Here is a 117,086-nt window from a genome sequence, read left to right as displayed (position 1 = left end):
CACTGTTATACATCAATTATATCTTAGTAAAGCTCGAAAAAATAAAGGAAAAAATAAAAAAGAGGACATCTTCTTTAGAGAGTCATCCAAGCAGTGGATTTGTTGAGTAAGAATAAAATTTAATGTGATATGTTTCTGATAAATAAAAAAGAAAAAAAAAAAAGAAGAAGAAAGGGAGGAAGGGGAGGGGGAGGGGAGAAGAAGGAGAAGAAGAAGAAGAACTACACAGCCAAATAACATCCTGCTCCATCCTGGCATTTCCATTCAGAGCTTATCCCCTTGGTCGATCAAGAAGGAGAAGACTGGCCAGGCCTGGCACACTTCTCTGGGACTTGTCCTGTGGGTGGGAGCCCAAGAAGGAGCATGATCTCTACTCACATGGCCACTATGACCTCTCCACACTGTAAGTCAAAGTCATTATTTCTGCTCGAGTTCACTTGTTTCAAATATTAACTTTTAATCACCCACTATGAAGACAATAAACACAGGGCCTACGGGTTCAAGGGCACACTGAGACCTCTATAGCAACTCTGTGCTGGTGATGACAGAGTTGACCAGCTTCTCTGAAAGAAGCAAAGGCTCTTCTGGTGAGGCAGGTAACATAACCCATTAGTTCATCTGCTGAAACTAGTTTCTCAAGCTACCTAGACCTCCAACAACAGGTCTCATGCATCTTAGTTTCTCTCCTTCCCAACCACTCGACACATAACCATTTGAAAAGCTTTCCTGAATATGGTACATCATTTTCATGGAGAACAAGCATGGTCAGGAGCTCATCACTCCCTCTTAGCCACTGGGTGAAATCTGGATTAATCTCCTGTGATACTGGCATATAATACGAAATATGTACTTGGTCTTTGTCTTTGGTTCCTGGCACAAAGCTCCTAAATGTTATTCATAAGAAGCCCTTTTAAGCCACACCTCAGCTGATGCTAAAGAGGTGATGAAGCTTGGAGGATGGGGGCTGAGGAACCAACCATGTGACTAGAGGGTTAGAATTTTCAGCCCCACCCCCAGCCTCCAGGGAGGGGAGAGAGGCTGGGAATTGAGCTCAATCACCAGTGTGTGTGTGTGTGTGGGGTGGGACTTCCCTGGTGGCACAGTGGTTAAGAATCTACCTGCCAATGCAGGGGACACGGGTTCGAGCCCTGGTCTGGGAAGATCCCACATGTCGTGGAGCAACTAAGCCCATGCGCCACAACTACTGAGCCTGCACTCTAGAGCTTGCAAGCCACAACTACTGAGCCCGCATGCCACAGCTACTGAAGCCCGCGTGCCTAGAGCCTGTGCTTCGCAACAAAGAGAAGCCACCGCAATGAGAAGCCCGCGCAGCACAACAAAAAGTAGCCCCCGCTTGCCGCAACTAGAGAAAGCCCGCAAGCAGCAACAAAGACCCAACACAGCCAATAAATAAATAAATAAATAAATCTATTAAAAAAAGAAAAAAACACCAATGGGGAATGATTTAATCAATCACATCTGCATAATGGGACCTCCATAAAAACCCTAAACAATGGGATTCAGAATGCTCCCATCACACAAGTGCTGGGATAGTGGTGCACCCAGAGCTAGGGCATGGAAGCTTTGTGCCCTTTCTTCATACCTTGACCTATGGACCTCTTTATCTGGCTGTTAATATCCTTTGTTAATATCCTTTATAATAATCCCTTGTTAATATATCCCTTGTTAATATCCTTTATAATAAACTGGCAAATGTAAGTAAATGTTTACCTGAGTTTTCTAGCAAATTATCAGACCTGAGGAGGGAGTCATGGGAACCTGTAATTTACAGTCAGAAGTACAAGTGACAACCTGGGACTTGCAATTGTCTAAAGTGGGGGCAGGCTTGTGGGATTGAGTCCCTAACCTGTGGGGTCTGCAATATTTCTGGACAGTTAGTGTCAGAATTGAGTTAAATTGTAGAACAGCCAGTTGGTGTCCACTGAGGACTGGAGAATTGCTTGGTGTGGAGAAACCCACACTTCTGGTGTCAGAAGTGTTATAAGGAAACAGCGTTTTCCTTTATCTCTCTTCTATCACTCAAAGTAATTTCCAATTGACTTTCTTTCTCATACCTCCTTATTCAAAAGCAAAGATTTAATGAGCAACCACTGTTTGCTAAGCACAAATTAAGTGCAACCATGATTCAGATAGATAACTGGTATCACAATCTCATTTAGGGAGACAGACAGAAAACATTAACCATAATATATAGAAGAGTGATATGAAAAGATGCTATGTGTCTATTAACAGGAGAAGGACTAAACAAACTGTACATCCATAAGATGGAATACCATTCAGCAAAAAGTTACAACTTATTGATATACCCCAAGACATGAATCTCAGAAAATTATGCGGAGGAAAGAAGTCAGATACAAAAGAGTACACTTTGTGTTATTCCATTTTTATGAAGTTCAAAAGTGAAACTAATCCACGGTGATAGAAGTTGGAACCAGCAGCTGCCTCTGTGGAAGGTACGTGGATTGGCTAGGAAGGAAGCAAGGGAACCACCTGGGGAACAGGAAACGTTCTATAGCTTGCTGGGGTGGTGGTTACAAAGGTGTACACATTTGTCAAGACTCATCCAATTGTATGCTTCAGAACAGTGCATTTTACTGTATGTAAATTATTCCTTGATTTAAAAATATATACGTGTTAAGGAATCACAGTGGAAAAAGCCACTTGTTTTTCTAAGTCTAATCAAGAAAGACTTCACAAAGACTGACACTTGAGCAGCACCTTGAAGGAGGAATACGATGCTTTCTACCTGGAGCGAAAAACAAGAACAAAGATGTGGAGGTTTGAGAGCTCATGGTGCATCGTAAACAGAGGCCTCAGGGATGTGTTTGAAAATGTCTGGGAAGGGAGGACAGGGAATGGTGGGGGGCAGGAAAGTGGTTGGGATCAGAGTGTGAAAGGCCTTTTATGATATACACTTTCTAATAAGGACAATAAGAAATCCTAGAAGTAGTTAGATTATGGTTTTGTCTGACTACATAAATAATATATGCTCTGTATGTGGAACCTAGAAAAATGGTACAGATGAACCAGTTTGCAGGGCAGAAGTTGAGACACAGATATAGAGAACAAACGTATGGACACCAAGGGGGGAAAACCGCGGTGGGGTGGTGGTGGTGGTGTGCTGAATTGTGCAGTTGGGATTGACATGTATACACTGATGTGTATAAAACAGATGACTAATAAGAACCTGCAGTATAAAAAAACAAACAAACCAACCAACAAAACTAATACTAAACTTTCTTTGGGTTATTTGTATGGAAATATGTTAATATAAATGTTTCAGACATTACATGAAATTTCTAAAAATCTCATATGTTCTGGTATAATGTTATAAGTCATAATTCTAGTTATTACTTTAAAATGTATATCTCTAAATTTTCTTGTCAATTGCATTATTATGAACTTTCATCAAATCTTTAACTGTGGTCATTTTTAAGTCTTTTGTCATTTGCAGACAGTTCTGGGTGTATTCTAATGCTTTTGCAAAAATGTTCCTATAAAAGGGTTTCATCTTCAAGGAATTCATGGAAAAGACTCTGACAGGTACAGGTTTCTGGTAACTGACTATACTGCTGAACTGAATGAATAAGCCTTTTCAGAACTCTAATGGAAAACTGATGAATTCATAAAACTGCTAACAAAAGATCAAGATAAAAAAAATTAATTACATGGGACTGAGTGAACTGATGAGGATGATTATAATTTTTGTGATTTTCTGTTTGAATATTAAAAAAAAATCCCACAAGGACTCAGAGGCAAAACATATACAAATCAATTTTCACTGCAAAGTAAAGGAGCTGTTACAGTGGAAGATTACTGGACTCAATGTCAATATTATGACATAGTATGAGTGTGTTTCGTGTTGGGTAATTGCAATCATTGTTGCTTTTGTTGTGGTCATCCATTTACAATGCTTGGTGTCAGTTTATTTATCTCTTGTAAAAATAAAATACAGTGTGTGTGTGGAAAAAAAAAGGAAACTCAGAAATGCAGAGAAATGGAAAGTGTATTTAAAGTCACCTCTTCGCTAATGCAGATGCTACTAATGTTTTTGTGTTTTTCTCTCAGATATTTTTTCTATGTATTGATACTTTTAAAAAGTCCTTAAGTAATTAACATGATAGCATATTGTTATTTAATATTTATAAGCCTAATTTTTATTTGCTGGATAATGTTTCTTTGGATGGATTTGTTGGTCTAAACTTTTCCTTAGTGTTAAACATTAATACTTTTCTTCTAGCTTTTTGCTACTATAAATAATGCTGTGACCAATATTTTATTTAAGTAAGGTTTTCCATATTAAAACAAATAATATATGCTCATTAAAAAATACAAATATTTAATTATGAATAAAGCCAAAAGTCCCTCATAATCCTAACTCCCAAAATAGTCATAGTTTTGTATGTTTGTGTGTTAGCATTCACTTTTAAATATTTAATAAACAGATCTTACCTACTTTCACTATTGTATTCTTGGTATCTAGCACAATGTCTGGCATAAAAAATATTTACTGAATGGAACAATGGTCTATACCTTGCTTTTGTTTTCTAACATATTCCAAATATCCTCATTCTTTCTAATGGCTGTAAAGCGTTCTGCAGTTGGACACCAAGCTCTGTTGAAAGACATTCATTGCAAATTCCTTACAGTTACAAGACTATTACAAGATCCTATGTATTCAGATGTATTTCTGGAAGATAAATTCCTAGAGAAGCAACTGCTGGTTCACAAAACGCACATCTCAAAATCTTATAGATATTTTATAAATTTTGCTAAATTACCACCCAAAAGGATTGTACTGAGTTGTCTGCTTACAACATGCTAAACATGACAAACAGCAACGTGCTGTTTCTACCATATGCTAAACAATTTTTTTTCATTTTATTGAGATTAACTGACATACAGCACTGTATAAATTTAATATGTATGGTATAATGATGTGACTTACATACATCATGAAAATGATTATCACAGTAAGTTTAGTGAACATCCATCATCTCATATAGACACAAAATTACAGAAACAGAAAAAAATGTGTGTGTGTGATAAGAACTCTTAGGATTTACTCTCTTAACTTCCATATATAACGTACAGCAATGTTAATTATATTTATCATGTTGTACATTATATCCCTAGCACTTATTTATCTTAAAACTGCAAGTCTGTAGTACTTTTTGACTGCTTTCATCCAATTCCCCCTCCCCCCACTGCCCACCTCTGATAACCATATATCTGATCTTTTTCCATTTGTTTGTATGTTTGTTTGCTTGTTTTTGAAGTATAGCTGACCTATAACACTATGTTAGTTCCTGTTACACAATGTAGTGATTTGTTATTTCTATACACTTCAAAATAATCACCACAATAAATCTAGTTACAGTGTGTCACCACCCAAAGATATTACATAGCTATTGACTATATTCCTCACACTGTACATTTCATATCCATGACTCATTTATTTTGAAACTGGAAGTTTATACCTCTTACTCTCCCTCACCTATTTCCTTCCTCTCCCCACCCCCCTCTCCTCTAACCACCGGTTTTGTTCTCTGTATCTATAACTCTGTTATGGCAAGATTTCATTCTTTTTATGGCTGAGTAATATTCCATGGTGTGTGTGTGTGTGTGTCTGTGTGTGTGTGTATGTATCACATCTTCTTCACCCATTCATCTACTGATAGGCACTTGGGTTGCTTCCATATCTTGGCTATTGCAAATGCTGCAATGAACACAGGGGTGCATATATCTTTTCTAATTAGTATTTTTGTTTTCTTTGGATAAATACCAAGGAGTAGAACTGCTGGATCATATGGTAGTTCTATTTTTAATTTTTTGAGGAACCTCCATCCTGTTTTCCATAGTGGCTGCAGCAATTTACACTCACCAACCATGCAGAAGGGCTCCCTTTTCTCCACATCCTTGCCAACACTAGTTATTTGAGGTCTTTTTGACGACAGCCATTCTGACAGGTGTAAGGTGATATATCACTGTGGTTTTGATTTGCACTTCCCTGGTGATTAGTGATGTTGAGCATCTTTTCATGTGCCTATTGGCCAGCTGAATGCCTTCCTTGGAAAAATGTCTTTCAGATCCTCTGCCTGTTTTTTTAATTGGATTGTTTGTGGGGGGGGTTCTTTTTTCATTGCAGCATTTATAATAGCCCAGATATGGAAGCAACCCAAGTGCCTATCAGTAGATGAATGGGCAAAGAAGATGTGATACATACATACATACATACATACACACACACACACACACATATATACATATGTTGATGTTGAGTTTTATGAGTTCTTTATATATTTTAGATATTAACCCTTTATCAGATATATTATTTGCAAATATCTTCTCCCATTCAGTAAGTGGCCTTTTCATTTTGTTGATAGTTTCCTTTGCTGTGCAAAAGCTTTTTAGTTTGATGTGGTTGGTCCTGTTTATTTTTGCTTTTGTCTCCCTTGAGACATATCCAAAAAAATACTACTAAAACTGATGTCAAAGAGAGTACTGCCTATGTTTTCTTCTAGAATTTTTATGGTTCTATGTGTCTGTTTTTATGCCAATACCATACTGTTTTGATTACTACAGTTTTATAACATATCTCCTTTCTTTTTGTTTGTTTTATTAAAGTTTGGTAGAATTCTTCAGTGAAGCCTTCTAGGAATTTCTTTATATAAACTGCAAATTCAATGTCTTTAATAGATTTTGGGGATTTCTGGTTAGCTCCAACATGTAAAGAGCTTGAAAGCTGTCACTCTCACACTTACAATAAGAAAACACTAAACACATTGTAAAGCAATTATACTCCAATAAAGATGTTAAAAAAAAGAAAACACTAAACAAACTGAAAATCAGTAATATTTCTCACCCCCATTAGAGAACTGAGGTCTCAAGACAAGCCATCATCCTGAAATCTGGAGAGACAGGTGAATCCAGAGTGCCACAGCTGAGATTTGCTTACCTAGAGCAGAAGTCGGTGGAGCCATAAACAGGTAGGGACACCTAAATGCTAATTTTGACAAATTGCTAGAGCCTAAGTATGGAATAGCTTAAAAGTGAGAAATTCCTAAGACTAGAACAGAGTCTTAAGAGCCCCACACTTTTGAGGGTTTTACCTCCAGGAGCCCTGCCAAATTCTCAATGAAGAGCTCCCTGTGGCTCTGGCAGGGAGAGGGTAAGGATAATCATTGTAAAATATGCCCAGAGGGACTTCCCTGGTGGCGCAGTGGTTAAGAATCCTCCTGCAAATGCAGGGGACACGGGTTCGATACCTGGTCTGGGAATATCCCACATGCCGTGGAGCAACTAAGCCCGTGTGCCACAACTACTGAGCCCGCGTGCCACAACTACTGAAGCCCGCACGCTTAGAGCCCGTGCTCCACAAGAGAAGCCACCGCAATGAGAAGCCCGCGTACCGCAATGAAGAGTAGCCCCCGCTCGCCACAACTAGAGAAAGCCTGCATGCAGCAACAAAGACCCAACACAGCCAAAATTAAATAAGTAAATTTATTTTTTAAGAAAGAAAAAAAAAGTAAAATATGCCCAGAGCATTCTCCATAACAAAGGCCTACTTTCTAGGAGAAAAGACAGTACAAGAGCCTTATCCCACCTAGAAGAAGGGCACTTCTCCCACTCCAGCCCCCGTTAGCCTTCCTGTCTCACCTAAGGGGAGGAAAAGAACTAAGAGATACTTAGTTAAGAGATGTAGCCCCACCAAAAAACTGAGATTTAGTCTTAAGATTATAGGACATGCCCCCTCTCCCACACCCACCTTACTGCCACCTCAGTAGGGCTCCAATATAGAAACAGTGGGTTACAGTTCAAAGATCTGCAAGACATAGACTTTCTTTGAGAAGGAGCACAGGGGAAGCCCAAAGTCAAGAGGGGAGACAACAACAAGGACACTAGAGGAACTTGAAGCCTCTGGTACTTAGAGCTGCAGCAAACATTAAATACAGTCCAGCTTTTGCCCAGACTGACATAAAACTTACACTAAAGGCCTATTTACTTCAGTTCCTGTTACCTAATACACGATGTACAGCTTTCAATAAATAATCACAAGGCACATTACAAGGCAAGAAAAAACACTCTGAAGCAATATAGCGATAGTCAGATTTTCTAGTTCTTCTTGAGTGAGCTTTTTTACAAAGGAATCTGTCTACTTCGTTTAAATTTTTAATTTACTGCCTTTAAGCTATTCATAATATTCCCTTTTTACTTAATAATGTAGAGGCTGTACTGATGTCTCCACTTATTCCTGATACTCATCATTTGTGCCCTCTTTTTTTTCCTTATCTATCTGGACACCGCTTTACCAACTGTACTGATTTTCTCAAAGAACCAGTTTCCTTTTATTGATTGCTCCATTGTTTTTTCTGCCTTCTATCTGACTTCTGCTATTCTCTTCGCTACTTCCTTTCTTCGGCTTATTCTAGCTTTAGTTTGCTCCTCTGTTTCTAGTTTCTTAAGTAGAAGTTTAAACTCTTGCTTTTAAACATTTTAACTTATCTAACGTAAGCATTTAATGCTAAAAAACTTCCCACTCTATTCTCTCCTTAGGGACTTTGCTTTGGCAACTATCCCCTCTCTTGCATCAATGTTTCCCTTTCCACTGAATCATCCCCATCTTCATATAAACATGCTGTTACAGTACAATGTTAGAGAGAAAAAAGAAAAGAAAAGAAGAATGCCGTCTCTTGCCCTCACATCCTCCTCAGGCTATCATCCCATTCCCCTACTCTAATTATACGGTTATCTGTACTCTACGTGCTGTGGCTACTTCCTTATCTCCCAATCTCTATAACCCACTCCATTTAGATGTTCACCCCTACACTAAAATTGCTTTTATCAAAGTCACCAGAAAATTCCATCTCTCCATGTGCAGCAGTCAGGCCCTACTCCTCACATCTTACTCATTGCTCAGCAGCAGCTGACATACTTCCCCCTGGCTCTCAGGCCACCACACTCCCCTGCTTTTCCTTCTTTCCTCAGTGATGACCCCACCTGCCCTTTCCTACCTGTCAAGTGGAGTGCCTCAGGGTTCAGCCCTCCGTCCCCACCTTCTCCTTTTGACATAACCCCATGATCCACCTGCCCTTCATCCACTCCCCAAATTTTAAGTATCATCTTATGTATTCGAGCTATTCTATATTATTTCCTAACTTGTAGTGCATTTGTAGCTGCCTTATATATTTCCTAAAAACAAAGATCTCCACCATCTTGTTCTTTTCCATCCTTTTAAAGTATCTCTCTCTCTCTCTCTCAAACACACACACACACACACACACACACACACACACACACACACACACACACGATAAAGTATCTAACACAATGTTCTGTGCATGGTAAGCCCTGATTAAACGCTGTAGACTCCACCTCTGATTTTGCTCAAGCACAGAAAATATGTATGGATATACTATTAGGTATAAGCAGGATTTACAGTGACCCACACTTAAGCAACAAGTACCACCTACTAATTATTGAACCTTAAAGCCAGGACCCACTCAGGGCTCATAATCTACTGTCGTCCCCTTAGAATATATCAAATCTCCAATTCTTTTACTAAGGCTGAGACCATAAGCCAGGTGAGTGGTTCCTTCTATTCAGCATTTTCAATAAGGCAAAGGTAAAACATGTAGTTCTTTCCATTGGGGGTTTCTCATATGTTGAGGCTGGTCACAGGGAAATCCCTTTTCCAACTAAATATCAAACAAATAACAATTAAACTAGAGCCACGATTTCAGTGTGGAACGGCCACAGAAATTGTACGTGAATCTGGGCTGTTACCTGAGGAATGTGCCCCTTTTCCATTACAAGTTAGACCAACGAGTCCTTGATTCCTGAGGATATTTCATCTAATAATACAATTAACATAAACCTGGAGCAGCCTCATTTCAAACCAGAGTGAAAAGGCATCACATGGTTTTGCATTTCAGGCCCTAACAATTCTCTGTGTAGCGTGTCTGATGGTGAAGGCCATGCTCAGCCCCTTAGCTGCACTGACTCCTCACCAAGGGAAGAAAAAACAAAACGACTCTACAGGCTGCTCGGGGTCACTGGGTAGAAACTAAATTGTACTCTCCTAGTCAACCAACTCCCACCTTCAGCCAGTATTCCATGATGGTTTATACATTCACTATTTTACAGTTACGTAGGAGACTTTTCAAGGGCTTCCAGGACCTTTGAGGATTCTCCTCCATTTGGTTTATGACACCTCAAGGAACTTCTCTGCACCAAACTGCTTCTGAACACACAGAAACGAAACAGGCCTTATAAATTTTAAATCAGATAACAAAGATTTCTCTTTGAAAAGAGTCTCCGAGCTGACCAGTGACAAATAACATAATGTACAGCCAAGTTTTACAAGAGACAAAAATTGTAAAACAAATACTGCAGGATACGCTATTCCAAAGAAGAGGAAACATGAGAAACAAGTAGTGACAAACAATCTTTTTATTGTTTACTGAAAAATACAGCTCTGGAAAGAGTCTATTGCATTGTGTATGGGACACAAGGTCTGACATTGCAAGTATACATGACATAACAGTATAACTTATATAAAACGATACATATTGTACATAGAGACGGTACCCACCCCTCTAAACACTAAAATATAACGGAATGCAGTAAAGTCTTTTATTAAATGAGAAATGTAAACATCGCAATCATAAACAAAGTGCTCTAAGCAAAGAACTTTGAGATTGTTTTGTTGTGACATCTATCTACCTGGAGTTAGGAATGGTGCAGCCTAGGAAACACTTAGCCAAATAGAAAGCTAGCACTCTCAAGGAGCTCGTCCCAGGGAGTGGGCTGCTGACGCCTGAGACAGGCTGCCACCCTGGCTTCCGCGGAGCCCTCAGGTCCACTCTGACCATTAATCCACGTCTTGGGGCTAGTTTGAGGCGAGCAGGAAGAGGACCAGGTAAGAGGAAGCTTCTGTCATGACTCCTTATCCTGTACCAACTCTACAGGATAAGGACACCTAGCATTTTTGACGTGTACCTGCCACTCTCAGCAAACAATGAAATGTGCTTGAGAAGAAAAATCTTAACATTGGGAACAAAAGCCATCTTCTATACAGTCTTCAGATACCATTTATTCCTTTCAGCCATGTTTTCACTAAGCTGCTCGAAAAGAGGCCGCTACTATATTGCCAGTCACACAGGCTAGGATCAAGGGTAACGAAACTCCTCCCATTACAACTGCTAATTCAGATGAGTTAAAAATAAACACAAATTTATTAGAGAACCAAAACTGATCTCAATTCTTCACACGGCAACAGAGTCAGGTGCTGCAACAGCATTCACATTCCAAGGTCAGCTTTAACTATAGCCACACTTCCCTCCAAACTGAGAAAGCCCCGTGTGGAGGAGAACATACAAACAAGATTACCACCAACAGCTCCTCTCCAAATACTATCAGGGCTCAGAAAGCTCAGTAGAGATAACACAAAAAATAAAAATTAAGAAAATAAAGCACACCTCAATATATACACACAACAGAGGAAGACTACTCTCCCCCGGGCTTCCTTGGCATTAGGCAAACAAGGCTACTTGCAATAACAGTGCCTAAGCTGACTATGGCAATGCTCGCAAGAGAAATAAGGAATCACAAAGTTCCTCTATTCATAGGTAATCAAGGATTATTAAATAAACTATTAAATAAAGCTAAGACAACAGTCTCACCATCAAAGAAAATTTTCTTCCTGCCCGAGATGCTTTTATAAATGAGATGTCACAATACCCCAGATTCCTTACTTAATATTAAACTATTAATGCACACAGGACATCCTCAGAGCTCCAGCATGAGTAATATTAATATTCTCAGATATTTCTATACTTTACAGATCAGCAAATATTTAACCAGACTATCCGTTTAAGAGATGCGTATGTCAACAGTAATAACCAACTCTATATTTTTCTTGTCCTGTTCATCAAAGAACACCACGCTCCAACAGGAATGAAGCCCAGTTCAGTGGGTATCTTGTTCCCCTCAACTCTGCACAACAGATTTCACTATTCAGTCTCTATGTCCTTGACTCTCCTACGACTCACCTAGTTTAAAGAAAATCTTGTAAAAAGGTGGAAAATTGTAAACCCCAGCAAAAACATCGGTATTAGTGCTGAAGTAAGCTTTAGCGGAATAACTATAATTGCTTATGGGACTGTTTACAGCCTTGCTAGAAACCCTATTCCTCCTGAATCCCTAGATTGAAAAATTCAAATAATTTAAACATGAGAGGGGATTTCTCTGATAAAGGTCTAGTTCACATGTAAGGTTCTGGTCCCTGGAATGATGTGTGGCTAACCCAAAATACTGGCTGCGTTTCCATTTTAAACATGTCTGTTATTCTTCCCCACCACAGTATTGTCAAATTCTCCCATCTGTCACGTCACTGGTGAGCCCTCTCATTTGCTGCTTCTATTTCTTTTGGCTGTTGTACTGCACATACGGGATTCACTGAGCTTCTCACTTAAATGTGTAGGGAATTTACATTTCACACCATCAGCTTCCTAAAAGCCATCAACTGGGAACAATTGCTCTTTACAAAGGAAACCAAAAGCATTGTTTGGAAGCTGAAGCAAGATCTTAGATATTCCTATAAAGGGAATGCTGTATCTGTCAGCAAAACCCAGAGACATTTACAAGATCTAAAGATTATATGGGCTATGTTAAAAGCGTGAATTTGGCAGTTTTAGTCGTATTTCCAATTTTTCACTACACCATCTGGGGAGAAGTACTAGTTAATACCACAGGAGCAAATTATAAGCGTCAACACCACCCTACTAGCTTGTTTTCCTCCTGCTTTTTGTAAACTTCTGCCAGCTCCAGTGAAGCCTGTTCCAGGGTACATCACTCAGCAACCTGCAGAGCTGCTCAGAGATAGAACAACAGGCTTCACCTCAACTAGTCCGGCAGCAAGCACTTAGCTGGTAAACACTGCCTTGGGGCAGAGCCCATGGAAAGCCTTGAGCCCAGGAAAGACTTGCAGAAGTTGCACAAAGATTCTTGGTTTTATATCATCTTCCCAGGAAGTTGGAAAATAATTGGTTTTTAGTTAAAGAAACATAATCTATGGTCAAAAATGTAATGTCATGTAATGCTTCAAACAAGCAAAATCGAGAATGAAAAAACTAGAGGAAAATACAGTCTATTAATCAATAGCTTACTTTGGTTAAATGATCATAGTTAGTCAGAGCAATGTATTATTATATTTAGAAGCACGGCCTACCATGTTCTCATAGAACAGGGTACCAGTGAAGGATGTGACAACAGTTCACAGAGATAATAGCCCTTTAGCCTTCTGTGACTTCAAAACTCGAAACGACAAAGGCTAACCAGGATTTGACCTTCAGATACTCACTTGCCCAAAGCAGGCTGAGTTAAGAGACAGCTAAACATCTGATTCTTATTCACTTACGGCGTTCTCAGGAAGTTCCTGTTTGGACACCGATGGTTCTCAACCTGGCTGCACATCGGAGTCATCTGGGAAGTTTTAAAAAATCACCAAATGCCCAGACCAATTAAATCTGGAGGGTGCAGTCCAGAAATCAGTATTCTTTATGCTTCCCCAGGTAGTTCTTTCTAATGTGCAGCCTGGCTGCACACCACGGATGAATCCCTTTCAGAAAGCTATTGCATGAAAGCCATGCTGTATCTAGATAGTTTGGTTTTTTCTAATTCCACCAGGAAAAGGGATTTTTAGAAAAAGGCACCACTGCGCTTCCTCTAAAGAGGCAGCTTACTGTTTGAGAAGCGCTGGTCCTTGGAGGTTATCTGGAGCGCTGGTTGAAGAGGAGGGAGCCCTTGTCTTGGCAAAGCAGGCAGAGTTTCAGGCTTTGGCAGCTGCCTCCAGAAACAAAGAAGGCCCAGATGCCCGTGAGCACCAGGATGATGTATGCCAACACCAGATTTAATCCAGAATAAGGACTTATGAAGGTCTGCAAGGGGAAAATAACAGCAAGCTTATTAAACATGTGGATTAACCAAAGGAAAAGGAAAATATAAAACACTTTCAATAGCTGAGGTGTGTTCCACCAAACATACGATGTATGTCATGCACCCACAAAGACACATAGGACTAACCTAGTCAACAGACACTAGCCCGTAAGTCTGTTTCTGTGTAAGTGAAATGGGACTGAGGTGAAGCTAAAATAACACCAGTAAGGCGCTCATGACACGTTCTGGCACAGGGTATCTGAGAATAGTCCTGATAACAATCAATGCCACATGGGGCAGAGTTAGTGTTGTCCCAGCTTCCCCAAGTCTTCCGTGTTGGTCTCCATGGCACACGCGGCACGTTGAGGGCAGCAGCAGGAAGGGCATCGAGCGTGCCCGACGTGCTGTGCTGTGGACTTATCACCTGGGTCACACATTCCAGTTCCACGATGATAACCTGTGAGCTAAGGGCCCATTTCATAGAAGAACGATCTCAGATTTAAGGACTCGACAGGCTAGGCAGCTAGGAAAAGTGAAGCCAGATCTGGCTCCCAGAGTGAAAAGATGCTAGGTGTAGGAGAGCTTTTTTTTTTTTTTTTTTGTAGGAGAGTTTTTGACTAGAGTGAGGCAGGGGGCATCTCTGTCTAGCTGAGGATGGGCAGGGAAGTGCCCAGGGCTGGTGAAGATGCAGGAAGGCTGAGACGTCGAGTTTATTTGCCTTGAGCAAAAGGACAGCTTTTTAGAGGTGGGAACTGTAACCTGGCCTCCAAGCTTCTCTTCGGGTCTGTGGAGAGAAAATATTGGGTTGGCCAAAGGTTCATTCGTTTTTTTTCCGTAAGATGGCTGTAGTAGCACTTAGTTGTCTTTAACTTCATTCAAAACAATTTTGTTAGATTGTATGTGACAGCTGTCATATCAGCATGCGTTTAAAAAAAGACATCAAAATTGGTGACTTTTTGTGTAGCCATCTTAATATTGAAGATGGAAGAAAAAAAGCAACATTTTCAGCATATTATGCTTTATTATCTCAAGAAAGGTAAAAACGCAACCGAAATGCAAAAAAAGATTTGTGCAGTGTATGGAAAAGGTGCTGTGACTGATCGAACGTGTCAAAAGTGGTTTGCGAAGTTTCTTTTTGGAGATTTCTCGCTGGACCATGCCCCACAGTTGGGTAGACCAGTTGAAGTCGATAGCAGTGAAATCAAGACATTAACTGACAACAATCAATTTTATACCACGCAGCAGATAGCTGACATATTCAAAATATCCAAATCAAGCACTGAAAATCATTTGCACCAGCTTGGTTATGTTAATCGCTTTCATGTTTGGGCTCCATATAAGTGAAAAAAACCTTCTTGACCGTATTTCCGCATGCGATTCTCTACTTAAACGTAATGAAAACGTCCCGTTTTTAAAACCAATTGTGATGGGCAGTGAAAAGTGGATACTGTACAACAGTGTGGAACGGAAGAGATCGTGGGGCAAGCAAAATGAACCACCACCAACCACACCAAAGGCTGGTCTTCATCCAAAGAAGGTGATGTGTAGATGGTGGGACTGGAAGGGAGTCCTCTATTACGAGCTCCTTCCGGAAAACCAAACGATTAATTCCAACAAGTACTGCTCCCAATTAGACCAACTGAAAGCAGCACTCAAAGAAAAGCGTCAGCAATGAGTCAACAGAAAAAGCATAATCTTCCATCAGGATAATGCAAGACAACATGTTTCTTTGATGACCAGGCAAAAAACTGTTAAAGCTTGGCTGGGAAGTTCTGATTCTTCCGCTGTATTCACCACATTGCAGCTTTGGATTTCCATTTATTTCAGTCTTCACAAAATTCTCTTAATGGATAAAATTTCAATTCCCTGGAAGACTATAAAAGGCACCTGGAACAGTTCTTTGCTCAAAAAGATAATCAGTTTTAGGAAGACAGAATTATGAAGTTGCCTGAAAAATAGCAAAAGATAGTGGAACAGAACAGTGAACATGCTGTTCAATAAAGTTCTTGGTGAAAATGAAATATGTATCTTTTATTTTGACGTAAAAACCGAAGGAACTTTTTGGCCAATCCAATATATTCAAATGGCAACCGTAGAAGGTAATCAGAAGGCAGACCTAATGAAATACCCAACAGAAGATAGATGTTACATAACCAGGGCCCAGTTTTTAACTATTTCTGTGTTAATTGGCTCTTAGAGTTAGCAAGAAAGTGAGACAAGTACAGGTTACATTAGTAAAAATCCTTAGTATTAAGGGAACGTGAGGGAACAGCATCTTTTTCAGCTGCACGACTGCTGAGGGTTCCAAAAGTTCATTTAAAAACTGCTGATGAGATGCCGCGAGGTACTAGTGAAGACCACAGTGCCTATCCTAATGGAGCTTATATACCAATAAGGGAGACAAGTAATGAATGAAGAAACAAATAATTCCAAATTGTGATGAATGCTAGGACAGAATAACTACAACTGAGATGGTGCTAGCATTAGGTAAGAACAAGGCGATCTACCTGGGGTGCGGGGGGGGGGGGGGTCAAGGAAGGCACTGAGGAAGCAGCATTTAATCTGAGACTTACAGGAGGAGGAGGGAGCCAGCCTGGTGTAGACCAAGGGAGGGAACCAAAGGAGGGCAAAGAGTTCATTGCAGCTGAGAACCTGAGAGTTGATATAAATGATGTGTAGGGGGCTTCCCTGGTGGCGCAGTGGTTGAGAGTCCTCCTGCCGATGCAGGGGATGCGGGTTCGTGCCCCGGTCTGGGAAGATCCCACATGCCACGGAACGGCTGGGCCCGTGAGCCATGGCCTCTGAGCCTGTGTGTCCGGGGCCTGTGCTCCACAACGGCTATGGTGAAAGCAGGGAGACTAGTTAGGAAGACTCTGCACTGAATGAGCAGAGTACAGGTTGGTGACTTAGTCCAGGGTGATGGTGGTAGAGGTGGAGAGAGCAGATGATAGGAACTGATGGGAGTTGCTAGTGGATGGAATGTGAGGGAAAGGGAGAGGCTAAGAATGACTTCCATGTTTCTGGCTTTAGGTAAATGGTGGTGCTATTTAATGAGATACAAAAAGACTTGAGGAAGACCAAGCTTAAAAGACTTGGAGTTAATAAGAACCTGCTGTATAAAAAAATAAAGCAGTCTTAGAAGGGTGGTTGAACAGAAGGCAAAATGTGCTAGAAGCATGAGAGAAGAAGCAGAGACAGAGTTTGCGGAGATAACTCTTTGAGAAATTTTGCTGCAATGGGAACCAGAAAAAAAAAGTCATAGCTCGAAGGAGAATAGGCAACAATGAAGAGTTTTATTTAAGATATGTCTATATGCTGGTGAAGAGAGGGACAGGCTGGTGATGTAGGAGAGAGGGCACAGTCAAAGGAGTAAAGTCCTTAAGTAGGAAGGAATTAGGTCTAAAGCCCAAGTGGAGGGACTGGCCTTTGATAGAAGAAAGGATACTTCCTGTGCTGGGCCAGGGTAAGGTGGGGAGATGGGTTCTTCTTAACAAACAAGAGGCTCTGACTGGGTCAGTTTGTCACCTCTGCCCAGCAGCGGCAGCAGGGGGAGTGCCTCCAAGGCACCTCACTGTCCTCACCCTCACCCTGCCTGCACATGCCCTTGGATTCAGGATACCAAGAGTGACAAGATAAGGTCCCATCACTGATGATCAAACTCTAATTAGAGAGGTAGATGTAAAAACTGTATCAAATCAAATAATGCTGGCCGGGGAGGGGGGTTATAACACAGCTATAAATAAGGGCTAGTGATACTGCTGAGTCAGAAATGTGCACCTTTTCCAGGGAGGCCTCACATGAAATGCTCAGGAGTTTTCCAAACTGACCTAGGTTAGCAGTCATTGCAGATAAAACAGCGCGAACAAAGGCACTCCCTGCTGGGGAGCCACACTGGATCAGTTTAGATGGAGGGTATGGTGTGAACTATGGGAGCAGCAAGAGGTACGTTGTGCACCAGTAAAATCAGTAAGAGGCTTATGTCAAACAAAGAAGTCTGGGTTTTACTCCACTGGCCTCTGCTACAGCTCATCGCCCTCTCCTCCCCAACACACCTGGCTTCAGGACACCTGGCTCCTGCCGCTCTTCTACTTCACTAAGTTGCTCCTTCTCAGTCTCCTTTGCTGGCTCCTCTTCTTGCCCCAACCTCAAGGCTGAAATGCCCCAGGCCTTAGTCCTTGGGCCTCTTCTCTTGTCTGCTTATACTCACTTCTTGTACTCATCTCTTCGAGCCTGGATTTCTCTCCCAAACTCCAGACTTTTTCATCCAAGTGCCTAACTGCCTTCTCCACTTGAATGTCCAATAGGCGCCCCCACGGTAACGTGCCCAAGGAGAACTCCTGATCTCCCTCACAAGCTTCTCCATCCCAGCTGATGGCAACTCCATCCTTCTAGCTATCCAGGCCCAAAACTCTGAAGACATCCTTGGCTCCTCTTCTTTCTCTCCCTTGCCTTATCCAGTCTGTCAGGAAATACTATTGGCTCTACTTTCAGAAATATGTCCTGAATCTGAACATTTCTCATTATTTCCACTGCTATCTCACCCCAGTTGTCACCACCTTTCTCTTGATGACTGTAATCTCTTCCCCCATTACAGTCTACTCCGAACACAGCAGTCAAAACGATCCTTTCAAAACGTGATTCAAGTCATGTCCTTGTACTCAACACCCTACAATGACTCCCATTTCACTGAGAGTAAAAAGCTCAAGTCTTGCATTATCTAGATGTGCTTCTCATTTCCAACCTCTACTTCCATCCCCAACCTCAAATCTGTGACAGTATCTGCTACTAACTTCCCCAGGCTTACTGGTTCTGGTCACCCTCACTTCCATAAACATGCCAAGCATGTTCTTTAGTCTTAGGACTTTGCCACTGGCTGTTTGAGTCTTGGATGCTCTTTCTCCAGACAGCCACATGGCCAACTTGACTTTTTTGTTCAAATGTCACCTTCACAATGAAGCCTACTTTTGACTACATAGTTCCAAAATTCAACAGCCCCAGCCCACACAATCTGGAACCCTTTTAACCTGCTCTACTTTCCCTTTTCTCCCACAGCACCTATCAATTTTAATATACTATAAAACTTTTTATTATGTCTGTTGCTTACTGCCTCTCTCTGCACTAGATGGTAAAGGCAGGGTCTTTGTTTTTTTCACTAAATTGTTTTGTTCTCCTAGAACAGTGCCTGGAACATAGAAGGCTATTTGTCAAATGAATGAATGGCCAACTGGATCCATAAAAAGGATATTTCCTTTTTCTTGCAACTTCCTTTCTGTTTATTAAAGTGTACATAGTAGAAAATTTGGAACATGCCAAAACCCATAAAGAATCCACCCAAAAATGAAAGCTGTTAATATTTTAACGCACTCTCTCGCCAGTGGTTTTTCCATTAAGATTTGAATTTATGGTCCTGAACCAAGATGGCGGAGTAGAAGGACATGCTCCCACGCCCTCATGCAAGAACACCAGAATCACAACTAGCTGCTGGACAATCATCGACAGGAAGACACTGGAATCACCAAAAAAGATACCCCACATCCAAAGACAAAGGAGAAGCCGCAATGAGATAGTAGGAGGGGCGCAATCACAGTAAAATCAAATCCCATAACTGCTGGGTGGGTGACTCACAGACTGGAGAACACTTATACCACAGAAGTCCACCCACTGGAGTGAAGGTTCTGAGCCCCACGTCAGGTTTCCCAACCTGGGGGTGCAGCAACAGGAGGAGGAATTCCTAGAGAATCAGACTTTGAAAGCTAGTGGGATTTGACTGCAGGACTTCGACAGGACTGGGGGAAACAGAGACTCCACTCTTCGAGGGCACACACAAAGTAGTGTGCATATCGGGACCCAGAGGAAGGAGCAGTGACCCCATAGGAGACTGAACCAGACCTACCTGCTAGTGTTGCAGGGTCTCCTGCAGAGGTGGGGGGTGGCTGTGGCTCACCATGGGGACAAGGACACTGGCAAGCATAAGTTCCAGGAAGTACTCCTTGGCGTGAGCTCTCCTAGAGTCCGACATTAGCCCCACCAAAGAGTCCAGGTAGGCTCCAGTGTTGGGTTGCCTCAGGCCAAACAACCAACAGGGAGGGAACCCAGCTCCACCCAACAGCAGTCAAGCCAACTTAAGTTTTACTGAGCTCTGCCCACCAGAGCAACAGTCAGCTCTACCCACCACCAGTCCCTCCCATCAGGAAACTTGCACAAGCCTCTTAGACAGCCACATCCACCAGAGGGCAGACAGCAGAAGCAAGAAGAACTACAATCCTGCAGCCTGTGGAACAAAAACCACATTCACAGAAAGACAGACAAGATGAAAAGGCAGAGGGCTATGTACCAGATGAAGGAACAAGATAAATCCCCAGAAAAACAACTAAATGAAATGGAGATAGGCAACCTACCAGAAAAAGAATTCAGAATAATGACAGTGAAGATGATCCAGAACCTTGGAAAAAGAATGGAGGCAAAGATCGAGAAGATGCAAGAAATGTTTAACAAAGACCTAGAAGAATTAAAGAACAAACAAACAGTGATGAACAATACAATAACTGAAATGAAAAATACACTAGAAGGAATCAATACCTGAATAACTGAGGCAGAAGAACAGATAAGTGACCTGGAAGACAGAATGGTGGAATTCACTGCCACAGAACAGAATAAAGAAAAAAGAATGAAAAAAAATGAAAACAGCCTAAGAGACCGCTGGGACAACATTAAACACAACAACATTCGCATTAGAGGGGTCCCAGAAGGAGAAGACAGAGAGAAAGGACCAGAGAAAATATTTGAAGAGATTATAGTCGAAAACTTAACTAACATGGGAAAGGAAATAGTCACCCAAGTCCAGAAGGCGCAGAGAGTCCCATACAGGAAAAACCCAAGGAGAAACACGCCGAGACACATAGTAATCAAATTGGCAAAAATTAAAGACAAAGAAAAAGCAGCAAGGGAAAAACAACAAATAACATACAAGGGAACTCCAATAAGGTTAACAGCTGATTTCTCAGCAGAAACTCTACAAACCAGAAGGGAGTGGCATGATATACTTAAAGTGATGAAAGGGAAGAACCTACAACCAAGATTACTCTACCCAGCAAGGATCTCATTCAGATTTGATGAAGAAATCAAAAGCTTTACAGACAAGCAAAAGCTAAGAGAACTGAGCACCACCAAACCAGCTCTACAACAAATGCTAAAGGAACTTCTCTAAGTGAGAAACACAAGAGAAGAAAGGACCTACAAAAACAAACCCAAAACAATTAAGAAAATGGTCATAGGAACATACATATCGATAATTACCTTAAACGTGAATGGATTAAATGCTCCAACCAAAAGACAGAGACTCGCTGAATGGATACAAAAACAAGACCCATATATATGCTATCTACAAGAGACCCACTTCAGACCTAGGGACACATACAGACTGAAAGTGAGGGGATGGAAAAAGACATTCCATGCAAATAGAAATCAAAAGAAAGCTGGAGTAGCAATACTCATATCAGATAAAATAGACTTTAAAACAAAGAATGTTACAAGAGACAAGGAAGGACACTACATAATGATCAAGGGATCAATCCAAGAAGAAGATATAACAATTATCAACACAGACGCACCCAACATAGAAGCACCTCAATACATAAGGCAACTGATAACAGCTATAAAAGAGGAAATCGACAGTAACACAATAAGAGTGGGGGACTTTAACACCTCACTTACACCAATGGACAGATCATCCACAACGAAAATAAATAAATAAACAGAAGCTTTAGATGACACAATAGACCAGATAGATTTAATTGATATTTATAGGACATTCCATCCAAAAACAGCAGATTACACTTTCTCCTCAAGTGCACACAGAACATTCTCCTGGATAGATCACATCTTAGGTCACAAATCAAGGCTCAGTAAATTTAAGAAAATTGAAATCATATCAAGCATCTTTTCTAATCATAATGCTATGAGATTAGAAATCAATTACAGGGGAAAAACGTAAAAAACACAAACACATGGAGGCTAAACAATACGTTACTAAATAACCAAGAGATCACTGAAGAAATCAAAGAGGAAATCAAAAAATACCTAGAGAGAAATGACAATGAAAACACAACGATCCAAAACCTATGGGATGCAGCATAAGCAGTTCTAAGAGGGAAGTTTACAGCTACACAAGCCTACCTCAAGAAACAAGAAAAATCTCAAACAATCTAACCTTACACCTAAAGGAACTAGAGAAAGAAGAACAAACAAAACCCAAAGTTAGCAGAAGGAAAGAAATCATAAAGATCAGAGCAGAAATAAATGAAATAGAAACAAAGAAAACAACAGCAAAGATCAATAAAACTAAAAGCTGGTTCTTTGAGAAGATAAACAAAATTGATAAACCATTAAACAGACTCATCAAGACGGAGAGGATTCAAATCAATAAAATTAGAAATGAAAAAGGAGACGTTACAACAGACACCACAGAAATACAAAGCATCCTAAGAGACTACTACAAGCAACTCTATGCCAATAAAATGGACAACCTGGAAGAAATGGACAAATTCTTAGAAAGGTATAACCTTCCAAGACTGAACCAGGAAGAAATAGAAAATATGAACAAACCAGTCACAAATAATGAAATTGAAACTGTGATTAAAAATCTTCCAACAGGGCTTCCCTGGTGGTGCAGTGGTTGAGAGTCCGCCTGCTGATGCAGGGGACACGAGTTCGTGCCCCGGTCTGGGAAGATCCCACATGCCGCGGAGTGGCTGGGCCCGTGAGCCATGGCTGCTGAGCCTGTGCGTCCAGAGCCTGTGCTCCGCAATGGGAGAGGCCACAACAGTGAGAGGCCTGCGTACCGCAAAAAACAAAAACAAAAATCTTCCAACAAACAAAAGTCCAGGACCAGATGGCTTCACAGGTGAATTCTATCAAACATTTAGAGAAGAGCTAACACCCATCCTTCTCAAACTCTTCCAAAAAATTACAGAGGAAGGAATACTTCCAAACTCATTCTATGAGGCCACCATGACCCTGATACCAAAACCAGACAAGGATACTACAAAAAAAGAAAATTACAGGCCAATATCACTGATGAATATAGATGCAAAAATCCTCAACAAAATACTAGCAAACAGAATCCAACATCACATTAAAAGGATCATATACCATGATCAAGTGGGATTTATCCCAGGGATGCAAGAATTCTTCAATAAACGCAAATCAATCAATATGATACACCATATTAACAAACTGAAGAATAAAAACCATATGATCATCTCAATAGATGCAGAAAAAGCTTTTGACAAAATTCAACACCGATTTATGATAAAAACTCTCCAGAAAGTGGGCAGAGGGAACCTACCTCAACATAATAAAGGCCATATACAAGAAGCCCACAGCAAACATCATTCTCAATGGTGAAAAACTGAAAGCATTTCCTCTAAGATCAGGAGCAAGACAAGGATGTCCACTCTCACCACTATTATTCAACACAGTTTTGCAAGTCCTAGCCACAGCAATCAGAGAAGAAAAAGAAATAAAATGAATACAAATTGGAAAAGAAAAAGTAAAACTGTCACTGTTTGCAGATGACATGATACTATACACAGAGAATCCTAAAGATGCCACCAGAAAACTACTAGAGCTAATCAATAAATTTGGTAAAGTTGCAGGATACAAAATTAATGCACAGAAATCTCTGGCATTCCTATACACTAATGATGAAAAATCTGAAAGAGAAATTAAGGAAACACTCCCATTTACCACTGCAACAAAAAGAATAAAATAGCTAGGAATAAACCTACCTAGGGAGACCAAAGACCTGTATGCAGAAAACTACAAGACACTGATGAAAGAAATTAAAGATGATACCAACAGATGGAGACATATACCATGTTCTTGGATTGGAAGAATCAATACTGTGAAAATGACTATACTACCCAAAGCAATCTACAGATTCCACACAATCCCTATCAAATTACCAATGGCATTTTTTATGGAACTAGAACAAAAAATCATAAAATTTGTATGGAGACACAAAAGACCCCGAATAGCCAAAGCGGTCTTGAGGGAAAAAAAGGAGCTGGAGGAATCAGACTCCCTGACTTCAGACTATACTACAAAGCTACAGTAATCAAGGCAATATGGTACTGGCACAAAAACAGAAACATAGATCAATGGAACAAGATAGAAAGCCCAGAGGTAAACCCAAGCACCTATGGTCAACTAATCTATGACAAAGAAGGCAAGGATACACAATGGAGAAAAGACAGTCTCTTCAATAAGTGGTGCTGGAAAAACTGGACAGCTACATGTAAAAGAATGAAATTAGAACACTCCCTAACACCATACACAAAAATAAACTCAAAATGGATTAGAGACCTAAATTAAGACCAGACACTATAAAATTCTTAGAGGAAAACATAGGAAGAACACTCTTTGACATAAATCACAGCAAGATCTTTTTTGATCACCTCCTGGAGTAATGGAAATAAAAAGAAAAATAAACAAATGGGACCTAATGAAACTTCAAAGCTTTTGCACAGCAAAGGAAACCATAAGCAAGACGAAAAGACAATGCTTAAAATGGGAGAAAATATTTGCAAATGAATCAACAGACAAAGGATTAATCTCCAAAATATATAAACACCTCATGCAGCTCAATATTAAAAAACAAACAACCCAATCCAAAAATGGGCAGAAGACCTAAATAGACATTTCTCCAAAGAAGACATACAGATGGACAAGAAGCACATGAAAAGCTACTCAACATTACTAATTATTAGAGAAATGCAAATCAAAACTACAATGAGGTACCACCTCACACCAGTTAGAATGGGCGTCATCAGAAAATCTATAAATAACAAATGCTGGAGAGGGTGTGGAGAAAAGGGAACCCTCTTGCACTGTTGGTGGGAATGTAAATTGATACAGCCACTATGGAGAACAGTATGGAGGTTCCTGAGAAAACTAAAAATAGGGCTTCCCTGGTGGTGCAGTGGTTGAGAGTCCGCCTGCCAATGCAAGGGACATGGGCTCGTGCCCCGGTCCGGGAGGATCCCACATGCCGCGGAGCAGCTGGGCCCGTGAGCCATGGCTGCTGAGGCTGCGCATCCGGAGCCTGTGCTCCGCAATGGAAGAGGCCACAACAATGAGAGGCCCGCGTACCCCCCAAAAAAACCCCTAAAAATAGAATTACCATATGATCCAGCAATCTCACTACTGGAATATACGCTGAGAAAACCATAATTCAAAAAGACACATGCACCCCAGTGTTCATTGCAGCACTATTTACAATAGCCAGGTCATGGAAGCAACCTAAATGCCCATCGACAGACGAATGGATAAAGAAGATGTGGTACATATATACAATGGAATATTAGCCATAAAACGGAACGAAACTGGGTCATTTCTTGAGACGTGGATGGAACTAGAGACTGTCATACAGAGTGAAGTAAGTCAGAAAGAGAACAACAAATATAGTATATTAACACATATATGTAGAACCTAGAAAAATGGTACAGATGAACCAGTTTGCAGGGCAGAAATTGAGACACACATGTAGAGAACAAACGTATGCACACCAAGGGGGGAAAGCAGCGGCGGGTGGGAGTGGTGGTGATGAATTGGGAGACTGGGGTTCACATGTACACACTGATGTGTATAAAATGGATGACTTATAAGAACCTGCTGTATAAAAAATATATAAAATAAAATTTAAAAATTAAAAAAAAGAAAGATTTGACTTTACATAGCTGCCGTCATATTAAGGGTAACTTTAGTATCCTGTATGACTGAAAGGTTTTAGGTAAGAAAGGCAATGAGATTGTTTTTTAGATGGAACAGAGAACAAGAAGCCCAGTATAAGAAAACCTGATATGAACTCTAAATGGATGGAGAGGAGAGACACATGAGGCAGGACACCATCAGAAGGAAGCTTTTCAATACTGTAGGTGAGAAATGATAAAGGTCTGGACAAAGCAGTGGCTGGGATAATTCTGATGTAAGTATATGACACGTTACAATTAAACTAAGACCAAACCATTAAACAGTGCTTAAACAATACATCTAGTCAAGTATTCTTTTTAAATTACTTTTGAAAACTGGCATTATAATGTCAGTGAGGAGAGAGTAAGATGGTTACTCTTGACATTCATCAGAATGCATAAAAATAGTACAACCCTTGTACAGAGTATTTTAGCAATTTGCATCAAGGGCTTTAAAAATATTCACATCATTTGACTTCAAAAATCAATTCCTTGGAATGTAAACAATGAATTGAAAAAGTTTCACATACAAAGTTGTTCCAGACAGCATTATAATAACCAAAAGTAGAAAAACAAGTTATCAATCAGTTAAGCAAACTATAACTTTATGTAATGATCTAAAGCCACTAAAACTTAAATATTAAAAGGATTTATAATAACATGGAAATTTTTTAAGATGTGTTACATAACATAAGCATAATGCAAGCCTATTTCAGTTTGACTCTACTCATTAAAAGAAAGACACATACCAAAATAAGACACCAAAAAACTTTTATGAGATCAACCAACAAATTGTTATCTTTCTATGGTAAGAAAGATGATTTATCTATCATTCATTCATTCATTCTTTTAACTGACTTTTCTGAATTTCCTCATTTTCCTATGAGCATGTATTTCATTCAAAGTGGAATCTACCACTTTAGATATGCAGACTTGAGCTCCAAAAACCGGTTTGAGAACGGTAGCAATACTCACCAGGGCTGACACCAGTAGATGGGTCAGAAGAACTACAAGCAGGGTGTACCACTTTTTCTTCTCACAGCCATCAAAAAACACAATGCCCCAGAACATGTGCAGCAATATGATCACCAGCGTCATGAAAGCTGAAAGACAGGCAACCATTAGTGCCCAGTCACAGGACAACAAACCCCAAAGCCCACTAAACACCTAGTCCTGGGACAACGCTCTTGGGGTACACCACATTACTGTGAGGGTTCAACCCTATCTGACAGAAGTGGGACCCTGACACATATTTGCTTGAATAGTAACTCTGAGAGCAACATTCCTGAACCAGGGGGCCAACTCTGAAACAGCTTCTCATCTAGAACATGAATTTGTGAAAACAAAAAGTCAACTTGGATCTGGCTTTCAAGGAGTTTCTCTTAGGAATGCAATAAGACTACTGTGATATTTAATCAACTTTTCTCCAAATTAGCCTTCTGCACTAATTGCGAAACTCCCACCCTCCCCCGACACCACGCCACACAGCATGTAGGATCCTAGTTGCCTGACCAGGGATCAAACCAGCACACCTTCAACTCCACATTGGAAACGTGAAGTCTTAACCAATGGACTGCCAGGGAGGTCCCTGAGAAACTTTTCTCAATTAAAAGAAGTGTCTTCGAGCTTCCCTGGTGGCACAGTGGTTGAGAATCTGCCTGCCAATGCAGGGGACAGGGGTTCGAGCCCTGGTCTGGGAAGATCCCACATGCCGTGGAACAACTGGGCCCGTGAGCCACAATTACTGAGTCTGCGCGTCTGGAGCCTGTGCTCCGCAATACGAGAGGCCGCGATAGTGAGAGGCCCGCGCACCGCGATTTAGAGTGGCCCCTGCTTACCACAACTAGAGAAAGCCCTCGCACAGAAACAAAGACCCAACACAGCCATAAATATGTTAATTAATTAATTTAAAAAAAAGGAGTGTCTTCAATTTAAACAAGTCTTCTCATTAAAGTGAAATTTCTCCTTGGATTTTTTTTTAAGGACAATGGAAGACAAAAATATAAGAAATTGCAGTAATTATCCAAGATTCTTTCTTTTTTTAACATCTTTATTGGAGTATAATTGCTTTACAATCATGTGTTAGTTTCTGCTTTATAACAAAGTGAATCAGGTACACATATACATATGTCCCCATATCTCCTCCCTCTTGCGTCTCCCTCCCACCCTCCCTATCCCACTCCTCTACGTGGTCACAAAGCACCGAGCTGATCTCCCTGAGCTATGTGGCTGCTTCCCACTAGCTATCCATTCTACATTTGGTAGTGTATATATGTCCATGACACTCTCCCACTTCATCCCAGCTTACCCTTCCCCCCCCCCGTGTCCTCAAGTCCATTCTTTACGTCTGCGTCTTTATTCCTGTCCTGCCCCTAGGTTCTTCAGAACCATTTTTTTTTAACTCACTACGCATAATTCAATTTCGTTTCTTTTTTTAAATTAATTAATTTTACTTTTGGCTGTGTTGGGTCTTCGTTTCTGTGCTAGAGCTTTCTCTAGTTGCGGCAAGCGGCGGCCACTCTTCATCGCGGTGCGCGGGCCTCTCACTATCGCGGCCTCTCTTGTTGCGTAGCACAGGCTCCAGACGCACAGGCTCAGTAATTGTGGCTCACGGACCTAGTTGCTCCATAGCATGTAGGATCTTCCCAAACCAGGGCTCGAACCCGTGTCCCCTGCATTGGCAGGCAGATTTTCAACCACTGCGCCACCAGGGAAGCCCCCTCAATTTCGTTTCTTTTTATGGCTGAGTAATATTCTATTGTATATATGTGCCACATCTTCTTTAGCCATTCATCTGTCGACGGACACTTAGGTTGCTTCCATGTCCTGGCTATTGTAAAGAGTGCTGAAGTGATCATTGTGGTATATGGTTCTTTTTGAATTCTGGTTTTCTCAGGGTATATGCCTAGTAGTGGGACTGCTGGGTCGTGCAGTAGTTCTATTTTTAGTTTTTTAAGGAACCTCCATACTGTTCTCCATAGTAGCTGTATCAAATTACGTTCCCACCAACAGTGCAGGAGGGTTCCCTTTTCTCCACACCCTCTCCAGCATTTTTTGTTTGTAGATTTTTTTTTTTTTTTTTTTTTTTTTTGCGTTAAGCGGGCCTCTCACTGTTGTGGCCTCTCCCGTTGCAGAGCACAGGCTCCGGACTCACAGGCTCAGCGGCCATGGCTCACGGGCCCAGCCGCTTTGCGGTATGTGGGATCTTCCCGGACTGGGGCATGAACCCGCGTCCCCTACATCGGCAGGCGGACTCTCAACCACTGCGCCACCAGGGAAGCCCTGTTTGTAGATTTTTTGATGATGGCCATTCTGACTGATGTGAGGTGATACCTCATTGTAGTTTTGATTTGCATTTCTCTAACGATTAGTGATGTTGAGCATCCTTCCATTTGTTTGTTGGCAATCTGTATATCTTCTTTGAAGAAATGTCTGTTTAGGTCTTCTGCTCATTTTTTATCCAAGATTCTTAAGCAACTGAAACTGAACTTGATCGGCGCACACACAGGTTTTTCTATGGAATACTGCATGTGTGCATGCATGATCAATTAATTTCAAATGTGGTAAGTACTACAAAGGAGAAGTACAATACCACCCGAGGGGGTTACAGCTTTTTTGTGCACTCATGGCTCTTCCTCATCATAGTATTTATCACACTTTGTTGTAATCAGCTGTTTGTCTTTATTCCCTGCTATGAGTGGAACATATAAACATTAACTGGGCTGTTAAATAAAAATACTTAATTATTTGTGGAATGAGTGATTAAATGATCAAATGGACTTGCCCAAAATACTAAATTAATGAGCCAGGGTAAGACTTGAAATTAAGACTCCAATTCCTATACCTTGCCTATATACAGAATAACCAAGACACGGTAATGATTCTAATAAAAGTTAACGTTAGCCTACTACACAACTACAAAAAAAATAATTAACTTATGATACATTTAGTTTGTAAACTATGCTGACTTGTCACATGAAAACCTATGTACATACAGGTATCATATATTGTACATCTTGTCCTAACATAGACATACTAATTATACCCCATATTCCTGATTATTACTTAGGCATTTATAATGGAGTATGTTAAACTATTTAACTGAAAAATTTAAAAGGAGCTCATGCCTAAATACATGGTAACAGCAGCAGTTACAAATAATATATGCAATAAACGCAAATACATGCAAATTTGGGGTTATTATTTTTAAACGCAATAAGTAGTTTCTTAAATGTTTAATTCAAAGGTTATGCTCCAAAGAATGATGTTACAACAAATAAACTCTAGCACATGATAAAGTAACAGCTATTCTTGACTCTATAGGTATACATCCACAGCATGGTCAGCCTGCCGTCCTAACTCAGCTAAAGATATTAAAACACTTTATTTTCTTTGAATTTATAGAAATCACAAATACAATCCCCAAATTGCTAGCACATTTTTTACTTTCTTCCAAAAGAATCATTTTAAGCCAATCTTATGAAAACAGCCTAGTTCACAAAAGGGAATTAGCGCCATCTAGTGACAGAATCTGGTAGAAAAATAAGTTCCATTAGGAGACTGCTACTTGAGAGACAAAAAAAAAATGCTTATGTAGCAGTCTAATAGACTGATTTAAGAAAATATAGAAAACTGCACCAGTAACATCCCCTCCTGGGTATGTTTTATTAACTTATATTGGATGGTAACAGATTTTAGCATTAATATTACAGTTGTTCTAAAAATGTAATACTCATTATTATGTTCATTTTTTAAGACTGTCAGAAATATTCTAATTATGGAATGTTTAAAAGGAAGATAATTTGCTATGTTGGGGGCGCAACTAAATAAGTAGGACCCATTCCATTGACATACTTTCCTGTCCTCTAACTTGCCGCCGGACGTGAAGGGCCCTGAGTAACTTGTAGGCCTTGAAAAGCCCTTATACATTTTTGTACAGGGACGAGTCATTTGGGGGGCTGTATACAGGATGGATTCCCATGGAAAATGTGTTGAGGAAGGACTAACCGGGTGGGAGTTAATGGTAGTAATCTAGACAGGAGATACCAAGGTCTGAACTGAAATGATGAACAAGGGTCCACTGGGTTTGGGGACCACTATAACGTGCAGCATGTCTCTCAATTCTTTACTGCAGCAATTTGTTTTTTTAATTTGGTCATACCTCCTTATATCTTTTCTATTATTATGTTAAACTGCACTGAAACGCTTAATCACTTTTTTGGTCTTATTCCCTCTACAAGATGATAAGCTCCTTGAAGACAGAAATTACTTTAGTAAAGATGATAAATTTTTTTTGAAAGGATTCTATTTATTCTTAATAAGATGATAAATTAATGATTTAATTAAAAGAATCTGTGCATAGGGTCACTTACTTCAACGATACAACTTGTGAAGACAAAAAAATACAGTGGGGTTTTTAAACTATTTTTTAAAAGATTCTTCTTGTGTAATTTAGGAGAGAGCTTATATTAATTATGTATATTACCAACTCTCAAATGTGTGACCACTGCATCATGGGGACAATTTTCATCTGGTGGATGAAAAGCGGTTTGAAATGGGTTGGTCCTTTTACCTGCATCTTTGGATAAAGGTCAACTCATCTATTATTTTTTTCCTCTCAATTTCTTTTTTTTAAAGAATATAGTACAATTTATTTTTAAATGTTCAAAAGCAAGAAAACTAAATTTTCTTTTTTTTTTTTCCAGATACACATATGAAGGTAAACCTTGCAGGTTTTACCTTCAAAGTAAAACATCGATACATGTTAAAAACCTAACTTTCAGACTTGGCTAACCCAGGGACTTAATAACACAAAATCAGGCCAACAGTTACCTGTAGGGGAGGAGTGAGAAGGAACAAGGGACTCTAAGTTCCTGCTGGTGTCCCAGTTCTTAAGGAACAGGGAATATGGATTGTTACAGTTAAAATTAAATATATATATATATATATATATGTTTAAATATACGTTTTTAGATATATGACATTACCTCACATTAACATTTTTTGTGTGTGTGTGGTACGCGGGCCTCTCACTGTTGTGGCCTCTCCCATTGCGGAGCACAGATTCCGGACACACAGGCTCAGAGGCCATGGCTCACGGGCCCAGCCACTCCGCAGCATGTGGGATCTTCCCGGACCGGGGCACAAACCCGTGTCCCCTGCATCGGCAGGCGGACTCCCAACTACTGCGCCACCAGGGAAGCCCATACCTCACATTAAATAAGAACTATTTTCTCTCCTCTCAATTTCAAGATTAAATTATACTTCCCACTCCAAAAAGCGGCCAAGATGACAAATGAACTAAAGATTAGGGCTACAGTGAAGAGAAATAAAAACAAAAACAAAAAAAGCATATAGCCTATAAAAATTCACTTACAATATATCAGCTATACAGCAACACTGTTAGTATAGTAACAGAAAAATAAATTTTATGCAAGCTTAGTTCCACTGTAAAATTCTACAATACTCTAACTGTAATTTTTATTTTCCTAGGTCCTTTCCATCACAGTGTCTAACAGTATCTTGCCTTTAGAAGATATAACATGAATTTCTATTCACTTCATTTCCTAAGCTGGGGAACTCCACTAAGCATGATCATTTAGATCATAAATCTGAACATTCACAGCTACCAGACACATACCTGAATTCAGGAAGAACTGGGGAGGGTCTCCATGAATGCCCACTGTGCCCGGTCCCAAGGAGTCAGACAGGGTATTTACAAAGGAGAATACTCCACTCATGATTCCAAAGCCCAAGCCAGAAACTAAAGAGGAAGGAAAACACTGTTAAACCTTACTCATGCTGTGATTTCTCTTCAAATCAAATTCCCAAGGACTAGGGAACACTATCTTGCTGAAGGAAAAAGGGTGCACATGCTGTTAGAGAAGCAGTAGAAAGCTGGCTCAGAAAAGGCAAGCGCTTGGCTAAATGATGAACCGAGAGAGAAGTGGGGAGGAAAGAGGAAAGGAAATGGTCAGTGAAATGTAGCAGAGAAATGAAAAAAGAAAGAAAGAGATCCAGAAAGGCTCCAAAGGGATAGGCGAGACAGAAGGATACGATACTGTAGCTCTGACTTTAATTCATGACAACAGAATCTGTAGAATTAAGTTTGACGGAACTGAGCTTGAGGGGTGACTGTATTGTAAAGAGGGATCCCTGGGTCAATCTGGGTGACTCAATTTAGGGACCCGGATCCAACCTTTAAACCATAATTCTGAAAGAAAAATACAAAGAGGTATAACTGTATTAATATGAAGAGTCCTCTCAGTACAAAGTCATGGAAACAACCCAAAGAATGTAACAATAACATCACTTAGAAATTGTTAACTAGAGTGTATACATGTTAAAAAACCTAACTGTCAAATCTGGTTAGTATTTAATGGAGACACTGATAAGGGTCACCTGCAATCACTTTTCTTTACATAAGGGCCCTGGAAAGCTAGAAAAATAAACAATGTACACCAACAGGCCAATGTGGTAGTAAAATACTACCTGAAACCTACAAAGATTTAAAAGATAAAAATGGCTTTTATGTCAAGTCTGATCTTTTATCTTACGAGGCTCTGCAGTTCTAACTTACCATAAGCCAGCAATCGCATAGAGGGTGCTTTCTCACCTGGGTTTATACTCTTCAAACCCTCACTGGATTTTCTAAAATAAAACCACACAGATAATTTTTTTAGGTAGTATACCAGAAAAACACATAAGATATTTTAAAATCCAGATACTTAATGAGGTTTTTGATCACATTATACTCTAAATCTAAAACCCATTTAAACGAACACAGCAAGTTTTCAATTAACTAAAGTCAACCAAAATTTCCAACCAACTTTTGCCTATATCTGACATTCACAAAGAGGAGGAAAAATAAGAAGAATATAAGTAAACAAGCCATCAGGGATTGAGTTTAATGATACAGAAAAAAAGCAATACTTATGACTAAGCTTAGCAAGCATTTAATTCAACATCTTATGGCATCTACCACTCTGAATTTTTCCTCTTCCCAAAGTACTGTATCTCCTATTCCATTTCTTTGGTACTTTGTTGTATTTCCGCCTGGGTTAGACTTATTCTGCCACTCTCCCTTCTACCTTCCACTCCATAGAACGTTAAGTGGTACTCTCTCTTCGAAGTCTAGTTCATGCAACAATTGCTCAAAGAAGCCACCTTTACCAGTGATTGATAATTATTCATCCCATCTCTCCTTACTCTTAAACCCTGCAACACTGACAGTGTGAACTCTCATATGGATACCTAATCAAATGGTCTTCTGATTCGAAAACATTATTTGTTTCATAACCCCAGTCAGGCCTCAGGGGAGAAGTAATCAGGGGAGAATAAAATGCTACCCTCAGAAAAGAAGATAAATGAATACCTGAATGAAACATTAGACTACCGCTCAATAAGAAATGATCTTCAGAGTGATCATATCCATGCTTCTGTCGTGGACAATTTGCAAACTGACCATGAGCCCCTGCACCCCACACAAATGCGTGAGGACTGCAGCAGGCCGGCTCCACTCTTGTCACTATTGCTACCCTTTGTTGGCTAGAAAGTCTGCAACAACAATCCTGACACAAAGGATATTTAAATTATATTTAAAGTATATTTATTAAAGCAATAAAGGAACCAAACATTTTACAAGAATTTTTCAACAAGTGCTGAAACAAAAATGAGTTCGGTTAACTCTAAGAGTAGAAAATTAACCAGAACATGGAAATTATATTATGGGTATTGTGTTAATTAAATTTTAAGGTATGTATATTCACTACAGTGAGCCTATCTCATGACATAAATATAAATATTGACTACATTAAGGCAATACAGAATTCAACCAAAATAGTAATAAGCATAAAGAAGAAGGTCTTTGGGACTTCCCTGGCGGTCCAGTGGTTAAGACTCCACACTTCCAATGCAGGGGGCACAGATTCAATCCCTGGTAGGGGAACTAAGATCCCTGATGCGGCCAAAAAAAAAAAAAAAAAAAAAAGGTCTTTTTCTTTTCTAGACTCAAAAGAAACAATTGCCAATCCAGTGCTCTCCATTTGGAAGCATCATTTGGTAGCAGGGACATGAGCCAAAATTTAAGTGACTGTCATCTTCTTTCTCTGGAGCAGTAACCACCTGAAATGTGAAATTTTCCTAAATAAACTTACCTGTCACAGGAATGTGGTTAAAGGCTAATGAATGCTTAAAGACCTATACAATAGCAATAACTTCCATCAAGAAACAGATATAATGGTATAATAGAATCAATAAATTTTGGAGGATTTCTGTTTTATATAAATTGCTCAGCAATGAATAAAAGATTTTTGCTATTTAGTATAACAAAGTACTGCTATCACAAATATATTAAAGATACAAATTTAAGGTCTAGGGTCAACATTAGGAAGTGAAAAAGTACAAAACACCATCAGTTTCCGTGTTCCTGACGGATACATCACACAACTGATGATGTAAGTGACGGTGATTTTTTGTATGTGTGTGTGACGGTGATTTTAATCTGACCATTTTACTGAAGTGGAAAATTCTTTGTTTGCGTTTATTATTGTTTCCAAGAACAAAAAACTCAATTTTTTAAATATAAACTTTGAAAAACAAATGATAAATCGTACCAGCTTTCTTGTTTGTTCTGATTCACTTTATATGTGTGTGTAAGAGAGGGAAAGTACCAAGGAATATGCATATAAAGTAAAAACACTATTTTAGAAAATTTTTAAAATAGACTTATGTCTTTTAAGACATTATAGCAATGATTATCTTATTATTTTTCTATAAATGATTTTCTCAAATTACCAAATATTTATGGTATCAGCATTATAAGACAATTGAACTAAATTACAAAAGCTTTAATCGAAGCCAAAAAATTCTTATGTATGTTTTAGGCAATGCGCAGGACCATAACTTGGATTTTTCTTTTTCCTTCTGAATAACGTAGAAAGGGCTATCACGTGTGGCCATATGTCAATTTCTCACAGTGCAATTCTTTGCTAGGCTGAAAGTGACAATTCATTCATTCAAGATGAAGTACTGGTCCTAAGACCTAAGCCATGAAATAAATTTATATTGGACTACAATGATAAATACTTTGATTCAATTCCATATATGTAAAAAAACTGGTGCAAGCTCTCCACATTTTAATCTTGGCACCAAATTCAGATAGTGAAAATTTGATTGAGGCAGTACTTTAAACTTAAAAGTTCAAAACCTACTTTGGCAGTGGAGATAGTTAAAATATTGATTAAACTGAAGTTCCTATATCTGAATGTAGTAAAGCCTAAGACAGCAACTTAAATGCATCTATATAAATGTTAGTCATTAATAAAGTATCATAATAATTCTCAAACTTGTTTTAACATGTAACTACATAACATCCAACATTTCTAAAATGTGCTAGGAAAACACTGTACCATATTCCAAAGGTTTGTAGCAGATGCATTTTGTAAAGGCACCTGTTAATACAGGTTTGTCCTATTATTTGTTTGCAAATCTCCAAAGGTCCTTTCAGAGGAGCAAACATGGTTTCCCCAGAAGGCCAAAGAGGCTTCTGTGAATTTCCTGGCATGAGAGCCTGCAGACTGACAGCCATAATTCCTTCTGCATGTGGCCCTATGCCCTCACTGCCCTATTAAAAATGGCAACTCTGGGACTTCCCTGGCAGTCCAGTGGTTAAGACTCCAAGAGGCGCAGGTTCGATCCCTGGTCGGGGAACTAAGATCCCACATGCCTCTCGGCACAGCCAAAAAAAAAAAAAAAAAAAAAAAAACAGGCAACCCATGGGGTATTCCCAGGTGGTCCAGTGGTTAGTACTCCATGTTTTCACTGCCCAAGGCGCAGGCTCAGTCCCTGGTGGAGGAACTAAGATCCCACAAGACACACAGCCGTGGCCAAAAAAAAAGGCAACCCATGTTCAGCTTGTAGTCCTTTGGAACCTTAGGTTAGTGCCAATAAAGGGTTGCTTTTCAGGTGGAAACCGTGAAGAAACACAATAGTGAAGAACAGCAGATACCCATTTAGCCACTCTAGGTAAGTGAGGTTTTAGAACCTCAAGTCCTAAGGGGTTATTAAAGTCACGTCCTGATCTATGAAAAACTACTGAAATTAGTAAATGCAAAACCAACATGAGCCAGTGATGTTGGAGACAGGAAAATCCAGTCCAACCCAAGGCTGAGTTAAGAGAACAGTGCCCTGTCAAGGGTGGGAAGGACCCTGCTCTCTGCACTGCTTTGACCACAGCAGGGTACTGTGCTGGGTTCCAGGCACAGGTAAATCCCAGGCACCAACAAAAAGGGGTGTCCACTGACACAAAAGAACAGAGATGGGAAAAGGTCTGGAAGTCACATCCATGTCTCCTGAGGGCCAGCTGAAGAAATGAGGAATGTTTAGCCTTGAAAGAGACAAGATGACAACCGTGCGACAGAGACTGCATTTGCCTGTGCAAGGCAGAGGTCAGAAAGAAGGAGATTTTTATTACCTTAATATATTCTACAGTTAAAATTAAATTTTGGAATAGTAGTAACTGCTGCATACCAGAAACATTCAACCACATCTGAATGTCCATCTGTTAAGGGTATTGTATTACCATGGAACCTGAAATGTTATGTTTTTTATTTGTTGTTCTTTAATATTTCCAGGAACTAATGGAAATTTCATTTTTAAACTTTTTCTCAGATATGATATGACTTTTGCTTCTAAGCACCGGCTTCCTGGTTTTCTACTCGGGATTTAAATTGCTTTGTTATTAAATTTCAATATCTGTTATTAAAAGCAACAAGTAAAAAATACAGAAGGCCTGGCATATTGGCAAGAACAAATTATCAGAAGCCTATTATAAGAGATGTTATTGAGGTTCTGTCTTGGTTGCATCCATGAAATTCATGAAGTGCTTTAATTATCCCATTTGCAGAGATGAGAAGACATAGCACATTTATCACTCTACTAACTAAGCCTTACTACATAATCAAAGCCAATCTCATGACTAACTGAAAGAAAATATGGTTCCAAGTTTAAGCTGTGTTTCAAAACGGTTTCATGTGAGATCCTCATGGATCCTACAGATGACCTACTTTCTGGCCTAAAAAGGGAACTCATGCCCACGGCTTTTTTTTTTCTTTTAATGTATTTTTCTATTCTGGACATGAAATCAAACGACATATCACAAAATGAACCCCTGTTCCTCCCTAATACAGTCAGAATAATGGCAGGCATAATCACCATAAGAATTATCTATTTTAGGTGATGTCAAAGAGAAGTGCGTATAAATTCTGATCTGTAACAGTTTTTGTTCTTCTTGTTTCAATGACTATTTCTCTAGCTTATTTTTCTCCATGGCACTTACTGTCTTTTAATATACAATGTCTTTTCTTGTTTATTCATTTGTTGTCTATCTCTTCCCACTATAATATTACCACCATGAGACTGTCTTTTAATCATGATATATCCTCAGTACCTAGGGTATGCACGGCATTGAGCAAATTCTCAAGACATATTTTTTGAACGAGTGAAGGAAGGAATGAATGTCCACAAGTTAAAATACTCAATATTTTCAGGCTGGAAATGTACAATCCCTTGGCTTGGAACTATGCAGGAAGACATGGACCTTCAAATACAATAATACATTAATGTTTCAAACTACTAAATCATAATTCAAATAAAACTGGGAAAAAAGGTAAAGCGTTTAACTTACTTTAAAAGTTTATAATATGCAAACCGGAACACTTCTTGGATAAGGACTGAGATTAACACTCCAAAGATCAGCAGATCTCTCTGTCTTGGTTCATCTTTGTTATCAGTAAGGGTTGCTGCCATGAACCAAATGAAGGAAGAAAGCAGCAGAGACACCAGCCAGAAGAAAGCTCTGAAAATTGGTGGGGGGGGGGGGAGGGGGAGTTACAAGTGAACAGGACTAATAATGATTTAAAAGCAGAAAAAACCCTGCTTGAGAAGGAAGAGATTTCCTGACAAAAAAAGTGTTCATGAAGTGATGCTCTTAACCAACTGGTCCTAATCAATGGTGCAGTTTCCCTGGTGAAATAAACATGCAGGCCAAGAGGAATTTGAGATTTTTCTTAAAAATCACTTTTTTCAGTGACCCTGCTATTTGTAAATACATCTGCAGACTAATTGCCAAGGACTGTCTGTCTGGAAACTTGGTTATTTGCTAAGCTTCCTAATTAAAGCTTTGCCCATTGATGTGCAAATGTCTTTTCCAGGAAAATGTCTACATCTCTATTAACAGAGCGATTGGTTTAAAATCCAGAGGTTGAAAGCCTGTGCTCTGATCTACATCAGTCTTCCAGGCCTGGTTTTTACAACATTCCTGTGGATTTTAATGATTATAACAAGCTTTACAGACCTCTTGCCCAAATCTCTATTGTTTTTTAAATGACAGGTGTGATGCAGCATTTTCAATACAGTTGTGAGAGGTGAGGAAGCTCAGAAAAGGTGGGATTCACTGGTCTCGCCTGGCTGTTTCTCCTGGTGCCAAGTGAGACTCAGTGGTGGAGAAGGTCGTAGGGGAGCTCCAGTAAGAGCTGCCAGACAGGTGAAAGCTGGGATTATGATCACATTCGCCACCAGAGTTCGGTATTGACCAAGCTCCTGCAAGGAGACGTACTACAGGTGCTGCGGAGTTTTCACAGGTTTCTACCCTTTGGCCGCTCACCTGAATCACCTGGGACGCTTTTAAAAAGTCCGAATTCCACCCCCTAGACATTCCTATTCAGTCGATTCAGGGAGGGGTAAGTGTTGGGCATCGGTATGTTTTAAAGCACCTGATCCCCAGGTGCTTAAGGGCTCTTAACTCGCTTGGGATTACAGATGCCTGTCAGAATCTGAGGGAAACTAGGGACCTCCCCCTCCAAAAAAATAAAAGATGGATATTTGAAGTTATCCACAATTTTTTAAATACAGTTTTAATGTATGACTCACTAACGCCCATCCACGGACCCTAGGCAAAAACTCGGGAGCCAAGCGTCAGGGTTTTCTGAGACCCACGATGTGCTCTCCTTCCCTAGAGCTCGCCCTCTGGGGTCGCGGGGCTCTTGCTCTTTTCTCGCCGACCCTCGGAGCAGGGCGAAGAGTCCCAGGGGAGTGGGGTCTCCGCTCTACCCCCTCCTAACGCTTCTCCGCTCCAAAGCCCAACGAGGACGAGCCGTTTTGTGGGGACGCCAGGTATCGCCGGTACCCCCGGCGGGGGAGGGGAGTCCCAGGTCCGGGTTTCCCGGCACAACCGCCTTACCCGATGATGAGGAAGATGATGCGCAACGGCTCGGTAGCGATGGTGAAGATGTAGAGGGCGAGCGCAGGCCCGAAGGCAACGAAGGCGCAGCCGAAGAACACGGCCGCCGTCATGGCGACCGCAGAAGCCGGCACGGGGGCGTAGCGTGGACGCAGCGTGGACGCGGGGGCGTAGCGTGGACGCGGGGGCGCAGATCGACCACGGAGAAGAGCGCGCGTCGAGGGCGGGGCAGGCCGAGGGGCTGGAGGCGGGGCGCGGCGGAGGAGGCGGGGCGCGGCGGAGGAGGCGGGGGAAGGGCGCGGCGCGGCGCGGGGGAGGAGGCGGGGGCCGGAGGAGGCGGGGGCGGGGCTTACCTCCGGGCTTTCAGCCCGGGAGACTTAGCAGCTTCTGATGCAGAGGAGGCGGTAGCTGAAGACTTTAGGGTAGGAGCTTTGGCGCCGCCCCCCCGCCACCACCACTGGTACGCATCCATCAGGCCAAGACACCGCCCACGAGGTGGCTAAGAGAAGGGGAGGTCCCCAACCCGCTTTAGAGCCAGAACTGGGGAAAGAGTCGAGATCAGCTAACGAAAAACTCTGCGCAGGACATAGGCAGGATTCCATTTCTAAACAAAGGAGCCTTTTTTTGAAGCACATTATGCCATTTGTATAGTTGCGGAAACTTCGTGAAACTATGTACAAAACCCTAGCCGGGAGAGCAGTGACCCAGGCGATAACTCACAGTAGAAGCTGTCCACCTCGGGGTTGTTTTGGCGAGCTGGTTTTATTTGTACCCCACTCCCGCCAAGTCTTAAAAAAGTTGTTTTTGAAGGCATTCTTTGATCACCCTGTAATAACAGTCACATCTCCCTGCTCAGTTTTTACTTGCTCATTTGTCTCCCCCATTAAAATGTAAACTTCTGGAGGGCAGTGTCTTTGTTTTGTTCTTTGTTGTTTTTGCAGCAGCAAGAAGGTGCTGAACTAAATATCTGTTCAATGAATGAAATAATTTTAAAAGTGGAACTTACAAACACTTGCTATTTTACATTAATTAAACAATTTCTGAAAGGTTTACAAGTTAAAACCAGAAGGTTAATTTCCATAATCATTCACATCTAAGATTTATCTCCATGTCTAATGGGGATAATAATACGTCATGGGTTATTTTGAGGATTGTGCCTGCACAGTAAGTGCTATGTAAGTGTTAGCCATTCCTATTTATTCTTTAATGCCTGTCGTGAATAAAGCTCTTGGAAATCAACACTGAAAAGACAAAAGTTGGGACCTGACTGAAGATGTTTTTGCAGCTCACCTCTGAAAAATGGGCCTTCAAGTAATATAAGTATTTAATTTTTATGGTAGAATGTCACCTTTGTCCATTTAAAACAGACATATATATTTTCCTATTACTCCACAGAATTTTTCTTCATTTTGAGATGTCTTGTCCAGCACCTATTAAAACTCAGGTTGAGACAACAGCTGAAATTGATAGAGTGACTCACCATTAGACTCTTTTGGTTCTACCCTGAACCAAATTTGTCAAATACAATTACATTACTTCAGCTCCATGCAGAAATGCCATCACAGAGGCATAGCCTACTCACATCCTTGGTGTAAATTAAGCTTTTTTAATACAAGAAATTGTAAGCAGATAGGATAGGGGGTCTCCAGAGAAAGAGAACCAGGCATGGCTTCATTGACATAAGAAAATCTGTTTTTGGCCTAAGCTATTTTGTCATCTAAGCCTAGACACAATGCTTATCTTATCCTTGAACAGGCCTTAGTAATTAATAGTCTTAAGGGAACAAAAGAATGTAGGACTGTTATTGGGCAAGAGAAATAACAATAGCAAAGATAATATATCAGTAGTAAAGACTCCCAGCTCTGTTTCAGTGGTAAAGATTAACCTGAAGCCTCAACCACCAGATCAACTGGAACCTAAGGGGTGATGATGTTGACCTTTTCTGACCCTTGTGACTTCAATCAACTAAAGCTTGGACTCTGTCGACCTTTGCCTCAATTCTATGCTGAATTCTCCTCTGCTCAAGCGCCTACATAAATATGCATGTACCCTTAGCTTAAAACATCCCCAGTTTTGCTGTTTGGGGAGACACTGCTTTGGGAAAGATCCCCAGTGTGCTCCTTACTTGCTGCAAGCAATAAATCCTTCCTTCTCCTGATCTTTGGCTTGGTTATGTCTTTTGGCTCGACACCCACCAAGAGGCGAACCCCATTTTTTGGGTAGCAAAATGGCCATCTACATTTTTTCTTGCATATTTCATAAACCATTTCATTATCATTATTCAATATCTCTAATTTACTGTTTGAGTTCAGGGCTAGAAAAAAGTTTTGTTTCTCCTGACAAATGCATATGCTCAGCTTGAGAGCTAACTCATCATATTCAGGCTTTATCTTAATTCCCAGGAAGCTTGGAGCTAAATTTAATAGTCAATTGTAGCAACTATTCTTTTTTTAAATTACAATTACTGCCATGACTTCAGAATATGGCTTATTCTTTTATCCCTATTTTGATTTGACTATCCTGATTTTAACCAAGATCTGTGTCTCCATTAAAGGTGCCTCAAATACTTTGGAAGTAGGCAACTCAACATGCAGAGCTATAAATTGGGGGAATTTGCACTTAGGTTATCTTGACCATATCTCAGTTCAATTTTAGTCCCCAAGTCCAGTTAAAAAATGGGACGGCAATGCAAAATGTAATGACTCTGCCCCCCTATCTATGAAGACATCTTTAACTGATGTCTGTTGGAATAAAATAGAAAAGGAAATAACTAGACCAAACTGTCAAAATCACCAATAAGGTAGACTTCTTCAGCATTCATGGTTATTTACCAGAAACACTTATTTCAAGTTTTCTCTGAATTACATTTATATGATGTATGGCTGTTTAAAAAGCACTTTTACACTGATTTCAACAATTCTTTTACAAGTGAGGAATGTGAGGCTAAGAAGCAGTGCTGTGACTCCTTAAGTTTTTATGAACTTACCATGAGTTTTCTCCAAAGACTTGAAAACACACTAAGTGATGTTGGGAGTTAAATCTCTAAAAGGTGCCTGGGGGATAGAGCCTGACACACACTATGGATAAGGATATCTGCTGGGTATGCGCCTGGAGGAGTGGGAGGGTGCAAAAAGCAATACCACATTTTAGCAATTTATCCAATAAAGCTTGGACATACCTACCAGTAATTCACAATATACTAATGAATTCGCTTGAGCTTTATTTTCTGATAGTGCTGATAGATTTATACTCAACCATTTATTCATTCATTCAAAACGCATGCTGCGTGAGTATGAAGTGTCAGGCAAAATGCTAGGGATTGGGAGTACACCAATGAAACAGTTGTGCTCCTGTCTCCACTGAGCTTACAGTCTAGTGGAGAAGCCAGACAGGCAAGTAGAGGGGTTATGAGGATATGCAGGAAGGGGGAAGGACAGCCAATCCAAACTTGTGAGCTGTTGCTAAAGAAGATGACACCCAGTCATTCAGGTCTTAGCTTTGGAGTTAGCAAAGCTAGGAAGTAGGGGAGAAATGGAAGGACAAGTGGAAAGGCCTCAAAGTGAAAGAAAGCAGGGCATTTCTGAGGGACAGAAACTAGTTCAGGATGTCCTCTCAGTGTGAGGAGAGATAAGACAGAAAAGGCCAGCAGGTTAGAGTTTACCTCAAGTCCGGACTTTATCCAAGGGAGTGACAGGCTCAGATCTCCTTTGTAAAGATAATGGAAAATGGGATTTCAGATAAGAGGTCTTTGGCATCTGCAGATGAATCAGGGAAGCAGCAGGAGTCTGGAGAGAAGCAGAAAGACTGAAGAGATTTAGGAACTGTGCAAACAAAATTTAATGACCTGATGAGCTACATGGAGTGAGGGAGGGAAAAAATCAAGGGTGATGGCTTCTGGAAAGGTATATATATATTTTAATTAATTAATATTAATGAATTTTACTTGTACTGACTGCAAAAAAAATGCACAACCTAAAAGTTGATAATTATGTTTTATTCGGCCGACTCGCTGAGGGCTCGGGACTGCTCTAAAGGGCCAAAGGGAGGAGCCAGATATATAGGAGTTTTGAAAACAAAAACAAAACCTGGTGGTCGGAACAGCTGACGATTACTGTTAATTAAAGAAAAACCAGACATCTCAAGTGAATGAATTTAGCACTTTTCTATGTGTGGGAAGATGCAAGAGTCTTGGCTCATTGAAAACATTCCTTTGATATGCACCTTAGCTATCTAGGGTCAGTATCCTGCTCTTCTTCATCCTGAGTTCCCTCTGGGTGCAGTTTTAGGGGGCAGCTGTAGTGGCTGAGGGCTTGATGGTCGCAGCATCCTTTGTTTACTGATATGGCATGCGACATTTTTCATCCACACTTGCTATGGATATATGCTCATATATCCCTGGAACTATATTGAAAAACCTAAATTTTGAGAGTAGAAAACATGAAGAAAGGGGAAGAGAGGGTTTACTCAATTTATCAATACATAAAGAGCATTCTGGATGATTTATCTTATTAAAAGGAAATTCTTCTATATTTAATAAAGGATAAAAGAGTATAAGATATTTAACAAAGACTAAAATAGTGTAAGATGAGGGCCAGAATAAAAACCAGATAATGAAGCTTCTCTTTTTATTGCCAAACTTATTGAGGCACTGATGAATTTACTTCCATTCTTTCTTCAAATTACAAGTAAATGGAGAACCAAACAGCTCCTAAATTACACTTAGCTTTCTTCAGCAACGTGTTGATTGTGATGACTACTGAAGTTCACTGATTCTTTCAACATTTATTAAACACATACTATATGCCAGGCTCTTTGCCTGATACTGTGATTACAAAAACCAAAGACTCGGTCCCCACCTTACAAGAGCTGAGTCTAGTGGGGAAGGAAAGTAAACAGATGATTCAAATCCAGGATAGTGAGTGACACTTTGGGCAGACACAGGAGGGAGTTCCTAACCAGGGATGGGTTGTGGCTGAAGTCTTCCCAGAGAAACCCTTACTGAATGAAGATAAGTAAAAGTTACTGAAAGATAAGGAGAAGTTAGACGAGGGGCAGGGAGTCCATAGAAGGAGCAGCGTAAGGAAAGGAGTGACAAAGCATGTTATGTTCAGGGAAATGCAATTACTGGCGTGGTTCAAAAGGTACATATGAGGGCTTCCCTGGTGGCGCAGTGGTTGAGAGTCCACCTGCTGATGCAGGGGACACGGGTTCGTGCCCCGGTCCGGGAAGATCCCACATGCCGCGGAGCGGCTGGGCCCATGAGCCATGGCCACTGAGCCTGCGCGTCCAGAGCCTATGCTCCTCAACGGGAGAGGCCACAACAGTGAGAAGCCCGCGTACCGGAAAAAAAAAAAGGTACATATGAGTTAAAGAGTGACAAAATCTAAGGCGGGAAAGAAAGATGTGGGGATCTCAAAGGACTTTGTTTGCCAGGCTACAGAGTTTAGTTTTTTTTTTTTTTCTCAAGGTTATGAGGATTAAGTTTGGCAGGGGTGTAAGACTTCAGTTTTAAAAACCTGTCAGCACTGTGATAACTGGATTGGAGGAAAATAAGATTAGAGACTGGAAGACTGGTTAGGAGGGGTTGCAGAAATCTAGGCAAAACATAAGGAGATCTGAACAAAGAGGCAAAAATAATGGGCAAGGAGATAGATTAGAGAGTAAGGAGTTAGGAAATGTAAGACTCGGAGGTTGATTAACTGTTTGGGGATCTGGGTAGATGACAGGATGACGGTGCTATCAAGATGGAGAGAAGAGGAGAAAGAATAGGTTTCTCCTCTTGGGATTTAGAGTTGTTGGTGGGAATTGCTGGAGAAGGAGGAAAGATGGAGAGTTGAGTTGGAGTTTCAGACATGTTGTTTGATGTACCTGTAGCAGATTCAAGGGGAGGTGTCCAGCAGGCGGATCAACTTTGAAGTCTGGCCCTCTGGAAAGAGGCTGGGGCTAAAGACACAAATGTGAAAACTGTATTAGTTTCCTATCGTTGCTGTAAACATATTACCACAAATTTAATGGCTTAAAGCAACACAAATTTACTCTCTTATAGTTCTGCAGGTCAGAATTATGAAATGAGTCTTACCAGGCTAAAATCAAGGTGTCAGGGCCAGGATAGTTTCCTTCTAGAGGCTTTAGGGGAAAATCTCTAACCTCACCTTTTCAAGATCCTAAAGGCTGGACTTCCCTGGCCGTGCAGTGTTAAGAATCCGCCTGCCAATGCAGGAGACACGGGTTCGAGCCCTGGTCCGGGAGGATCCCACATGCCGCAGAGCAACTAAGCCCGTGAGCCACAACTACTGAGCCTGCACTCTAGAGCCCGTGAGCCACAAGTACTGAAGCCCGCGAGCCACAACTACTGAAGCCCGCACGCCTAGAGCCCGTGCTCTGCAACAAGAGAAGCCACGGCAATGAGAAGCACACATGCTGCAACAAAGAGTAGCCCCCGCTCACTGCAACTAGAGGAAGCCCACACACAGCAACGAAGACCCAACACAGCCAAAAATAAAGACTTGAACTTTAAGAAAAAAAAAAAAGAGTGAAAGGAAAATTAAGCTTGAGAGGAATAGTGAAGGTTCAAAATGGTTCTGGGGATGAACGGCAAAAGCTACTGGAAACATGCACCAGCCCAGGGGTAGAACACTGGCAGAACATCACATCCAATTGTGTTATTTGAAAGTGAAAACAACAGAAACTAAACTTGCAAGGATTAAGAAGGGAAGGACGATCAATTTAAGGCTGCAGTTCTATAACAGAATAACCTCAATGTATGCTGAATTAAGAATGAGCAGGAGCTCTGGCCATTTTTCTCAGTCTTTAAGGAACTCTAGGGCGGGGGTGGGGGGGATAAATTAGGAGGTTGGCATTAACACATACACACTAAAATATATAAAATAGATAACCAACAAGGACCTACTGTACAGCACAGGGGACTATACTCAATATCTTGTAATAACCTGTAAGGGAAAAGAATCTGAAAAAAAAAAAAAGTCACTGAATCACTGTGCTGTATACCTGAAACTAACATGACATTGTAAATCAACTACACTTCAGTTAAAAAATAAATAAATAAAATTTCCCTCCCAAAAAACAAAAAGAACTCGAAGTAAGATGTAAAGTTTGCTAAAATATCTCAAGTCTACCATGGTTTGAGACACACACCTAGCAAATTAGAAGAAACATTTTAAAAATGTGCAATCCATTTCAGAGAGACATAAGTATTTTCATTATGTAGTTTTTATTTTAGACGAACATTATTGTAAAAAAAAGTTCACCTGGAATAAAATCCATTTTTTCTTAAAAAAAAACACAGCATCATTATCAGTACACAGTTAATGAATTGGCTTAAACAAGAGTAACAACATGACAGGTCCACTTTATCTGCAGGAGCTTTTTCACATTAAGCCATTGGAGCAAAAGTAAAATATGCTGAAACTTACAGTAGGATGATTCTATGGAAAAAACAGATATTTCCCATTAGGGGCATGATTTTAGTCAAATAGTTTACAGTATTTAAAGGGACAGTGTCAGCTGCAAATAAACAAAACCCATGTGTAAGGCCATAGGAATGAATTATAATTAAATTCACATTTTAAAAAAAGGTAAGAAATAAAACAAGAAGTTCTATTAGTTCTTGGCAATAAGAAATGCAATTGCGTATGGCACAAGCATTTCAAAAAATGAAGTAAAACTTGAAAATATCCCTAGTTGTTTGCTAATTTTCATTTCTGTAAATTTCATTTAGTTTTTTTCATACTGAACATGACACCCATTAATTTTATTAGTCTGAAAAAAGACCAATTCTACTGTAAAATTGTGCTAGCATTTGATATTTTATTAGTATATCCTGTCCATCTAGGTCCCTCTAGGACAAGGAATTTCATTTTTAGACATTCCCCCACCCCCTTCTTTGGATATAACAAGAAGGAAAAAGGAATGTCCTTTCTGTTAAAAGAAAAATTATAAAAAATCTGACAGCAGAAATGAGTGCTTAAAATCAGAGAAAAGTAAACCAACATAATGAAATGCTATTTTAAAATTTTAAGCTTAGAAGCTCATCTTTAAAGATTAAGAACTAAATTTATAAAGAAATCTAAGTCATGAACTAGGAAAGGAAGTCTGCTTACACGTATCACTTACTGTTCACAGGAAGAACTATAAGCCTTAATACAGATTCTCAGCATTCAGAACCTGTAAAATGGAGTTATAATCTCTTATTTAGAAATTTCTGCAAACATTTATCTATATTTCACAGCTAAATTTATTAATGGAGACAGGAAGATAATACTTTTTTTGCGCTACTGGATATGACATGTATGTTCTATCCTAAACTACCTGCTACTTTTTCCAATGATGCCTTTAGTTCAAAACAAAACATATAGTCTAAATTGTGTTGGATACTTAAAGGCTGGCTCACTGTTTTTCTACTAGGTATTAGAATACTAGTTAGCTAAATGAGGTATAATTAAAAAATAGTCCTTCAAAGTAAAGAGTATAGTCTTCTGAAAATTTATAACAAAGACTGCACAAAATGTTCATGTAAATAGTAAGAAACCCTGCAGCACCTCCTAACTGATGCACAGGTGGATTATTTTCTCATAATCTGTCTGAAGTAAAATATAGCTAAAATAAGTTCCCAGTGAAACGCTTTACAATCAACTGATTTACATGCTACTTAGTTACAGCACATTTTCATTGTCTGATACCCTCAGACTCCATTTGAAAAGGTCTAGTCCAACCATTGTCAAAAATTAGCACACTGATAATAAAATGCAGCCACTGAACCACTAATACTGCTGCAATAAACCTTCATGTACCTTTATCCATAAAACCACAAAAATCTTCACACAAAACTAGATTTCAGCAGGGAACAGACAATTATCTGCCACTAAATTCATCTACAAATAGAAAAAATAATGCACTATATGTACATTATTAAGCAAAGTGGAATATTTATTAGGGCATTTTACCATGCAGAAAGTGAATCTCCTATGGTCTTAGCTCAAATTATATACAATTTAGCAAAGCTAAATGTAAGAAAATAGCAAGGACAATTTATTTCTATATAACAGTATATACCCCCAGTTCGCTGCTACTTCAAAGAACACTTTTAGACTCATCTAACTTTTAGAGGCTCTTTCAAAGGGAAGTTCATGGAGACTAGTTATTAACCCATACGAGACAACAGAAGAGAGAAGGAAAAAAAACAAAAGCAAAGCATTCTGTTTAAAAAAAAAAAAAAAAAAAGGCTAACCACAGAATATGTCAGTTTTGGTTTGCAGACAACCCCTGAGATATAAACCAAAGTGTTAAGACACCAAAGAGTTGGAGGTAAATTACTAAGAGAGTTACATTCATACATGGTGTCATAGCACTTGCCTTTTAGAAATTACCTTGTTACCATCCAGAAAGCTTAACTGCTGGGATCTTTTTCTGAAAATCAGTGAATACAAGATGTTTCTAAGAAATTATCTTTTTTGTTCCAGAAATCTATCTAATTTTAAGATGGTAGACTTACAGTCAACTTTTGATCAAGGAACTACTGATTTTACTGGGACACCAACTGGTGCCTTTAAGCCTATAAGTAAGTACAAAAAAAAGAAAGAAAAAAGCAAGGAGACTGAAATTTGTGAACAATAAATTTAGTGAACCCATCAAAAATAGCTCTGGTATATATTTCCTGCCACTAAGTTGTGCATAAGTTTTCAAACAAGTAGTAAAGGTTGACTGGTCCAAGTATTCTAATGATACATCTTAATTTGAAGCAGAATTCTCTGCGGTAACAAGCAATCCATTTCCACTTTCATCTCCCAGACATAACTATCAAGCATGATGATAACCTTTGTGAAACAAAACAGGCCTAACAGGGAGAATAATTATTATTTCCTAATCACCTCTTTATTACTCCCTTCTGTGTTATGACACTGAAGGCTAGAATAACAACAATGAATTTGGCACATTAAGTTAACACTAAATACCTTTTTTTCTCACGTGACGGTTTCATCTACAAAAGGCATACCAGTACCAGTGTTTGGTGAGAAAGGCAGCTAAGTCTTTTGGTTGGCTTTGGTCCAAATGGCTGGACCAAGTTCTACAACAATGCACCTGAACAGATGGAACTGGGTTCTACACATTCAACAACAGCTGTTGTAAAACTGAAACCACGCTCATATTTGCTCTAATGAAAAGGCAAGACTTTTCCTAGAGGCTGCACTAGGTCTAATTAATCTTATTTTTTTAAAAAAAAGCCCAAATTAAAAAAAAATCATTATTTTCACCATTACCAACAGCTATCTCTATGAAATTTACATCCACAAATTAATTTCTATCCCTACAGGTAAGCGTTCTGTGAACTAAGTCTAAATCTAACTCGTTAATTCTTGCAGACAGGGATTATGATAAGAATTGGGCATTACTACTAAACCAACAGCTAAGGAGTGAATCTAAGAAAAAATATATTATGTTTGCTGATGTGACAGAACAACAATTAGATGCTGAAATAAAACCCTAAATAGTGTGTCTCTCTGTCCATGTAAAATTTCAGTTTAAGAAGCTTACACTTAGAAACAGACAACAGTGTTCAAATATGTTATGTTTTAGGTGAGTGACTATAATAGGTCAAACACAGGAAAGAAGAGCAAATACAAAACTCAAGAAAAGCGACATTAAAGTGATTTCCAAATACAGTGTCAATAGATTAGGCAGAGGTAATCAATAAATCACCTGAAAAAGTGATTTATTCAGCTACCCAGACTCTGGCAAAAAAGTCAGGAATGAAGCAAAACTGTAAACAATCTGAAGAAATAAAGAAACTGTGGCCTTTGATGAGCAGATGGGCATTTTTATGAATTTTTAAGATAAAGTTTATCAGAATTTAATGACTCTTTTATTTAAGAAAATCAGAGCCCTTAAATAAATGCTATCAATGCAATAACATTTGGCCATAGGAACCTGACCAAATATGCTATAATTTTCGTATATTAACCTCTGCTTTAAATGTTCTACTCTTTTTTTAAACATTCCCGAATGCAAATTTGTCTAGAACCTCATCAGACAGAAGTGTGCAGATGTGAATCTCAGATTGTGCTGTAACAAGGAAAGGCTAACAACTGATGTGCAAAGTGAAAAAGAAAAAGATAGCAGCTTCTGCAACACGCAATAAAACAGAGGAAAAACAAGTTAAGTCCTGCACGTGTCTCCACTTCATTGTTTCCATGTTTGAAAGAAGAAGCCTGTTATCTTGATGGGCCATGAGGCTGGAATCCACTGCACATTCTGTGTGCAGAATCTAGGTCTAGGTTCAGTGGTGCTCTCAGTAGCAGCCAGGCAGGATGATTCTGAGGCTGGGTGACCTGTGCTTTCAGAGAAGCAGGAAAGGGTCCTCTAGGTGTGCTGCAGTCTCTCAGAAAGAGTTCATCAAAGTAGCGAACAACGGAAGAAACTGGTCTTCTTTGATCGGTTTTCTGTTATTTTCACTGGTCCACCTGCCCCTGATGAATTGCCGTCATTCTAAAAAAAACAGAAGATGGAGTTAGCAAGGAAATAAAAGTTTCATGGTTTGAGCCCAATTACCTAAGAAATAAAAAAATATCTAACTATGCCATAAATGTGTCCTTAGTAGTGTGGTTAATTAGGAAGGGAACTAGTTAAGCTCTGATGTTGTCTGTTTCTTTGGAAACAGTGGGTTAATATAGGAAAAATATTTTAAGGCTAGCACCTAATATATTAACTACATATTAGGAAGTTCCTAACTCCAGTTCAAAAAAATTATAACCAAAAGAGTGTAAAGTTTCAAGGGTAATAATGGAAACAATGTTAAGATACTGGTACAGGCAACCCCTTTCTTGGAGGCAAGAAGAGTTGGTAACATAAGCTATACAATTATATGCAAGATTCAGGTTAAAACAAACTTTCCAGGATGCCGTAATGATTCATCACTGACATTGTTTCAAATTTAAGCAAACTTCAGCGTCTTTGAGATCATAATTATATACTGATATAGAGAGAGATAAAAAATTTAATTTTGCCATTATTACTTTAATTATTCTGATCAAAATTCAATTAAAGACCACTTAATGGGGATATATGTATATGTATAGCTGATTCACTTTGTTATAAAGCAGAAACTAACACACCATTGTAAAGCAATTATACTCCAATAAAGATGTTAAAAAATAATAATAAAAATAAAGACCACTTAAAGAGCCAGAGGAAAGAACTGAAACAACTGCAGCTCAGAAATAAGAAATTTGAAGAAACAGAAATAAGAATCAAAGTTTAAGCAGGTGAAAATGTAAGTCAGGGAAAAAATGGGTTTATGTGAATATATTATAATCAGGCCTATCCCTTTAATTAAATAAATAAACAACACAAATAAGAAAACAAATTTAAAAACAGCATAAGGAAAATAAAAATTATGTGTCATACAAACCATTTTTCTGTTGAGTTTTGTCATTATATCCCGTGCAAGTGTAAAAAATGCCTAAAGGTAAACCAAAGATTTCATTATTATATGTTTATAATATCTTTTAAAATAGAAATGTAGCCTTTTTTATTATTTCATTATAAAATATAAATATATTACTTTGAGGTTTTTAACTGAGAAAAGAACATAATTGCAATCACAGTAGACACATGACTACTGTAACTTACTTTTCATTTATCATATCAAAAAGGTTTTCCAGTGTAATCAAACTGTCATTCATCAAGTATTTTCTGCACATAACATCTGGCCCAAGTTCCTAATATGACACTTGCTGAATTATGGGTATAATAAGATCACTTGGGAGGCAGAGGCTCTAAAGCTCCTGGGCATCCCCAGAGTAGGGCACAGTTCCTGGTCTAGGAGATGCTGAATATCTGTTTGATAAGTGAAGGAATAATTATGAATTACCCTATAGCTCTAAAATTTGTTTTCACAAAAATCTCCACCTTTTATTCCCAACCTCCTCTCTTTCAAATTGCTTTCACTCTTATACCTGAGAATATATAACCTCCTGTGTCACAACACTGCAAAATCCCAACAGTTCCTACAGCTCAGCTAAATTCCCCACCGTGGAAATCAGTGAAACAGAAGCAGGACAAATCTCAGTGGCATTTTACGCCTAGTGCCTCTTGACCCAAACCCAAGCCAAACGTTTTTAAAACCTATCATCCCTGGGACTTCCCTGGTGGTCCAGTGGTTAAGAATCCGCCTTCTAATGCAGAGGACAGGGGTTCGATCCCTGGTCGGGGAACTAAGATCCCATATGCCTCAGGGCAACTAAGCCCGTGTGCCACAACTTAGAGAGCCTGTGTGCCACAACTACAGAACCCATGAGCTGCAACTATTGAGCCCATGCACTCTGGAGCCTGCGTGCCACAACTAGAGAGAAGCCCAACTGCCGCAATGAAGAGCCTGCCCGCTGCAATGAAAGATCCCCTGTGCTGCAACTAAGACCTGACGCAGCCAAAAATAAATAATTAAATTAATTAATTAATAATTAAAAAAAACCCTATCATCCCTACTTTGTTTCTACATGACTCTTAAGGCTTCCTCAGTTGTCGCCATGCCAAACCCACTGGTATGTCAGTCTGTTCCCAATTACTCCTAATGCCCCCCAAAAATGTTCAGCAAAAGGATTTTTATTAAACCAGTCAAAAAGAAGCAATATGATAAGTACTATTATCACTCATTGTCAGTGTCCCATTGTCACACTGGTCACCTGTGAGTCAAAGTTTCTAAGTAAGCCCATCTCAGTTTTTGAGGCTAAGTTAAAGCCCTGGGAAAACTGCTAACTTCTGCAGAATACCTGACCAGTAAGCAGCTCGGGCAATCCGCAGGTCTATATTTCCATAGCTCAACGCTCTCTTCTCTCTCTTTTTTTTTTTTTTTTTGGCCACACCGAGCAGCTTGCAGGATTTTAGTTCCCTGACCAGGGAATTCCCAACTCAATACTCTCTCTAAGTCACAGGTATGATCAGAGCTCAGGACTAAGAGAGACCGAAGCCTGCTCCATTAAGCCAGGGTACAGAGCTCATTCTGTGGCAGCAATCCTACGTAGGCCATCTCAGTGAGCAAGCTTTTCTCCTGTCTCCACCATTAAACCTGACTGAAGAGGCTCCCCTCTTTCTGATGAAAGGAAATCCTTTTGTAGCAAGCAGAGGGAAGCATTTTTCTGCATATCTGTGCTTGAGTAAATAAATCCGTAGAGGCTTCCTGTTTCCTGACACCCATTTGCCAACCTGAAAAAAATGACTGTTAGTTACTTAAAAGAAAGAAAAAGTTCTGATCCGTGTCCACTAGTTGAGTCACTTAAGTCTCAATTTTTAGCCATGTCATGGTGAAGAATGAATAGCTTGAGAAATTAAATGTTTATGAAACCATCAGTTTTATTGTTAAATAAATTACATGTATTAACACATAGTACATGTATTATTTTTATGATAAGTTTTAAAAATGTTTTTAAAAAAGAAAATATTATCAACAACTCTGCGCTTGGTAAAGAATAGAAGACCTGGGTCTTCCCTGGTGGCACACTGGTTGAGAGTCTGCCTGCCGATGCAGGGGACACGGATTCGTGCCCCGGTCCGGGAGGATCCCACATGCCGCAGAGCGGCTGGGCCCGTGAGCCATGGCCGCTGAGCCTGCGCGTCCAGAGCCTGTGCTCTGCAACAGGAGAGGCCACAGCAGTGAGAGGCCCGTGTACCAAACAAAGGGCAAAACTGAACTTAACCTGAACTTCCATCTTCTGTTCAGTGACCCATTTTTGGTTTTTTTTTTTGGTTGTGTTGGGTCTTCATTGCTGCACGCGGGCTTTCTCTAGTTGCAGCGAGCGGGGGTTACTCTCTGCAGGCTTCTCAATGCAGTGGCTTCTCTTGTTGAGGAGCGTGGGCTCTAGGCGCACGGGCTTCAGTAATTGTGGCCTGCGGGCTCAGTAGTTGTGGCCTGAGGGCTCAGTAGTTACTCCACAGCACGTGGGATCTTCCTAGACCAGGGCTGGAACCCATGTTCCCTGCACTGGCAGGCAGATTCTTAACCACTGCGCCACCAGGGAAGCCCTGTTCAGTGACTCTTAGTTGAGCAATCTAATATATCCCATGTGGAGGACGGGTGTTAGAAATCCAACAACCAGGATCCACATAAAAGTCAGAAGCATAAACGTTTACAGAATGGAAGTGGAGTTCCCACAAGGCATTCACTAAGGCAGAAAATATCAAGGCTTGGAGAGTTGCTTGAACACAGGCACCTAAGACACTAATGCTACTACGTAACAAGTCACCAAACAATTCCTTCTCACCTCTTCTACATTCGTACTGGATTTTGCACTTGTCTCCAAGAATTTAATCCCATAGTCAATTGCTAACTGAAAGACAAAGAGAAACATTTAAATTCAGTGCAAAATAAATAAATGCATACAGAGCATTTATATTTTTTAGGTTTTTCAGAGTCCTAAAGGGAGCATACCTAGTGCAGAACTCCTGTGGTTCTCAAATTTCTTTGCTTTCTTCTACTGTATCATGTTTGAAATTTAGATATCTAACTTCATCACCACAAGTAAGTAAAATGGCACCACTTCCACTCAAAACATAACTTAAGTACTTCCCTTCTTTTCGATTATACCTGTAGTTCTCTAATAAAATCACTAGCAAACCTATGAGACATTCACCCCTATCATAAATTTGGGATACATCTGCCCCTTTTATCTGTTCCCAAAGTACAAACCTCCAACGGTTAGTATTGTAACTTTTCATTATTTTTTAACAAATTGGTGCATAAAAGAACAAAAGCTTAAAATACTAAGTACTCACTGCTTGGGTTTCTACTGATTGTGGCAAATTGTGAACTCTTCTACATTTCCATCTATTTCCAAAGAGTTCCCAGTTCATTTGCAACACCAAGATTAAGTGAATGTTTTTAGGGGGAAAAGTTCGCAGTCAGATCGAAAAATGCATTTTGCACATATCACTAAAAAAAGTCTAAAGCAAAATTCCAAGACTTAAAAAATTGAAGCCTCTAAGTCAATTTGGAAAATGTCAAAGAAATGAATATGTACATGTAATAAACTCTTGTTTTACAGGACATAAAATAGAGAAATGCCTATAAATGATATCATTTTTTAAAAAAAAAAATGAATTGAAAAATGATTACTGTTGAAACTTCACCTATCCTACTACTTTTTTTTCAAAGAGAATGAACTGGTTTAACTTCAAAACTGGGCATTTACACACAGATATGGAAGAAATAACCTGAACTCTAAGCTGCAGGAATCTGAAAAAGGACCAATTTGTATCTCCCAGAAAACAGCAAATTCTTTAGGAATGAGTCATGACTACACAGTATATGGAGTTGGAGCTCGAATACTAATTCATACCATTCAAGTATGGATTACAACCCTTTTGTTGTTTTTTTAACAGATTAAAATATAGATGTTTTTAAAACTTAAATCAATAATTAAATAATAGTAAGAAAATGAATGCTTAACGTGAGTAGATTCCAATCTTCATGCATTCAGTTCAAATTTACCTTCTCCCCTCTTTCTTTTGACACTTGTCTTTTGTCATTCATATCACATTTGTTGCCCAGGATCATTCTTTCAACATCTGAAGAGGCATGCTGCAGGGAGAAAACAGTATGTTAGACAAACAACCTGAGAAAAACACAGTTACTCAACAGGCAAATCTTAACCTGTCAGAAACAGATCCAGAAATTTAATTATAAGACAAATAATCTTTCACTCAACATAAGGCCTGATTCACAGAAAAATTTTAAAGATGAGAGGAGGGGAAAGCTACAGCATAAGAGTCCATGCGAACATTTTTCCCAAAGGCTTGCAGTCATTCTCATGTCTTTTTTGGTACATGAACAAACAAAAATAAAACTTAAAGTTATCTAACAAAAAAACTTCCAAATGTTAGTTTGGGTCAAAGAAGGGAGAACACCTCGGTACTAAGTGAGCCAATGCAGAAGGTATTCTGGATTCTGAACTACTTAAACAATAAATTCACGTGGGTTAATATAAATGTGTATGAAATTATTTCACAGTCAGATTTCTTTCTGAAATGTCAAAGGCATTAAAAAAATCTTCGTACCAATCAAACTGGAACTAAACCAAATTTTAAATATCTAAGATGAAGAAAATGTTAGAAGGGCAAAATGATAAACTGCCGGAATAAAGATATATTTTTGCCCGTCGAACAGCATAGCATGGTGGAATAGACAGAACCTGAGAACCAGAGGTTTTAATCCTCGCTCTCCTTTTTAAAGGCTCTATGAGCACATGCAAGTCACCTCTTTCTGACCTCAGTCTTCTCATGTGTAAAATGGGGACTTGGATTAAATTACTTTCAAGATCAGGGCCAAGTTTAAAATTCTGTGAAACTGCTCCTCTGTCTGGACCTCCCCCCAGTCCAGCAGAGAAGTCAGACTGGCGGTACCAGAGATGTCACCCTCCCTGGCACTCCTCAGAGCAGAGGGCCTGACCTGCCCGCGCCCTACTTCCTAGCAGCTCAGCTGAGTGATAGGGAGACACTCATAAAGGGAGGAGCCCTTTATAAGCACCCAGCAGGACTCTTCTCTAGTATCCATTCTCTTTCCATACATACCTCTTCAATGTTTCTTATCCAATTTTTAATATTGTCAAAGGACTTTTCATTTGTGATGTCATAGACCAGCATAATTCCCTATAAGAGGAAAAAAGACCGTAATTTAGTACTTTATACATTTAAAGTTAAAGAATATAATGTCAGTGTACTCTTCTCCTCCAGAAAGCTTGTGTTTGTCCTTTTTCTGTCTTTACAGAAGGAATTTATAATAAAAATTTAAAGTACAGAGAAACAGAAATAAATAAAATCTTCCATTGTCTCACCATGTAAATAAATACTCTGTTAACATTTATTTCACTTTTAACCTGTAATGAATTAGTGATTATGGTAAAGGTGATACACCCTTTCTACCTGACTTCATATAATAAAACTGGCACCAACTGAAGCTGAAAGGATGTTTAAGTTAAAATAGAGATAACATTGAGAGCAAGAGGTAATCGCTTCTGTTGCGCACTTGTTTATTCTAAGAAGAAATTATCTTGTTTCTGACTCTTATACTAAGACTGTAACCATATGGCTTTAGATTTATTTCTTTTTATATGAACTGACTGAAATGTTACTAAACTAAAAAAAGTTACTATTTGTCTAAGTAAATCACAGACACTTAAAATATAATGCATTTGTTACACAGTTTAATGAAAAGCATCCTCATCTTATCTTAGAAGACCCCACATCTGGTATTTTTAAACAGTTTATCTTCTAAATGTTTCAACTGACACCTGTATGCTACCTATTCCAAAATCTGTATCACAAGACCACATTTGTGTGTTAAGTGCTAGATCCACCCCCCGTCCATCTATTTCAACAAATATTTAGTGAGCACCTACTATGTGCCTGGTAGTATACCAAATGCTACTAGTAGTGAATAAGATAGGCAAGGCCCCTTCTTCTCATGGATGGCTAGCAAAGAAAACAATGAACCAATAATTATATAATTAATTATAATTTAGACAATCACTATGAAGAAGCATGAGGAGCTCTGAGTAAAAATGCTAACCTAATCTGGTTGAGGGGCTGGGGTGGCTCAGGGAAGGTTTCCCTGAGAAAATGACATTAAAGCCAAGGTCTGAGGGCTGAGTAGACTTGAACTGGGCAAAGGGGTAGAGGCTGGAGTGAAGAGGGGAAGCCCTCAGTGCCTGGGACACAGCAGAAATGTGATAAATATCTTGCTCACCAGGAAGGCCCAGAACCTACTAGGTTGAGTAAAAGACTGCCAGCTTGGCCCTCCCTGGTGGCGCAGTGGTTGAGAATCTGCCTGCCAATGCAGGGGACACGGGTTCGAGCCCTGGTCTGGGAAGATCCCACATGCCACGGAGCAACTAGGCCCGTGAGCCACAACTATTGAGCCTGCACGTCTGGAGCCTGTGCTCCGCAACAAGAGAGGCCGCGATAGTGAGAGGCCCGCGCACCGCGATGAAGAGTGACCCCCGCTTGCCGCAACTAGAGAAAGCCCTCGCACAGAAACGAAGACCCAACACAGCCAAAAATAAAAAAATAAATAAATTTAAATTATATTAAAAAAAAAGACTGTCAGCCTGGCAAGAGTGCCCAGATCCAATGGGAGAAGGGCACAAGATGAGGCCGAAGACTCAGACAGGGGTCAGGTGTGCCCTGGAGAACACTGACAGGGCATCGGCTCCCAGATGGCCCCTGTGGTCACCGAAAACTCAACTAAGTGAAATAGGAAGTTGTCTTTGTCCCCTTCAAATCTTCTCTTCCTCCTTGTACTCTCGTTTTGAAGAAGGGCAATACATCCCTGCCAGCCAGCCCAAGCAGACCCTTGGGAGTAATCTGCTCCACCACTAGTCAGTCACTAAGTCCTGTAGACTCAACAACCTCCACATTTCCACAGTCTGATACCCCACACGCAAGGCCTTACTCACATTCTCGTCAATTAGCCTTTACCTGGATGACTTACGTCTCCCTGCTTTCATTCTTAACCTCCTCTAATCCACTCTCCATAAGGGCACCAGAGTTATCACTTCATTGCTTAAAATCCTTTGGCATCTCGCCATTGTACTCATAACTAAAATTCCTTAAATAGCAGGCAAAGTCTTTCAGGGTCTGGCTTCCAACTTTGTAAATAAATACAAAATATAAATGTAAATAAATGTAAATCATATAAAATACACATAGATAAAAGAATCCAGGAAACATAGTAAAATGTTAACCGAAGCTATCTCTTATGGTGGTGGGATTTTAGATGATTTCTTAGGATCTTCAAAGCTTTCTATACTACATGTAACCTTCTGACAACCAGAAAAATATACATAATTATTTAAATTTAAATGACAAACAACATTCTTCTCTATCCTCCCTCCTCCTAGCCTCAAATGCAAATGTTTAACTTTGGCTACACTGTAAAGTAGATTTTACAATTACCAAGGTAATTAAAAAAAAAAAAAATCAAAGTGGAGAACTGTACACTTAAATGTTAAATTTTATGTTACATATATCTTACCATAATTTTTAAAAGTCTCAAAATGCAATCTGAATAATTCCTGATTCAAACAGCTTAGCCACCTACAATAGTAAAATTAAGCAAAAAACTGCCGGAGCTTTACTTCCCTTTGGGCTATGTGGACAACCTTGATCTTTACTGCTGTCTGTCAAGTAGCACTCTGGGTGGTTAGCACAGGAAGTGTGAACACAGTGTAGTGGTTAAGGGCACAGATTCTGGAGTCAGAGGTATCAGGTCTGGGCTCCACCGCATGCTACCTGGGAGATCCTGGAGAAGTTATTTTATCCCTCTCAGTCTGCGTTTGGGAAATGAGGACAGCACATCTTCCACAATGGATTTTTGAGGATCTACTGAGATGTTATTTGTAAAGTACTTTACCTAGAATCCAGGACACAGCTTGGACTCAATAATTGGCAACAATTATTAATTTATATCTTTGGTTTGAGTAGCAGAAACCCTTTGACTATTCCCTATGTTTGTAAGCTAATTGATATTATGAATCAGCTGGAAATACAAGTTCCGGTATACCAGGTAAAAACTTTATATATCTAGTATACATACCTTTAACAACAACGGCCTCCTAAGAGTTCACAAGACAGTACTGAGAAATGGCGATAATGCAATGATATGGCGCCTTTTCCCCCCAAAGCCAGATTGTCCGTCAGGGTTACTGCTATGCCTACAAATGTTGCTCAATAGTTTGAAACAGACCAAAGGACCCTGCCATGGTGTCAGACTCAGTACTGTGCTTACCAAAACGCTGCATACCTGAGCCAACCAAACTAAACCTGCCAGAACCACCACCTGTTGAAATGAGAACACAACGGCCCCACATCCCACTGGAACAGATGACACGCAGGATCCAAGACTCAAGTAGAGCAGGATTTCCTGAACATGTATCTAAGATTGTTTCTAGGTCTGAAATTGTTCACTGATTCACTCCTTCAGCAAGTATTTATTGAGCATCTACTATGTGTAAGGCACTGGCATTCGTAGTAAAACAAGAGACAAAAATCCCTACCTTCAAAATGAAAAGGACAAGATATCTTAGAACAGCAACAATGTCTAATTATTTGCAGTAATGTGAAAAAAGGCTAGGCAGTAGATAAATGAAATCTAAATTAAAGAACACATTTCAATGATCTCTTTCCTTATACCATGAACTAGAGCTACACAGCCAAGGAAGACACTTCCTCCACATTCTAAGTGTTCTTGACCACTCCGTATTGAAAACAAGCTTGCAAGTGGTATCAATACATGATTCCTAGAAAATAAAGAAATTGGTCAATATAAAGGCCTGTGTTTATAAGATGCCTCTAATCAAAATTACCTATAAACTATTCTAAATCATCCCTGTTAAGATGTTCTTATTTACCCCCAAAATCCTTTCTGGAGGAAATAAACAACAAACAAACTTCTCCACACAAGGTAAGTCCCTTCCCTTTGATTCCAATCTAAGCAGAGAGTAGCTGACAACTGCCCTTCTTAAAAGGATGACCTTTTACAATCTTCAAAGTATTATAGGGTGGAGAACACATACATATAAAATGATTAGTGGTATAGAGTCCCAAGGTGGTAGAGCTTCAAAAAGGAATTCCCAAAAGGAATCCCCAACTTCTGTGTGGGGATGTCACTGGCACTCAAATACTGGAGGGTGAGTGGCAGTGGAGGAGGAAGGGAGAGCAGCATGATAATAGAGGGATCTGTGAATTCAGATCGCACCTTCCTGCGGCAAAGGGACAGCTAAGACCCCTATAGCTCCGTCACGTCCACACCACTCTCAGAAGCACAACAATCTTTTACGCAATGAGCTGGGTAAGTTGGCAGCTGGCACCCCAGAGTCTACTAGGCTGGGCTACGTGATCTCAACTGTTCAACTTTCCAAGACTCCCAAAGCATATTGGGTTTCATCATCATTTAAAGCTCCAAGTTATACCTGGCTTAGGCCTAAAAGCCAGAGATAAAGCCCTGTTCTGGTTCAGATGTTTTAGGCTTGGTTCCATAGAGCTCAGCTTCTAAGCTACCTTACTCACCACAGCACCACACAGAATCTACCCTGAGCCAACAGTATAATGGGTTGTATAGATGAAGCATCTTAGGACGGAAAAGAGCCAAGTGATGAGGTTACGATAACAAGGATAAGGCTAGGATATAGCACAGAAGGACCTGGTAGTCAAGATTCACCAGATTCTAAGCCTCAGAGAGTCACAGATCATTTGGCTACTTCCTGGCCAGCTGGCAGAATGCTGGTGGAGGAGACTCCAGAGAGATGAGCCAATAGGAGTGGATGTTGTGGACCTGGTGAGAGATAAGGGATGATGGTGGCAGGGCTGAATGGGGAGAGGGTGCAAGAAATGAGTATTTAGTCACAGGACTTGTGGTTTGCTAAGATTTGGCAAAGGTATTAATAAAAGGACAAAGCACAAAAATATACGATCACTCAGAATGTGTGGAGGAGTTCTAAAACATCTCCAAGCTAATTACATGATTAATATAATGAAGACCAATGGTAGAGTACACAGCTACTAAACACAAAACGTAAAAAACCCTTTAAATGTCTTGTTTGCACGTCAAAAAGTCTATTTTCTCCAATGTACTAGACTCTAGGTTGAATCCTACAAACTTGACAAATGAATATTCATGTTTCACTTCCACAAAACCCTAAAACACACTCACCATAGCTCCTCTATAGTATGCTGTCGTGATGGTTCGAAATCTTTCCTGACCCGCTGTGTCCCTAAAATTTAAAACAAAGGAGAGAGTGGTTTGCAAAGTCATCACAAGTATCGCTGAGGAGACACTCGAAGCTGTAGGAGATATAATGGTGGTCTGCTCACAAATGCAGTGGTTTCAGGGAGATGGGGAACGAGACACAAAGGGAGCCTGTTGCGCCTCTGGAAGCCTGTTGGGAGCTCACAATGACTTGGGTGAAAAACTTGGACCTTGATGACAAAAGCATCAACAGGAAAATGCATGGTCCTGCTAGGAACTGGCATGTGTCCGTCAGTCAGATGAGGAACAGAATAGAGAATAGTTCTAAATTCTTGGACTCCTAGAGGCAGTTCTAATCCTTTTTATAAATGCCCAATGATTAAGGCACTTTGCTCTCTTGACTGAAAGTCTGATTTCTGTACAAAGCAAGCAGTTGGCCTGGACTTACTACCGTGTAAATTCTGCTCTGCAGAGCACACTAAAATGGGTCTCCTCAAGAACTTTTTCAGCTCTAGAGCCCATGATTAAATGAGACCATGGAGTGCAACACATAATTGTTGACAAAGACTTCAAAATATGAACAATACCTCAAAATTACATCAACTTGCATTTATTCTTGCTTTTTTGGAGGATGACGTACCATTTGAATACATTCTGAAAAATGCCAACATTTCGAATTACATTTACCAAAGCAACCCCTATAAAGGAAGTCAAGTTTCCTTGATATCTGGGAAAAATCAATATTCCTAAAAGAAAAAAAAAGCATTTGTGGAAATACACTAAAAAAGAAGCATTTGTGGAAATATACTAAAAATCTAACACACACCAAACTCAAGTGAGATAAAGGCCTAAGGGAAATATAGTAAATTTAAAACATTAATAAATACCTTACCATTTATGTATACCTTACATAAAATGTATATCTTACATAAAATACTTTCACATGGTGCTCAAATGATGCCTACCACAGCCCAATGTGGTGGTATTACCATCATCCCTGTTCTACAGAAAAGGAAACAGGCTCAGGTGGGCTGTGATCCCAGTTCTGCCACTAAACAGCTCATACCCTTGAATGAGACTCAAGCATTCCAGGCCTTGGCTGTTTAGTGCAGGCCCTGGCCTCACAATACCATCATCTTATCCTGCCATCCTCTCACCGATCAGGATTAGATACACAGGCACTTGTTTGGGACTCAGCAAACAAATCATGAGGAAAACAGGGGCCAAACACCGTTGAGCAGACTAACCATATTTTATTTATTTATTTATTTATTTATTTTTGGCTGCGTTGGGTCTTCGTTGCTGCGCACGGGCTTCTCTAGCTGCGGCGAGCAGGGGCTACTCTTCATTGCGGTGCACGGGCTTCTCATTGCGGTGGCTTCTCTTGTTGCAGAGCATGGGCTCTAGGTGTGTGGGCTTCAGCAGTTGTGGCACGTGGGCCCTAGAGCGCAGGCTCAGTAGTTGTGGTGCACGGGCTTAGTCACTCCATGTCACGTGGGATCTTCCTGGACTAGGGCTCGAACCAGTGTCTCCTGCATTGGCAGGTGGATTCTTAACCACTGTGCCACCAGGGAAGCCCAGAATAACCATATTTTGATTCTAACATGCTACTTGATTTAGAACCAGCTCTGCAGCAAGGATGCATTTGGCCTCCTAAATGCAGGTCATGAAGATTGAATGGAGACTACTTTGCTGCCAAGAGGACTGATAAATAGTGCCATGGGGTTCTAATCAGCTGATTACCCACAGGCTCCTAGAAACATTCCTTATTGTTATGATCAGGACTGTACAGCATAGAGTCAGAGATTCTCTTTGCTTCCCCCTTAAAAAAAATTTTTTTTCTTTAAAATATTTGACTCTTATTAAATACCAACAGATGAGAAGAGTAGCTTGTGGTGACCTACACAATGTTTTCCAGTGAAGTATACGGGTAACCCTCTATACAAGGCTAATACATGAAGCTGACACAAGGTTCCAGGAGATTTGGGTAGTTGTCCCAGCTCCATCACTAACCCAGACATATGCCTTCAGATGAACTTAACCCCTCTAAGTCCCAGTTTCCTATAAAAGAAAGGCTGGCGGATTTCAATATAAGGTTTTAGTTCTATCCCGGTTCTGAAGTTCAAAGAAGAAAAACAGCCTATGGAAAAAGCTGATATATATGTATTACTTTATTATTTTGCCCTGCTTCCTTCTTAAGTCTATGATGCTCTAAATTTCTAAGCATTGTTTCCTGCTGTTATTGTCACACATTAGGTCAGTGAACATCATCCAAAACCTTCCTCAAGGCTCCAAATCTATGTGGCTCCATGGAAGGCCCTACACTGAAAGCAATTAAAGAGGTTAAAAAAAAGAAAAAATCTAAGAGTTTGAGTTCAAGCCAAAAATATTCAACCAGGCAATCTGCAGGAACCATATTTATTCACTGTAGTGTGACAAATTCTTGAGGAATTATCCAGTCGGAGTTGGCTGATCGTGAGATCTTTGCATATTATAACATCAGAGATGACAGGCATGCCTTTTCCCTTCCTTATTCCCCAGTGCAGTGTTCCCCATTTTTTATTTAAGGAGAAGAAATATGCAAATAAATGAGAAAATATCTGAGCTGGAAGGGAACTCAGATGTCATCAGTCTGACCAATCAATTTACAAATGAGGACAAGTAGTCCCTAAGAAGGGAAGCAAAGAACACCAAGTCTTTAGTTTAGAGGCTGGACTCCAGATCAGCACTTTGGGGTAGGAACTTTGGGGTTCCTACCACTTGACTACTTTGCCTTATCTGATTTCACAGCTGCAACAACTACAATGGAAAAATAACTGACACGCTTTAGAATTTTAGTTTCCTCCCCTATAAAATTAGCATTTTGGAAGAATGAGCTCTCAAATTTCTCCTGGCTGTGAGACTTAGTGATATCATCCTTACCATCCCACTCTTGGTGAAGACACCTTTGAACACCTACCCATTTCCCCTTGGTTCTGATAAAGAAGTTTTAGCTACCAAACGGTACCTCTAATTTACCACAATTCACCTTTTAATTCCCACATTCAATTCCTGATTAAGGTAGAAATGCTGTGTGCATATAGTTTTTTTTACTTACCATATCTGAAGCTTAATTTTCTTTCCATCTAGTTCTATCGTTCTGATTTTAAAATCAATTCCTGCCAGAAAAAGAAAGAAAGACATGCTAAATTTCTTCAAATATAATCCAAGGCTTATTAGGAAAAGGACAAAGATTTCTTTTGAAAAAAAACTCTCCAACGCACTGGAAAATGTGAACACAGAGAGGGTGTGAATGGTATGTTTCCTCTGAATACAGGCTGAAGAAAGGAATGCTAATTACTCTGCAAAGAATTCCCACACATGTTAAATGAAGCGTATTATATGCCTCATTATTTTGACACAAATGGAACACATCCCTCAAAGGTACATAATTTAGATAGATGGAGAACATGCCATATTTTCCACTTCCTGAAATACAGATAAACAAAGCTTCCTACCCACCCCTCGTGCCCCGTCCTTCCCTAAAGAAGGCCGTGAGGCCTCTTTTTGTTTTATTTCCACCTCCTTCCATTTGTTTCTTTAGAATCTGCAACTGGCTAAAAGAAAGAAAAAAAAAAACCCCACCTATCTGAAGGCAGGGATGAGAAAGCCTGCATATTTATTTTAGACAGTTAGCAAGTACTTTACATACATGTTAATAAATGTTCCCTGCATCTTTCTGGCTAGTGCTGAAATAGCTAAAAGGGCTTTGAGCCCTGGCTGCACTTTAGAACTACCTCAAGAACTTAAAAGAAAAAGAAAAATACTCATGACTAGGCCTGCTCCCTTCCCCAAATTCTGAGATTCTGACTTAATTGGTCAAGGATGGGATCTGCGCACTAGTAATTTTTAAAGCTCCCCAAGTGATTCCAACCTGAAGCCAAAGCTAAGAAGGCACTCAACCAGCCTGACAGGTAGCATGTGAAAGTCATTTGTGGCTCCAGCACTCAACAGTTCAACCCCTCCCTCACCTATTTCCCCCCACTATGGTAGCTGAAAACTTAACTCAGCAATTTCAACTACAAAGAACCACAAAGTCCCTCACAAATACCAGCATCCTCTACCATTGAACAGGAACAGGCTGCTGCTCTTTCTGAAGGGACCAGTCAGTGAATACAGCTCGCTTGCAATTTGCTAAATCCTCATCATCTGGCTACTCAGCTTTGTTTCAGATGTTTCTACTCCTTCACATTCTCTATAGAGCCCCTTAAAGTGGTTTCCAAGACATTTCAAGAAAACGGTCAATTATGCATCCTCTAAAGTGACTGAAACATTAACTGCAGCTATTTTGAGGGAGAAAAGCCTTCAACGGCTACATTATTACAGTATTTCTACATATTAACATTGAGAACGCCCAAAAAGGCTGCTTGCCGGCTCCAGCTTCATATATGGCAAAGGCATAAACCAAGTGGATTCGCCCCTTCTTCTCTGCGTGGCACTTCTCCCCCAGGGAATCTTTTCAGGTAGGCTTGTGAATCTTGAAATTCGCAACAATCACACCCAAGCTAATCCAGCAGAACAGCTTCTTATTCTTTCCCTTCACTAATAACCATGTAATGTTAACAAATACAATCGCATACCCAATACCCCCAGGTTATCTGGCTCACATTTCCTCCTCTAAGGTACCTCAGTATTGCAGGGTCTGCAGTCACTGAAGCAAAACTGAGCAACACAGCACAAATATTATTGTTAGCATCACACAGAATTCACTGTGGCCATCATTCATTTAACACATTTTTATTGTGATTTATCTTTTTATATATCTCCAAATCCAGTGTAACAAAGACCCTCTAGGGATTCTCTCTAGCCTCTATCTCTTTTTGGGCCTCGCATCAAGAACAATGCCAAACACGCGGTAGGCAAGAAATGAATGTTTCCTGATGTTAACATTTTTTAAAAATTCACAATTTTCAAAATTCACAGCAACAGAAAATAGAATGGTGGTTATGAAGGGCTGAAGGGAGGGGGCGGGGCAGGAGAGCTGTTGTTTAATGGGCATAAAGTTTCAGATTTGCAAGATGAAAAATTTCTGGAGATCTATTTCACAACAATGTAAATATACTTAATACTACTGAACTGATCACTGAAAAATGGTTAAGATGGTAAACTTTATTTTATGTGTGTGTATGGGTTTTTTTTAGCACAGTAAAAAAGAAGAAAAATTCATGACTTTCAAAATACTTACTGTATCTTCAGAAAATAACTTTCTTAACTGGAAGACTAAAGTCATCCAACATTCCATCTTTTAATAGTTCATTCACATTTTAAGTAAAAGATGATGTCTATCAAAATGCCTGCCAAATGAATACTTTTCCTTATTATATTTTATTAAGATGTAACTCCGGTTCTTTCAAGGTTGTTTTTTTACCTGTAGTCAGGAGTCATGGGCAACTTTTCCACCTTCATTCAACAAAGCCATTTTGAGGCGCCCTTAAGTCTCAGTTACTCTCCATTCACGTGAAACATTGAGGAAACTTTCTACTGACCCAGACTTTTGTTTTTTGTATTTGTTAGAAGGATTACCTTTCTGTTATTGGAGGAGGTTCTACCATTATCTGTGATACTTAACCGTCTGTTCACTATTCAGAGGTTTTCAACATTTTATAAGAGTTGTGAACTGGTATTTAGCTTTGGCTGATGCTGCTTTCAGGAGCCAGGTGACAGACAAATGCTGTAGAGCACAGTCAAATTAACACAACTTGAATTTCACTAAAAATGGGAAATATCACTTATGTTATTATTGAAAAGCCCTGGCCCTGGAAGTCAAAAGACCTAGACTGTGGGCTTCCCTGGTGGCGCAGTGGTTGAGAGTCCGCCTGCCGATGCAAGGGACGCGGGTTCGTGCCCTGGTCCGGGAAGATCCCACATGCCGCGGAGCGGCTGGGCCCGTGAGCAATGGCCGCTGAGCCTGTGCTCGCAACGGGAGAGGCCACGACAGTGAGAGGCCCGCGTACCGGAAAAAAAAAAAAAAGTCCTAGACTGTAGGTTGGGTTCTGTCATTAATAACTTTTAGGAGGTTGCCTACCTGTTCTGAACCTCCACATTCTCATCCATAAAAAAGGTTAAGAGAATCTCATTAGATAAATTAGATCACGTGCTTGATTGTGCTGTGGAAACTCTGAAATTCCACACAGATGTAAGATATTACACATTCTGATGCCGTTATCCGGCAGATCTTGTCACCTCATGCATGGATTATGGTAATAGCCTCCCAGGGCACTGTGCCAACACCTTTTGCTGGTCTAATTCCCCTGCATGCAACTGTGAGAACAGCTTTCAACAATCCCTGTGGTAATGTCACCTCCCTATTCAAGAAGCCATGGATCCAACTTCCTCGGCCTGGCAATCCAGCCTTCCCCCCAGGTGCACCGCTCTCCCTACGCCGCCACCCTCCCAGCCTCTCTCCAACTTCAGCCTCTGTTTCTCTCACTGGGCCCCGCACCTCCTCCCCTCTGCCCGTGCATGGCTACCTCACTCGGCAGCCTTCTCTGAGGGTGCCACCCTACCCTGCGGTCCTCTCCACTCAGGCCTGTCCATCCCTACCTCCAGGCCTGGCTTTTGCACAGCAATTCAATACTGTGTTACTGGGTTTATTAACATACTGTTCTGAATTGCTCTCACATCAAGCAAGGGTTCCATCCTCTCTTTGCCAGTTAGGTTGCACACAGAAACATGTATGCAGTAGATCCTAAGTGAAAGGTTAAATACCTCCGTGTAATTAAGTAAAGGTTAAATTCTACTAAGTGTGGAGACAGCTAAGAAAACCTTGCAAGTTCAAAGTTTTGTCAGCGTACACTCGCGAGAATAGTAGGGATGCTGAGAAATCTTACGACACTAAGAAAATGAAGATCTCTACATTACAATTAGTTTTGACAATGATATCAGTAGAATATATAGTGCGTTAATACTTACTATAAAGGAAAGACAACTTTCTGAGGCTACTCCAGGATTAAAAGAATAACCAGTCATAAGAATGATAATATAATTATATCAATTAGGATGCTTTCTGCTGCAAATAACAGAAACCCCAAATCAAACGAGCTTAAGGTAATGTGTTGACTCATATGACAAGCCCAGTGGTGAGCTGAGGTTCAGAGATGGCTCAATCCAGTAGTTCTGGCTCATTTCTCTGCATCTCCTTTGGCTCTGCCCTCGTGGGAGTATCAATTTCATCCTCTGACTGATAGCAGTTCCTGACTACAACAGCAATACTGAGAAGAAAAGAGATCATCTTCCTGTGCCTCTCTCTTAAAAGTGAGGAAATGTTTCCCCAAAGCCTCCAGCGACCTTTCCTTCATGTCTCATTTCTGGATTTATAACCAAGGGAATGTCATGTTCTGGGGGCCCAGACTGAGCTCCTCAACTAATCACTGCCCCGGGCAGTTACCAAGATTGGATTAATCTAAACCCATCCCTAAACTGAGATTAATCAAGGCCCATCCCTGGAGCTGGGTCACTCCCCCTGATCCTGCTAAAAATAGGAGAGAGGGGAAAGCTGTTGGATCCATCATAATATCTGTTAGAATAATACAAGTTTATTTAATACAATTTTATATTCATAGCTACATGAAACAGAGAGATCCTAACAGCTATCACTATGACTCTGGCACGAATGTTATTAAATTTCATGATAACTACAGTACTTCTCTGAAGGTAGTTTCTCCTCATGTTCAGCCATGAACAAGAAGGAGACAAAGGACAACGAGCAACCCAAGTAGCTGCCACAACATCTCTGGGCTAAACCATGATCTTTGCTGTTAGGAGAGTTCCCAAGCCCACAGCTCCAAAGACCTGGCTTGTGCTCTAGCCCCAGATGATTAGAGACTGCAAAGGAGGAGGCAGTCATTGGTAGCAGCAAGAACCAAAGCTCATCCTAGCAGTAAGGGAGCAATTTTTTTTTTCCTCCCTTTAAAACGACCATACAATCTCAAAAAACATAGCTCCTGAAGAGGATTACATTTAGGGTCAAAAAGCCCCATGTATTTCTTTTTTCTTAATAAATTTATTGATTTATCTTTGGCTGCGTTGGGTCTTCGTTGCTACGCGCAGGCTTTCTCTAGTTGTGGCGAGCAGGGGCTACTACTCTTCGTTGAGGTGCGCAGGCTTCTCATTGTGGTGCCTTCTCTTGCTGCGGAGCACGGGCTCTAGGCGCATGGGCTTCAGTAGTTGTGGCACGTGGGCTCAGTAGCTGTGGCTCGCGGGCTCTAGAGCACAGGCTCAGCAGTTGTGGCGCACGGGCTTAGTTGCTCTGCGGCATGTGGGATCTTGCCGGACCAGGGCTCGAACCTGTGTCCCCTGCGTTGGCAGGCGGATTCTTAACTACTGCGCCACCAGGGAAGTCCAAAGCCCCCTGTATTTCAATAGTCTTTTAGAAAGCATCATTTTTTGGCAGCACATAATACAATAATTCATGTTCAAAATGACAACCCTGAGTCATCCCACCTCATGGGCAATCCATGAGCCACCAGGCTTCATGCAGCCTACCTGGCTGGCAGCACAGCCAACATCTATGCTCAAGAGAAGACTCCATCGTTGCTTCCATGTTGCTTGAATACGCCCTGACATTAATTTTTTGATGGCTTTAACGAAGCGCCAGTTTTCTCATTAATATTTATCTAGTCAATAAAATAGGAAATCTAAATTGTAAGAAAACATTCACAAGGGACTCAAAACCATTTTTCATTCTGAATTTAAATACACACACACACACACAACACACACACACACACTCACTAATAGATTTTTATTTTTTCTGAATTGATTCTCATGCTAAACGGTTGCTCATCACTGATACATGTTATGTAGCATAAGGAGGCACCGAGGGAAAAATGAAAGGAATCACAGAATTCTAGTGACCATTTAGTCCAGTCCTCCCCCTGTGCTGAAGAAAACTGAGGCTCAGGGAGACGCAGCAACTTACCCAGATTCACAAAGGCCAATTCAAAACGGGGTTAAAATCAAATTTGGGCATTTAAAGATCAGGCCTTCCTGAAGAGATGCATACAAGAATGTCCACATCTCCCTGAGGAGGCCTCCTCTTTACGGGTCGTAGTAAAGCACTAGCAACAACAGGAATGCCCTGGTATACAAGGCCAAGAATACCTTGGTATATAAGGAAATACTAGGGAGCAGTGAACAGAGTCATGTGTATCAACATGAATGAAGCTCAAAACAACGTCCAGTTGTTTTGAAAAAGAGCAACTGCAGACGTACACACAGAGTCAAACCATTTCTGTAAAATTTCAATACCAAAAACAACAGTATGGATCATTTATACATCTATCCACGTGTAATTAAAATACAAAAAAATACGCAAGAATGGTTATCAACAAAATCCGGATAGCTGTTACCTCTGGAGAGAAACGGAAGAGGAGGGATTAGGCAGGGGTTCACAGGGACTTCAACTCTACTTGTTATTTATTATTTCTAAAAGTGAGGGGTGGTACATGAACGTGGGAGTGTTTTCCATTAGGTATACTTTTGTATGCCTAAATTTGTTCATGATTTTTTAAAAGCAATGGCTAATTACTGGAAAAATGACATAGAGAGGCACACATTTATTCATGGCAGGAGAAAAATCAAACCAAATTTGAGAGATGAAAGGCACTTGAGAAGATTTAGGCCAGGGAAGAACAGGCACCACCCCCTCCCCAACTTGTTCAATACAAAGAGGGCTTTGGTGCTCAGTTCAATAAACTGAGCCCTTGGTGACCAGTTACAGGGTGACAGGAAGACTGGATCAAACTCAGAAAGTGAGGGGACAGATGAGTGGCTTGGGGCTGCAAGGAGTGCTGGCCACTCAGATTTCCAGTAGGGGTATCAAGGACATTTCCTTCCCCAACTGGAGGAAAAGGAGCTTCCATGTGGGCCAAGGACAAGGGAGGAATACACATGTGGTCACTGCTGGGAATGGTACCGTGGGACAGGAACAGAGGAGCTCTGATTTTCCACCTCTAATGCGACAGGGAAGAGGCTTCGGCTGGGGGAGCAGGGGTCTGCCCTGCACCTCTGAGAAGGTGGAGTATACTTGAGGCTTCTGCATTGTTCAGGGCGACGCACAGGAACAAGACCTGGCAGAGGCTGGCAGTGAGGCTCTAGCGAGGGATATGAACCAAGCACGTGCCCAAAGCACTGCTTATCAATCACAGTTCTCAGAAACCAGTGGTGGACCGGGAGGGAGGGCTTGACCAGCAAAAGAAAGGGACAGAAACTTTGAACTTGGCCCAAGTCCACAGTTAACAGACCTTAAAGGGAAAAGGAGTTTGGAATAAGCAGTCTTGGGCCTCCTATCATTCCGCAAGTTAGATACGATTTAACATGGAGAGCGAACAGATGGACAAAATTCTTTTACACCAAAGTCAGATTAGTGAGCCAACAGATATAATAACAAAACCTTTACTGTTTCAAGAGAACAGGGAGGTTGCCCAGGTTTGTGAATGGGTAAAAGGATACCATTGCTTAAGTGTGGGAAAAGAGTGCGAAGAAGGACTTTTCCTGGCCTTCAGAACTCTGGGGGGCCAGGGAGTTGTCTCAACTTTCAGCTTAAGCTGTGACTTGATTTATTTTTGCTCTGTGGGTGCTGGAGGTTAGAACACAACACACACAGCTCTCTCTTCCATCTTGGGTCACTTGGTCACTTTTCCTTGCCCGGCCCAGGAAAATCAGGGGTGGACAAACAGTAGGGACCTTCCTTCAACTGAAGTTTTAGACATGTGGTTCCCACTGATGTTCTTCTAAAAGCCCAATTTGGCTGAAGTCAAGAGAGCCATGAAAAAAAAAAAATCAGATTTCTGGGATACTGAGCCTTTCAATGAATGACAGCAGTGTAAGATTCCAATGCTGGGTTTACCCCAGTGTTGCACATGGAGGAAGAAAAAACACGGGTCATCTATCCCCTTTGACCCACTTTAAGAAGTATAAGTTTAACACTGCACTTTTACAGTTAAAAAGAAAAAAATGTACTTTGTTTCAAAAGTACATTTGGGAACAAAAAACATCTGTGATTCCAGGCTATCTGAATATGAGTTCTGTGGTTTCTCTATTTACATTTCAGAGATACTCCAGGAATAGAAAAGAAGTTTCTCAAATATTGAAATCCACTTTAAAGAAATGTTACATTCACTTCCTTACTCAAGACTTTTATTTTTAATAATGAAGATACAGTAATAGATGGATCCTGCCAGTTTTGAAACTTTGACAACCATATATTGCTTATGTTTTTTCTGTGGACCTTTTTTTTTTTTTTTTTCTTTTTTTGCGGTACACAGGCCTCTCACTGCTGTGGCCTCTCCCATTGCAGAGCACAGGCTCCTGACGCGCAGGCTCAGCGGCCATGGCTCACGGGCCCAGCCGCTCCGCGGCATGTGGGATCTTCCCGGACGGGGGCACGAACCCGTGTTCCCTGCATCGGCAGGCGGACTCTCAACCACTGTGCCACCAGGGAAGCCCTCTGTGGACTTTTAAACATGGAGAATAATAAAATTTTAGAGTAGCTGACTTCAGGATAATTAGCTAAAAGCTCTAATTAGAAAAAGAGCTTAATGAAATAGGATAAAATATGAGTCACAGATTGAAGCTTTAAACTATTTTTTTTCCAAAATAAAGAAGGGACTTGGAAAAAATGTGTAAAAGTAGAAATAAGAATGTTATGTCCACTGTTTCTGAAAAACTGTACTTTTGTAACGGGCAAAGCCCTCCAGTACGAGTCCTAAACCTGGAATTTCTTTGTGTGTACTTTGACAACTCAGGGTCAGGTCTGTTTCATTTAAGGGTGAAGGGAATACTGTGGTTATTCAAAAGATGAAGATAAAAAAGCAAATCCCAGATTTTACATATTACTGCCATGGGAAAACCATACTGCCAAATCACTGGAATTACCACTGGAAAAAATTACAACTACATTCCAATGATGTTGCACCAAAAATGCAGCAAAACTGATCCTTTAAATCTTTCCAAGTACTATGTATCATACTTTCCATTCGTTTGGAGGTAAATGAAAGCTAAAAAGAAAAAAATAACTAAGCAACAATATTACATGGTACAACTAACTAAAAACAAATGATATATATTTTCCCTTTGAGAATGAGTTCATAAAAGAGGAAAACCAAAAAAGACCGTTATCAATGTAATATACCAGTTAGCAACTAGGGCTGAAATAAACTTTAGCTACAATTTTATTATTTTCCTGGAAAATATCCAAATCACTTGTTTAAGGTTTCAGCTTATATTAGTGCACAATGTAAAAATTCAGTAATTTTCCTCAGCCAGTTAATACAGATCAACTTATAATGGGGGAGGAGGTAAGGGTCTGAACCAAATTACTGGAGGCTGGAAGAGAAGAATCATCTAAAGTCATACAGTACCCACTTCACCCCTCCCATCCTCATCTTTCACTGACTTTTCTCTAGATAAAAGGAAGATGATCAGAGATTATAAAATAAACGAACTACAAACTCACACTGCTCTGAATCTAGTTAGCAAAAAAGGCTTTTCTTGATCAAAACCAACATCAATGCCACAAAAAGTACAGTAAAATTAAGAAGCACTTACAGCTCATTGGAGCCAGGGTAGCAGATGGATAATTATAATAAGCTATTGCTAATGAGTAGGATTTAAAAAGACAGATGGGGTATATGCAAGCAAAAGGATGAGACAAAAATCAACAAAAATGGCACAAACAGAATACAGTTTTCCCAATCAAAAATGAAAAACTTTTTCAGGTGATTATATCATTCTGATTTGTAACCACACTTCCCTACTAGACAAAAGTTTAAAGTTGACAACACCCTATAACCTTCATGCATGTAATAAACACTTCTACCAGCCTATTATGCATATCTCATATACAGCCATCCACCTCTAAATACTTGAGACATTTTTGTAACTTTATAGGGTGATAAAGGATTATGCCGCCTACTACTTCCTTGGCTTGACTTTTATTTATTTATTTTTAAATTTTTATTTTTTGCGGTACGCGGGCCTCTCACTGTTGTGGCCTCTCCCGTTGCGAAGCACAGGCTCCGGACGCACAGGCTCAGTGGCCATGGCTCACAGGCCCAGCCGCTCCGCGGCATGTGGGATCTTCCCGGACCAGGGCATGAGCCTGTGTCCCCTGCATCGGCAGGCGGACTCTCAACCACTGCGCCACCAGGGAAGCCCTTGGCTTGACTTTTAAAACAGAATACAATGTTACAACTGGGCTGGTAAATCCATGATCTTCTCTAACCTATGGTCTGGACCAGTGAAGCAGCTAGAACATGTCATTTTTTTTTCTCCCCTGTCCCCCGGGGCTAATTGCCACTTTAAACTTCAAATATGCAAAGAATGAGTAATAACTATATTCAAAGCACAAAATGAGTGGGCTGTCAAGATATGCTACAGGGGATCCACATTCAGTCATTATTCTCCCTGCTTCCAAAGCCCTGTGTTCTGGTGAGGTAGGGTGCTTGGTCGGGGGCGGGGGTAGTGGTAGAGGGGCCTGGGGAGAAGGAAACCTAGACAATATTGACAAGAGACCGTTTTTTAAAAGCCATCCTGGTACTTTAATGGCTGGGAGATTCATCCAGTGCCACATAAAATAACTTTTCTAAAATTGACAAAAAATCTATTTCAAATTATATTTTTATCGGCGTGTTTTTATAAAACCAACTTCAAAGTGGAATATCCCATTCAAGGTACCCCACCCCCACCCCCAATAACTAAGGCCTTGCGCATTCTAGCAAGAAACTACCTGCACAGTTTCCTCTGACTGGTTCTTAATCTTGGATAGGAGAATTATTTACCTTATGCTTCTTTTTACCCATTTCTTTCAAAATAGACAGCTCTTTCCAAATCCTGGAGAAACACGTTAAGGATCAAAGGATGTCCGTTAGCACCTGTCTTTCTCAGGCAAGTGTTTCAAAGTTACAAATACAAGTATGTTCTTTAAACAGGTCATAAACAGGCAGTTGCCCCAACCAACAGGCCATGTAAGATACAAACGACTCATTCATAAGTCTCCTTGGGTCCTGGAGGGCAATGCCCCTTATTTCCCACAACAGAATACCAGGAGTCAGTGACCAGATGAGTGAGTGACCAAGAGCTACATCTTCTCTTAGACAGGTACAAACACAGATACACTTCCTTGAAAACTGCATCTGCCTGCTGCCCATCCCCCCATCGACAGTTCCTCCCCTATTTCCTATGCTAGAGTAGCCACTGAAGTCTTTGCATCTTTTTCACCAAGCGGGAGTATTTTAAGTCTTTTAAAAGTAATCCTTGGCCTTCCCTGGTGGCACAGTGGTTGAGAGTCCACCTGCCGATGCAGGGGACACGGGTTCGTGCCCCGGTCCGGGAAGATCCCACATGCCGTGGAGCGGCTGGGCCCGTGAGCCATGGCCGCTGAGCCTGCGCGTCCGGAGCCTGTGCTCCGCAACGGGAGAGGCCACAACAGTGAGAGGCCCGCGTACCGCAAAAAAAAAAAAAAAAAAAAAGTAATCCTTGATCATTATCAAGATTACACAGAAACTTGGAAAGTATTTATGTTATAATTTGATAAAAGTAGCAAAATATAAAAGGCACTATGTCTATAACTATGAAGAAAATATATATGGAAAGCAACATATAAAGCAATAAAGCAGTTACGTTAGGGTATGTTACCGTGAGATGATTTTCACATTTATGAACTTAAAATGTTCACATACTCCTGTATTACCTTTGTATTAAGCAATTTTGAAGAAAATATTACTTATGCTATAGATGAAATAGTACTCACTACAACTATACTTCAAATTCTGGATTAAAGAAGCTTTGAGAGACTGCTCTTACAAAATCTTACCAATGAATATAATACTGTTTCTATGGGGGGAAAGAAAGCATAAAAAGGCACACCAAATAAGTAATTCATATGCTCCTGAAAGGGTCTTTAACTGAAGACTGCAACCATTATCTACCAAACAGCCTGGACAATCGTGTCCCTTGTCCCCTAATTCCTTCAGTTCCAGTTTATTTGCTGTCACCTGCAATAGAATGTGTGGGAAGACAAAGAAAGGGATAAAGAAATGTGAGCTTGCTTTCACATGATGCTTCTTAGTGGCATCACGTGAACAGCAGAACAAACCCAGGAGGAAAGGCATCATTGGCAGATTTCATTTTCCCATGCTATCCCTGTCCTTAATTAACAAGATAATTCTGAGTTTGCCATACTATAATTTATTAATCTTATTCAATTAATCTAATCTAAATAGGAGAAGGCAACAGTGCAAGCTGTTTTTAAAAAACTAAATTTATTTATTTATTTATTTTTGGCTGTGTTGGCTCTTCATTGCTGCGCACGGGCTTTTTGAAAAACTAGTTGCAGCGACTGGGGGCTACTCTTTGTTGTGGTGCGCGGGCTTCTCATTGCGGTGGCTTCTCCTGTTGTGGAGCACGGGCTCTAAGCACGCGGCTTCAGTAGCTGTGGCTCATGGGCTCTAGAACACAGGCTCAGTAGTTGTGGCGCACGGGCTTAGTTGCTCCGTGGCATGTGAGATCTTCCCGGACCAGGGCTCAAACCCGTGTCCCCTGCACTGGCAGGCAGATTCTTACTGCACCACCAGGGAAGTCCAACAGTGCAAGCTTTAATAAAGGGAGCTCACTGGACTTTAAAAGCTGCTCAGCTAAAAAAAAAAAAAAAAAAAAAAGGCTGCTCAGCTGAGGCTCACGATGAATTCCCTCCCACACACAAAGGGCACGAGTGGCCTTGGTGAATAATTTGCTTTGTATATTTTTAACTCATCTTTCTACTTAAGCCTCCATATTACAATGAGGTTTAGAAAAAAGAAACAGCAGGTATATACAGATTATTTTAAAAGTAAACTCAGGGGTACAGAGGGTAGATAATTCCAGGTTCTTGGGTGTGTAGGGGTGGATCAAGCCAGAGTGTTGCTACATATAAACGGTTGAGAAAAAACTATACAAAACAAACTTGATCATCAAGCTGAAAATTTTACTCCCGCAATTGAAAAGGTGGTATTTTACAATGTTAAATTCATCTACCCAGTTTCTGACTGATCCAAAAGTACACTGGCAACACCCTAACTGTAACCCTCAGTTACTAAAGTGGAAAACAAAAACAGAACTCTCCACGCATGTGATCATTTTATAGACACACTGTCATTTCAGTGATGTCCTCGGGTAAGCCTGGGGCAGGATTTCCACATCTGGTGGTCACAATGTCAGTGCTCCCAGTTTGGACAGTGTAGTCATTAGGTCAGGAAATGCATAAGACAGTGATGCAAAGAAGTTAAGAAACATGATACACAATGACTGTGTATTTTTAACCCCAAATGGTCTGTCAGCAGAATTGAGGAGGGTGAAGAATAATGTCACTGGCCATTCTGGGAACAGAAGAGATCACACCCATTGGACTGCAGTTCTTTGAATGAATTTCTGAAAGTGACAGAAGAAACCAGAAAAAAATCGTTCATTCAGAAAAACTGGTATTTCATCTACTTCAGATAAGTCTTTGCGGACCTCAAGGCTGCAGTCCATGTGTGGAAGTTATGATACTGAGGCACAGAACTGGCAGACATGGCCCCCTTTTTGACTGTGAAACCAGTTTCTCAGCCTGCCTGTAAGTATAATCCACGACGCAAATTATAAAACAGAAAACTGACTGAGACTGCTTCATTTTGGCTACATAAAAACATGGCTAAAGAGTGCTCAACCACATATGATAGATACAATGAAGTTTAGCTTAGTCAGATGTTAAGTCACACTTAATGAAAATCAAGTTGACTAATGAAAGGGCAAATTTCAATATTTAATTTGACAAGAAGTCCTGAGCCTGACATGACGCTACGTGCTGAGGAATACAAAGATGAACAGTTATGGGTCTCAGGGAGCTCCCAGGCCAGTAGGCACTAAAATCTCCTAACGTGAAAATCCCATGTCATACTTACATCTTTTGTTAAAGATAATATTATAAGGTTTGCTCTTCGGGAGCAGGAACTAACAACAGATGACAAACCAACAGAAAACATAATTTCCTAAGATATGAAACTGCCTGCTTTAATTCTGTCTTTTCTGCAAACAAGCATACAATTATCTCCCAAAGGCTGAGAGTAAACAAGTGGCATTTGTCTATCACAAATGGCAAAAATGGTAACAGCAATTTTTTACTGTTGTTTAGAAGCCAATTTGGCTTAGGATTTAAAACAGTCTAAAAAAATAGGGACTCATTCTACCATCACCTTCACATTCCCTCCCAGCACTCCAATATATAAACAACAGTCTTGGTCAAGTTTAACATTTCCTCTGAACTCTAAGAGCTTTGATGACCAGCTAAAAGTCAAAATGAGCAAACATCACATTCACGAAGAATGGTAATATTAAAAACTGTCAGTTTTTGGGCTTCCCTGGTGGCGCAGTGGTTGAGAGTCTGCCTGCCGATGCAGGGGACACGGGGTCGTGCCCCGGTCCTGGAAGATCCCACATGCCGCGGAGCGGCTGGGCCCGTGAGCCATGGCCGCTGAGCCTGCGCGTCCAGAGCCTGTGCTCCGCAACAGGAGAGGCCACAACAGTGAGAGGCTCGCGTACCGCCAAAAAAAAAAAAACAAAAAAAACAAACAAAAAAAAACTGTCAGTTTTTGCTAGACAGCAGAAACTAACAAAACATTGTAAATCAACTATACTCTAATTTTAAAAATTAATTAAAAAAATAAAAACTGTCAGTTTTTAAGTTATATTAGCAAAGGCTAGGGGGCTCAGCTACCCTCTGTAGCTCAGTTGTAGTCTTGAGCCCCTGACTCAAAAGTCTTTTGTCTGATAAGTATGATGAAATGATATTAAAGAGCTACCACTTACTGTGTACCTACTATGTGCCAGGTATAACCATAAGAAATAACCACGATTATCTCCGATTTCACCACCAAAGAATCTGAGGCTCAAAGAACTAACTTGTCCGAGATGACAAGCTAGTAAGAGCAGAGCTGGGATATTTATCTGTGCCTGCCTAGCTCCCTTCACTGGGCTATACGCTATGAGAATTCTGGGACTCAAGTGGCACTAATAGGGGAATCACCCTTCAGAGTCAGCCTTGAAGGTACCAACTCAGATTACAAAGGATTTGGGAGGAACCAGTTTCCAACAGAGCCCTGAAAGTTGAACCTAGCCCTAGGTCATCTCTAGATCACAAAAGGAGAATGGGTCCACTCTGGGTGGACCTGAATACTAGGTATTAGTTCTTTGAGCTCTCTCAGTATGTTTAGTATCGCCATTCCATAAAGAATTCTTTATTCTATCGATAGATTAATACAAAATAGATCTGATCATCCTGGCATCTTTCAAACTGGAAAAGACTCCATCACAGCAAGTCTGTTTTGAATCAAAGCAAACCTCTCCCCTCCAGCAAGGCCCCAAATAGTGGACGATCAGGAGAAGGGGCAAGAGGCAACTTTTGCTCCTGAGATGGAACTCCATCTCAAGTCGGCCTGCAAGACAGGGAGTGCGACACTCATGCTGCCCCAGGAAACATGCTTCTGGTTCCACAGGAAAGCTAGGAAGAACCAAAAAATTTGGAATACCTAGGGTATCACCAGTGGTCAAATGTATTTCCTGGCCATTTAGAGAATACCCTTTAAATGCACATAAATTTCTTCCAATATGACGTGAATGCTTTATATAACTTTATAATTGTAGGTGCATCTTGCAATTCTGAATTCATAATGAGAAAGAAACTGTGCTGGAAATAACTACAAATAATCACAAAAAATTAAAATATGACCAGCTGATAGACTGTTCTGTGACATCAGTTAGGCTCCAAACCCAGTGCTCTTTTCACATTACACTGCTTTATTAGGAGGTGTTATGGGATAATAAAATGGGTTGTTTGATACCTATTTCTGAGGCTGCACTATAGAAAGAAAAACATAAAGGACAAAAGAAATACTCCTTTTTTGGAAAAATGGATTTAATCAGAATTTAATCAGAAAAAAGAAACCACCTCAAGTATCTACACAGTAGGAATTTAATATAGGGAATTGGTTACACAAGCCATGAAGTTGCGGAGCACCAAAGAAGGGATGGTAATAGGTTTAGCAACAGCAGGGAGCCACTACCACCCCCAAGCCAGACAGACAAAAGAAGGAGATAGTGTTACTGGAGCTGAAGGCCTATAATAACAAGAGGGTGGAACCATGGTGGCCCTGTCCAGTGGGAGCTGGAGCCCCAGCTGGAGAAACAGTCTCTGCTGAAGAAGCCACCTGAGGCAGAAAGGGAGGAGAAATACCCTGATTGCTCCCATTCTCTTCCCCTCCAACCTCCCTCCAGTGTCTCTAGTTGGCTGAACTCAGTCTAAAGCCAGCTGACTCATGAGCCTGGGCAGGGGAAGAGGGAGGAAACGGATTTGATGGAAAACTGACCAAGGATATGATCAGCCTTTAGCTACAAGAATTAAATGTGTGTTACTGTTCTAAGCCACTGAGATTTGGGGGCTCTGTAACAGCAAAAGTTGATTGATGTATACCTCCACAAACAACACCAAGTAGGTAAATAAATAAGCAGACAGAAACGTCAGATAAATGGAGACTCAAACGTGAAATCATATGAATAATTGTTTTCAATAATTGCTTTAAGGAAACCATCTCCACCATTAATATGTGAGCCTGAGGCAGAGGGCAAGCACCTGTATAGATCCCCAGCCACGCCCTGGTCCTGAAAGAAAAGCACATTCGGGATCTCCAGCTGGAAGTAGAAAGCAGCCCTGGCTATTACTATCTTGCAGCTTCACAATCAACTGGGCAGTTCGGGACAGGAAGACCCGGTGAACTTAGAGTGTCATATGCTGGCAAGTCAGGAGCTAGGCTTCCAAAAGGGAAGTCTGTCACTGAGTCAGCAATGCTGCTAAGCCCTAAGCCAGAGCAGTACCAATATAGCTCAAGGGTAGCCACCGATGTGGTGGCTCCAAGTTTTTTCCTTATACTACTTCCATCCTTGTACCAGCCTCCATCACAGTATTCACAGGACATCCTGGTTAGTTATTTATAATCCGTTCTTCCAAAGTACACTGTACACACCCACAGTATGTGGAGTGCCTTTTGAGCTTATGAATCTCTACAATTACCCACATTAAAGTACACAGCCTCACCCAACATATCCAACCCTAGTTTTCACAGTGCCTCCATACACACCCTCAGAAATGTCTCCCTCATGTTCCACTCTGATATTCCCTGCCTCGAAGCATTTTCCAGGATTCCCCCACTGTCTGGAATATTCTCCATCCTTCCCACTGGAATCCTGACAGTGCCTTAAGACTCAGTAACTCCACTTCCTCTGTCCTCCAGATATCCCAGCCAGCCCTGCTTACTCTCTGCCTTCAATTCCTACTGAATTTAGAATATCACTAGCAGTGGCATTTAATTATTTTTGTTTCATATGATGTTTTGCCTTCCCGATTAGATTGAGGCACAGCATCTAGCACAGTATGCAGCTGATTAAGTAGGTGCTCAACACATGTTTAAAGAGATGAAAGAAAGTTAAGCTTCACCTTTTACAAGCTATTCTCTTTGTAAACTTCCCTCCCATGCCAAGCACATCACAGGCACTCAATAAATACTTCTTGACATTGATTAATCACTTCTGAAAACAATTAGGGTCACATATCTCCAAACTGATCCTATTGGAATGCATCTTAATGGGTAACAATTAAGTTACATATTTGGAAAACTTTAGGTGATAAAGAAAGAGAGAGAGAGAGAAGGAGGGAGGGAGGGAGAGGGGGAGAGAGAGAGAGAGAGAGGGGTAGGGAGGGAGGGAGGGAGGGAAGAAGAAAGGAGAGAGACACAAACACAATTATTGAGAAAAGAACAAATCAAAAACACAGTACTAAGCACACATAAAACAGATGTCTTTTCTTTTTAGAATGAAGAAGAGACAGCAATGTAGTCTCTTCTAGAGAAGTAGAACTGAATTAAAGGTTCTGTTACCATGCACAATGGTTAAGAGCCCGCCTGCCAATGCAGGGGACACGGGTTCAAACCCTGGTCCAGGAAGATCTCACATGCCGCAGAGCAACTAAGCCCGTGCGCCACAACTACTGAGCCTGCGCTCTAGAGCCCGCGAGCCACAACTACTGAGCCCACGTGCCACAACTACTGAAGCCCATGCGCCTAGAGCCCACGCTCCGCAACAAGAGAAGCCACCGCAATGAGAAGCCCGCAGACCGCAACGAAGAGCTGCCCCCGCTCGCCGCAACTAGAGAAAGCCCACACGCAGCAGCGAAGACCCAATGCAGCCAAAAATAAATAAATGAATAAATAAATTTATTATAAAAAAAATGTTCTCTTACCATGGTCTCAATTCTAACCCTTAAAATCACATGTCACTTTAGATAGGCTTAGGAATCTAGGTGATTTTTAAAAATACACACACAGTGAAATAAATACCAATTCTGCAGTTATATTAGAAGGACCAATATACCACCCAGTGGGGGTGTGGGAGGAAGGGGGAAGAACTGGATATTTCATGTTGGTTAGAGAGTTTTACTTTCTTCAGAAACCATAATTTTCTTAAAACTTTGGCAACAACCACAAAACCATATGTTACAGATGTCTCTGCTGTGTGGGAACTTCTGCCACTGCTCCAACAATTAGAATGGCTTCCACTAAGTCCACTTAGAGAGAGAAAAAGCAGAAAGCCAAGAAAAGGAGAGAGACAATAGGTTGATTACCCAAAAGACCCTAACAGAGACACAGCAGGTCAAACCATCAGTGGAAGCCCTCCATCAATAAAACCTTGACAGTTAAAAGGCCCAATTTTCTTTCACGGGGAAAAAGAAAGGATTTATCCAATTAAATACAGCCTCCATAGAGTTGGCTTAAATTTTTTTTTAAAAGTCTTCAGTGGCAAAAGCAGCCACACCAGTGGCTTTCTAGCTTTTCTGACCCACAGTTTAGAAATACTTTTTACATCACAGTACATTACACATCTATACATACTTACATAACTGAAACAAAAGTTTCATAAAATTGGGACTTCCCCGCGTACCACCAAAAAAAAAAAAAAAAAAAAAATTGAGACTTCGCTGGTGGCGCAGTGGTTAAGACTCTGCGCTCCCAATGCAGGGAGCCTGGGTTCGATCCCAGGTCAGGGAACTAGATCCCACATGCATGCTGCAACTAAGAGTTTGCATGCTGCAACTAAGGAGCCCACCTGCTGCAACTAAGACCCAGCTCAACCAAATAAAAATAAATAAATATTTTTTAAAAATACTTAAAAGAAAAGGTTTCATAAAATCACATTTGACCCTTACCCCTGCTTACTCTTGTATATGCAGTGGACCCTGTACTTTCTTTTCCTTCCTTCCTTCCTTCCTTCCTTGATTTCTTTCCTTTCTTTTAAATTTTATTGAAGTATAGTTGATTTACCATATTGTGTTAATTTCTTCAGAACAGTAAAGTTACTAAGTTTTGTATATATATGTGTGTGTGTGTATATATATATATATTCTTTTTCATATTCTTTTCCATTATCGTTCATCACATGATACTGAATAGAGTTCCCTGTGCTATACAGTTGGACCTTGTTGTTTATCCATCCTATATATAATAGTTTGCCTCTGCTAGTCCCAAACTCCCATTCCTTCCCTCCTCTACCACCCAACCCCTGCCGGCAACCACAAGTCTGTTCTCTGTATCTGTGAGTCTGTTTCTGTTCTGTAGATATGTTGATGTGTATCATATTTAGATTCCACATATAAGTGATATCATATGGTATTTGTTTTTCTCTTTCTGACTTACTTCACTTAGTATGATAATATCTAGGTCTATCCATATTGCTCAATGGCATTATTTCGTTCTTTTTGATGGCTGAATAATATTCCATTGTATATATATGTATCACATCATCTTTATCCATTCATCTGTCAATGGACATTTAGGTTCTTTCCATATCTTGGCTATTGTAAATAGTGCTGCTGTGAACATAGGGGTGCATGTATCTTTTCAAATTATAGTTTTGTCTGGGTATAGGCCCAGGAGTGGGATTGCTGGATCATATGGTAAGTCTATTTTTAATTTTTTTTTTTTTTTTTTTTTTTTTGCGGTATGCGGGCCTCTCACTGTTGTGGCCTCTCCCGTTGTGGAGCAACAGGCTCCGGACACACAGGCTCAGCGGCCATGGCTCACGGGCGCAGCCGCTCCACGGCATGTAGGATCTTCCCGGACCGGGGCACGAAACCGTGTCCCCTGCATCGGCAGGCGGACTCTCAACCACTGCGCCACCAGGGAAGCCCTATTTTTAATTTTTTGAGGAACCTCCATACTGTTTTCCATAGTGGCTGCACCAATTTACATTCCCACCAACTGTGTAAGAGGGTTCCCTTTTCTCTACACCCTCTCCAGCATTTGCTATTTGTAGACTTTTTAATGATGGCCATTCTGATTAGTGGGAGGTGATACCTCATTGTAGCTTTGATCTGTAGTTCTCTAATAATAAGTGATGTTGAGCATCTTTTCATGTGCCTATTGGCCATCTGTATGTCTTCTTTGGAGAAATGTCTATTTAGGTCTTCTGCCCATTTTTCGATTGGGTTGTTTGGTGTTTTGTTGTTGAGTTGTATGAGCTGTTTGTATATTTTGGAAACTATCTTTCTTTTCTATTCTTTTGTACTTTCTTTTCTATGTACCTTCTTTTCTAGTCTTATGTTATGATCTATTCTCTTCCCTTCCATCAAAAAAAAAAAAAAAAAAAAAGTAAGTCTGGACGCACTAAACTGACTCCATGACCCAATAATGGGTTGCAATCCACACTGAAAAACACTGGCCTAAAAAAGATTCTGGAAGTCAACCAAAGGTTACATGCCATTTCTTTCCTTTTAAAAAATCCTTTGCTGATAAGGAAAAGCCACTCCAGCTTCACTTTTTAATGAGAGAGAGAGGAGGAAAAAATATGACAACTTTAGAACTGTGCTAAGTACTTAATATACTTTATCACTAGTCTCAAAACAAGCCTGCATGGGGGCTGTTATTCCCATTTTACACAAGAGGAAACTGAGGTCCAGATGGAGGAAGGCAGGAGTCTAAATCAGAGAGTGGAAGAGGGATGCGTATGAGAGAGGAAGGGCCCTGAGACTGAATTATGCAGACATCAGTCTTCAACTTCCAGACTCCCTGAGCCCCAGTTGGTGGTTTGGGACCAACATGGTATTTGGTCACAAACAGGAACAGTAGGTATGTGGCCCATCTGGAATGGGGAAGCAGCTCAGAATCCTATAGAGACTGCAGACATCTGACTCTACACTAATGAGGTGGAAGGTATGAGGACATAAGTGCTCTTCAATTTTAAAGACCTTAGTAAACAAGAAAAATAAATATTATATATATTCCACAGAAAATGTTTTTCTTTAGAAATAAAAAAAATGCAGTTTTTAAGTTAGGAGGGAAAAAAAGGAAATGTGAACTCTCAAAAGCAGAAACTCAAATCTCAATGGTTATGTAAGAAAAGAGAAATGACATGCTGCTGAAATTGGAGGCGGGAAATGCCCGCCCTGGTCACATCCATTGTCAAATGCACAAGCTTTGGAAAGTGTTAGCAGCTGAGCACACCCATTTCCAAGGAATTCAACATCATCGCAGAATTCTTTTCCAAACTGGAATTAAGCTCTCAGATGACTACATTAAACAGACCCTTTACCTCCACACTGTAATGCTTTGAAAGGAATGACCACTTTGAATTTTTAAGCACTGGAAATTTCTACATTATAGAAAACTGGTGGAGAGAAGGAAGCCACATTTGTTTTTTTCTTGAGAGCAGATATGAGAGATAGGGATAAATGGAAAATGTAGAATGTTATTCGGAAGACAATTTACTCATTTTAAGTTTCAGTACTCATAAACAAAAGCGGTTGGAAAGAGACCTCGTGTAAGAATTCCCCTTAATCAGAGGAAGATTGTTTTGTTTCCTTGGTTTTTTTTTAAGTGTCCTTATTACAACATAAGCTGTTATCATCATTTTTTAAATGAAAGTTGCTTTATTGGTAGTCATAAATACACAGCCTACTGAATTTAAAAGAGACACACATTAATTTTAAGCATAAGTACGAGTTACTAAGTGAACAAGACATTCTTCAGGCACTACAGTGGCTTTTCTGGGCATCTGGCACTATTTGGAGGAAAAAGATTTACCACACACTGATCCACTGACCTAAGTCATATTATGATTGCTTCCCTAACCTAACCTGTGCCTCCCTTCCCAAGCCCACCTCCCTACGTATCCACCTGTCTGGGGCAGCGAAATAGTTTCTAGCAAACATTTATTCTTCAGATTTTATTTGAAGAAAGACGTCAGAGAGCAATTATCTAGTATAACTCAATTACAATTTCAGATACTAGTTAGGAAACAGAGAAATGAGAATTAATTTAATCTGTGTACAGGCTGGAACTGTCCCTAGTTTTGAAAAGAGATTAGTTAGAACCTACGAGAGTTTCCTTTTGATTCCAAAGAGGAGGAAGGGAAGAAGGCAGGAAGGGAGGGAGGAAGGGAGGGAAGGAAAGAGGGGAGAGGGAAGACTCTGACACTATAACATGCTTTAGGTTTCTGACAAAGTCTTACAAAAACTTAACACAGCAAAAAAAAACAAAAACAACAACGCAAACCTCATAGTTAACTACTGACAGGGGCATGTGCTTTCAATCATATTCTGAAAATGTGCAAGAAAGCGAGGCAAAATTTTATCATGGTTCTCATTTACATTTATCATTCCCTCACTACGGGAATATATAATCATACACAGACATCTGTGGATGATTATAGATGAAGATGGGCCTTTCAAGTTCAAGTGTGAGAAAAATTAATGCACAGTGCATTCCTATACACTAATGATGAAAAATCTGAAAGTGAAATTAAGAAAACACTTCCATTTACAATTGCAACAAAAAGAATACAATATCTAGGAATAAACCTACCTAAGGAGACAAAAGACCTGTATGCAGAAAACTATAAGACACTGATGAAAGTAATTAAAGATGATACAAAGAGATGGAGAGATATACCATGTTCTTGGATTGGAAGACTCAACATTGTGAAAATGACTATACTACCCAAAGCAATCTACAGATTCAATGCAATCCTTATCAAACTACCAATGGCATTCTTCACAGAATTACAACAAAAAATTTTACAGTTTGTATGGAAACACAAAAGACCCTGAATAGCCAAAGCAATCTTGAGAAAAAAAATGAGTTGGAGGGGGCTTCCCTGGTGGCGCAGTGGTTGAGGGTCCGCCTGCCGATGCAGGGGACGTGGGTTCGTGCCCTGGTCCGGGAGGATCCCACATGACGCACAGCGGCTGGGCCCGTGGGCCATGGCCGCTGAGCCTGCACGTCCGGAGCCTGTACTCCATGACGGGAGAGGCCACAGCAGTGAGAGGCCCGCGTACCGCAAAAAAAAAAAAAAAAAAAAAAAGAGTTGGAGGAATCAGGCTCCCCGACTTCAAAGTATACCACAAAGCTACAGTAATCAAGACAGTATGGTACTGGCACAAAAACAGAAATATAGATCAATGGTACAGGATAGAATGCCCAGAGATAAACCCATACACATATAGGCACCTAATTTATGACAAAGGAGGCAAGAACATACAATGGAGAAAAGACAGCCTCTTTGATAAGTGGTGCTGGGAAAACTGGACAGCTACATGTAAAAGAATGAAATTAGAACACTCCCTAACACTATACACAAAAATAAACTCAAAATGGATTAAAGACCTAACTGTAAGGCCAGACACTAACAATCTCTTAGAGGAAAACATAGGCAGAACACTCTATGACATAAATCACAGCAAGATCCTGTTTAAGCCACCTCCTAGAGCAATGGAAATAAAAAGAAAAATAAACAAATGGGACCTAATGAAACTTCAAAGCTTTTGCACAGCAAAGGAAACCATAAACAAGACCAAAAGACAGCCCTCAGAACGGGAGAAAATATTTGTAAATGAAGCAACTGACAAAGGATTAATCTCCAAAATTTACAAGCAGCTCATGCAGCTCAATAACAAAAAAACAAACAACTGAATCCAAAAATGGGCAGAAGACCTAAACAGAAATTTCTCCAAAGAAGATATACAGATTGCCAACAAACAGATAAAAGAATGCTCAACATCATTAATCATTAGAGAAATGCAAATCAAAACTACAATGAGATATCATCTCACACCAGTCAGAATGGCCATCACCAAAAAATCTAGAAACAACAAATGCTGGAGAGGGTGTGGAGAAAAGGGAACCCTCTTACACTGTTGGTGGGAATGTAAATTGATACAGTCACTGTGGAGAACAGTATGGAGGTTCCTTAAAAAACTACAAATAGAACTACCATATGACCCAGCAATCCCACTACTGGGCATATACCCTGAGAAAACCATAATTCAAAAAGAGTCATGTACCAAAATGTTCATTGCAGCTCTATTTACAATAGCCCAGAGATGGAAACAACCTAAGTGTCCATCATCGGATGAATGGATAAAGAAGATGCGGCACATATATACAATGGAATATTACTCAGCCATAAAAAGAAACGAAATTGAGCTATTTGTAATTAGGTGGATAGACCTAGAGTCTGTCACACAGAGTGAAGTAAGTCAGAAAGAGAGAGACAAATACCGTATGCTAACACATATATATGGAATTTAAGAAAAAAAAATGTCATGAAAAACCTAGGGGTGAAACAGGAATACAGACACAGACTTACTAGAGAATGGACTTCAGGCTATGGGGAGGGGGCAGGGTAAACTGTGACAAAGCGAGAGAGAGGCAAGGACATATATACACTACCAAACGTAAGGTAGATAGCTAGTGGGAAGCAGCCGCATAGCACAGGGAGATCAGCTTGGTGCTTTGTGACCGCCTGCAGGGGTGGGATAGGGAGGGTGGGAGGGAGGGAGACGCAAGCGGGAAGAGATATGGGAACATATGTATATATACAACTGATTCATTTTGTTGTGAAGCTGAAGCTAACATACCATTGTAAAGCAATTATACTCCAATAAAGATGTTAAAATGAAAAAAAAAAAAAAAACTACAATGAGATATCATCTCACACCACACCGGTCAGAGTGGCCATCATCAAAAAATCTACAAACAATAATTGCTGGAGAGGGTGTGGAGAAAAGGGAACCCTCTTACACTGTTGGTGGGAACGTAAATTGATACAGCCACTATGGAGAACAGTATGGAGGTTCCTTAAATAACTACAAATAGAACTACCATACGACCCAGCAATCCCACTACTGGGCATATACCCTAAGAAAACCATAATTCAAAAAGAGTCATGTACCAAAATGTACGTTGCAGCTCTATTTACAATAGCCAGGACATGGAAGCAACCTAAGTGTCCATCCACAGATGAATGGATAAAGAAGATGTGGCATATATATACAATGGAATATTACTCAGCCATAAAAAGAAACGGAATTGAGTTATTTGTAGTGAGGTGGATGGACCTAGAGTCTGTCATACAGAGTGAAATAAGTCAGAAAGAGAAAAACAAATACCGTATGCTAACACATATATATGGAATCTTAACCCAAAAAAATGGTCATGAAGAACCTAGGGGAAGGACAGGAATAAAGACACAGACCTACTAAAGAATGGACTTGAGGATACAGGGAGGGGAAAGGGTAAACTGGGACAAAGTGAGAGAGTGGCATGGACATATATACACTACCAAACGTAAAATAGATAGGTAGTGGGAAGCAGCCGCATAGCACAGGGAGATCAGCTCAGTGCTTTGTGACCACCTAGAGGGGTGGGATAGGGAGGGTGGGAGGGAGGGAGACGCAAGGGGGAAGAGATATGGGGACATATGTATATGTATAACGGACTCATTTTGTTATAAAGCAGAAACTAACACACCATTGTAAAGCAATTATACTCGAATAAAGATGTTTACGAAAAAAAAAAAGATCAAATGTGAGAGTTCCAGTGTCTTTCTCTCTATTCATACACCGATCGTGAGGCAATTCACTAGATCTGGCTTAGTGAATGGGGCAACACGCGGGGAAGTCCAAAGGCTCTTTCCCCGCCACATATAAAAATTCTATAGTAATTTCCCTGACCCGTACCCCCGCTCCTTCCCACAGTAAAGCTCAGAGGTGACTTTCCTTTCCCCTATCTGTTTATAAGAATCACTCTGTACTTTTCAACACTCTCCTTTGTAAGGGTTCTCTATATTTTCCTCGAGTCAAAAGTGATGGCAAATTATCACTACAGTATCTTGGCTCTTCTGATCCCCCATCAGCATTTCCTCTCCCCTGGTCGACAGTGACATTTTCTACTACAAAAAAATTTCCAAGCAAAAATTGGGTTAGACCAGAATAAATATGAGTCACAGCTGAACATGAACTGAAACAGCAAATATGCTGGTGAAATCCCTCCCTTAGAAACTATCCTTAAGAGCTTCCCTGGTGGCGCAGTGGTTGAGAGTCCGCCTGCCGATGCAGGGGACACGGGTTCGTGCCCCGGTCTGGGAAGATCCCACATGCCGTGGAGCGGCTGGGCCCATGAGCCATGGCCGCTGTGCCTGCGCGTCCGGAGCCTGTGCTCCGCAAGGAGAGAGGCCACAACAGTGAGAGGCCCGCGTACAGCAAAAAACAAAACAAAACAAAACAACCTATCCTTAAAAATGATAAACATGGTGACCTATACAACAACCTGGATCTCAACTATTTGTTGCTGTTTGCTTTTTGCTGTGAACTAGTTCAGCATGCTCTGCTTGTCCTGCACCAAGGATGCTTCCACAACTTAGAAGGCAGGACCACAATGCACTGTCCTAGGAAGACAGGGCTCCGAATGATGTGGAACAATCAACTAGGGGCATTTCATCTTCAGATCTGGTACGTATGAGATGCACTGGTCAGTCGATATGAGGTGAGACTAAGGAAAATGTAGGTGCCTGGCCAAAAATCCACCAAAGCCATAATTGGATTTAAGTGGAAGTTAATTTTGAACTCTACCAGACTCACTTTAACTTTTAACAAGATATATTTAAAGGAAGTATTTTCTAAATACAATATCAAGAAGCTTTATAAGGAAATTTTCAAACTATGACTCTCTCTAAAGTCTTACACATTCTTTCCTGTTCAAAAGGTCATCACTGTTAAGGTATGACGGGGTTACGTAAGCCTGTCAATGAGAGATACAGTGAGTGAATGCAGCCTGGAGCAGAGCACAGTTATAATAGCCCAGTAAGTGAGACAGTACTCTCCCAAGCTCCCAACACGTAAAGGGGCAAGAATTCACTCAATTTGGCTGTAGTTTCAGGAACATCTGTAAAACATTTCCCCCTAATCCCAGTAATTTCTATACTTGTGATCTACCAGTAATACTCTATTCATTTGTTCCCCTGTCAGAAAAGTTAGGCCAAAAAAGCCAAAAGAGATTTAAATGTAAAACACTTAAGTCAATGAGAGCAGAGTTGATCATTCACTTTTATCTGGGCTTTTGCAGATAAGACACACATCTGAAACAAAGCACAGAATGCTCCCCAAACTCTACTCCTGCTTTTATCTTTTGATGTTGCAAGAACTCCAATGGGTCACCATGCAGTGGTAACTTTCGGCAAAAAAAAAAAAAAAAAAATTCTTTGGGAGGAGTTAAGTCCTAGCTCTTCAAAGCTAATTAGAACCACACCACATAGCACTGTTTAGCACGCTGCTAGAACAGGCCTGAGGCCTGTCATATGATGTTAAGCTTTCATCCTCTTCAAGAGACAATTCAATTTCTCATCTTCTATTTACACACCAGTCACTCAGAACACAAATCCAGCCTCCAGTTTAGAAAAAGAAGGCCAAGAACAACCCATAGCTGCAGCCACCACCATTACCATCACTATTCACCACGCTCTCCGGCCCTTTTTCAGTAGAAAAGACAAGACAGAAGAGGCAGTGGTTTCCTCTTCCTTCTCCTTTCAGGGTCTTCCATGTTAGAAACCCTGCCATTTTCCCCAACTCCAAAATAATCTCAGTGCTTCTGTGGAAAAAGTTGAAAAATGGCTCCAGCACAGGAGGTCAAGGTAGAAGGTACTTTGCACAGAAGGTTGTCTCGGGCGTGTATACTAGGAGGCCCAGCTGTGGTGCTACCTGTCTCTCTCCCAGCCAGGTTTACTTTCCACAATCCAAATTCAGTAACAAAAGATTTGGTGGGAGAGTGTAGACGTAGACAAAGTGGGAAGAAAAACCAAGTTCATTACAAAAAAAATTTTTTTTAAGAAGAATAAAAGTGACAGGCCTGTATATAGTTCAAAGATGGCTTTCGCACAGACACAGAGAAAGCCTCATTGTCTAGATCAGGCCAATTGCTGACAGCTATAGAGAAAGCCAGAGGTAAAGAAATTGTAGCCTATCATCTGGGAGAAAGAAGATTTTCAGGGCCTCCTCTGTCAAAATGAAATCAAAATCAACGTTCCAAAAAAAGTTTCACAGAAAAAGGCCAAATGAAATGCGTAATTTCTCAACTCAACCACAGCAGAACTTCACTCCACACTGAGATATCTAGAGTTGCAGTCTAAGATTATTTTATCTTTAAAAGATAAACGGACAATCATTCTTAACGTGTTTTAGTAAGTGACTGTAATTCGGAATCATCAAGAAAAAAATTCTGAACTAGTACATTTAGGGGACCCCTATCCCCAAAGATGAGAGCTTTACTCAATCACTTCATCAGTATCATCCTGAAATTTCAGTTTGATGACAATTTTTCCAAGCACCAAATATGTGCCAAGTACAATGTTTGGCAATGCAGAGAACACCAAGATAAAACAAGCTTCTGCCCCAAACAAAGTTATCATTGGAGTGGGGAGTTGGGAAAGTGGAGAAGGAAGCCGACTCTACTTCTAACACAGGAAGAACACGGGAAGTGCCACGCAAAAGTCCAAAGTACTACAGGGCATAAAGTACCACTGAGGAAAGAGAAAGCAACTTCTAGTACAGGGAGGGGGCAGAGAGAAGGCTCTGACATGGCAGCATAAAGAAAGTTAACACCTGAGGAGCATCAGGAAGGAAAGGTAGGATGTCAACAGGCAGAACGAGGTGTGCTCATGGAACCATCCATTCTGGTAGAGCAGTGATTCTTAGACTCTTTAATTTTGTGAATTAGTAAAATCTTCAGGGAAAAAAAAAAAAGGGGTGGTTGGAGGGAGAATGAAAGAAGTTAAAAGATGGAACATACTAAGCTAGGAACTGTGTATTCCATAAAATTTGCTTGGGGAGAAAACTGGACTGGAAAGATTTTTCTCCCTCAGAGAAACAAAACAGCAAGAATTCTATTGCATTTTTTATTTTGCAAATGATAATAAAATAAATAATGGCTATCTATTAGCCTCGTCATTTTATAAGTAAAGGAGTATTTTCATTCCAAAAATGTAGGAAGCACATCATCTCAGAAACTTAAAAATGGCATTCATTCTCATGCAAGGGCAGCTAGTAACCTTACACTGGTCAGGTGAAAACTTGGTCACTGCCCACCGGGCACCTCTGTTTAGTAGGAGTCTGTGGTTTAGAGTCTAGGACTCCTGTATGGAGCTGAAGGAGATACAGGTGAAGCCACATGGTAGGGATTTGGAATGGCAAACTGAGGAAGATGTATTCAATTCGGCAAAGTGAAGAATAAGACTTTTTTGGGGAGGGGTTAGGGATTAACATGATGTATAATCAGGGCTATGCTCCACACTTAATTTGATCAAAATGTGTGGGATGGAACGGAGGGGGTAGGGAGGTGCTGCTGCCCAAGTGAGACTGGAAGTGCTCAGGCCACCTAGGAGAATATTGCAAGGTCCAGGTGAGAGGCGTTGAGGGCCTAAAGCAGGGTGCTGGAAGAATGGAAAGGACTTAGCAACAGATTACATATATTGAATAGGATTTGAGGAAAAGGACAGAGTCAAAGAGATTTCCAGATTTTGAACCTAGATACATGAAAAAAAATGACAGTAGTGTCAACAGATACATGAAAATTCATGAAAGGGTACTAGATCTAGGGGACTAGATAAGAGGAGGAAATGAATTCATGCTGGGGTGGGACATACAGGGCAGGAGTTTGGGAAAGGGTGGGGACATGAGACAAGACGCTGGAGAGTCAGACATGGAAGGCTTGGAAGGGGGCAAGCTTACCTCCTTCATCACTTGGGCATGTCTGAACCCTCACTACATGCCAGGCACTGTACTAGGTGCTACAGATATGCTGTAGACCAGCAGACCTGGGACCTGCACTCATGGACCTCCAATCTGGCAGGAAAGACAAACGTTCATGTAGTAATCACACAAGCAGTTGTGATTACAACTTGCATTAGAATGTCTAATTTCCAAAAGAGGAAAAAGGAAAAAAAAATAGAGAACAGATACTTGGAAAATGACTTCAATTAAAAAGCAAAATGAGACTGCCACTGGAACCAGAAGGCAGTTAGTAGGAAACAAATTGAGCAGACAATTCCTGGAAGCTGGTGGAGGAAGAGTTTCAGGGAACAAGTGACAAACGGTGCCAAGTGCTGCTGAGAGGCCAAGGGGGATGAGGAATGAGCAAAGGCCACTGGCCTGTTCACTGAGGACAGGACAACCTGAGCGCAGTGTGGAAGCAGGCGGGGCAGGATTTCAAGGCGTTAATGAGTGAGGAGATGGTAGAAAAGTGCAAGTGACAAGACTTTTCTTTCAAGAAGTTAAACGACAAAAGGAAAGGCGATGGGGAGAAAGGTGACCTGAGGAAGGGGTGAGTTTAAGCAATCTCCTTATCAAAATGGGGGTGATTTCAACAGGATCGAAAGCAGAGCAGAAAGGGCCAGCAGGGAAAGAGAAAGAGGAGAGAGAAGATGTAAGAGAGGAGGAGAACGACTGCCAGGGCCCGGCCCCAGGAGTAGGAGGGTATTACATCAAGAACATCAACCAGCAGGTCAGCACCGGCTCCTGGGAGAGAAGGGGAAAGGAAACAAGGGGAAGATGAAAATACGCAGAAATTATAATGGCAAGAAAGGATGCTGAGGAAGCTCTTGTCATGGGGTCATGGGGTCTTTGCTGGAAAATGGAGGAAAGGGGGAGACATTTGCTGTGATTTGAGTGAGACATGAACAGCTGGAAAGTGCCGTTGGCCACCAACTGTTCATTCACACTGCAAACATTTACGGAGGGCCTTCCAGGCACCAAAAACTGTGCATTTACACATAGGCATAAGTGAAGTCAGCAGGCATTTCTTACTATAGGCAAATACTCTGGGTAAAAGAGAAACAGGTTGATTTTATCACTCTCACATCTAGAAAAAGACCATAAGCAGTAACAGGTGATAATTACACATCCTTTGAAGCTTATGTATGTGCTAATGGATGAGATCTCACTATTACAGGAGCCCAAATCCATTCCTCAGAAGGAAATATATGGTGTTAGTTCATTTATTCCACAGATACTGCATGCCTGAACATCAGACAAATGAGCTCTGAAGAGGCAAGCCATGGTTCCTGTCCTCCAGAAGGTCACCATCAGATGGGATGTCCTGAAAGCTTCCGCTCATTCCAACATTTTGGCACATTTGAGTGCTCAGAACATTAACTGAACCAACCCTCACAATCTTTATGCTTCATTAGGAGGTAAGTAAGACTGGCTACCTGAACATTTTTAACAAATACTTTCCTGGATGCACCATGATTTTAGGGAATGGACTGGACCAGAAAGTTCCATGGCATGGTTTTTCAGTGCCATTAAACCCCAAGACGAACTCTCTTCACCGCAGCTGTTAAAATTATAAATTAAATGTGTCACTTCCCTGCACATAACGCTACATATGTACTTTCAACTACAGTCACAATAAAAGCTATCCTCCTTACCCCTTCCCCTTCATGACTTGTTCCCTGTCACCTCCTGTACCATCCTTGTGTGTGTGTGTGCATGTGTGTGTGTAATTTTTTTTATAATGTTTAAAAACATTTTTAAGCTAGTAAAGAGTATCTCACTTCACCTTCCTGGTCCAAGCAAGCACCGTACAAAACCAAACCCAGTTTTGGCTTTATTCCTACCATGTACATTTAAGCATTCAGTATGTACTAAATATCACAGGGGGGAAAAGGATTAAAAGGGGGGAAGATCATGCTTTACACTCACACTGACACATTTATTTCCCTAATTCTCTTGATGAGACAGTTTAATAATTTAAAAAAATAATAGCATGTATCAATATTGCAAAAATATGATTAATGACTTTTTTGAGATGAAAGTATCATCATCCTGATTATTAGGTAAAGAAAAGCCTATTAACTAACTTTCAAGTAGGGTAATTTACTCCATTAAAATCAGCTACGATGTTTCAAGATTTAATGTATTGTTCAAATTCATGTATGCAAACAAACTCATTAAAATTCAGGTGACCTCACTCAGAAACTCACTGCACTTAAAATTCAGGGCCCTAACAGAGGACATTGAGCTGGAATATTTAAATTGAAACATTTGTCCTTTCTAGACAGGGCATTCAACACTGATTTTGTTTCTGTTTTTGTTTTCACCAGAAGGAGGAATTCAAGATGCCTGAGAGTTTGCAGCAGCTAAAAGGTTCTGAAGAACTTGCTGCTTATATCATACTGACATCCTGCACCCAAGGTCAAGGGCTGTGTTGGACACCTCCTTACACCAGCTGAGGCCAAGGACAATCACCTTCACTTTGGAAATGAGTTTAAAGAAATACTTCTCACTCTAGCTTAGTAAAATGCATGTAGTCCTAAACTTTAAGGACTAATTTTCCAGAAAACTAAAGCGCACCCCATTAAGCAACCGAAATGTCCCCGTTCATATTTTTTATGGAACTTGTTCTAGCAGGTGTTTCTTATTACCTGGAGAAAAACCAAACCCTCACCACCTATTGACCCTGGCTGTGTGCGAGGCCCTATGCTAAATGCTTCCCCTACAGTACTTCATTAAACTGCCTCACGCCAATTATCTGCAGAAGAGGGGACAGGGACCAAGGAGGTTTAAAGGATGTGATGATGTCACCCAGCTGGTAAGGAGTAGTGCCACAGTGCACCTTGCACCACATCACCTCCTTAAAAATAGCTGATCTTTATTTTGTTTCTTTTTTAATATTTCTGAGTCACTGTTGGGGCAGAAAGGCATAGTGGTTAAAAACATAGACTCTGGAACCAGACTGCCTGGATTCAAATTGGGTCTGGTTCCACCACTTACCAGCTGTGTGACACTAAGATGTTATTCAACCACTCTGTGCATCAATTACCTCATTTGGAAAAAGTGGAAATAATAACAGAATGTACCTGAGAGGTTGTTGTGAGAATTAAATGGGTCAATCCATGAAAAATGTTAATTCATGTAAAATGCCTAGAACTGTACCTGATATATAGTAAACACCAGGTAAATGTAAAAGCTCTTATCATTAAAAGCAAGTGTTAGAACAATGAAGCCCCACAGATCACAAAGGTTCTCTTAGCGAACCCACCCTCAGGGAACCAAGACTAAGTTCACCCACACACAGTCACACACAGACACACCTTTTTGTGTGTCTCCCATGTGCCAAAGACATTATGCACACAACAATGCATTTCATTCTCAAAATAAAACATAACAAAATGCCTGCAAGAGAGTCAGTACCCTTCCTTTGTCAATAAGGAAAATGGTTAAATAATTCACCCAAGGCTCTCAAGTAGGAAGCAGCAGAATCAGGATTGGAATTTGAGAGTTTCTGTCTCAAAAGCCCAAGTTCTTTTATCTACACAATGTTATCTTCAGTTCTTACGTCTACTTTTCCCATTGTGTTGGTGAGTCCACTGCTATCAATTTAGGATCGGAGTTTTGGAAGGGACTTTTGAGTGTATCTAGCACAACAGTCCCTGTTTGCTTATGAAGAAAAATGGAAGCCTGGGAGGCTCGCTACTGGCTTGCCCAAAGTCACATAATGAATGCCACCGCCACGGTGCCACGCTGCCGCTTTTTTCTCTTGGATGCCGGTGGCCTGTCTCTAGGAGGCCCCCAGCCCTGCTCCAACGACCACTGTATAAATCAAGAATGCAAAGGCTAAGTTTGGACCCAGGGGCTCCCCAGTGAGGCAAGTTCATTAGCAAATGCACTTTGTTATATCCAGTTTCGCTGCTTGGACCTTTCCGCTTTCTGGCTCACAGCAGCGTTCTGGAGACTCAGGGTTAGCAAACAAATCAGGTGTCAGTCTGGTCTACAATGTCACTGTGAATCCGAGGAAAACTGCCGAATGAGGCTTTACAAACAAAACCCAGAGTGGAGACAATTTCACCCTGGAAGAAAGGAAAGGACAGGCTAACGAGAAGTTTTATTTGTCAAAGGAAGGAAGCTCACAATTAAAGCAGCTGTTCCTAGCACACTACAGTCTATCTGAGGCCAAAAGCATATGTACAAGCATAACAAACCATTGACCCCATGTGGAGAAGCAATGCTGAGATTTCTGACATAATTAGTTCCCTTTCCACAAAAGAGCTGGATTCACAATTAAACTCTGTCTCCTCCTGCCCCCATTCTGCTGTGTATATATTTGATTTTTTCCTAAGGGACTGGGTTAGAGACCAGGAGACAACCTGAAACCACAATTCACTGACGTCCCAGGCCAACAGGCAACACGATGCATGTTTGTATTAGCTGTTACTGGGCCTTGTCCAGGGAGAGGCTGATTTCACCCTTCCACTCAACACACTTCTCAAGGGTTTGCTGGTCAGTTTACACCGTTCTTACAGACCACTGGAAGTGACCGCTAAGGCAGGCTAAGTGCCAGGGCACTGAGTCCCACGGAAAACTTCAGGGCCCGTTCTGAGAGGAGCAGGTTGCTGTGGACAGACTACAGTCCAGAACTGAAGTTCAAGACTCAAGTCTTGGCTCCTGCACCTACCTGCTTGATTGACCAACAGTCTATGCCCCTCTCAGAACCTTACCTTCCTTGCCTAGAACAGGAAGACAATCTCTGTCCATGGACGTGATTACTGAGGAGTTTAAACAGAGACGTAAGTGAAAGTACTCTGTAAACAGTAAAGGTCCAAGCGAAGCGAAGGGGCGGCCGAGGAAGTCTGCTTATCTCCTAGCTGGTTTCTGTGTGCAAAATCCCCAGGGACTCCCCACTGCTCTCAGGATATAAGTCCAGACTCCTGAACAGGTGTAAAGTCCCTTCTCAATCTGCCCTCTAATTACCCTTCAACTTGACCTCTTGCCACATGCCCCATCACTTGAGGAGTTCCTCCAGGGGCTGTGACTCCCACACCTGCAGGGGACAGCCCCCACTCCTGACACTCCACATTCTACCCAACTAACCCGTCCTGGGGGCCTGATTTTAACTTCCATGTCATTCCCTCCTAGACGCCCTCCTCTACCTCTCCTCTATGCTTTCCTAACATCTTCCATTAATCCCTTTGAAGCCCTTTTCATCATTGCGTTCAAACTGCCTGGATACTCGCTACTCTTTTCTCCTCTCAATATTTCATGGACTAAAAAACACTGTTCACTGAATGAGTGAATTTAGTGAAAATGACTTAGTGGCTGACACTAGTAGCCTACTAACAAATCACTACAGTTCCCAACCCCAGCCTCTCCTTTTTACTGATAAGAAAAGAAAGGCCAAAAAAAAAGAGGAAAGAAAACAAAGGCCACGAGAAGCTAAAAGACTTGCCCGAAAGCAAATGGCTAATCACCCTGGTCTCCTAGTTCAATCTCTGACTTTTCTCCCACAAAATACTTACTATGTCCAGGTTTTATGCTATACCATCAATGTCTTTCCATAACAAGAGAATTGAAGGTAGAGGAGTTATAAGAGAAAAGAGACTTGAAATCAGAAAACTACTGCTCAAGGCCAGGCTCTGTGTGACCTTGAACAACCTCCATGCCTCTGGGTCTCAGGCCCCCCAACTGTCAAACAGAAATTTAACATCAGCATACCTAAGAAGCAAAAGGCTTCCTATTATTTTAGTTTATTTTTCACCTACTTCACCATGTTTCATGTGACAAAAATGAGGTAATCTGAAAATACTTTATACATCTCGAAGAAATATTTTTACAGCTTTCAAGTACAGTTATCCCTTGGTACCTGTGGGGGACTGGTGCTAGGACACCCCCGCCCCAAAGAGTATGCATACCAAAATCTGCAGATGCTCAAGTCCCTTATATAAAATGGCACAGTATTTGGCATATAACCTATGCATATCCTCCCATATACTTTAAATCATCTCTGTATTACTTACAATACCTAATACAATGTAAATGCTATGTAAATAGATGCTGGCGTGTGGCAAATGCAAGTTTTGCTTTTAAGAACTTCCTGGAGTTTTTTTTTCATATTTTCAATCCAAGTTTGGTTCAATCCTCAGATGTAGAATCTGTGGATGTGGAACCCACAGATACAAAGGGCTGACTATAGTTATTTTTCTGGTGACATTTAGCTTTATTGTTTAAACCAAGACATTTCTAAGGACAGGATTCAAAAACATTAAGCAGTCTCTTTGGTACTATAAAAAGTTTAATCAAATTACAAGATCAACATAGGCTCAGCTTGAATTAACTAATGCTACTTCTTCTTCCTTCTGTTTTCATGTCATCAAAACCCTAGTGTCTACCTGCAAAAAGAAACCTCCCCACAATCATTAACTGAAAAAGGACAAACCCTTTTTTTCTTTACAGACACTACTTGATTTCATAGACTCACAGAATGCCGCAGCCAGAAGAGACTGAAGACCATCGAAGCCGGAACTTGCCTTTCACGATGAGAAAACAGGCCTGGCCTAATGCCCTTAGGAAGGACTTGTGCCATCACTGATTGGAAACGTGCAACAATTGTTTTTCAGAGTACTATATACTTTATTTTGCAATAACAAGGAGACGACCTGACCAAAAAAATATGGTAAATCATATAATGAGATTCCAACAGAAAATAAAATACAATGGTGTTTATCGAAGTTGAAGGCTGAAGGGCCAAGACAGAGACACACCTCTGATGATATTTATATATACATGTTTTAAAATTTAACTCTTATGGAATTTTGTGTATGTGAAAGAAATTATTTTGCTTGTTTTGTTAATTTTTCATGCTTCTACAAGACTGGAAATTTTCAAAACAATAGTAAGTAGAAAAAATAGGAAATGCACTCACTCAAATTATTTTGTTCATGGACAACATCCTAATCTGTTCATTGCTGGTTATGACTGAGACATGGTTATGACGATTTTTTATTATTTAGTTTTAAACAATGTAAGAAAGCAATGCAGTCAAAAGTCACCATATCTTAGGCAGAAGTTTCTAACTCCTCACCCAACAGTTTACTCCAACTGTTAACAAAAGCAAAAGAGACTGAACAAGTAGTCAAAGAAACTGATACAGGAGGAGGGTGGAATGCTCTTTTCATTATTCTCTTCCCAATCCAATCCCCTCTCCCCAAACCCTGATAGGGGTGAGGTGTTAATGGAGAGTGAAATGAGAAAGTGGTCTGAATCATTCCAAAAATGGAACAGTTAACTCTCAATAAAGAATTGTTTTCCATGCCATCTCAAGATTTTATTCAGAGACCTTAAGAAAAAAAAATTCCTTGTTGAAAAACATAAACAGCTATCCCATCCAAATTCATAAGCAACAAATTACAGTAGGGTTAGTCACTGACATCTCACAATGCAAACTATTTTTTTCGTAATGGATTTCGTGTATGAGATTTGCATGAGATTAAACTATTTTGCAATACCTATTCCAGCTAAACAAATATTGCATACGGTCATAAGAAATGAACTCTTATAATTCAACTTTTAAGTAGACCACCCTATATTTCAGGTCAAAAGTTGATCATACATTTTAGAGACTGCCCTTCTACTTTATACATCAGGAAAATATCTATGAATTATTAAACGAATTACTGCCAAGTTCTTCCCTCAAATATGCAAAATTACGACATGATGTGGGGAAGTCACGCCAGTCCCAACTTTGCCAGCAGGAAGCCGTGAAACACGACATACTGCTTGACGACTTTGTGGTTGGTTTTTATCATGATGAGGTGGGATTCCATACCTAACCGAGCTTCTGCTAAGTGCTCTGAAATCTGCAATGCCTCATGGGACTGCAAGCAGCACTGTCATCCAGCCTGTCTTAGTGACAGCAAACCTAATCTGATGAACATGAGGACATGCAGAGCTTTCGCACTTCCTCCTGGGAGCCAAGAATTAAAATTCTGGGCTGAGGAAGATGAGAGCTCCTTGGAAAATGTCCAAAGTTTCAGCAACAGGTAAATACCAAAGTGCCTAATTAAACTGATGCTGAATGCTACAGGCAAGACAGCAAGAAAATACTTTGTCACAGTGCTGCAAGAACTGGTTCCAAGTTGTTTCCATCACTTTATGTGGCTTCCCTAAGGAAGTCCTAAGTAACTAAGTAACTTTTAAAAAAAAAGCAGTGCAGACATTTCTTCCTCTAAGGACAATCAGGCACCTACTTCCTTTAAGGTTCTTAATAATTCAACGCAAAATAAGGAAAATCCCAAAAGTCAAAACTGAACACAGGAAAAGGACACATCTCCAGACACAATGTATCCAATAGGGACTTCCCTGGTGGCTCAGTGGTTAAGAATACACCTGCCAGTGCAGGGGACACTGGTCCGGGAAGATCCCACATGCTGCAGAGCAACTAAGCCCGTGCGCCACAACTACTGAGCCTGTGCTCTACAGCCCACGCTCTAGAGCCCACGAGCCACAACTACTGAGCCCGTGTGCCACAACTACTGAAGCCCGCATGCCTAGAGCTGGTGCTCTGCAACAAGAGAAGCCACTGCAATAAGAAGCCCATGCACCACAACAAAGACCCAATGCAGCCAAAAATAAATAAATTTATTTAAAAAACATATATATATATATATGTAATAGTCATTGATAGATAATGTTTTAATACTGAAGTTTAACCATGACACACTGGACAGCAGATACTACATATTCACTTTAGAAAACAGGCAGCAGGGACTTCCCTGGTGGTCCAGTGGTAAAGAATCTGCCTTCCAACGCAGGGGACACGGGTTCGATCCCTGGTCAGGGAACTAAGATCCCACATGTTGCAGGGCAACTAAGTCCGTGCACCACAACTAGAGAGAAGCCAGAGCGCTGCAACAAAAGATCCTGCATGCCTCGTGAAAGATCCCGCATGCCTCAACGAAGATCCCGTGTGCCGCGACTAAGACTGACACAGCCAAAAAAAAGAAAGAAAAGAAAAAGAAACTAGATAGCAAATATGTAGGATGTTGCCATCCACTCTCTCCGTCCATTGCCCATGGCCCACATCAGGAATCTTTCACAGCCCTCGGTCTTGCTGAGCTCAGACAGGACCTTAGAACTCCATACAACACAGCATGCTGGGAGGCAGCTACCAACCCATGAGCGTCGACATTCATGCTGAAGCCCATTTCGTCCCAGCTTTGCATAGTCCTCAACCCACTATACCAAAATACTGAAACAGATCTTCAGAGAAAGCCACTACATGATAGTTTCAAGACTACCCAAAAACCTTCATTTAAGCCATAAAAACATATTTTTCCATATTATGTAATTTCTAAAGGATAATAAGAGCAGAAAACATAACTGCAAACATTAGTTTTACTCTAGACACTATGCTGTTTCACTGAGATACACAAGCGGTTCTATATAATAAATGTTTATATTCATCTTTTTAAAAATAGAATTTGGCTTTATTCAACCCAAACGCCCAGCCCAATTCCAAACCACTCACTACCCTGTCACTCAAACAGTGCTGGGCAGAACACAGACACAAACATAGCTCCATCTGCTAATTAAAACCGGGCATGAAACTGTTAATAGGCATCTGTTGCATTGTTTGAAGCTAATGGGCAAAGACAAAGCTGAAATGGCTCTTCTAAAGCAAACCCAGTGATTTCACTCATTTTCTATTTGGTATTTATGTTAGTGGGGGGTTGGAAGCAGGGTGTTAAACAGCTTATTATGGAGACCGAAAGACAAGTGAAATATCTTTCAGAGTCTAAAATATCCCTTTAAAACTGATTATAGAAAGACAGCATTTTACAGTAGGGGAAATACCATTCTTGTATTAAGAATTCAAATTAAGCACTTTTAATCTTGCCTCAGACATCGTCTAGTTATCTAGAATATTACGAAAGATAACAACTAAAATTTAAGCAATGCTTTATAGCTCATATAGTGCTTTCATAATTCATTCATCCAATTGATTGGCCTTGGAGACTTAAAAGGTGAATAAGATTTGATTCCTGCCCTAGGGAACTCACATCAACGCTGAAAAGTTGGTGTAGTATTAGTATACTCTAGTACAGATAAAGGAACGAAGGCCCTAGAAGGACAACTGACTCACTAAAGGCCAGAGATGAAGGAACGGCAGATGTCAGGACATGAACCCTGATCTGACCCCAGACCTATTGCTCTTAATTGACCATGCAATCTCCCTAACACGAAACATGAGCCAAGCCGCTACATCGGCTACTTAAATTTCAGAAGATCCATATTATGTTATGTTCCACGATACTACTCACCAGCTAACAGTTACTTCCCCATTCCCCACTCCCACCCTCTTCTCATCCTGCTATGAAAACTCTTTCCTGCCGAATTTTCCCACGTAGTCATTCTAACACACACCAGAGTGCTGGTCTCCAGAATGGTCCTGTGTGCAGGCAGGCAGATCTGACCTAGAGCCAGCCATGTCCTCAGGCCATGTCGGCAGCTCCCTGGTCTCCCACTTCTGGTTCCATGGTTCCTTCCAGGTTCAGTTATCAGATTCCACTAAAATATCAACTGCTAAATTTTTCCTTGTCTTCAAAGACCAGACATTTTCCTCTAAGACAATATCCAAACCTATCTCTCTCCAGCTTTTCTTAGAGGATCCAAACAATCTTGGTGCTGTTGCCAAGAGAACCTCCTCCCTGGTTTGCTGCCATGCAGAACAGCTGGTGAAGCTCTTTGTTAAAGTACGCTTATTCTTAAGACACATCTAGGTCTGTCTCCAAGACTCAGTTTCCCACTCCCATCCTTGATTTGTTGAATGGCTTTTTGCATTCGCTAGAACACTACCTGAGGAGATGAGTTTAACCCTTTATGATCAAGTATTAAAATCCTGAAACAGTGTTCTTTTCAAAGCTATCACCTAGATGGGAAGTCTATCGACAGCTTTGAAAGAAAGGGCCATGGGGCTCTCTCCCTTTCTCCTCTTAGCAGAAGTCCAGGTTCCCAAGCAGACTTTCTGCGGACCCCTCTGTCACCCACCGCCGGTCAGGGCAGTTCTTCATTCTGCATTGGGAGTCTGGAAGAAGACTCTCCCCTTCCCTTCCTTTGCCCAGATGCTGAGAATTGGAAAAGCAAAAGCAGATGTGTGGCCCAAAACTGCTCCATAGAAAGATGAAAACAGCTTAGGTCCTCCTGCCACTGTGGACAGCGATGGGGAGAGTGATAACGCAGACAGTGTTCCTGTGCCCAGTTTCCAGAATTCCTTCAGCCAAGCTATTGAAGCAGCATTCACGAAACTGGACATGCCAGCTACTTCAGATCCCCTCTCTGAAGAGAAAGGAGGAAGAAAAGAAAAAACAGAAACAGAAGCTCCTGTCCAGCACCTCAGTCGTCCAGACCAAGTGACACTACTGGCCTGGCTACCTTCTCCATCCGGTTTTCTTTTTTCTGTGCTTTTGTTTTGCTGCTGTAATTTTTAAGTATTTGAGTTTGAACAGATTAGCTCTGGGGGGAGGGGGTTTCCACAATGTGAGGGGGAACCAAGAAAATTTTAAATACAGTGTATCTTCCAGCTTCCCGTCTTCACGCCAAAATAAAATACTGACACAAGAGGAAAAAAAAAAAGACAGTGACATTAAAATAAGGCTTTATGTACAAAATGTTCAATTTGAAGTTGCCTGTCCCTTACATATTTTTGTTTGAGAGGTTGAAACCATGGAAAACAACTATGAAAATTAAAATCTACTTGCACTACGTATCTGGATTATACTCAGCCAAATGTTGATATCATCTTGGATAAAAATGTAAATACGACAAAGTTTGTTTTTCAGTCAATCAGTCTTGATAAAAACTTTGAATTGCTACCAACCAAAAACAGTTTTTAATTTTAAGCTGGGGTCAGCAAACTCTTTCTGTAAAGGAACAGTTAGTAAATATTTTTAAGCTTTGTGGGACATATATGGTGTCTGTTGCATATTCTTTGTTTTGTGTTACTTTTTAATAACCCTTTAAAAATGTAAAAAACATTCTTCCCTTGTGGACTGCACAAAAACAGGCTGCAGGCCGCAGGCCACATTTGGCCTGTGGGCCATAGTTTGCCAACCCCTAAACGAAAGTAAGTGAATCCAAGAAAAAAATGTTAAGGAATAAAAATGTTAGGGAATAAAATGTTAGGCACTAGGCTGCAACAATTATCAGCACACATTAATATGACGTCATTAGTTATTTTGCACATGGAAGGAATTTTAATGGCAGGATACTTTGATCTCTTAACATGAAACTACAGACATAGAAAGGGCAAAGGACAGTTACAACGTGCCGAGTTAGCCCATATAAACTCCTATAGGACTCGGAGTTGTATTAGCATTTACTGTTTCCCTAAAGTGATACAGCTACTCCAAATGGGAACGCCTTAACTTTCCTCACATAAAAGCAAACGTGCAAAATCGAATTCCTCCCTGGAAAAGATGGTGACTTGAATTTATGGTGGTGATCATACTGATCAGAAATAGCAGCAGCTCAGTCGTGAAAAGTGATCCAGACTTGAATCTGGGGTTTCACTAGAGGCTCTTCTACAATCAGCTGTGTGATCTTGACAGTATCAACCTAAGCTCAGTTTTCTTACTTATAAAACTGGGCCATGGGCATAAGGTAGATAATTTCTAAGACTCTGCTGTCAAACTATGACTATACTAAATAATAAAACCACTCAGGAAATACCCTAACAGGAAGAAGGGGGCAGGGCAGGGGAGAGACAGTTAAGGGAGGAAGCTTAGACTGTCCTGTTAGAGGACAGGGCTGGTTTTCTCTTTCTGTTCTCCCAGCACCTTGTTCAGTACAGGTCATTCCAAGACATCGATATGACCCTCGCATCAATATTAAAATGTACCCACATCCCATAGGAAATATAATTCAGAGCTACTGTATTACCGTTTCCTAGTTGTCTTAATGCTACATTTTACATAAATTTAATTAATCGTTATTAATGATCATGTAAGGGGCTTGGGGAGTCAATCAAATTTTTTTTTTTCAGTTCTTGAGTTTTTCGTTTGAACTGAAATGCTAGTTGGTGGTTGGTCCTAGACACTGGGCCTACAACTTCAAATGGATAAAACATCCCTACTCAAAAGTTAAATATTATCTGACTGATATACGAAAAGAGTCCCAACAAGTCAGTTGAAAAAACTGTACCCTCTACCACCCCCAAGAGCAGAAAGGAAATGAGGGGAGCTGGGACATCAGAGAAGATACCAGAACCTTAGATACATGAAAGAAGAAAGCATCTGTGCGACAACTGTTTCTGTAATCAAAATGACTGATTGCCTCCTTCCTTTCATGAATGCAGAACCCCTATCAAAACAGTGTCTAGAGGTGGCAGATGTCCTTTTTTAAAACTACTTAAATTTTAACAAAGCAAAATTAAGACTGTAAATGTATCTCCATGGGAAGAAACAGGCATCCATACGTATCTCCCAACACACACACACACACACACACACACACACACACACACACACACACACACACCCCATGTATTAAGAAATGCCCATTAAGGAATGGACAATTCCTGGGACATAGACCTTATCAAGTTTTGTCAGCAATGATGTGGCAGTCAGAAAAGCCCTGGAAACTTCCACACTGAGGTGCCTCAAGAAATAATTATGACTGGGAGGAGATGGACCACCAACTCTCCCCTCAGCAACCTCAGATCACCTGGAAACAGGGGTGATGGCTGGAGGGGGGTAGATATTGCTGCCAGAGATGTGGACGCTCCAAGCCTATGTTTGTGATCGGTGTGTGTGCAACTTTTCACTAGAATGATGTTAACATTCACCTTATTTTCCTAGCTTAACTTCAACTCCAAAGCATTAGGTTGTACGTATGTACAGTTTTTGTGCTGTTTGAAGGCAGTGGGCCACCACTTCCTGTCAGAGCTCTGGGGCTAAATGGGATTTCCCCTCCTCCATGTCAACTGAAGACAAAACTCAGAGCCTCTCTTTACCACATCCACCCCACGGAAAATACAAAGGACAACATGACACGTGAGATTCACCCCATTTAACGTCTACCTCCAGTTCTAAGCTCTTTCAGGACACTTGTTTTCCTGCCTTAATAGCTGCAACCCTCCACAAAACGAAATTTCAATCATTAAAAAAAAAAATTTAAAAATCCACGGAAGAAAGATTGTACTCCTTCAGAATGAAAGGTAACTTTTCAAAGCTACTATTGTAAAAGGAAGCAGGCACCCTCACAGAAAAGGTGGGGCAAAAATTAAGACCAAAAAAGAGGAAACTAATAAAACTACTACAAACAAGCAAAAGTCATTTAAGGAGCTTAATGGAAACAGCATCAGTGAGATTCAGTCACTTTCGATGCAGGGGAATACTTCTGGGAGGGTCACTGATAGAACGGACAAAAGGCAACCCACTCGACTTGTTAGAAACCGTCCTTTACCATCTGGACTGCAATGTGCATTCAACAATGAAAAAGGGTTATGGGGTTTTGAAATGAGTACCAGCATCAAAAATTAATGCCTTTTGGTTGCCACAACAGCTCCCATCAAACCTCTTAGGAATATACTTGACACATGACATTTAAAATCTGCTTCCTCCGAAGAGAAAAAGTCCCACTCAAGAATGACTGCCAAGAACTTGCAACTCAAACTTCCCTAAGCCCAGACTTCATAACACCCAGGAGGTTTCAGACCACTCAATCCATATGAAAGACGCCAGAACAAACAAACCGTAGCCTTTCCTAGTGCTTGGCTGAAGAGTGCTCTACACCCCAATATTCTTCTTTTATAAATGATAAATTATCCTTAAAACATAACTCATTACCATAGCACTAGCCCCCTAATGATCCCAGCAATTCATGGCGAAATATGCTGTAAGAACCATTTGAAAGATGCTTAAGTGAGCCGCTATGAGAAGCCATGACATTATCCAGACAACCAAGAGCTAAGATTCTTAAGGGTCTTAATTAACAGCAGCTATTTAACAAGGGAAATGATGTTAAGATCACTTGTACAGGCAGCTTAAAACCAGCTCTGATTTGCTCTTCTTTAGGTTTACGTTTAGAGATCTTGTTACCTGACCAGAGTCTTCCAAAAGTAGGAAGGACAGCTCCCAGCCAAGACCAGAAAAATCAGAATCAATTGAAAGTAACTGAGGGGTATATTGCATGTTGTGATTCGTTTAGCAAGTAATAATTAAAACCAAAGGAAAATATACAGGGAGGCAGGCAGAATGTAAGATCAATTCCCCAGCTGAGGATTATTAAACCTTCAAGGCTAAGAACTTTAAAAATTGAGAAGTGCTGTGGCACAGGAGATAGTAAAGGAATGAACCACATTTTCCTGACCACACCATTCCCAAAGTCACCCATCCTCTTAACACCCCTTAACACTCACAGAACAATTTAATGCTCCATACACCGTATCTCATTATTAGTCACTTTTTGCTCTTTCTCCTGCACTTGATCCAAAGGGAGTAAAGAGAGAGGAAATGGTAACCAGTGCTCCCAGTTACTGGAGAAAGTCCTACTTTCCATTTCCTCTCCCTATCCCATCTTCTCTCTTCTCTGCTCAACCTCTCTACTGTATATTCTGCTTCCCTTTTTCCTTTCTATTTCACAGCCAGCTCTCCTTTACTTTCTCCACCAAGTATCCTCATTCCATCCTCTGGCTCCCTGAACTCATCTTCTACCTGCAATTTTCTTCTGCCCTCTCCCATGATATCTATGACCAGACTTCTTGTAGCCAGTGCCCCTCATCCCTTACCTCCTGATAACTCATTCCTCCGAACTCCTTCCGGATTCCCGGGTTCTCACCTCTCTTGTCCCTTGTGTCCTCTGCCTTTACTTCACGGACCTCCCATTCCCATTCCCCCAACCCTTCATTTCCCCCTTCACATTTCCTTCCTCTTTCCTGTCTTTTAATCCATTTCACACCCACTATTCCCTTCTCTCTCTTCATGAGATTTCCTGTGTCCCCCCGACTCTGTCCCTCTAAGACCCCTTCCTGTCACACCCCCAACCCTCTCATTTCTCTCAACACCCCTAGTCCTTGTTCTTCTGGTTCCTCCTCCCCTTCCTTTGCCCCCAAGTTCCTCCTTTCAACCGCCCGCCCCCCCAGCCTCACGTCCCCACCGGCGCCCCCTCCCTCATGCCTTCACCCTCTCCCACTGCCCTCGCAGCCCTGCTGTCCCCGGGGTCCCTTCCCTGGGGCTCCCAAGCCCTCCCACCCCTCTCTCCCGGCCCCCTCGCACCCGCTCCCCATTTCTCACTCCCCGTCCCCGGCCGCGGCCCCTCCCTCACCGATGGTGGAGATGAAGGTGGTGTTGAAGGCGTCCTCGGAAAAGCGGAATAGGAGGCAGGTCTTGCCCACCCCCGAGTCGCCGATCAGCAGCAGCTTGAACAGATAATCATACGTCTTCGCCATCTTCTCGCTCCGGCCCTCTGACCGCGGAGCGAGAGGAGCGGCGGAGAGAGGCGGGGAGGGGGCCGCGGGCGAGGGGGCGTGTCTGCTGAGCCGCCGCCGCTCGCCCCGCCCCTCTCCCCGCCCCCTTCCTCAAAGAAGGCCTGCGCGCCCCGCCCCGCATGGCCAATCCGCGGAGGCTTCGTCATCACCGCCCGCGCCCCAGTGTTTGGTGGGGCTTGTAGTTCCTTTGAGGAGCTTCGGGCGTGCCCGGGGCAGGCTGTCCCCGCGGCCCCAAAGGATAAAAGAAGAGCCGCTCTGGGCTGGGTGATCGGGGGTTAGGCGTTTCCACTCGAGGTAGGCAGGGAGGGCCGGTTTCCAACTCTGCGTGTCCTACCACCGGAACTTAACTTCGTCGTTTCTTTGTGTGCTGGTGCCTTTCAAATCCAGGACCTCGGAATCTCAGTCCAGCCGATCCCGCATCTCTTCCCCCGCGACCCGCAGCTGAGATGCTTTCTTTCCTTCTAGCTGCCCTGGCGCAGGCTGTGGATTATCTGCAGAGTGCCTTACCTGGCTTCTCCTCCAGCTGCTGCCCAGCACCACGTCTGAGCCCCCTCCCGCAGCCCGTCAGTTACGGAGCTCGAAAAGAATGATTGCGGCTCTCACTTGAACCCCACTCCTGTTCTCTTCTTCACGCCTCCAGAGCAGAGCGAAATACAGTGGGTATTTTAGAGGATCTGCTATGCAGACCGCTCATCTCCTCCCGCAGGAAGATGGACAAAAAGTCTGGGAATTGAAATTTTCAAGGCTTGTGCTGCAGGCCTGTGCCCTATAAAACTGCAAGCATTCACGCGAGGCAGGAACTATGACCGTGGGAATCTGGAGGATAAGATTTGGATTTTGTCTTGGCTCAGCTGCTTAATAGCACATAGGCTTTCTGAACCTCAGTTTTCTGATCTGTAAAATGGGTATAAAACAAGTTGTTTCATAAAGTTGTAGGAAAAATTAAGTGAAATACTGAATGTGAAAGCACTTTGAAATCCTTAAGGCAATGTAGAAAAATGTTAGTGGTGATGGTTACCTTCTTCAACCCTCTGTAGGCTCTCACTTTTATGGATGACAAATGGGGGAAAAGCAGCATTCTGTTATACTCAATTTAATCCTTTATTTCTTGCCTTAGATTATTCTTTGTTTTGTGGATGTATGATTCAGGCCTCTTTCAGTCGCTAGGGGCAGAAACCCAACCAAATCACGCTCTCATGAAAGGGGGATTTAATGGCTCAGGTAAAGCAGAAGGGCAAGCGAATAGCTAAGGAGGTCTGGGACCAGAAGCTCTATCCATTCAGGGCTCTCTGTCTCTCATCTCTTCTCCCTTGTAATTTCTAACATGTCAAATACCAACAAAAGCTTTTTAGAGTCCTCAATAATTTTTAAGAGGATTAAGGGTTCCTGAGGCCAAAGCATATGAGAACCACAGTCTATGGTTCTTAGGTCTAAGGAAACACCTTTTGGAAGGTTAGAGAAGGTTATTAAGGGAACCAGTGGACTCAACCATTAGTAGACTAAGGAGAAAACTTGGACAGTTAGTTGAACAAGACAGCAGGTTTTTCTAAAACATATCTTGTGTGCCTTGTGACTTTATGTTCAATGCCAGTGATATTCCATTCTTCGTCTTGTTGCGAGACAAGAAAGACGAGAAAATTCAGTTGGGCCTAGGAGCTGCTTTCACCTTCTATGTGAAAAAAAAAAAAAAAGATAAAATGTGTCATTAACTCACACTTCTTACAGTACCCAGAGGGTTGCTGCTAATCTAATGTCTAATTTCTAGAGTCCACTTGATGGGAACAGATCTCTAAGAAGGTCAGAGTCACAGTTTCTATCCCCTAATGAGGAGGGATTCTGTCCTCTGGCACAGGCTGAGCCTCCTTGTCCCAGACAGTTCTTGGGCAAGTCTGTGACCTTGGCCTCAGCCAGGGCTGAACAAATGTAGACAGCACCTTCCTCTTCATTTGGAAAAGAAGTGAAAAAAATCTTCAAAGACCACTGGAATCTTCTTTCTTCTGTAAAACGTGTACTGATTAAAATAACTTTTAGTTCCACTACCTGCATGCAACTATTGGCATTCTCTCTCTGTATGAATAAGAACACGCTGATGTGGCAAAGAACTTAAGTTCATAAGAGAAGCTAGGGTTAGGAATCTTAAAGTCCCTAAGTTTCCTTAGGGGAATTTTGTTAACTGATGGGAATTAAAAATTTTTTTGTCTTGTTTTCACTTCCCTGGCTTTTCTCTATTAGCAAGTGTGTATAACATTTGGGACTTTCTAGCTGATCAGTCTTTATACCACTGTTGAACCATTCAAGCATTTTGATATACTGACACTACTTCAGGAAGAAGCCAATTTTTTTCCTTTTGTGAATTATGAATTTTCATATTTTGTATAACAACATGTTACTTAGAGATCAGATTTGGGTGGTAGTAACTATTATTGAATCAAGGCACTTTGCTTGAAAGACTGGACAATAAGTGTATTTGTAGACCTAAGGGTCCCACAGATCACAGATCACCACTTTCTTTTCTTTCTACCAGTGGCACGTTACTATGTTCTGAGAAAACCGCATCAATACTTTTTTGCCAGTTGCCCAAACCCACCCTTAAAATGCTATGTCACTGCAGATACTAAGCAGACCAGCACTTTCAATTTAATTCTGTAAATGTTTATTGAAGTCTTTGATAAGTTTAACATGTACATGGCAGCTTGACTTAACAGGAATCTAGCTGTCCAAGGAGTTTACCCTCTGTGGTTTTTGTCAGGCTAGTACTCTTTTCCTCCTGCTTTGGGGCAGCCACTCCTCCCCCTCTGGGGGCTGTGAATCATGGTACTTTATTCCTTCAGCCACAGAGGTGGGCATATGGCCAGGCTAGGTCAAACTGAGTTCTTACCCGTGAATTTTCTAGGAAGGTGGGGTGATGATGATGAAAGGAGGTCTCGCTGATGTGAGGTCTTCGTGAGCTTCAGGCTGGTTGATCAGAGTGTAGTTCATTTTCCTGTATTATCTTGTTGCTGCCCTCCTCTATATGGTTACTTTGTCCTCAGTCTGGCTTTTCTCATGGTAGCAAGCAGGACTGCCATGTTGCACAATTCCAAGAGCCATTATTCACTTCTTACAGTAGTTTATTCATCCTGGGGGTCTTTAACCCCCAAGAATCTACAAACACATTCTTGAGGGTCTGTGTGTTCTCTAGGCAAATTTTCAAATTAATTCAAGCATTCCTTAACTGGTTTAAATTGTTCCATGACACTTGAATGTGAGAAATGTCTTAAGTGAAATTAAACTTGGCTGAGACCCCTACTCCTCAAGGGCTGGCAAAACTGGTACCAAACATTATTGAGACTTGTCCTCCCCTTAACTGTATCCTACAAGAATCCAGGTGCTTACATGGTCCTGAAAAATTAGGGACAAAGCAACCTCTGGTTGTCAGTCTGTACCCATCAGTGCTGATGCTTCTGTCCAACCACCCTTGGGTTCTGGTCCTCTGCCATCTGTTGAGCACAGCTGTCCTGGTAGGCTACAGAGATGTCCTTCATGGTGATTATTTTCAATGACTGATGACTCAGTCATCGAATAAGTTCTCTCTCTGTTATCTAAAGTTTGTGTACTTCTTTGTCTTCTCCCTTAAAACTTGAGCCTTTTGAGGAAAGGGACATTGCTGATTTCTGTGTCGCCAGCATGCCTAGAATGATGCCTTACACATAGTAGGTACTCAGTTGTTGAACGAATGAATGAACATCTGACTATCATGCCAGAAGTCTAGGTTGTTGTTGTTTTTTTTCCACACCGCATGGCATGCGGGATCTTAGTTCCCTGACCAGGGAAAGAACCTGTGCCCCCTGCAATGGAAGCACGGAGTCTTAACCACTGGACCACCAGGGAAGTCCCCAGTCTAGGTATTTATAAAACATCTGGGACACCTTCAGTTTATTATTTGCTATAAGACCTAGGTATTTTTAGCCTCACCAATACCTTTCTGGTTGTACTTTACCTTCTATTTATATGTTATTCATTTTGTAAGTATACTATTTATTGTTGTGTTTAAAAAATCAGTGTGATTATATATTATTTCTCTAGCTTGTCAAGACCATATTGAATGATAACTCCTCAAAAATACCAATTTCTCTTATCAACTGTCTGTCATCCCAAACCATGCTATTTGTTTAGTGATAATCCAGTGGGATAATTCTACAATTATCTTCATCAGAGAGGGACACACTGTACTCTTTCCACCCACTGATGTTTCCTGAGCAATCACTGGTTGAATAATGTCTACTCAAATAAGCTCACACTGTGAAACCAGCTCAGCAAGGCCTACCTGGAGGATGCAAAGGTATCTGTCATGTGGTCCCTGCCCTCAGTTTGCTTCCCAGGTAATTGAGGGGAGATCCCACAAGCGAAAAGTTCAATGATAAATGGGAGGCAGATACCTGGCAGACACACACTTCATCTATTCTGATGGGTCAGGTGTCTGTTCTGATTGGTTGGCTTTTAATTCGGATTGGTCAGACATCCAATCTGATTGGTCAAGTGCTTATGCCAAACTGATTGTTAAATATTTTGCATATCTCCACTGAATGTAAAAATTAAATAAAAATGACATGATAATACCAAAAAATGGCTACATGAAATTTACTCTACTATAGGGTGGATTGGAAGGAATCTATTCTAATACACTTGTATTATTTCTTTCTCTAATAATAAAGTTTTTGACAATA

General features: G+C 40.8%; 2 protein-coding genes across 3 annotated transcripts; both read right to left on the bottom strand.

The window, feature by feature from the left end:
• Positions 1 to 13,791: 13,791 nt before the first annotated feature.
• On the bottom strand, positions 13,792 to 40,061 carry APH1B (aph-1 homolog B, gamma-secretase subunit; the record flags this gene model as incomplete). Of its 2 annotated transcripts, XM_082851860.1 has the most annotated exons (6): positions 13,792 to 13,961; positions 26,685 to 26,812; positions 32,350 to 32,472; positions 33,289 to 33,359; positions 38,395 to 38,565; positions 39,949 to 40,061. In XM_082851860.1, 6 exons carry the CDS (start codon positions 40,059 to 40,061, stop codon positions 13,794 to 13,796), a joined length of 774 nt encoding a protein of 257 aa, XP_082707986.1. In that variant the 3' UTR covers positions 13,792 to 13,793. The 2 variants fall into 2 exon arrangements, with proteins under 2 accessions (XP_082707986.1, XP_082707987.1); XM_082851861.1 differs by lacking the exon at positions 32,350 to 32,472.
• Positions 40,062 to 47,503: 7,442 nt separating this feature from the next.
• On the bottom strand, positions 47,504 to 112,371 carry RAB8B (RAB8B, member RAS oncogene family). The gene is made up of 8 exons (XM_082852071.1): positions 112,218 to 112,371; positions 65,796 to 65,856; positions 62,663 to 62,723; positions 57,526 to 57,603; positions 56,447 to 56,536; positions 55,221 to 55,286; positions 52,373 to 52,423; positions 47,504 to 51,450 (listed from the first exon to the last, which is right to left on the bottom strand). The coding sequence occupies exons 1-8, from the start codon at positions 112,339 to 112,341 to the stop codon at positions 51,358 to 51,360; spliced, it is 624 nt and encodes a 207-aa protein (XP_082708197.1). The 5' UTR covers positions 112,342 to 112,371; the 3' UTR covers positions 47,504 to 51,357.
• Positions 112,372 to 117,086: the final 4,715 nt, after the last annotated feature.

This window comes from Leucopleurus acutus, assembly GCF_964270905.1.
Source record: "Leucopleurus acutus genome assembly, chromosome: 1".
Lineage (NCBI taxonomy): Eukaryota > Metazoa > Chordata > Mammalia > Artiodactyla > Delphinidae > Leucopleurus > Leucopleurus acutus.
This window is presented reverse-complemented; position numbering and strand designations above follow the sequence as displayed.

Bases quoted from the DNA above. Each gene is read 5' to 3' on its own strand.
- RAB8B (XM_082852071.1), bottom strand. From the start codon at position 112,341: ATGGCGAAGACGTATGATTATCTGTTCAAGCTGCTGCTGATCGGCGAC. The intron at 56,537-57,525 runs GTATGTATGGAA...TTCTCCCTGCAG, and splicing joins GGATAAGAAACATTGAAGAG to CATGCCTCTTCAGATGTTGA. The intron at 52,424-55,220 runs GTGAGAAGGAAT...GTTTACCTTTAG, and splicing joins CCAGTACGAATGTAGAAGAG to GCATTTTTTACACTTGCACG.